The following is a 144,179-nucleotide window of genomic DNA, read 5'->3' as shown; positions in this document are numbered from 1 at the left end:
AATCTTCCCTATATGAGGTCATAAGGAGCAAGGTTACCTCCCCTTTCTCTGCCCGCCGAGAGAATTTAGCCCACCCATGAGAAAGAGAGACATCATGGCTTGAAAACAAGCGAAACACGGCCGTTGGTCAAGGCCACACCCCCACCCTCCACCTTGCCCTCCCTCTTTCCTCCTCAATAGCATTTAAAGCTACAGACACAGAAATGGCACATCCTAAGTAAAACTCATTGTGGGACTGGCTCTAGTGGCTGTAATTCTGCACCAAGGCTGAATTTCGGAAAAGAGACGTCAGATACAGTATTAGGGGACCACTAAGGTCTATATAAAAGCATCCAAAAAGCAGCATGTCATAGGACCTTTAAGGTTAAAACACGGCACATTATTTAGCCTAAATTGTTAAACGTTTAGAACAAAAACACAAACCAAAATATGCGTAAACTCTCACCAGGCAGCTTATAGTGTCTTAAATCCTTAATGCAGATATGGTGGTCAAATCGATACACCTGTAACATGGACTGCTGTAAGGAAAAGGTGCATTCACAGTTTAGATTTGCAGGTCTGCTGCTCGTTTGCTTGCATTACTTGCCACTGATGTTTTGCAGTTGGAGGAAGGTGGTCTGGAGTTGTGCCTGGATCCTGAGCTGGAGTCCTCCACCGACTCTGGGGTGGTGGGCCGGCTTTGATTTTTGGCATCTGATTTTGAGCGTGTTCGAGTGGAGGGAGTGCCACTGCTGGCTTTTGCACCCTCATAGGAGTCTGTGTCAGAGCTTTTACCCTCCGACACTGTAGAGCAATTGAAAGAGCCATGAGCCCTCCACGGCCTCCTTGATGCACTAACTGGCAGTGTGGAAGCGTCAGTTGCCTTCTGTGGGCATTTTGGAAAGTCTGGACTCCCTCTTTCACTGGCACCATCCTCTTTACTGTGTGGGTGAAGATGCAAGAAGTCCTCAGCCTCCTGTTTTGGATAAATCAGGGAGTTGCAGCACGGAGAGCAGGGCTCGTTGGTAGTCAAGGGGCAGTTGCAATGTGGGGGGCTTTGAGCTGAACATCTGGAATCATCCAAATTGTGCGGAGTGGCCAGCTCGCCCTGAAGAGGTAGAACAGTTGAAGGTTTGATTAGGTTTGGGTACATAATTGTGCCCTGCATCCTCTCCATCATGAAGTTGTAGTCACTGGGTGCAGAGGCAATTGTTGCTTTTCGGGGTACATTGGAGCACATTTGCACAACAGATTCTTTTTTACACTTGTTGGCATAGTAGTCATCAAGTTCATCTCTCTCGTCTCTCAAGTGAGGGTAGAAGTCCAAGATGCCCTTTTTAATCTTTTTGTAACTCAGATGTATGATCTCCAAGATGTTTAGGAATAGGGAAATTGCAGCAATGCATTGCATGAACACCATGAAGACACTTTTCTCTGTTGGTCTGGAAACATAACAGTCCACAGCATTGGGACAAGGATCCCGCTCACACTTGAAGAGTGGGTAGAGGTGAAAGCCATAAAGGAGGTACTGGCCTGTCATGAAGGCCACCTCCACAACAGAGCGAGTGACAACGTGGGCAACATAGGTACGCAGCAAAGAGCCCCTCAAAGGAGCTTTGTTAAGCTTCCCTTGATCCAGCTGTTTCATTTCCCGCTCAATCCTCCTCCTTGCTTCTGCCAACTCCACATCGACCAACTCCAGTTCTCTCCGCAGCAGCACTTTCTTCTTCTGCCGTGCCTTCTCCAGAGCCCGCAGCCTGTAAAGAGCGTGGCCCATGTAAACCAGCGAGGGAGAAGACACAAAAATGACCTGCAGCACCCAGTAGCGGATGAGGGAGATTGGGAAAGCATGGTCGTAGCACACATTCCTGCACCCAGGCTGCTCCGTGTTGCATATGAAGTCAGCCTGCTCGTCGTTCCACACATCCTCAGCTGCCACCCCGAGGACCAGCATACGGAAGATGAACAGGATGGTGAGCCAGATCTTGCCTACCATAGTGGAATGGATATGCACCTCCTCCAAAACCCCCCCGAGAAAGTTCCAGTCCCCCATCTTCACTCTGCCATTGTGACTGTTAGAAAGTCAGTGAAATAGAGAGATGAAATCATTAGGGAAGGAAATCTGATGAAACAGTACAGTACACCTTTGAGGAAATAAGTTGGATTTTAAGGCAGACAGCAAAGTTACATTGACAAAATAAGCAGCCTTTACAGATTAAAATAATACAATATAAATGAGCAACATTTGCAGTAAATGACCAAAAAAAAAAATACTTAGTGATAATAGTAATTTTGATTTCCCAGTTCCAATGGAAGTTTGAAGAAATTACAGTACCTTTCAATCGGAAAAATGAAACTAGTATTATTTAACTAGTAAAAATGTTGTGAAGTAAAAAATGCAGAGTGTCACATATTTGCAAAAAAAGATCTATTTAAAGTAGACAGAGAGGACTTGTACATCCAGTGATATGTTCCCTTGGCTGGTCAGCTATCCAGTTTTGCCTTAATGAAACCATTCCCCTCAGCACTGTCATTATATAAACCACGGCAGAGTTCTGTGCACTTGTCATTTCCATTTACCTTGCAGCCGCGTGGACAGACTGCCGGTGGTGACTTAAATCTCCTCGGGTCATGCAGCTCTGGCGCGGTCACCAAAAAGTTTTAAAAAATCGTTAGCACCCTCCACATGAGTCCCAGTACATCACCTAGACTTCTGTGACCCGTCTGTGCTTCAGTGTTGCCAGAAACAAAGTGGGAACAACTGAGCTGTTGAGGGAAAGTTGCCAACACAACTCTGACCCTAGAAAGTCAATACCAACAGCTTCAGCAATGCATTTGGATCACAGCCTCACAGTGATGGGGCTGTAACTGGTTGGAACACAGATATTGACCTCACTATTTGCAGACCAGACCTGTTTTTTTTAATTCAGACAGTTTTTTTTTTTTTTACCTTTTCAAACAGAGATGCTGCATTCAACAGCAGAGATGATAACTTAGTGAACATATTTTTTGGTGGTTCATTTGGGTGTGTACATTAGGTGTGGTGTAAATAACCAAGCTGTTTGCAAATATATAGGCTACCTTGCTAGTCCAGACTACATGCTTAGGATTTGTTAGCACTCAATTGGTTGGGCCTATTTGCTCCATATGTACAAACAAAGAGAAGGAAACAGTCACTGTGGTTAGAATCCCCATATTATCAATACCAGTTAGTTAACCACACAGCCCTTGTACGATCAATAGTTTTCTACTATAGCGAAGTAATCAATGAGTCACCATGTCCGATTTCATACCCTGCTGCTCCTCTCTGGGTGTAATTAAGTTCTTATGCATTTGACACCTTATTTTATCCCATTTACAAGAAATCTATCACAATGGATTGATGTGCTTGCCAACTGTTGTTTGCCAACTTCACACACTGTCCCAATTTTAAATACCTTTAAATGTGTCTGTGTGATAAACATGTTTGTTATCTGAGGTCAGTTATGATGGTATACAGCTTCATGTCCATGATACAAAATGTTCATTCATTGTTCTTTTGCTTTACAGAGCAAAACAAACTATCTACAAGAGTGGGAATATTTGGCCTAATTTGTGCGTTGACAAGATTCAACGCAAGCTGAACTTTTCCCTTCTGACCTAGAACCTCTCATTCTCCCCAGCAGAACAGGATTGATTCAAACCAGTCTGGTACAAACACATTATAGGTGCAGAGGGTCACACTGGGGTAACATAATGGGAAAATCCCAATGTTATTTCCCCCTATTACAATGCAAAAAATCAATGTTGGCATGTACTTGAACCCTAGGACACTCCCTGGCTGACTGTCTGTCAGCGCAATTAATTGGTTCAAAAAATATTTCTTTGGTGGAATTTCATATCTGCAGTCTGAAAGTCTTTTATTTTATCAAATATTTTGTTGAAGATGAATTACTAAAATATTTAGGTGATATATATATATATATATATATATATATATATATATATATATATATACATACATTACACTTCCTTGCACAGTATGTAAACTGGTTTGGTTTGTAAAAGGATTCTGGACAAATATCCTTTACTATGCAGATGTACGATGTATTGTTTGAAACTAAACATATTTGGTTATTCACAGATTCAACATTTGAAGGAAGGAGTGAGTGTTTTTAAGAATTTCTTTTTTTTTTTTTTTTTCCAGAAAGTTGTTTATTGAACTTTCTTCTGTAGAGAAACCATATCAGACAAAATATTAATTTGATGTAAAACATGAGTGGAGGGGATCTTTACATTTTGCTTCAGTTCTGACTTCCTTATTGGCGAAAGCACAGCATTTAAGGTCTAAAAGAATTAACGTATAATAAAGTATATTATAAGATTGTCACTTTACGTTAACTCTGGAATTATGGTTCATAATGATGGGAAAAAAATACAGGATGAACAAATGTGTTGAAATAGGTAGCATTTGACAGAAATTTTAAACCGGATGACAATGGATTCAAACAGTGGGTAACCAAGGGAATTGCAGCATGGCACACTTTGGAGAAGAATCGGGAGAGTTTCCAGAATATGTAAGATTTATATGATTTGTGTAAATATGAATTCTAAGTATCTACAACTAAGGGACTATTTATAAGAAAGAAATCCATATGGACCCCAACGTGGAAGTAAAAAGTTGTGATCCAAATTATAAACACTTCATATAAATGAATACAACATCCACCAATTCATGGATATAGAAGGAAATTTGATCTGTCTTTTTTTTTATCATGCCCAAAGTCAAGAGTAAATATTCAAACATAATTTGACCATGGTTTCAAGCCTTTATTACATTACATTATCTTTATTGTTTGACTATTGCTGATTAATTTACTGCTGAATATGATCTGTCATGTGACTACCTGTCCACAACAATCATGTGACTCTTCTCCTACTGACCATGTGACTACTGGCCAATAGTCTATAAGATACAGATTGCCTTGATGAACCTCACGGCTTTGCCTTGTTTTAAAGTGGTCATATTATGCTCATTTTCAGGTTCATAATTGTATTTAGAGGTTATATCAGAATAGGTTTACATAATATAATACATAGTTACATACATAGTTTAATTTCCAAAAAACACCATATTTTTGTTGTACTGCACATTGCTGCAGCTCCTCTTTTCGCCCTGTGGGTTGAGCTCTCTGTTTTAGCTACAGAGTGAGCAGTGTTGGGGAGTAATGGAAAACATCTACCGGCGTTACGTATTCAGAATACAAATTATGAGTAACTGTATTTCGTTACAGTTACAATTTAAATAGTTGGTATTTAGAATACAGTTACATTGTTGAAATCAATGGATTACATGACGATACTTGTCTGTTTCACGAGTTTATTCACTCTGTAAATAAATTAAGAAAATTCCATGCATTTCCCAGAAGCCCCAATATGAAAACGAAAAAATTAGCTATTGCCGTGATCACTGATAGAGGTAGAGATGGAGCCGGAACAACAGAGCCAGGGCAGGAATGTGTTAATTCAAACAGCATTTCACATTAAAGAAAGAACAGGGGGAACGAAATATAACTGAGCAGTGCAAGCTCTGCTTGCCAGCAACCAACCTCCTTTCAGCATCCAAATTACTCCACCTCCAACCTGGAGAAGCATCTTAAAGTAAGTTACTTTTTATAGCCAAGGGTAGTCGTCTTCTATAGCTAGTTTTACTGGTCAACTTGCTATTTTAACGTTGACGTGTGACTTTACATTCTCCTACATGCTGATTTACTAGCTCCAGAGCCGCTGAAAGACTGACTAGCCCCGTTTGACATGCTAGCTAACGTTAGCTAAAATTAGCTCGTGGTAGCTTAGACTGCGGTTAGATTTTTGTAGAATGCAGTTCGGGACTACAAATACAACAATCTATCTGCTTGTGCAGGTACACATTCAGCCAGCTGGAACAGAAGAACACACTAGAATAGGTACGTTTTTAGTAACTAGTAATTAGTAAGCTGTATGTGATGGCCGCATTTCCTACACTTATAAAATGCAATTCAATGTGGAAGTAATCCAAGTATTCAGAATACGTTACTCAGATTGACTAACGTAACAGAATACGTTACAAATTACATTTTTGGGCATGTATTCCGTAACGGAATAAGTTATGGAAGTATCCTTCCCAACACAGAGTGAGGCATCGCACTTCTATTCCATCTTTGTTGAGAGTCACACATGTGCAGTACCTAGATAAGGACTACTACCCAGTCAGAAGCAGAGCATGAGGGAGTGCCACGCTAGCAGCTAGGCGAGCATTATAACATGTGTTACAAAGTGACGCACGTTCGTCACGGAAGTAAAGTGAACACTGTTTTCTGTTGGAGATGGTAAGTCCCTTTGGGGTGGACTTTGGGCTTTTTCACTTTGTAAACCTATAACGTGCAAAAAAAAGATATATAACACAACAAAGGGATAAAGCCAAAAAGCATAATATGAGCATTTTAATGATTTAGCCAAGAAATATAACAAAAGCTTTTTAAACTTTACCCTCCTGAGTAAATGTAAATGGACTGTATTTATATACGGCTTTTCTAGTCTTAACGACTACTCAAAGCACTTTTACATAGTACAGGAACCATTCAAAATTCACACACTGTGGCCGAGGCTGCCACCTGCTCATCAGATAAACACTCACACACATTTACACTCCGGGGCAACTCAGGGTTCAGTGTCTTGCCCAAGGACACTTCGACATGGGACTGCAGGGCCAGGGATCAAACCACCAACCCTTCCGATTGGCAGGCTCTACCACTGAGCCACAGCCACCCGAGTGCCTCGGTGTCCTTGAACCTTTGTACACTTGGATCCTGAAGAGCACAGGAGGGACACACTATCTACACAACCGAGCATCACTCCACGCAGACTGCATTGTGACTAAATACATTTACCATGCTGGAGAGAATGTGGAGTGCCAGAAGCACATCACTCGCATATATTTTTAAAATGCCACAAAAAATGTTTTGGAAAAGGGTATGCCAAACTTTACAAAAGATACTAGGATAGGATAGCCCTATGAGCTCCATGGTACTATATTTGTATAATTTCAAGTTTACTAAAGAAAATGGGAAAATAAGGGATAGGTATCAAATAGGTCAAACTATTGTTGATAGCTAGTAAAAAAAGATATCACAGGGAAATGGGTTAAAGTGGATCTACCTACTCAAGAACAATGGACAGCGATAGTAGAGGAAAACTGACAGACCGTTTGAGATGGCAAGAAACGCAGATGGACAAAAAGTGGCAGAAAAGAACATTATTCAGGAGCCAAAACAGCGACGAAGACTATGGAAAGGACACGGAGGAAACGGAGAATGGATGCATCTAAAATGCAACTCCCAAGCAGTGATGTTTTCTTTCAGTTTAATGTACTTTTGTTTGTTTGTTTACATGCTCATTTGTGGGTAATATATGTTTATAATTCAGAAAACATCAATACAAACTAAAATGGGAAAGACATTTTTTTTGTCTCATGAAGTTGATGCTACTGTATCTTTTATCTTTAGGCCTTGGCCTGGGCCTAACCAAACCAAATTAAGTAACTCACAATGTTATTTTCTGTATTTTAAAGCAAGATCCCTAATGGACTATTTAATATGAAAATAAACAATGTCAACAATAAATGCAACAACACTACAGCAATGACTGCTAAGCAGTAAATATTAAATTTAAGACACAATGGCTGAAATCTTGCAGATTTCGTATTGGCCAATGAAATCAGATTTCCGATTTCAGCCATATAGAAGGCAAATACATCCCAGCACCATCACACAACAGACTGTAGTACACGGTTATCTGCTAATTAATGAAATGGACGTCTCCACTGTAAATTCTGTATAAATATTCATCAGACAAAATTAATGCCATTATCCTATTTCTATAAATTCAGATTCAATTTGACAAAAAATACATTGAAAACATCAAATTCTATTACAAATAATTTAAACATTGAGCTGTGGAACTCAAAACCAAGTGTAGGAAGTTTCTGTTTAGTCTTTGGTCATAGTTAAACCTGTAATCTTAAATAAATTAAGTACATATTCTACCATAAGATCTGTTCCTGTATTACAATCTGTAATCTCACACCAGTAACATGTCATTTCTAGACTTCTGAAAAAGAAACTATGCCGTCACTAAGCTATAACTTGCACCTAAGATTCAAAGATTTCCCTACAGTTTAGTATGGGTACTGTACGATATCAACCACTGTTTAATTTTACCAACAGTATCCAGTGTTTCCAAAAGCTGGATGTTTATGTCTAAGGACAAAGTTCTGTATATTGCCAAGGTTAAAAAAACATGTATGACAGAGAAGTATACAGTAAGAGAAAAATGAATCAACAGTTTTACAACTCAACATGTCATTAGCCACGCCCTGTCAACAGGAAGTGACTGAAACAATAACATGGCATTAAGCCAGGGCCTGATGGTAAACCAGCTCTTTTGCTTACAAAAGGAAGATCAACTCCCAACAGTGTAGGCATTCATCCCTTTTTTCTTTCCTGAGACTTGTTTGTAAACCATTTCTTCTAGTTAGGGTTGTCAAACAGCCAAGTCTTTATGAAATTCCACGTTTTAATGCGAGGATTTCAACATGTTTAAGGCATATTTTATGAATACTGAAAGTCAATAAGAGTCCATGATGATTCAACAGAAGATTAGCACAGAATAGCATACAATGATTTAAAAAAACAGTCTTGGTATCATTTCCTACTAAACAAAAATGACATGAAATTGGACCAGTGTGTTCAAGTACAAAGAGGTCTAACTTTTTATTTTAAAAATACAAAAACACTCGAACACAGAAATAAGAATAACAAAAACACATTAAAAACGCACATAAACAGCAGGAGGCACCTTTCCCCTTGAACTTCCAAATTCACCTTTTAAAAAGAAGAAAATCTGATAGAAAAATATGAAATGCCCTGTGCATTATTTTGCTCTGAAAACCATCAGTATAAAATACAGCTTCCTGAGTGTGACATTAAGGCGTTTAGTCTTAACTTTAAAAAATAAAAAAATGCAGCTTTATGTTCCTATGGTGCTGGGCTCAGGAAGATATTAAAAACCACAGCAAAGATCACACAGAGTATGTAGCCTACTATACACAGCCAGAAACGTGGGTCTTTGAGTAGCTTCTGGTTGTAAGCGCTGAAGAAGACGTAGCCGATGGTCATCCCGGCCACGATTCCTCCAAAATGAGCCACAAAGGACACCTGGAGGGGGGAGGGGGGGAGAAGATACAGTCAGGTTGCAGAGCTACCCAAATTAAATGGAACATAGGCCCTTTGACTACTGTCATCTGACATCACACCCAAAAACACTTGCAAAACCTGTTTGACAAACAACACAAAGAGTAGGTTTAAAAAAAAAAAAAAAAAAAAAAAAAAGGGAGACACTAAGGCAGGGGAGGGAATAAGGAATCTGGATTTTAAGAGTATGTAGTCTGGTAATCAGTTGGAAAAATTAAAAACTGAAAGAAAGTATGGAGTCAAAGGACAAAAGGTCACCATTTCTCAATGTGGATTACAGATTTAAAAAAGATATGCATTGTGGGGGAAATGTGTTGGTTTCCAGTCTTTCCCCATTAGCATGCGCCCATATAGAGAGGTGTTTTTCAGGAAGTACAATCAAGTCCCAGCAAGAGCTACTGATCTTGCCTGTAGCAACAAGCAATTTAAACCCATCACCAAACACTGTCAAGTTTGGGGGAGGCTAGCTGCATTAGCTGGATTGTGCTTGAGGTTCTTTCCTTATCTAAAAAGGTTTAGCAAGTGTTTTTTTATTTATATATGTAGGAACATCATACCTGCATTCCAGCCTCCTGGCTGACAAATCTTCTGTAGAAGGCAAATCCAAAATCTGAGCCAACTGTGAAGAAAGAACGTAATAAATGTAACATTTCTAAAGTCTGATGACAGCAGTTAGAAAACTAACAAAATGGGTTGAAAACACATCGGTGAACATACCAAATATCACAATGGCGAGGATACGAAATATTCCAAGTAGAGGAATCATCTCTCGGAAATTCTGTAAAATTAAAGCATATTTATCAGTCACTGTGCTAACATTTTATCTTACAAAGTGCATTAAAACACAAATAAGCTTGAAAACAGAGTGAATGCTTCACAAAGCAGAAATGCCACAATCATTGTATAGTAACACGCTTAAACCTTGAGTGTGTGCTCAGTAATTGAACATATATTCTCTTAAAATGACATTAAGAAACTATCAATATGACATTTATTTTGGAAAAATTTAAGTGAGGTGGTACTGTACACACACTATTCATTCAACTTTTTTTTATACTCGAGAGATCTCATTCACAATACTATTGAGTCAAATTACAAAGACAAAACAACACAGAATGAAGCAACACGATCATAAAAAACAAAGACAATAAAACTTTCAGACTACGGTATCTGCTGACCTTTAGATGCACTTTAGACAATGAATTGGACCACAAATGTTATGTTTATATTCGCATGAAATCGAAAGTCTTGTCCGTTCTTTACTTTCAAAATCTCTCAAATTCTCTTAATCTCTATTTTTATCCTATCTGAACATTAAGTTATGGTAGAAATTGAGGTGTGGAAGGACAAAGTAAAGACTGAAAGGCTGATCTTCATACCAACTTTGAATTTTATGTAAACTTACCACTACTGCATTCATAAAATAGCCTCCTAACAGGGCATAGACACCCCCAGAAGCTCCCACCAAAGCACTGAAAGGATCAAAGATGGAGCTGGCCAACGAGCCTGAGGGGAAACAGAAATTATCAGTTTTAAAATCAGTGGCATTTCTGACAGCAGGGTCTGCTCCAACACAAACAGGAAAACCCAACTTCAAGGCGAGTAATGGCATTTTTCCATTACATGGTACCTGCTCGACTCGCCTCGACGCTACTCGCCTCGACTCGCTGTGCGTCTGTTTTCCATTGCAGATTTTAGTATCGCCTCAGCGTGGCTGGTCGTCATAGCAACTGCCGTGGGCGTGGCTTAGTAGCTTGCTTTCCCATTGACATATCCCCGACGCATTTCCTGGTTCTCCGTAAACAACATGATATCAAAGAGATAGTTAACGTTTACTGCTCCAGATTTCCCACCGTGGTCACATATATATGACTCTAGAGTCGCTACTCGCTTTGTTTCTCTCACATATATATGACTCTAGAGTTGCTACTCGCTTTGTTTCTCTCACATATATATATGACTCTAGAGTCGCTACTCGCTGCGGAGATAATCGCCGTCATTCTCTCACTTCTCCCTCGCTCACTAGCTCCCCACACACACACATACGGCGACTCGACACACACACACATCACACATGCACACACCAGCGCACCAGTATAACCATCAGGCCACTTGTATGCTACGGAGAAAGCTCTGCGTGGAGCCTCCGGCAGCAAAAAAACAACGCTGGCTAAACTATTTAAAAATGCCGTCTCTCGCTAGCAATGCAGTGATCAGTGACAATTCTTTCCGACCAATCAGCAGCCTGCAGGGTTTCACGTCACCTTCTCGGCTCGCCTCAGCTCGCTTGGAACCTCGACTGAGCAGGTATTAAATAAAGTACCTGTTAGCAGGTAACAGGTACTTTTTTTTGTAATGGAAAACCAAAAAAGGCGAGTAGAGTCGAGGCGAGGCGAGTAGGTACCATGTAATGGAAAAGCGCCATAAGAGTTGGGTGCATTCACAAACACTGATCAAGTCCAGCTAGCTTAAGCTGCTTGTGTAGCAATTCAATTGTCAATTCAATTGTATTTATAATGTAAAATCACAACAGGAGTTATCTCAGGACACTTAACAGATAGAGTAGGTCTAGACCACACTCTATAATATACAAAGACCCAACAAGGCCCGCCCCACCCCCCTGACTCTTTGTGGGCAGCCATCTGCTGTCGGTTGGGACACAGAGAAAGTGATACAGATATGAAAAATATGATTCATAATAATTATAGCAGTTGGTATGATGAACAGTAGCAATTATGGTACCAATAAAGATAATCAAACCAGACTGGAAATAATAGTAGTAGCAGTGCAGGGCATTGAGCAGGACCACAGCAGCTGCAGATTCTGAGCTTCACCAAGCTGATCTTTGCTACAGGGCCATGACACTGTACTGTAAAGTGTCCGTGGGTATTTGTCCACTCTCAACACTGACTCAAGCTTTCATCATGTAATTAAAAAGGTATCTAAGGAACACCCTTGCTTACCCAGCGTGGACAAACATGTAGGAGAGAAAGTGCCATGCCTCACAAAAATAAAAAAGATCCAGGTGCAACACTTAATAACAATAATAAAAAATGTAATTTATATAGCGCTTTTCACGAACTCAAAGTCGCTTACATTGGACAACAATTGGGCTACTTTTACTCTATCAGGGAAAAAAAAAAAAAAAAAAAACAGGTGATGCTTACCTGCCAAGACGCCAGAGAGGTAAACCATTCCCACTTCAAATCCTTTGTGGACCAGTTCCAGCGGGATGCCCACCAGCAGCTGCATCACCAGGTTGCCCACAATATGCTGCACACTAGACAGGCAGGGGTGGAGAATAAGCAGGATATACTTCACAATGGAGGTAAAATGTCATACAGGGGGGTGGACGGAGTATCAGAAACACCCGTGGCTCTGCAGTAAATACCAGGTGGTGATAATAATACCAATGTAGGGATTTTAAGGGTGTTTTTTCTATAATTTTGTTATTTTAAACAAATCCCATGAAAAGACCACAAACACTTCCCTACCGCTTCTATGGCCACAGGCCTATTTGTCCCACTTAAAATGTAAATCTTTAAAAACAGCCGTCAAATGTACGATAAATGTATCTAACTGTAGGTTTTAACAAATGTTACTCAAACAGGAGTAAATAGTGTTTTTGTTGGGGACTATTTTCAGTTGTGGATTAACACACGTGGTGCACTAGTGAGGATTTCTGGAAGCATGACGTTGTGTGTGAGATTGACTCATGGGATCTGTTGGGAAAAATATAGAATATCACCAGCCCTATCCTCTAAGCAAATATCCTGTTAGGTGTGTTTAAGTTAGTGTTGGCGTGTGACTGGGACCACTGTTCCTCTTGCTAATCTAGTTTTCCGATGTGCTTCTGTGTAGTCATGATTTTTGGTTTTCCTGTGTTCCTGTGGCTTATGTACTCATGATTTTTAACGGACGGTTTGCTTGCCACATCACATGCAGTATTTTGACAGATGTGCCGGCAACTCAGACCTCTGTGTACCTCTATAAGCTCGCCTTTGTAAATGTGGATATGAAGTAATTCATAAGCTTCAAATTCCCAATTCAAAAGTCTCAAAATCCTGACGACATGTACCAAACACAGGAACGCTTAATAAATAAAGAGTCACAGTGGTTACAACCTGCAGTCTCAAAAATGACAAACGATTTGAATCAACACCTCTGACAGCATCAGAAAACCCACAAAGATTCTGAGCTTCACCAAGCTGATCTTTGCTGCAGGGCCATGATACTGTGCTGTAAAGTGTCTGCGGGTATTTGTCCACTCTCAACACTGACTCAAGCTTTCCTCATGTAATTAAAAGTATCTAAGGAACACCCTTGCTTACCCAGCGTGGACAAACATGTAGGAGAGAAAGCGCCATGCCTCCTTCCTGGACTCAGGCTTGTATGAGAGCGGGCTGTTCCAGATGCCTTCATCCAGGGTCACCCACTGCTTCTGAGGCTTCCACACAGCGTAGTAGATAAACACTGCCAGCTGATGAAGACCAGAATATACACACAAGTTAGTCTTTAAAAAGGTTTTTTGGATGCTTTTATATAGTACTTAGTGGACTCACACACACACACACACACACACACACACACACACACACACACACACACACACACACACACACACACACACACACACACACACACACACACACACACACACACACACACACACACACACACACACACACACACACACACACACACACACACACACACACACACACACACACACACACACACACACACACACACACACACACACACACACACACACACACACACACACACACACACACATTCCAGATCGGCCCATCTGAGCTTTCATTTTCTCAAAGGCAGAGCAGGATACCCAGGGCTCGGTTTACCCCTATTGCCATTTCTAGCCACTGGGGGACCATAGGCAGGCTGGGGGAATTAATGTTAAAAAAAACTCAAAGTGAATATTTTATGCCATGGGGAAAAAATAGTCAAACAATTGTACTTTTGTCCAAATAACACTGTCTGCCTTTAAGGTGCAGCAGCAGCAGCAGCAGATGATGTTGGGGTCGATGCTAAATCCCCAAACAGCTGTGAAAATAATAATGGGAAGGATGAATCAGAAATACAGATGTTAAAGTGTGTTTAACCGACCACAGAAAATCCCCCAGTGTGATCGTTCATTGCAGCTCATACGTCTAAATGCCTGCGTCTGTGGGAACATAAAGCGATGGCATGCTGGGAACAAACACTGCAGCTAAGTAGATCTTCTCTGGGTAAATAAAGTGCCTTCTCCCCCAAACAAGAAAATGTTCACAGACATTCAAATGCAGTGACACTGGACATCTGTGAGCTACAAAGAGTGAGCTGTTCATCAAGTATGAGTAGGCAAGTGTGCAAAACACTCAGTGATAAGAGTTAAACAACAGCCTCAATTATTTTACATGTTATAGGCGTATGGTTTCATCCACAGATAGTAATAATGTAAAAGGAATATCCAAATGGATTCAATTTAAAGTACTTAATTTCTCACATTTAAGGCATTACAACTGTGTTTTACAATATTGTCATTCATTGTGTGTTTATACACCAGCCTCCAAAGGTGTCCACAGGTGGAATTATTGTTGTTGACGAACACATTAATAGACACTTACATCTGCTTCCAACTACATAATAGTGTGTTATCATTTTTTCACATTTTCATTTCCTGCCATCTCTTCTGCTACGACAGCTCACAAGTCTTATGGCTTCTGGACTAAAACCAAACTTGCTACAGTTTGTTTTTCATACAGGCAATCCTGGTGGCTTTAGCTTAAAGTTGTTTATTAAAAAAAAAAAAAAAAAAAAAAATCACTGTATACCTCCATTTAAAGCCATAGGTTTCAAGGCAAAATGAGGCCACAGCATCCCCCCTCCTGCTATTGCAACAAATCACCCACTAATCCTCGACATTCCACAATTTATTTACCTGAATCTAAAAGTCAAAGAGACAGGCTAGCTTTCTGTTTACACAATCAAGAAAAAGCATCTCTGAATCCACCTGGTCTACCCTAAAGCTACGACTCATGAAAACTTCTGTTTTCTTTGACACCATGCCTACTGCCTGCTAGTAAGGACTGCACTTTATGAATCAGGACATTTAGAGGAGGCGGCAGAGACCAACACAGACAGAACAAACGAAATGAGCGCTCATTGCTGTACAAGAGTTTCTCAGTTCAGAGCTTAGTTGTTGTAAAAATAAAATAAAAAAAATCACAGCTTTCCATTAAAAGTGCAGAATTGTCACGATTTAAAAATATCACACCCAGGCTTCTTTAACTTTGACTCAACATCTGCTCTACTTAATACAACCACAGCAAATCTATACAGTAATTAACACATTGACTGCATGCTGGATGTATAATTAGATCACAGAATCCATATTGATCGTCCCAGTACTCAAACAATATGTGTGTCATGTACATTCAGGGCAAGAGCTACCTCTGCAATACTGATGAGGATGATGAAGATGGGCGGTGGGAAGCAGTTGGCCCGTTCCAGGTACTTTTCGCGAAGCTCTTCTGGAAGCATCCATCTGGACATAGAATGATGGAACTTCTCACAACATCCCATTTCTCTGTCATTATCAGGCTGGTCTTCTTCACCCCTAAACCGTCTCCCATCTCGGTCCACGGGGAACGGCTCCTCCTGCTCGACGTCGATGTCCTCCATCACTGCTCCAGTCCTACACAGCAGATTCAATAGTCGGAGTTAAAGATGAGTGAAATGACAGCTTCCAAATTAACCATTACGATGAAACATCTCTCTAAAACAGCTTCAATAAAAACATAACCTTCACAAAGGCAGAATTTATTGCAAGGCCTGCTGTATTAGACTGCATTAGTTTAAACTAGGTGTACCTAATAAACTGGCAACTATTGAGATATAAAATTACTTATACTGTGACATCTATATTGCCACTATTCTAACTCACAAATTACTTCTCTCATGATTTAAAGTGCCTAGAAGCTGATCACCACAGATGAATAAATATGCTATCACAGGCTAATCCCTCAAGTACTTCTGACCTAAAAATAGATAGAACTGGCAACTAGAGCTGCAAACCACAATTATTTATAGTATGGATTAATTGTTTTGTCTATTTAATTTGAGAAAATAGTGAAAAATGCCAGTTATAACTCCTACAGCCAAAGGTTTGGTCTTCAGAGGTCTTAATTAGGGCTGGGTACCGAAACTCAATACTTTTTAGGCACCGACCGAATTGCCTCTAAAGTATTGAGTATTGCAAAATGCCTTGTTATTCAATACAAAATTTCAATACCTATCTCATCAGTGTCAGTGAGCCAATACGTATGCAGCATGCTTCTACCAAGATCTAAAAATGCTGGTGATTGGCTGTCTAATGTTTAGGAACTGGTATCGAAGTCACAGTATTGGTATTGGTATTGGTACTGGTATTGGTATCGAAAATGTTTAAACGATACCCAGCCCTAGTCTAAAGCTAAAGATATTCAGTTTACTATCATGCATGATAAAGAAAAGCCTCAAATTCTAACATTTGAGAAAATATGAAAATAGTGCCAATTAAATTTTCTACTGATTGACTAATGAAATAATTGACTAATCTTAGCAGCTCTACTGACAACAAAATTAAATACATCTATTCTACACATAAAACATGCATCATTTTCTACAACTGTCAGACCCCAGAGACCAATACTATAGCCTACTACAATGTTGTGTTCAAGTGGAAGAGATGTAATCTAACTAATCCAACTGTAATCTTACTCTTGGAAAGAAGAACATTACACTGAATGCCAGATATCAATCAATCAATCAATAAATAAATAAATGTAATTGTCACGTTAAATCCTATAAACTACAATTCCAGTGTAATGTAATATATCATGTAAAAAAAGTTTACAGGAATTAACAATTATTGACTTAACGCTCACTACAAATAACTCCTGAAATGTCCAGTATTAGACTAGTGAATAAATGTATCTCAGAGTAATTAAATACACTCCTTTAGTGAGGCCTTGCTCAACAACTAACAGTAAATAAAATGTGCAAAGAACAGAAGTTTTACACAAAACCACACCAAACATGAAATAGCATTACTACACCTTTTGAGCTCTAGGCTTAGACAGAAGGTGATAGAGAATACAGTTATAGTTACAGTAGCCTTTCAAAGTAGCCGAAGTTACACTGACTTACAGCCGCCTGTTGATTTGCGTTTCCTGTTTACTGGGCGCTGCTGCTGATAATACTCTAAATGGGTCAATTTTGTGAGTTAGAAACTATTCCTGGCAACTTAAATAAAATGTAGTCTAGTTAAGGCTCCTCGCCATTGTAAAGTTTTCTATAGTTTGTTATGAATGAAGTCGACATAACTTTGGCCTTTACTCACCTAATCCTTCAACGGGAAGAGTGGAGATGGCTCCAAGCGGTCCCAAACGCATAAATATTGACTCAACTAAACGGATTCAAACAGCTCGATGTGTGTGCTGAAGAGTGCATGGGTTCATATACTGTACTGGAGTTCAAAAATACTGAACAAAAACGTTTTCAACACCATTCGTCCATGTTTTCGGACAACCCGCGGAGTCCCTTCTTCAACCCGAACGCCGTCCGTCACTCTGTGGGATCCCAAGGAGAAAAAAAAAAAGGAAAACAAAATGCACTTGGAGATAATTATAGACCTTTCATTGCTTGTTCCTGCTAAGAGGCTTCCTTCCTCAGCCTAAACAACCCACCGATGCTCCACTCTCCCACTAAACTACAGGAGAGTTTCACAGAAACACAGCGAATACTGAAGTCTGCAACCTACGCACAACTACAGGATACCTGTTTCTTCCCCCGTGCCACACCTGGGGTCAGTGACGTCACCGACACATTATTCAAATGAGCTCTGCAAACACACACACACACACACACACACACACACACACACACACACACACACACACACACACACACACACACACACACACACACACACACACACACACACACACACACACACACACACACACACACAGAGGAGAGAAAAAGGCAATAGTAACGACCATCTTTGATCCATAGTGCCATATTCAAGATTATACAGCGTCTAATTAATTTGAAGTGCACTGAGGTTAAAGTTCCACTTTAATATAAATGATGCATTACCTCACATGTACCACAAGGTGGAAGTAGTGTCCACAATTAGGAACAATGGGATGGTTGTATACGTTTACAATAGAGGTTGCTCGCAAAATAAAACATTTTAGATACATTTTTAATTAACAATGTCATCAGCAGGTGGTGTAATAGCATTTCCTAATCACCCTGATTGCCAGTGGATCATGTTATTCTTATTTCTTATATTAATTTGTGTTTTAATCAAAATTACATTGCACATTAATAATAAATTAGCAGATGTAAAAATTAACCTGAGCCCAAATCTCTCTGAGAAAACAAATTTATCTTCAAAACTATTTACGACTAGCCCAACAAGCCAGACAAGCCAGACCCACATCAAGATGTTGGGTCTGGGAACACCATTGGCAGGGCTCAATCCGAGGGGCGGGATATACAGTTGCACTCATAGCCAACCAGAGCAACGCTAGTTAGATTAAACTTTTGCCTATCCAGTCAGCAAAACTCCGAACTAGGGCTGGGTGATATGGAGAAAATAAAATATCACAATATTTTTGACCAAATACCTCGATATCGATATTGTAGTGTTGACTATTGGTGCTTTCACAAAATATTTACACAATGAGATTTTAGATAAATAATCATCAGTAAGGTGGATAATGACTAAGTGGGTAATATTACATATATCTGGGTATATTACAATATCCAAATTCTAAGACGATATCTCATATCATGATAGATATAATATTGATATATTGCCCAGCTCTAGTCCGAACACATCTTTCTTTTTCAAGAAAGACTTCAGAGCTTAACTCCAAGTCTTCCAGAGTTGCGGCTAAAGCCCGATTCGAAAAAGTGCTGTTCGCCAGCAGCAGCCATCTTCTTTGTTTTCAAGTAGCGGGGAATGCCGCAACTCTGCCGTCCTTATGTTAAGCCCCGCCCACCGACTCTATACACGATGTGATTGGCCTGACCAGAATTTGTTTTTTCCAGCTCGCAAGCCAACTGAGAGTTGCTAGACGACCCTGGCTGCAAATTACATTTGCTGCTGCTAGGGTGAGTCTAGATTTCTAGGCTAATTTACGACCATATCTTTCCCAACAAATTGACAGACCAAGGCCGATGCAATTTACAATTATTCTCACAGGCTATTACTTAAAATAATTTAGTCGATTCCTGGTTTTGTTTATAAAATGTCAGAAACCCAAAAAATATTCCATTAATAATTATTTAAAACAGGAAAAAAGAAACAAGGTTTAGCATTTTTGCTTAAAAAATATCTAAAAATGAATAGATCAACAAAATATTAATTTTCAGCCCATCACCTGCTTCATTTTTAGGAGAGATTGTATTCAACTTTTAAGCTAACATGGATACTTTAGGGGCTTGGGGGAAAATGGAAAAGCAAAATATCCACAATTCAATTTAGCTAACTTCATTTGCTGAGAAGATCATGCAATAGTAGGAAAAGCTCCAGAACTACCCAGATTACAAAAACAATACGTTTCAAGAAAACATCACAGGCAACAGATTTTAATCACAGAACTTTTATTTTTTTCAAAAGGGAGAAAAATCCACTTTCTCAGGTAAACAGTTGAAGGGGGGGGGGGCGCAAGAAAAGGGGGACAACGTGAGAAGCAAGAGCCATTAAATACAGCTGCTGAAGGTTATACAGAATGATCACATGAGCCAATAAGCTTTTTTCTACAGCGCCGGCAAGAGATTTGACACAGATTTGCTTTAGTCCGGATTTCCAGAAAGAGCATATGAAAAAAAAAAAAAAAAAAAAAAAAAAAAAAAAAGTTAAAAAAAGGAAAAAAAAGGGTGGGCTTCATACATAGTTTATCTTTCAGATTCTTCTAACTTTTGGCCAGCAGCAATAGTTTGAAAGTAAGAAATCAACATTTTGATTAAAAATAGGATAAACCATGGCACCCAAACAGTTTGAGATGGGGGAGGGAGGTGGGTGGGGGGAGGGGGATAGGGAAATAAAATGAAAATCAAGTGGAAGGGAGGGCAGTAGAAGAGCAGCTGTCTCGTGAGAGGAAGCTGGGATCTCATCATGGGGAGTTCAAGAGACATCTGAAACAAAATGATTTGATACTGTAGTCAGACAATGTAACAATCAAATCATCTCTTTTAACTCTGAACACAGCTCCAACAAGAAATGTATAATTTGACAGAATTCTTGCCTTTCTGAAGGAAATGATGGTTTAAAAATACTTACAACTAGCAGGTCGGGCCCCGTATCTTCGCATGATCTGGTCTTGTGTGAATTTCACAAAAGATTCATATTGTTCTGGAAACAGAAGAAGATGAAGGTGAGGATGTGTGGATTCAAACACCACCTTTCTAGGTCTTTTTTGTGCACCTGCTTTGTCCCCCTTTCAGGTGACAAACAACAAAAACGGTGCACACACAGCAAACATCTGGCCAAACTGCTGAGTCTCAGCTTGTTAAAACTACCGTTCAGTCTCGTGCTCACCGTGGTAACCTATATTATGTTTAATACAGCCAAACTCACAATATAAATTCTCATTGATGTAGTTCTCAGTTTCTCTGTTGTCAGAAACCAGAACAATCGCAGCCGATAAATAATACTTGACAAAATAAACATTAATATAGCCTAATGACAATGCCTCTACAGTGGGATCGCCTATTTTGACATTTACAAAAAGTGATCACAAAAGGAAACTGCTTAGTGGGGATGGAGGGAAAGTTTGCTTCAATTGCTAGACCAAAGTCTACCATCTTTATTGCACTTGTTTCCTGCCCATTTACAGTCTTGGCATCTAGAAGCATATATAAACTCTGGGGGGATGCCAGCGCTGCAGAAGTTATCAGTTATGATATGAATATAACTTCAAAAAAAGGAGGTGGCAGGATGTTTCTCACTTTTACTGTACCTCACTGCCAGAACATAAAAAGTGCTGTACAGGTCAATTGAGAGTGTGCTGGTCTTATTGTTTTTTTTAAGATTATTTTTTGGACTTTTCTGCCTTTATTGATAGGACAGCTAGGTGAGAAAAGGGAGAGAGAGAGGGGGAAGACATACAGGAAATCGTCACAGGTCGGATTCGAACCTTGGACCTCTGCGTCGAGGCATAAACCTCTGTATATTGTGCGCCTGCTGTACCCAGTGAGCCGATCCGGCCACTGGTCTTATAGTTTTTATATATTTTTGAAGAGCAACGTTTATTACCTGCGAGTTTTGTGTTAAGGATCTGTTCGTACTCCTCCCGGATCTTCTCCTCGTGGTCTTTAAGCAGCCGCTCACACAGGTAGCTCACCTGCTTCAGTGTAAACGAGGGCTGGTCCTTCCTTGAGGCACCTGAAAAACACAAAAATCGGATAGGCTATTAAAAGGGCTGAATCGCTCACATTTCCGGCGCAGCAATAAGTCACGGAGACAGGAGTGTCCTCTCTCCTGAAATAGGTGCTCGGCCAGGTGCAAATTTACTGCTTTGCCGTCGGTCGTTCCTCCATGCAGCACCAATGTGGGCCCTTTCTCTCCCCCCAATGTCTCTGTCACAGCACAACTGGAGCCAGCTTTAGCTAGGTGATCCTTACCCAGAGGCCTTTGAGGGCTGCCGTGAGCCGTTTAAAAGACTTAAAAGGTTTGTAAATCACAGGAGAGGATGACAGAGCGCGGATGAAGGTTTAACGGCCGTCTCCAAGACAGAAAGAGGCCGGGTTAGTAACAGTGCACTCGGTGTGATCTATGAGACCGGCATGCAAAGAGAGAAGGAAAAACACCAGAGGGGCTTGATCTCGCACCGAACCTGCCATATTGTGCCTTAAGCATCAAACTGCATCAGGAGGAGCAGAAGCTAACAGCAAATGTACAATGTTTGTCAATATGAACAGTTAATCCACTACAATCTGCACGCATTTTAGGTGCCAGTGTAGCAAGTAATATATTGCCCGTTGTAAGTTTTCAGTAAATAACTTAATTTGTAAAAAACAATAAAGTTGTGACTATATTTGACTGCAATTTTGGAGAAAAACTCAACCACTAACAATGAAATTACAATTTTTCTATTTTAGACGTTTACCCGTATGACATTTGGATTTATTAACTGGTTTACAAAGAAAAATGTTGAATCATCTCTTGACTTTTTGAGCTCTTTGCACACCGTACATGATCATTATTCCACGACACTTTTTTTGCACTTTATATCCATTTGATTAGTTATCCTTTTAGATATGATGAAGCACGAGAGAACGGTTTTTCGAGTTCCATCTGAAAACACATCCATTGCACATAACAGTAATCTGAGACAATGATGATAAAGCAGACTTTTGACTGAAGTCAGATGAGAGAGACCTCTCCATTTCAGAAGTGGGTTGGATTTGGCACAAACAACTATAAATCTTTTACAAACTCACATCTGGAATCACAATCACTCTGCCCTTGTGATTGTTTTGATGAGCAGCAGTAGCCTGGCTCTTGAGACACTTGTTGTTCATGCAGGTCCAGCAAAGGATCTTTTGGCAGGCCTTGCAGAATGAATGACCTTATCATTCAGAACGGTTACAAAGATTAGGCTTACAAAAGATGGCATTCGGGTTTTTTTTTGGATGGTTTTGGTGTCTGAGTTGGCTGTCACTTCAAGGACTTGCTAACCAGAACAAAACAAAGCAGACATGTTATTTAATCACCTGGGTAGCAGAGGTTTTTACCTGCAGTAAGTACAACACCCTCCTACAAACTGATCTAAACGGCAACTTCAATGTTACTGCACTCCGCACTCAACACCAAAAGAGGGACGTTTCTGTAAGTGGTAGGCTTTCCACGGTAGTCAGCGTTACCGCCGTTACCGTGTCCAATTACATTTCTTGCCCATCGCCCCAACCGTTGTTTTGCTCTTTTTTTATAGAAATAAAACCCATTTAGTTAGCCTGCTCCGCTCAGCAGCGTTGCAGAACAGAGTAGCAGGAGTTAGATTTCACTCATCAACTGAGGAGACCGACAAGACAACAGAGGATTTGGTGTCAAAGTGAAAAGCAAAAGTGCAGAATCCAATCATTTATATAGTTTATAATATTATATATTATTAGTGTGCGGGCTTCAGTTGGGAGTGAAAATAGACCAGATAGTGAGCCAACCAATGAGCTCAGCGTCGCTATGCTAAACAGCCCAAAATGGTTCACACACACACACACACACACACACACACACACACACACACACACACACACACACACACACACACACAGGCCCAAAGGGCAGCGCTTTGGGGAGCTTCCGCCTCCCGTCTTAACCTGCCGGTTGCAAAATGAGCCGCGCAGCGAAAGCTCGACCAGAGGTCCGAAGAGGCCAGACGCAGCCTTGGTGCATTTACCGTGTAATCAGTAACACCGGTGTTGTCATGACTTCATCAACCGATGGGAACATTTCCTCACCTTGTTTAGCATGTTTGTTCGGCTGGAGAAAAACATCCATAAACTCGCACCAATAGTGCCAGGCTGTATTATTAGAGCGGTCCATGACCAGAAGATGTGGCCTTTGGAGTAAAAAGCCATAACGTTTATAGTGTATATGTGCGTACAGTAGGGCTGGGCAATATGGACCAAAAGTCATATCCCGATATATTTTGGCTGAATATCGATATACGATATATGTCCCGATATTTTTTCCGCAAAGTGAGAGCAAATGTTCAGTCAAAGTCAAAGCCAAATATGACATGTCACAAGTAGATTCATAGAAACCGGTTGCAAAATCAAATGAATAAATAATAAACAGGTTTCTTCACCTGGTTCAATGCTCAGCTGTTCAAATAACAATAAATTGTAAACATAAATACTGTATAACAACAGGAGTACCTTTTTTGAAATCAAAGCTCCATAAGGTTTGTTTTAGTTTTTTCCAACGTTTTAAATTGTTAAATTTTTCTTCTACACATTTTCAGCGCTTATTTCTACGTCCCATATTTTCTGATATAGGGCTGGGCGATATATAGAGAAAATCAGATATCATGATATTCTTGACCAAATACCTCGATATCGATATTGTGGCGATATATTCTAGAGTCGACAGTTGGTGCTCTCGCAAAATATCTTCATTTAGATTTTAGATAAATAATCATTAATAATAGAACAGTCTGGTAAGTTCAGAAAAGTACATCACTTCACTGTAATGCAGCCTTTAAAAGCAGGAAAAGACACTTATGGTCATATCACGATATTACGATATCCAAAATCTAAGACTATATCTAGTCTCATATCACGATATTGATATAATATCGATATATCGCCCAGCCCTAGCGTACAGCCAACAGTAAATTCTCCTACCTGGTGGGGAGCTGGGAGCGTTGAGGGAGGAACTGGGGCTGGAGGCATCACTGGAGCTGCAGGCCTCAGTCTGGTTGAAGGCCCCTTCCAGCTGCCGCCGCCTCTGGATCCGGCTGTACTCCTGACGGAGGTTCTGGAAGATCTGCTCTGTAGGGAGCAAACAGAAACAAGGACACAAACTTGTTTAAACTGGGACACAGGACACCCAGAAATGGACACATTTTCCAACCCTGTGGCAGTTATCAGTGGTGCTCCCAATGCGCTGCAAAAGTAATGCGTTCCCGACTTTCTCACTTTGTTGCTTGGATGTCATTGCAAGTCACATTAAAAACCTTTGCTCTTTGTAATGAAACCCCCATAAAGTGCAAAATAACAGGCTTTCAGAAGTATGCCGTTTAATTTTATTTTGATTATCAAAAGGAATTCTAAATCTAGCCGTAGTAGTTGTATCAGTTGCTTTATATTCCACATCTGCAACAGAAATTCATTACAGGAATGAAACGATCAGTTTTTTCATTAGTTTAGACTTTACATTCATATGATGTTGAACGTATGTATTCCAGCATGAAATATAACTATTACTGGAAGGCATAATCATTCAGTTCTTAAGATGAACTACAGATATGCTCACATCCTCTGTGGCATCTCTAACCAAACATGGGTTCCAAAGAATCATAGACCGAAAGTAGAGACGTGAAAGACTGAAAAGAGATACTTTCTACAGCTGTGACAAACCCACACAAAGCGCACATAACAGACGTTCTGATACTGTGAATTTCACGTCTCTTCCGAATGTTTTTCATGACGTTGGCACCATGCAAAGCTACAGCTGGTGAAAAGGCTCACGTTAAAGCTACAACTAGGGTTGGGTACCGAAACGTGGTGACATATTGGCACTGCGTTTAGACTTAATGGAGCATTCAATTGCACCTTGTAAACTCAAGCGGTTGTTGTAAAGTACCTTTCTACCATCTAGTGGTTCTTCTTTTTGTTGAAGCAATTAACTGGTAAAATCCTTTAAAATCTAATAAACAAATTATTTAAATTTGACCATATGGCCTTAGCAATGAACAACCCGTTCCTTAATGTTGCCAACTTGTTTTGTGCTCTTTTATTCTGTATCGATTCAGGCACCACACCGTTCTAAAAATATTGTTTTAGCACCGGTAGTGGAAAAACCCAATGGAGTTTTGGTGGATGTACAAAATAAACTTGATTTTTGTGGAAAAATCTGTGTGATACAAGGCTGCAATGCAGAAGATGTAAAACAGGATATCACTCGTCTCACTGTATGATACAATTGATTACCTGTGATTCTAGCCTAATTGAAAAGGTTTTATGTACCACTACCGGCCAGCTACGTACTGTACAGCCCAGATAAATTATTATGGTAATTACCCATTGTGCTAGATGTTAGAAAAGCGCTTAAGAGGATTATCTGTAGTGACATCTAGGATGTACAGAAAACTTCCTGAGGGATTGTAACTGAAACTGTCATTTTACAATGAAAAAAAACACACAACAACAACGTTGATTAATCATTTATTTTTCAAGCAAAAATGGCAAACATTTGATTGGTCTAGTTTTCCCAATTGTTAGAATTTGCTTCTTGGTCTTACGTACATTTAATATTTTTGGGTTTTGGATTATTGGTTGGAAAAAAACAAACAAACTGTAGGACATAAACCAATTTATCGAGTAAATAAAATAGGTTCATCGTTAACAAAAGATAATAGTTGTAGCCTTACAATTTATACTTAACATGTAAAATCACAGCTATGTGCTTAAATCACATAAAAAGGGTAGTACTGTAGGTGCACGTGACAGGTCAAGAAAGTGACTAGGCCTTTACCACCTCAAATATGTCCTTAGGATCAAGCCTACGCTGCAGCTGCTGTCCAGTGTCGAAACAACTTAAACAGCTGGGTCACAGCCAGCACACACATTGTATTATATGGTTAAAGGGGCTGTACTCGACATTCAGAACATTAATATAGCAGGAAACAAATATTTGCTAAAGATATAGTTGAATAAAAGCGTCCTGAGCAGAGAATGAAGTCACACTCCGTCTGTGTGTGTTGTAATCCAAGCTTCTCTGTTCTTTGTTTTGATAGCCGGCCCGGCAACACGTGCATGTGGCCATGACAAAATGTAGGTATTTCACTTATTGGTGAGCCGTGTGGAGGCAATCCTTGCCCGCAGTGTTTATTTATTTTTTGGAGTACAGTCCCTTTAAATCTAGCGGAGGGACTTTATCTTACTCTAGTCATACAGGGGGTCTCTATACATGTTGCGCCTCTATCTGAGGAACCGTGCCTCATTTATCTTGGGAGGGGAGATTACTAGAAGCCATGTTGCCACTTCAGCCTGTTCATCAGCAATCTTGTTTAGATGGTGAGAAAAGCAGCATCTTCTCTACAGAGCCATTTTAGGAAAGCCATGTTCTATGTCGTCATGCCCTTTTTAATCTGGTGCCTTCGCGGAGACACCCTCCTCTTGCTGTGTGGCGTCTGAAACCTTTCAGCATTAACAATACAGGACCCTAATCTGACAGCCTGTTTATTTAGCTACCACAGGGCTTTTCACTTGTAATAAAGCCATGTCACTGCAGAGAGAACAACGTCCCAACCTACAAACGGGCTGTGACAAGGACTATGGCAATTAGCAGAAAATGTATCAACAATTTTGATAATCACTTAATTTAGGTCATTTCTTGAGGACAAAAAAAAAAAAAAAAAAAAAAGCTAAATATTCACAGATTCCAATAACTTAATTGTGAGGAGATGCTGTTTTATAGCATTGTACATGAAATGTCTGGGTCTTTGAACGAAGCAAACAATATGAAGACATGGCCTTCGGCTCTGGAAAATTGCAATTTTGACATTATAGAGACTAAACTAATTTGAATAATTATAATCAGCAGATTAACCAAAAATGACAAGAAACGACAGCTAAAGCCCAAACTACATATTAGGGCTGCAACTAACGATTATTTTCATCGTCAATAAATTAGAATTAGGTAGATAGATACTTTATTCATTCCGAGGGAAACTTTAGAAAGATTGAGTTTGTGACCAAATCAGGTAAAACACTTTATTATTAATTCCCATAATACTACTACATAATACATAGTCCTTTAGGTTGGCAGTCTCCCTCCACTGATTAAGCCCAATCAGAGTTTTGAATATTAGGAAAAACTGTGTGTGCACGTACACAGGCAGAGAGTCTTGCATTGTTAATTTTGTAGGAAGGCGTGGGGTTGCTGATCTTGCAACCTCTGCTTACCAATTTCCTGGGGGAAACCCAGTATGTATTAGAAATGGGAACTCAACAAGATTGTTGTTTGAACAAAGACTTCACGAGCAAGATTGAGCAACATGCTGGCCCCAGAGAGAACTAAAACCAAAATAACTTTATTTGGTACTTCTGTATAATTCTAATCATGTAGTATTTATTCGTATGGAACTTCAGAAGACTGACAGCAAGGGAACAACATGTGACAGCAGTCTAAAATGAATGGGTCCAATTGGATGTCACTACTCCTGGGTACATCTGATTGACAAGTGAAAACCCTCTCCTGCTGCCTGTCACTTCCAGCTCTGCCAACCACTAGTAGCTCAACTGTGGGCGTTGCTTGGCAACAATGACCCTGCCACAACCAGGCCAAGCAATCAATCACAGAGACTTCCGGGAGCCAGGGGAACACAGTGGAGAAAGCCTCGGCTAAAAGGCTTAGGCACAGCCCAAACAGTGAATACGACAGGAGATCGGCCAGATAGATTGGACGTGGTGGTGGAGAGAAAACAAAGCTGACTCATTTCATTTCAACCTCCACTGCTAAAGAATTGTGGGGGGAGGTGGGTTTCGAATGTCCCAACTGCCAGGAAGTAGCTTGATGTATGGGTCAGTTGAAGTTGCCCTTCTGCAGTTAAGAATTTAAGTGACCGCTCATAGTTTGAAAACAGCAGATATGGGAAATGGCAACTAAAGAAGTCTATCAACAAGCTCAATGATTTCCAGACATATTTGACTAATCCAATCTGATGGGACTCATGCAGTGTTAAGTGGTCTAGCAGCCAAAGGTCATTGTTCCTCCCTTGACTTAAAAAAAAAAAAAAAAAAAAAAAACACCAATATCCACTAATAATGTATACGGTTTTTATTAGCAAGCTTCCCATCTCGGTTTACTATACCTTTTGATAAGCTGCCCGTGAATGTTTTTTTTTTTTTTTTAAGGAATAAATATATTCTAAATGATAGCAAGCAATTCAGTCCACATGAAAATTTAACAATTTAAGTAAAAGTAGTCAAATACAAAATTCCTCAACGCATTTAGAACATGGAACAAAAACCGTAGTGGGACTACTAATTTGTAACCATTTTTAAAATGTAATCATTCAGGCCTAAACTATGACCTGCCCACTTTTCTACCCAAGCTGTAAATGTGACAGCCTATTATTGGCATTTTTCCATTACATGGTACCTGCTTGACTTGCCTCGACTCTACTCGCTTTTTTGATTGGTCGGGGAGAATCATCACCAATCACTGAGTCATCATTGCTGGAGACAGACGGGGGTGTCCTGAACAAACCCGCCATTTTTAAATAGTTTAGCCAGCTGTGTTTTCTTTTTGCTGCCTTCAGCTTCTTTTGAAACAAAATTTGTCTTCTGGCTGTGACAACAGCCACATGCTGAGAATCAAAAACAACACACCTTTGACTAGGGTTGGGCATCGAGAACAGATTCCTACTTTGAATCATTTCAAAAATTACAATTCCAGTGGAATCGTTTCTTTATTGGAATCGTTTGGAGGATTTGGTTTCAAATCTGATCATGGGTTCCAAATTTAACATGCGCAAGTTTTGGTTTCCGTAGCGGCCAGGCACTTGTTGTGTTGCAACCTTGGAGCACAGTAAGCGGTGCTCTAGTGTGGCTTTATTTTACGTTGAAAAAGCCCGGGAAAACTGCAACCCACCAGTGAATCAAAATAAAACTTTCCTCTTATTTGATAAATAAGCATGTGACCCGTTTCAACTCCACCCCTCAAAGAATCGGAATGGAGAATCGATAAGAACCGGAATCGAAAGGAAGAATCGGAATCAGAATCGTTAAAATCTTAACGATGCCCAACCCTAACTTCGACGTTCTGTGTGTGTGTCGTGTTAGGTCACGGCAGTTTCCCGCGGCATCGCTAGGACGACCAGCCACGCTCGCCTCATGCATGAGGCGGTACTAAATCTGCAATGGAAAAAGGAGGACGGGGCACCGCGGCCGAGTCAAGCCGAGCCGGTACTAGCAGTGGGTAAGCGCCATTAAATATAGAGATGGCCCGATACCATTTCTTGCTTCCCGATACCTGAACTTGAGTTTCAGCAGATACAGAGTACCGATCCGATACCAGTGCATCATATTTTATTATGTTTTAACAGCTGTATACTACTATCTAGGGCTGAAACGATTCCTCGAATAACTCGAATAATTTGATTACAAAAAATGCTTGAAGCAAAATTCTTTGCCTCGAAGCTTCGTTAAATCAATGTAATTAAGGTTGTACGGCTCACTGCGTTTCCGCATGGAGGATTATTACTAGCGCACAAGAGGTTTGCGCTTCTGCGGACACAACACAAGGTCAGACAGTATATAAACACAAGACCGACGGCCCAGATTACAAATGAAGGAAGACGAAAATAGCGAGAGTGTAAGAGGAGAGACAGGCGAGAGAAAACGACAGAAAGTTTGGGATCATTTTAAGCTGCAAACATGCCGCTACATCACCTCTGTAACAAACCTCCAGTGTACTCATCATTCCACGGAGCCAACCTGACACAAGGTAGCTAATGTCTTCTGCTGCTCTCGTCCACCGCGCTGTTTACACAACTAGCCTACAACATGCTACTCTGCTAATAGCGATATTTTACCAACAAGCTAAAACGAAAGCTGTCGGTTTTGTAGTCTAACTGTTTATTAGTTTGCTTCTAATCTTTGGAAACTTAGCTGCTGCCGGAGAAAAACCGGCTCCTCCCCCACAGCATGGCTACTTAATATGCACGTGAATGACATCATCATGCATCTTTTATTCTTTCTCCTCACCATAGATACATCTATGGTCCTCACTGTGTATTAGGCTTCTGAAAACATGTCCCCCAGAACTGTGTAGTTGAATAGCCCCGCTGTAAGCTTCGTACAGTCACATTTACCCTCTGGTCAGTGAACAGCTCTTTTGCATATCCAGTGCAAAGAGCCAGAGGCAAGAAGGGGAATGGGGTGAAAAATATTAACATTTGGGCCACCGAAAAAGGAACTATTGTAATGCTTTTTTTTTTTAAGGGTCTTGGAATTTGGCAATAAAAAATTTTGCTTTTTCTAAAAAAGGAAACCAGTCTTTTGTATATATACACAAGCTACAGGTTTCCTTTTTTTTTTTAGTAAACAGCAATAATAAATATATTACTATTGCTGCTTACTAAGTATTTCTGTTTCTTATCCTATTAATCGATGGAATAATCGGTAGAATATTCGATTACTAAAATAATCGATAGCTGCAGCCCTACTACTTTCCCTGTATGGATGTGATATTATTTCTCTCTTTGTTGTCGGTCTTGCTCAGGTTAAACTCTTTGTGAAACATGAACAGACGATGAATGCCACAGAACGTTATTTTACTCTTTATTACATGGTATCGGATCGGTGCATAAACTCCAGTACTTCCCGATACCAGCGTTTTAGGCAGTATCTGAGCAGATACCGATACTGGTATTGGAACATATCTAATAAATAACATGTTCCAGGAAAACACCAGCCTCCCCGGTCATCTAGGGGAATTTTTAACTCCAAAAGCACACGCCCAGACTGGCAGCACAAGAATAAGGCAGATGAGAACAGAATGAGCGATCCTATCTACATAATGAAATAATTATCTAAAGATACCTTGGCAGAGTCCGATCCCTTTGTCTCGCCTGCACACACACAGCCTTGCTCACCACTAGCAAACCCCTAGCTGGAAAGCATGTGTGGGTAGAGATGGGCGAGAGGGATGACAGCTGACCTTTCACTAAATACAAAACTGCTTTCACTTGGCAAACCACAGCAGAAAGGCAGGCTTGCAGTACCAGTCCTATAAGGGGCCTCTTTCTGGGTGAAGGTGAGTATAATACCTGGTATGTGGACCTCAGGTTTGCTAGGTAGACATTAGGTCTGAACGAAAAAAAGTTCAGGCTAAATACGCAACATCAGCACAGACAACTTGGGAAAACTGATCCTAGCGATACATTTTTTTGTACAGATGTCAGATTGCCTAAATGGTGTGTGCAATAACAGGGGCATGAAAATGTGTCTTCACCTCCAGGCATCTGCAATTGCAAGGAACTGCCACATACTTTCTCAGAAACAATACACTTCTCAATAACTTTAAGTTGCTAACCAGAATGAGAATGACACAGTTCACCAGACGCAGAAGCAATTCACAGGAAGCCAGTTGTGACACCACCTCCACCTGTGGGTGTGTGTTTGTTTTAATGCTCTCACCAAGGCTTCCCTGGCATTCTCTTTGAGCGATGTGCACCGCCCCCAAGCATCATTTTGTAATGATGTGCACCATGAAGCACATTATTTCTTACAGTGCAAGAACAAGAGACCATGATTTTGCCTTTGTCTTCATAAATGATACACCAGGCACACTGTGCAATATTTGGGCTGTATGATCTCGTTAGTTTATTTATTGTTTTTCAATAAAAATAATCCTCACTAATGGCTCACATTTCGCTTTCATTTTTCAAGTAACAACTTATTCAACTCTCCAAAAGAAAATCATCTATGACAAACATCAACCGAAACCTAAGTCAAGAAGCACAGAACTTAACTTACCATTTGTCCCAGCCTTAGTTCATTATTATGGAAAGAAGCTGGTAATCTATTCATTAAAAACCTTAAAATGGGAAGAATTATGGAGTTCTAAAGCCCATTAACTGGTTTCATAAAAGGTTAAGTGGCTCAACACACAGCCACCGAGTATATATGGAGGATGGATCTCTCAAATTGAAACACTGCTTCTCCACGCAGTTCCTTGCCAATGAAAACTGGTTGTGAGGAATGCATTTGTGCAAATATGATTTCTCTACGGTCAAGATGAAAGCCAGTATGCTTTATAGCAACAGGGGGGCTAACTAGAACCATAAGTAACCCTGCTCTTTATAATATACTGTGCTATTGGAAACGCATTTCTTATCACTGGGGAGCTCATAATGACAATCTAGGAGTTAACAGCATGGCTTAGCACAGGTAGTACATGCGTCTCCATCTTGTAATCCTCTGACATTTCATTAAGTGATCAAATAAATAAAAACGACGTCCAGAATTTTTTTAATTAAAACATTTAAAAAGCTTAAGGATTAGGCCTCACTGCTATCATGCTGCTCAATCTGAGTGACTGGCACATACAATAAGCCTCACTGGATCGCAGTGCAGACATCTAGGTAATGTGCCCCACACCCGTCCAACGCTTACAGCGGAGCTTTTCAAGTCAAAGGGAGAGGAGACGGGAGACATAAAGGAAATGAACAATGCCTTCAAGGCCTGAACAGGAGAAGAAATGGTTATGGTGCATAATGGTAACCTCCACCTCAATGCAAGACAATTGTAGCACTAAAGCCAAGGAGCGTTACTACCCAGGCAGCTCCTCATTAACAGCCTGCCATGATGTGCCTGCTGCTGTGATGCCATTTGTCTTCTCAGGAGAGCCAACAGGCTGGATTATCACCCATGTGTCAAAGTACAAGCAGAATCTTTTGTTTAAAGCCTATCCGTTTTTTTAAATAAATGTTAGCGATAAATGTAATAGTTTAAGAGATTGAATAGCCATGATAGTCCATACAGTAGCTGCAGATTGTACAGGCGAAGCTTAACAAGGCAGTCATATAGCTAGCTAGCTAGCTAAGGTAATATTCATTTTTCCCAATGCCAATGTTTTAGCTAGCTAACGTTAGCTATGCAAAGAACTTTGAAGCTAATATTTCCATGGGCAACTCATGATTAGCCTATGTCAGCTAATTCAGCAAACTATGCAACAATACAATGAGCTGGCAATATGCCACCAACGAATACCGAGACAGATACATCTACTTTTGCGCATCCACTGATTTATTATGATTTGTAAAACGATCTGTTTCGGTAACTTAGCGACGACGCTCTTCCGCTAACGTTTAGCTTCCAACCCCCATTCTGATTCTCTCAACTAGCTAGCTAGCTAACGTTAGCTATCCAATTCACTCCACCCAAACCCCCTCCCCCATGACACCCACCCTGAAACGCAGGAAAAAAAACGTTAAATCTAGTTTAACTGTATACCTGGAGTGAGCCTGTGTTCGCCTCCTATGGCCGGAGGAGACATCGAATGTGTTGGGCTGTCGACCGGCGGACGGAGGTTGCATCTTTGCGGGGACGGAGCACCAGGAGTCCCCGGTAGTGGATTGCACCTTCTCCGCTTGGGAGACTGGGGACTGAGGAGGGCCTCAAACTCCATCGACCGCTTTAACGTTGCTCCACAAGCCATGTTAGCTAAAGAAAACGGAAAAAATAAGTTGGAGAAAAACGACCCTCAAAAAGTGGGGTTTGTACGTTAAACGTTGCTCGAATTTCTTGAGCCTTTCTTGCTCTCCACAACAACGGGTCTTCTTCTCTGAGTAGTAAACCAACTGCCGACCCTGCCTTCTGAAATTTTAAAACGTCACAATGGCAGACGATACCATTGTTGGAAAGAGGGGGGTTCTCAAATATTTACAACACATTGTATAGTATATTTCACTGATTTAAATTGTAATTCTTATCCAAACTTACTTTTTTTTAACGGTGTACGTAATACATACTGGAATCCATTGCAATTTTGTTTTCTCTTTTACCGTCTTTACGCTACAATTTCTAGCTGCCCAACCCTATTGTTGTTGTTGATTGATTTCCGTTGAACTCAAATTTAAGGTTCACGAGACGTCTGGTGGTCGTGGTCAGGTAAATCGGGTAAATTAAAAATGAACTGTGTAACAAAGTGATGTTAGACCATAGATATGTATTAGACTTTATCTCCTTCAGTAGAAGATAGATTTTTATTTATTTGTTTAGAATTTACCTCAGCTTTATTTATATAGCACCTTTCATGCAAGCATGCAGCACAAAGTGCTTCACAGAACAAAATTACAACAACACAGATGAAAACAATAAAAAAAAATAACAATAAAAATAATATAAAATAAAACAATTTAAGCACGACAAAAAATCACAACAATTAAGACAATAAAATGTAAAAAAAATAAAAATAAATACATGAAAGCCAACAGAATAAAATAAACACCAGAGTTAAAAAAAAAAAATGATATGCCTTAACTAACAGGCTATTAAAATGTTTTCACTGCAAATTAAACACAACGTTTGTGGATATATCGTTGATGGATATTAGCCAGATAGGCTTACCCTTTTACAAAAGAGAGTGTTGCTGCATGGTGATAATGACCTGGAAAAAAAAAAGTCCCCCGGCAAAGTGTTCAATTACAATACTATACACTGTGACTGCAAATAAGAATTGAATTGTTTGGTATGCACAACACATTTGTATCGTAAGTAGAGATTACATCCTGATCTTATCTTGCTTTGTGTTATCAGCTACATGCTCCATACCACTCCTATTGTATTGCATGCATCAACAACCAGCCACAACCTCACTGCAGTCTATTGTTTTAAGTAACCTTTTGAAGGTGGTAATGTAATATATAACCTATCGATTTGTATGTGCTGCAGTCTCCACTACTGGTGTTCATCTGGCTGTGACCGTTTGTTACATGTGCAAGAAGTTTTCCTGAACATAGAACTCTGTTGATTGGAAGAAAAAAATTTGATAATCACTGTCTCAACGGGATTGAAAATCTTTTAACAGGAAGGTCCCGGCTTGTTAATGCATAACAAATTACTGTAGGTAAATACAAACAAAGTCTTATGCAGTTATACTGTTATCAAATAACCTTGAGGAAGTAAACATGCAGCCTACTGTTATGCAGTATGTAGCTTGCATCTAGAGTAGCTTATACTGAAGTGCTAAGTATTCAGCAATATCAATTAAAGTGCAATCAAGCATCTCCTCGTAAAAGCAGTAAAAGAAAATGAACAATATTCTTGATTTTCCATTGAGCTAGTCTCGCATTGCCAGACCTATCCACTGAGCTATCTACTGTATTCTTCTAAGAGGCAGTTGAATTGTATTGCATTATACTGAGAGGTAATTCATATAAATGGGGTATACTAAATAATGCAAATGCCTCCTCACAGTATCAACAGTTTCAACAAAGATCTGAACATTATAACCTTTATAAAGGTAGAATTTATTACAAGTCTGTTTTATTAAACCCAATAATAAGCTAGTAACTGAGTGTATATAATCATCCTCTACATTGTTCTGTACTCAGTTCCCCCTTCTTCCATCTCTTGTCCCCAAAGAAATATGTATTTTCTGGCTGACTTTTTGGTATGGCACTCCCAGTATCCAGCAAGTCACCTCTGGCAGCAAAGACTCACCCAGAAGATTGAGAACCTTACAAATTATTGCAGACTGCTGATTAGTTTGGTCACTTGACAATGATTAAGGATGACAGACAAAGAGTAAGATTTCCTTATGGAATTTGCTTAAAAAGAAACATATAATGAGTCAAAATAGAGTAGGGTTAAGTATTATTATTTAATCAGTTCATATAGCGGTTGAAACGTGTTCTGTCAAGCGTGTGAACCCGTGAGTTTAAGTGGATGTCAAAATGTGCTTTACTGCAGCCGCCAGTTGCCACTATTGCAAAGAGTGTTTTAGTGTCTGTGCTCGTTCTCTTCCTGGCATGTGCTCCATTTACCTCAGGACACTGCTTGGATTCATGCAGTGAACATTGTGTGAAATCCTCCCGTGCATAGGGCTTTTGTGGAGTCCTGGCATTCATGTGCAGATGGGATAGGCACACCACAGGGTCCTCCGTTCCTGCATGCTCAGGGACAAATACTCAAACATAAACATACAAACAACAAATCCACCTATCTGCCATGTGGTGAACCCAGAAGTTAAGTCAGCACTTAAGTTCGTGGGACACAGTGTAAGAGTGATAGTGTTAAAGCACTGGCATGGGAGGCAGAGAGGTCAAAGGTTACAGGTTAGATGGCCACATGACATTGTCTCACTTCCAGTCCAACATGCACTGAACTTTTTGTCTGACTTGAACAAATACCTAAAGATGAGAGGCTTTAATACCAATGGAATCTGTTCTATACTTATTGTTATGATTTAAGTTCCACAGCGCTGTGGAGATAGGTCTGGCAATGTGAGACTATGACTCAAGTAATGTGTTATGGTGACAAAATATTTTGGTGAATGTTTTCTCCTTACAAGCTGTCGTTCCAGTGTATCTTGTAACTGCAAGTAAAACACAATATGTAGACTTTCTGATCTTCCGAAGCACTTGTAATTACTCACAATATACAAGAGTTATTGTTTGATAGCCTTTAACATAATAGCCTTAAATTATTTGCAGGCACTAATAATGTGATGGAATTAACCCTGCTCATATGTATTGAAGATGTCATTCTTAATCTACAGTGAAGTTCTCTGTGGTCTGATTTTACACACCAAGCACACTGCCAGACGCTTATCTATCGCTACAGGTACTCCTTAATTCCAACTCACTCTCTAAAGTTCTTCTTCTCATCGTTCACCATTTCTGAGATTGATCGGAGGGTCCTGGGCATCTCATTATTCTCGGTGAAGGCAGTACAGTTGTTGTCTTCTTTGGAGGGTAATTGTGAGGTTAAATCGTCTGTAGTTTGTTTACACCTCCCAGTTTCACACAGCCTTTGTAGCAACTGCAGCAGAGCAACTCTCAGCTCTCGACAGCGCAGTGCATACAGTAGTGGGTTGACTGCAGAGTTGACCAGGCAGAGGGTGCTGCAAAAGGCGAAGGCCCTCTGTTGGGTGTGAGTCAAGACCACAGAGACATCCACTAACATGAAGGAGAGTGCAGGAAGCCAGCAGCCCACCAGTATGAGTAGGATCAGGCCAAACATACGTGCTAGACGGATATCCATCCTCATGCGGGCCTGGCCTGTCCCTGCTGCTCCCTGGAGGTTGGTCATGGAGGACACGTGGCGGTGGGCCTTCCACAGGATGAGAGCATAAGCCCACAAAATGAGAGCCAGAAGCACCAGTATGAAGCTGGTCCAACATGCCAGATAGCCCTGGTTGATGTAGGGAAACAGGCTTGAGCAGGGTGGAGAAAGCACTGTGGGACACCTCCAGCCCATCAAAGGCAAGAAGGAGATGAAGATGGTGGCGCTCCAGAGGATCAGCAGACTCAGCAGGGCTCGCCGACGGGTAAGCATCACCTTATAGCTGCAGGCCTGGTGGATACAGAGGTAGCGATCCAGAGCGGTCAGCAGTAAACTCCCCACTGAGCTGGTGAAGGCCATGGTGACTCCACCTAATTTGAAGAGGTAGGCAGTGGGGCCATCACTGCGGCGAAAGAGGTGAAAATCCAGGAAGCTGGTAGTGAAGAAGCAGCTGGCGAAGACATCAGCCAAAGCGAGGCTGGCAATGAACAGATATGAAGGCCGCTGCCGCAGGGTGGCTGTGGCGGCGATCACTCCCAACACAAGAGCATTTTCCAGCAGTGTGATAGGACCTCCCAGGAAACAGATGGAGCCGATGGCTGTCTTCTCTGCCTCGGTGAGAACCATGTAGCATTCCAGATTCTCACAAGACCTGTTAACTGTGAGAAAAACACAAGTTGATATCAGGACAGATTGAGTGAGCAAGTACTAAAACTACAACTTCCATTATAAATGCAAGTATTGCATTAACTTACACCCACATTATCTTGAGCCATATATATATATATATATATATATATATATATATATATATATATATATATATATATATATATTAGGGTGCATACCTATTGGTGATGAGGTGTTCTCTTTGGCTTCTGTGGGTCCTAAAGAAGTGGGAATCTCCCATTCCTCCATTTCAGTTACTGCTTGGGCCAACGCTATTGCAGGAAATACAGCAAGTTTATTTTAATTTATTTTTTATGGATTAACACAAAAACACTGAACATATCTGTAGCAAAACAATTTTAAAATAAAAAAAAATGTACTGCAGCTTTCACTTTTTCCACTCTTACCTTAACTTCCAAAGCATATAAAATACTTCTAAAGAATTGCTTTCATCATAAACTTATTTTTTGTAAGAGTTCCAGGTTGGAAAATTAGAATAGAATACAACAACTGAATTAAGATAACTGGAGTAAATGTGTTAGGCAAGACAGAAAGAATACAACAAAATCCAAACATACAGGAAAAACAATACAAGAAAAAAATGATATAATCAGATTTTATCCACATGGTTATTGTGTCATTATATTATTGACAACAAACCTTTTTTTAGATTAGGTGGATGAAACAGGCATCTTCCTGTGGAGAAACAAATAGAGTAGGCAACGTGATGTCTTTTCCTCTCTATGTCAATATTGAAATTGGTGCTTAAAAGGAACATTAACATTTATGAGTGAAGACAGAAAGTCGTTAAAAGATCAGGGCAAACAGAAAATAATCATTACAGAATCTGCTGGGGCTGTTATTGAAGGAATTAGTCGCAAGGAGCCATGGTTTAAAGCAAGCCATAAACCACTTCTCAAGAAACAATGACCGGATTTTGTTTTAAAAAATGTTTAAATGCACATATCTCATGAATGTTTGAGCATGGTAGCCTAAAGCCATGTATGATGCTGTTGTCTTTTTACCAAGTGTGTCCAATGAAACTTTTAAAAAATATCTGCAAGACATTCTCTGTAATTTAAATGATTTTATAAATGAACTGAGCTAGTCAGAGAATTCATATTTAATCCATATTTTCACAATCACTTTGGCAGGGATTTTTCTGTAAGTGCATTCAGTTATCTGCAAATGAACATTATAGCAAACTCATGTTGTTGGCCTATTATCATATTTAACATAATCTATATCTAAATAAAGAGCACTAATTTAACATGATGAAGACTGCCCCCTTTTGGAATTAAATGGGATTGTGTTGCAACAAAGCAGTGAATCGGTGGGTGAAGGTCACCACAGAGATGAACAATCTCCTGTAGAGTGCATCACCTGTATGCAATCAATAGATTAAACTAAGTGTGGACGTCGCTGTTAGAGGATTTCATTAAAGTAAATAATGCTGTGATAAACAGAGAGTGGCCGCCTTTAATTACGGAGCAGCTTATACAGAAAGAATATATTTTACAGGCAAAAACATGACCCAAACGCATAAAATAAATGTAAATCAGAGAATCATTGAATAAATCACATAAAAAGCAACATTAAAATGCATCAAGGAAAGTAGTAGGCTTTTAAATATGATGCAGTATAAGTGATTAAAGGGAACACTTTCACCTAATCAGGTCACTGTGCCTTTCAACCCATTGTTTTCCGTTTATTCTATTTCCAATGACCATAGTTTCGGTTTTTCATTGCAAATATGACTGCGTTATGAAAAGCAAAGCACATGCGAGCAGAAGTAATGCAAGTAAAATTACTTTCCAGAAAGGCCCTTATTGACTGAAGGGACAATAATCTGGATTGCCAAATTGCTGTTTTTTGACTCTTAAGAACCAGTTATTCTTTAAAAAAGAAAAGATTGCCTATTCAAGAAAGCAGCAGCAGCACATACATAAAACTTAATGTAACATTCAAAAAACACGCCGGTATCAGTTTTAGTCACTGGCGACATGCACACTGAAATAGTATGTGGCAATAACCCCTTGAGTCACTGTTTCACTGTGCCAAATTGTTTCAAAATATAACAGAGCCCTGCACAAGTAGAAAAAAAATTAATTCACTACTCGTTTTGAAGTAAAAGCAGAAAATGGAAGCAGTACAAAATAGGTCAAATGCAGCTGGTTTACTGCATAAATACACATATTGAATACAAGACAAAAACAATTCTAATTTCACAGAGATATCACCATCCGTTTAACTACAAATTTAAACAAATTAATTGCATTACTAGAATTATTACTACTGTCACTGGATTTTCCATCAGAAGCTTCAAATTTCAATTAAAACATTTAAAAGCCAATCAACTCTGCAACCACTAACATCCTGCTTTTTTTTTTTTACTTTTATTTCCTTTATTTTCTTGTTTTCAACATGGTGCTGAACAGGTGTGTGTGTGTGTCTGTCTGTCTGTGTGTGTGTGTGTGTGTGTGTGTCTGAGTGTGTGTGTGTGTGTGTGTGTGTGTGTGTGTGTGTGTGTGTGTGTCACAATGTGCATTATATTGATGTAGGATTTGTGATCTTTCTTGTTGTTTTGTCAGATGTTGTTGTGTTTTTACTGTTGGATTTAAATTGTGCCCTGCCTAGGGACTGCAGATATAAATTAGCCTAAGGCTAACTCTGGTACAATGCATCAAATAGCAACATTTATGTTAAAAATTGTACATGGTCCCTAACAAATAAAATTAATAAATAAAAATAATTTGAAACTTGTAATAAAATAACCCTTGAAGATCTTACCTTATGTTCTCTCTTGTGCGTTGTTTTCTTCTTCTTGTTTCCTAGTATAGGGGAACCAAAAGTCTCTCAGCAACTGAGCAACCACAGTATGACTGCACAGACCTACAGACCTCACTGGTGCATGAGTGAGGGGAAGAAAAGGAGGGTGGCTGTGATGACACAAGAGGGAGGGAGAGAGAGCGAACCAGATGGAGAGAGATTAAAGACCCCAAACGATGTATTAGAAGTACAGCTGGAGTCTGTGATGATATTCAGAATAATATCATAGCAGTAAAGTCGAATTTTGATGTGTTTGGTTATATGTAATAGATGTGAAAGGGACAAGATGAAACATTTATACAGTAATAGAGACCAACTGTAGTGATCACACAATTCTTAAATGATGTCTTTGCAGCAGACAGGGTCAGGATGAACTCAGGGGAGGAGAGCACTCAAGCAGGTGTGAAAAACATGTCAATAAAAAAGAAGGAGAAACACACCATACACACAAAAAATAAAACAAAAATCTTTATCTCTTAGCTGAGAGTGTTCAAATGCATAAGTGAACCTTGAGTTAAGACTTTTGTGCCAAAAATTTGACATGTTTTACACAGTCAAGGTGCCATTGAATTATTGCTATTTTGGCAGCAACAGTTTTTCCTTCCACCTCTATTCATATTTACATTGACTCTTTCAACATTTATAGTATGTCTTTTCATGCATATTGTGTTATTCCTGATCTACATTACCACCTAGACTACTATTTGCACTAACAGTATATTGACTTTTCACTACATTCAGCATTTTATACATTTTATACCTATTGTGTAATCACTGACCTACATCACTAACTAGACCACAGCAGTTTTCCTATCACCTTATCACTTTTGCATATCCTCCGACTTACTTACAACTCACTTTGCACCGGCTTTGTAACGCCTACAAAATCTGCACTTTATGTAGCCTATTGTATCAAATTCAAAGTCAAAGTATCTTTATTAGTCTCCCCATTGAGAAATTTGTTTTGGACACAGAGAAATTGCTGCAAGAGTTAAAACAGAGACACACAACAAGCACAGGGTTAAAACAGAAGACAAATGTACATTGAACATCTAGGCTACTCAAAGAGCTGTGCAAATTGCAAATTACCAATTTCTATAGAATACTTGTGCAAAAAACAAAGCCATCCTTCCTACATTCTTCTGTTCTACCATACATGCCTTACAAACGTTCTTACTTCCATAAGCATCCATGCATTCAGTCCTAAAAAACATTCATTTATCCATTCATAAATATCCTTACAATCCATTGTAAATATGCATTATTTCCTTCATTCATATCCATACATACATTCAGTCACAGATACACATTAATAAATTCATGGTCATACATTCATTGCATTGTTAACTGAGAGAGGGACAAATGAGTGCTTATACCTATTATATTTGCACAGAGGAACCCTGTACCTCTTTCCTGAGTTCAATAGCTCAAACTCTGAAAACAACACGTGAGAGTTATCAGATAGAATGATCTTAGCCTGCCTGATTGTTGCCTGATCAAAAAGCTCCTGCTGGTTGAAAGGTGCAGGTGTTCCCATAATTTTGCCTGCTGTCTTGACCAGATTCAAAATCTGAGTTTTGGTTTTGACTGTCAAATTTCCAAACCAGCTGGTAATACCTTACCGAAGAATTGACTATATTGTTGCTCTATAGAAAATTAAGATGATATTTTTACAGACCCCAAACTCTCTGTTCAAATATTTCTCTAAATTAATAAGATGTGTTTGTCATTCACCTTGTCGGTTTTTAATGATTTTATTTCTCCAAATCAAGCAAATTGACTCATCAGTCTACATTCTGCATGTAACTGTTACTTCTGTTTTCTTGTATTTTATTGTATGTGAAACTGTATGTTGTCTTGCATGCTTATGCTTTTCATGGCCAGGTCGTCGTTGCAAATGAGAACCTGTTCTCAACGGCCTACCTGGTTAAATAGAAAAAAATAAAAAATAAAATATATATGTATATATATATATATACATATATATATTCAATTCAACTCAATTCAATTCAATTCAATTCAATTTCAATTCAATTTTATAGTATCAAATCATAAGAGTTATCTTGAGACACTTTACAGATGGAGTAGATCTAGACAACACTCTATAGTTTACAAAGCCCCAACAATTCTACTAATATTCTAGTAATATATATATATATATATATATATATATATAGCTAGTTACTAGATAGCTAATTAGATAGCTAATTATAAAATAGATAGCTAATTTCTTTCCACTTATCTTCATTTGACAGACAACATCTATCATCCCACATGCATGCACGCACTTGCACAGAAGATACTGCTTGAAGGATGAAAAGAATACCTTAATTGCTCACCTTTTGTGGAAAGACTGGCAAAATGATGAAAAAATAAGAGACTTAAATATTCCTGCTTTGTTATTTTATAGTATACGTGTGCACATTTATTCTTGGTGTCACACTTGGTGTTTGATTCTTGTTTACATCCACTCTGGTATACACTGGTATGTAAACCAGCCTTCATTGAAAATTCACAAGGATTTAGATTTTTTTTTTATATATTACATTATTGAAGCCAGTGGGTGGGTCAGAGTGTAATACTGCTTGCAGTACAACAGGGGGCAATGCTAAGCAACCATAATGAGGGACTCAGTAACCTCCAGTGAAAGATTGTTCAGTCTTTTAATCCTAATCATTCTTCATAGATACAAAATTTGAACTCAACAAGCGGTCCCTTCAGCAATTAAGGCCGTTTAATTTGGCTTATGCCCCTCTGGTGAATATAAAGTACATTAGTAGTTCGATAACAATTAATCAGCTCATGAAATCACATACCTAAGGCATTCTGAAATGAATAGCATCCTATTTTAGAAAAGAAAAAAAACTATGCTATGAAACAGAAACTGGGACTAACAAATACATCAAATGACAAGACACGAAAATAGGACAGAAAGAGAGGTTTTGTCATGTTTATATTTAGACACCATTCAAGTAAATTGTGCTTTGAAACTAGACAACCAGTCTTGTAATAAGACAGTGATATCTGTTGCACTGTTTCCTTTCCTACTCTGACCTGATAGAGCCAGCAGCCCAGAAGGCAGGAAATGTGATTAGGAGCTGACAGCACAGCTCAAATAAGATTTCTTCTCAGTCACTGTCTGGCCAGAATGAAGCACAAGAGCACAGACCACAGGACAGAATAAAGCCTGAAATGTTCTATTATTAGTTGGATTACATCATCCACACAATCCCCTTTTTAGAAATCACCCCGGACACAAACATCAGGGCTCACTTTGCTGTTTCATTCGGGTTGTATTAATCAAATTTCCTCTCCTCATTTCCAGATGGTCAGATCTTCAGACAGTGAGATCAGATCACTGATGTAAAAAACACCAGAAAAAATGAACATATCAAGCAAAAATTGAATTACTTCACGGTAAATGCTTTAATAATACTTAATTTGATTTGGTTCTTAGAATAATATAATGCAATTGTAAAATGTTTCAATTTAGAAATTAAAATTGGACTTGCCAAAAGAACATTTCACAAAGGAAAAATTCTTTAAAATGTTGTGGTAAATGTTTAAAATGTACATTTACCATAGAATTTCAAAGAATTCTTGCGTTGTTGTTCCTTTTTGTTTATGCCTTTCCCATTTGCCAAATACAATTTTCATGTAGGCTAGTAAACTGTAAGACTTGTAGGCCTACTTGTATTTAGGGTTGTATGATTTTAAAACAAATTTCTGAGGTAATGTTCTCAATAATTGTTTGATCATTTGGATTTTTCATATTTTAATGATTGAGTAAGCTGTTCAATTATGTTTTCTGTGATATTTTCATTAAATTGAGCCGTTGTTTCAATTACATTCGTTTGTAAAGTCAAATCTCATTAAAATGACTGTCAGAGAGCATTGGGCCTGTAGGACACGATTACATACTTCTTTCCAGAAAAGTGAATTGCAGACCCATAATATTCACTCAAACTGTTATTTAAAGCTTTAGTGCGTACCTTTTTGATATTAATGAACGTCCGTTACATTCAAGCCATTGCCAAATGAGTTGATACAAAGCTAATTAAGAATTATTATATTAAGAATATTCAGCTCCACACAACTCTCTCTGGCTACAGGCAACTGCGTGGAGGACGGGTGGGGGCTTGTATTATGTGAACGCACAGACAGTTTTGTTGTCATTACTTAGAATTCCTCATGGGGGCGACAGAAACCACGCACCATAGCTTTAAACTCCAAAAGTTCACTAGGTTGCCCTCAATTCAAGTGACGTTGAGAAACAGACAAGTCAAAAGCAGTAACACAACAAGATAAAAACAAAGATCCAGCTACACACTGATATCGAATGGTTTGTGGTCATGGTTTTAAACTGTGCATAGGTTGGAAGAGTATCAATCTTTAAAGTGTGTTGAAGGTAGTTCCATAAATCAGGAGCATTAAAGGAAGAGGCAGATTTTCCCAGATTAGATATAATCAATGATCAATCATGCATTATAGAGTGTTACCTTCTTTTTACTCAACACAAAGGTCTAAATGCTTTTAATAAAGCAAGATTTAATGTAGTCGTATTCTAAAAATACTGGAATCAAGTTATAAAATACCCATCATGTAAGATTTTAACTGCACAATATGAACTCCTCCAGTTAATAAAACAGTAGCCTGGATGGCAGCCGAATTTAGCCCCGCCCACAACATTCGAGGTCGGGAAGTTCGACTAGAATCTGAGTATGACCATGTCAGGCTAAGAAAATAGTGCTAAAACTCTCAGAGCGTTTTCACACACGAAAGTCCGAACCAAGGTCCGGACCAAGGTTCATGTTTTTGTTACATTGTATACATTTGATCCGGTAAATTTTGGTTTCACACTGCAGTTATGCAAGCGCACTAAAGATCGATAGGCGACGTGACAAAACTACGTCCTGCCGTCATCACATACGTGAGCTGCGTCTCCAGATACTTATAATTTATTGGTTTGTTGACGGGCTTCCCCTGTCCTCTCGTATCCTCTCTCTGTCGGAGTTTTTTCAACTGACCGCTGCTCTCCCCTAGCCTACTGTCGCGGCTCTTTTTGTTTTGTTGTGATGTTGAGAAGCAAGACAGGGGAACTTTCTTTCTGCAGCATTTATTCAGTGACAAACTGAAACTTACACTGTAGCCTACATTTACTACCACTTAACAAATAAACTGCTGATGTAGCCTATTCTCTGCTCTGATAGCCGACAGATGTCTTCTCTGAGCGCATTCACCGTCACTCTCTCTCACTATAGCACCGAGCTATTCCGTAAAGGAGCTTCCCCAGGAGAGCCTGCCAGAGCTTCTTTAAGGCTATTTGGTCCGAAAGTCCAAACCATCCAAAAATTGCTTTCATACTATAAACCGGACCGAAACCACCTCTTTCTATTGGAAATCTTGGAAAAATCTTGATTCTCCATACGGATGGCCTGCTTGACTGAGGGTGGAACTGAAATATTGTGTTAAATGAGACATTTGTTTGAAACACATGATGATGAATTTCATTTAAATATTGTTTCTTTTCAGAAGACAGAGGTAGCTTGGGGAATGTTTATTTGTGTGCCAATCTGCCACAGTTCAAGGTTTCTTTGATTTCTTGATGGTAAAGATGGAGATGTGTGTCCTAGACTGTATGCAGGTATTCAATAATGGCAATGTGTTATGTCACTGTGTCCCCACCAAGCTAGACGGGAGAAAGAAATAATGCAAAACTTGGCAACAAATGGGAGAGATTTCATTTGCATGTGTTTGACGGTACAAAAGATCTTTGATATGGGCCAAACTTCCTGATTGGTGTGGAACTGTTTATGTCCCACTTCCCTTTGTGTGGGTGTGTTTCACAACACATTTCAGACTATTCAAATTCATGTGAAACCATTTAAACACAATAAATACAGCAAATGGCCTATCAGACAGAGATTTAGAGACAGTCTTTCTGTATGCAGCCTACTATATCTATGCTGTGTAAAAGAAAAAAAAACAGTTGTATTGTTATGAGTATATTTTCCATTCCACTTTCCAGGATGGCTGTAGCTACATTTATGTATATAACATGTTTATACTGCAACCCTTTGCCACCAGTAGTTTTGTACAGAAGCCTATGTGACCACTCAGATACGGAGATTTGTCCACCTACTATGTTCTGTATGACCTACAGAAGCCTCAGTGACCTACTTTCCATACATAGTTGTCTCTTGATGGGAGCAGCCCCCTTTCAGTGGTTGCTTTGCTTTGGGGAGTGTCCTTCCATGGCCTGCAGCTGTGAGCACTAGCTGAGAATGTGTTGTGCAACTCCTGACGCTTTAAACAACGTAGAAGGGGAAATAACTTTGAATCATATATGAGTTAATCTATCATCCTAGTTTTGTATTCTTTAGACTTGGACCCGCAGACTCCCATAAAACCAACTGTAAGGGCATAGTATCATCCACATGACCTTGTCCTTATAAAGACTGGGGGGAGGGGCAGGGGGGGGAATTCAAAAGCAAACATGAATTAAGTGCTGTAAGAAAGTAGAAAATACTTCAAATAAAAAATACAAAATAAATAAATAAAATAAATATATATATATATGAAGGCTAAAAGCTGAATGACAACAGAAGAGAAAAATATTCAAATAAATTAACAAGGCATCAAAATGGCTCAAATGACACAGAGGCAAAACTCTAAGCTTTAAACAATGATTTAAAACCAACTAACACAGATAATATCCAGAAGTTCAGTTACCACATCAGAAAATGCAAAAAAATGGTCTTAACTTTTAAATTGTCTTGTGGGGTAAACAAGCCTTGCCTTGTATGCCCTGTAATGCTACAAGTCTGATATTTTTTTTAGTAACCCCCCACACACATCTGCTCTCTACTGGAGTCCATTGTAAACCATTTGAGGTGTTGTGGCTCTGGGTTAATTCAACAAAACATCAAGGCAAGAAATGTTCCCACCTAATAACCCCCAGTAACATGTCCACATGATTTATAACATCAGGAAGTTTATATGTATAAAGAGGTTTACATGATAGGCTACTATTAGTATATGGTAGTATTTTAATTCTGAATTGGGCCTTTGTATCAAAGCTCACATTGGATTATGGCACAAAGAGTGGTAACAACATACTGCACCATGTTTATTCGATAAAAAGCATATACCAATATTTAGGCTATACATATTGATTAAAAGACCTTTCCTACTTTCATTTCACTAATCTTGCACAAGTGATAAGAGGGCTAAATGACCTGTTTCAATAAAACCGTCAAGGTTTATCCTAGTTTTAGCAAGAGGGAAGAGGAGATATGGGGGATGGGCAGCTCATAGACAAGAGCTGTTGTGTATCATTACAGCCTGTTGCAGCTGTTTCTAAGCAGCACAAAAGGTTTGACCCATAGCTATGGGTATAGAGAATCTTTGGTTTAACCTACGCACACAGGAACTGTAGAACAAAAAATCCGTTTTAATAGAGCAGAAAAAGTACTAAGTAGCCTCGTCAATAAATCTAAACTCTAGACGTGTTTACCTTGTTTTGAACGAAGGACTGACATTACATAACACTAAACTAAATATATTGTTACCCCAAACCTTCATACGATGTAAGCGTTAATGTATTTCTTATGTAACATAACGTGAAAGCAGAACTGTTTTGGTTGTTGTTTTCTGTTAATTTCTCACTTCGCTCAGGAAATACCCCGAGCTCCAACAAAGGAAACGAGAGGAGGTTCAGCGATTGACGTCACCAGTCTGGCAACAGGCGTGAATGCGTCTGGCTGTCTCTTCGGTGATTGGCCTTACGGTTCGTACTCGGTACGTGATTGGTCAGAGCTGGGTTAGAACGAACTACATATATCTGCTGTAGATTCCATTTTGTTGCAATTCAGACGGAGTCGGGAGATAGAGAAGTGGCGTCATAGGGCTACTTTTAACACCACACAACAGCTAACGAATCTTCAAGGGTGGCAGATGTGTAGGAAATATAGCTTGCTGTGCTTCCTTACATAGTCCGCCGAGGGGTCGCAAAGGCTAATCGCATATTTTCCCGGACGAAGGGCTTTTTAACACCCAAGCCTGAGGAAGTCGGTAAGAAAACCTTGTTTGTGCCTCGTCGCCATATTGAGCTCGTCGTTTCTTTGTTTTGTTGTGGTGCCAAAGCAGTGTAACCGAGACTGTAATAGCGTTAGGGGGGTTTCTAAACACAATTCACATCGATCACATTTTTTCCCCAACTGCTTTTTAAACCTAAAACTCAACTACACAAAGCCACTTGGCAGGACAAAGCGACTAGCTACACTTCACGTTAAGCCAAGCTAGAGGTGCACAAACAAAAGTCTGTTTGTTTATGTAACGTTTTTGTTGTATTAAGCATTTTAGATTTTTTTTTTTTGACATAACGACAATGTTATAACGAAAGGATATTTGAAAGTTTATTTTATTTGCACTGCTCGATGCAATGACGCACTAAAATACACGTCCTCTCCTACAACATTAGTGCTATGGTGGCCAACTAAATTCAGCATCTCTAACTGACCCTTTTCTTGCCCCAAAGGTTTTCGGCTTCTTGGATCATCGTGTGCCGAGGTGAATTGATGTTCAGCTCGGCTCAACGGGAAAACTACGCTCATTGGCACATGAAAGCTTCAGACCTTGCTGGACACAGAAGTACAGCGAGAAGTAGACAGAAAACTACTTCGAGGAACTGGGACCCGATTGGAGGTGAAATATTGAGGAGAGACTTCATCAACTTTCTGACAACAAAGAGGTGAGCTGGGGCTGTTTTGCTCCTGGTTGTGTGTGTGTGGGGGGGAGGGGCGACGCAGGCGGGGCTGTCTGGTGTTTCTGCACGTAGCCTCTGTGCTTGTTTTCATTGAGACGTGGTGCAAGTCTGTGCGTGCTGTATGGCGGGATTAGGTTATCTAATCAAGTTTTACCCTGCTAATAAATGGAATATTGAGCGGATCGCAGTACATTACCAGAAATTCCGTGCACTTTTAGTAATCTTGTATTCTCATCGCGCAGGTGACACGTAGTGCAGACGCATTATGGGAGGTGGAGAGAGATACAACATTCCAGTTTCCCACCATGAGCGCCCGCTTCCCAAGAAGAACCATCAACTTGGCCGGGCTAAGCAGAGAAGCCGTGACCAGAACGGAGCAGCAAACTCTGCAGGCGGGGCAGGTGGCCTTCATCATCATGGCCACCGCCGGAGCGACAAAGGCGCAACATACCACAGGTCTCCAGAGGCGCGGCAGGCCGCGTCTGCAGAGAAGAATGCTTCTGATCGCTTTGCCACCAACTATGATCACAACTGGGAGGGTGCAGTGTCCCACCTGAACACGCTCCTGGCCACACAGGGAAGTCCGAGCTATGCAGGGCCTAAGTTCAGCGAGCCACCCTTGCCTAGTGTGTTGCCCAAACCCCCCAGCCACTGGGTGTCCTTCCCAATGGGCTCCTGTGACAACAGGGAGATGATGGCCTTCCAGCTCAAGAGTCTCCTCAAAGTGCAGGCCTGAGAGGCATACCCACACTACCCACAAGAAAATCCAATGTAAAAACTGCGACTCTTTGAGGGCACCCACCCACCAGGAACACCTCAGTGCTGTAATCCTTTTTAAGCTGTTTTTAGATTGAACTGTGTTAGGAGGCATTTGCAGTAATGTTTGCTGCAAAATGTTTATTAAACACTATTTTTTAGACCAATTTTTTCGAGATTACAGCCTTGGAGCCTTGCTGGTCGGTAATGCCTTTTTAGTGGAGTCAGTTTCTGTGACTAATGACAAACTGGATATCCTTTCTACTTCTGTTTTGTTCTTTTTAATGTTGGCTGTCAAAGCAGATTGAGTGTGCCTTTTTCCCTCCCAAACAAGGGTTATAGTATAGGTCAGGTAAATTCCCATCACTTTTACAGTCCATTTCTGTGGACAGACATGCTTTATTTTTAGTTTCATGATAAGCCTTTATGGTCGCCTCCTTAAAGCTTAAGGTGCTAAAGCAAACTCGCATTTGTAGCAATTGTTTTTTGACTAGGACCCACTTTTTTTTTTTTTTTTTTGTATGGATCACAATCCTTGTTTGGGATGGAAAAGACACTCAACTGCAATTCTGCAGGGAAAAAAGCTATCTGACTGGAGGTAATACGGTGTACAGTACAGGTCAAAGTATAACCTCAAACTGAAGGGTAAAAAGAGACCATGGCACACAGGCCTTGGACGGTTGACTCCTGTACTTCTTTCTTTTTTTATTGCGCTGTGCGCACATGCACTATAGGAGTTTAACTTGTCTGAGGCCCATAACGCTCTATCATAGCATTATTTTGTACAAGTCCTTTATTGTTGTGGTTGAAAGATGTATGAAGTGCTGTGTGTAACCAAAGCAATGTTATTGCTGTATTTCTTTTTCTTTATTTTTTTTCCTTCTCTGTTTTGGACATCGTGTGTGTGGTCGGCATTATTGCCATTGCCACTTTACCTTGCCAGCCCGAGTGGTGAATGGGTCAGGGTCCCCAAAGTCACTTCTAACTGTTCATCGTTCAATCAGTGCTGTTATTGCTCCCCAGTCTCAGCCTTTTCAGGACAACGCTGCAGCTTTAACACGTGGAAGAGGGCCAGGCTTAGCTGTGTGACTGTTAAGTTTCACTTTCTCTCTGTCATGGTCCTGTTGTTGGCTGCATGCATTTGTAAGCAAGGTAAGGCAGAGCTGAGGGAGGTTTCTGAAGCGAAGTGACCCCAGGGACTCAACATGAGGCATGAGGCTGGTGTTATGTTTACAAAATAGGTCTCAGTGGTTGACCATCCCATAACTCTATGCCTCTTGCCTCTGCCTCTTGTTTACCCTCTTGCACTGCAATCAGACTAGTGTTAATAAGTTACAGGCCAGGATGCTATTGAAATGATGGAAGCGTAATTGACTATCTCCCTATGGATTCTCTATTTTTGTGATTCAATCCTCTGAGGCTCTTTTTGCTTTCCCCTTGCAGAATTGGTGTGGTTTTTGGCCAGCTTAAAGATGACAAAACAAAGTATGAGAGCTTGTTAGTGTTCAAGAGCCATGTAAATAATGAAATGTAAAAAAAGTACTTGTAGCATATGTACATTTGCAGGCTGAGTTTGAGGCCTGTCTGACAAAAGTATTTTTAGTAAATAGCACTGAATGTATAAGACATGCTAAGGACATGTCTTGACTTCAATGTCTTGACTTCAATACTGAAGAATATTTTTGTTAAAAAAATGCCTATTGCATTTCTCAGAACCCCTGCACTGTAATCTTTCCAGAGATCTTGCACATGTTTTTTATTGTTTTGTATTATGCAGTGTAGGGTGAAATATGCTACGGGCAAATTAAGTAAGACTGCAAAATATCAATTGGATCCTGGAGGAGACTTGCCTATGTATGAATTCGAGTTGTGAATGTGCTTAAGTTATGTAAGCGTGATGCTTTTAATTTTGAGTTGACCTGTTTGTGCCTAAGTTGAAATCCATGCTGAAACTGACTATTTTCATTAGGTGGCAATGCTACAAATTTACCAAATGTTATCATCACACCATCTTCAATTCTCAGCTGTTCTTCCGCCAGCTGACAACTGAACTTGGCCCCATGCTGTTTAGGTTTTAGTTACTATTGGTTGTTCATGTGAAGTTTCTTTCTTGCTCTGATTGAGTCATTCATGGCAGTCTCCTTTTATTCTAAATTTTAAATGTGTAATGAATTGGCTTTTAATTTGTCCCCCTGATAAATGTCACTAAAGATGAAAAGAAAATGCCCTGTTTAAGATTAGTAACAATTGGTGTGTAAAAGAATGCAATCTGTGAATCGATGACAAAATTTGACCAAAAATAATAAATCCCTTTCCCTCCCCCCTATTTTTGTCTGTGCTTGAGTATTTTACTGCAAACAGTCATTTTATTCTTGGGCTATGCTATACTACTCGTGATCATTGATATTGTATCAAATTATGGGTCTGATTCCTTGCAATCCTAGTTGCAGTAAGTGTTAAAAAGAACAAAAGCAATGTATTTATTTATTTATTGACAAAGCATACAAGTAAAACTAGGAAAACATTACTAAGGAACACTTAAAATATTCAACTGACTTTGATTCACTCACTGAACAAAGTACATGAGAAATTAATGCAGTTAAATCTTGTCACAAAATGCTGGACAAAGAATTAAGTAGCAACTAACTACATTCCATACATCGTTGCGCCCCTAATTACAGCCACTACAGTATTACAGTTTGCTGTATAATAGCGGGGACAGCATAGTTAGTAAATACTGGTAAGTCGGGACCTGAAGTTAAATGAAATTTTTATTTCATGTTTACATAATACACAAACAATAGAGCCAAATGGAGATAGGCATATTAAGAAATGTTTGAACTTAAACATTGCTAACTCAAAGTACAAAAATATTATTGGCAACGCCAAATTAACACTTTACACCTTCAGCAACCCACATTACACAAGTTTAAAAAAAAAAATAGTTTCCAGGATTAACTGCTTTCATGAATTACTTTAGAACAAAAACCTTTTTTGCTAAAAGAAATCTCTCCCCCTTTGGCAACATACTCCATAATGTAATGATAAACAAATGCAAACAGAGCATAACACTCTAGTTATCGTAGCTGAACAGAGACAGATTAACAGGACTTTGGGGGAACAGACAGTCAGTGGCCTCCAGACTTACGTCCAGCCCAGGACCGAGAGCGAGAGCGGGAACGGGACATGGATCTGGAGTAGGAGCGGGATGGAGACCGTCCCACAGGCTGTTTCTGGGAGCTGGAGGTTGGATGGAAATCTTCAGCCGGGCTGTGGGACCTGGACTGGCTCTTTTTACCTTTGGGCATGGGCCTGGAGGTTGAAGGGGAGCGGGATGCCGAGTGGCTACGTGAGCCTGGTTCATGACGTGTCCTGTGGTTGTCACGAGGAGGACCTCTGTACCTGGTGGATGGACATAACTTATTGATACAGAAAATTGTGCATTATAAAGTTTAGAATAGTACCATTCTCCTTGCTTATTTTACATACTACAAAATGATGAATTAGCCTACTTGTCATTTTCATGGCTTCTGCTCCGTCTGTGTCGACTGTAGGACCGAGATCTGTAGAGAGAACAGAGACTGAAGTTTTTCAGGGTGTAACTTAGATACTATTAAGGACTTCTATTTAAGATAAGAGAACAATGAGTTATTGTACTATGGCAGTGTATGACCTCCTGCTCTTTTACAGACCCAACTGGTTTATACCAGCTCCAGAGGCTAAAATAGTCTGAACTAGAAGGGCACTCAGAGCACAGACCACCACCATGACATGCCCTTTCTCACAATGCTGATGCAGTGTGAACTTTCCCAGGCGGGAACACATTTTTCTGATTATTCTGACACCACATGAATGCAGCACAAATTCCCTATCTTGCAACGTTAAGGAAAGTGAAACATAAGTTGTGCATTTGTGTAAGTCACAGTTGGATTTACTTTAAAACACTACTAGGGTTGGGTATTTAAAATATTTGATACCGGAGCCAATATGATAACGTCATTTCAGTACTCGTACAAAAAAACATTATTTTCCCACTACCAAAGTTTGTTCAGTGCGTAGGACTGAGTGGCAGTTACAGACTGCAACCAATTGAAGCGGTCGAAGAGCCAGTGTTTGGTTTGTCCATTCTGGGCTACTGTAGAAAGAGGCCCCGGTCCGTATGTAGATAAAACGCAAATAACAACAATGCATCAACAAAAACTTGGCCCACATTAAATATAGTATGCGGTTTGAAAAGTTTCCAGATTTAGATCTGACTGGTTTACTTTTTCTTTGTTCAGATCTTTCATGAAATCTGATGCCAACTTTTTGATGCTAGAGACACATTTGCTCACATCTGTATTTAAAAAGTATTGATCTTTGATACCAAGCCCTAATTACCCCACACAGGTGGGTGGTGATTACTAAACACAGGTGGGTAGTAATTAGGACAGGGCTGTCACTCTGTGACCAACGCTGCCTTCATAGACATCGGAAAAACATTTTTCCGAGTGAAAACGTCATCATTCATGTCACTTCCTGTGGGAATCAAAGGTGGGAAACTTGGGCTAGATTTTGCTAACCGAGTTTCCCAGTTGGCGACGCGTTGTTGACAACTGACGTTTGATGTAGGCGACTTTGGTTCACTTAACATATTTCAATGACAATAAACTGTTTATTGTGGACAAATGCCTCTGCCAAGAAATTATTCATAAATAGGCCTATGTATAAAAAAAAAAAACAACACCTTATCTGTCTTTTCCCGTTGGTTGTCCTGCAGATAACACAAACAAACACCTGTCTATGTGCTGTTTGGATGCTTGCATAAGAAAACAGCAGCAAATCTTTTGTTATTGTGGCCTCCATGTTTTCACACACCTGATGCTCTCGGCTACGGGCAACCGTTGGTAGCAGTCATGCAACAAGTTGTTATGCCAAACGGCAATATAACAGAAGAAGAACACGCATCCCGACCATGTGAACGCCGGCAGTCGGAAAAACAACGTAATCACGGGGGCGGTCCCTGTTATTCCCAAGTGGCATGAACGCAGCATAATTCATTGATTGTTGATTAAGTGATAAAACTCAGCTTTGCAACAACAGAAATCATAGGTCCTACTACAAAGTGAAACAGAATTGAACTAAGTTTTTTTTGTTTTTAAGTTTTCGTTAAGTGATTTAAGTTATTGGAAGTGCAATAAAAACAAAGTTGCCAACCACTCACTCTCTGGGGCTCTCAGACCTCCGAGGACGACGCTCGTAGGAGGGGCTCCGGGACCTGCGTCGATCATAGCTGCGGCTCCGGGATCGCCTTCGGCGGCTATCCCGCTCATCGTCGTAGCGGGAGGAGCTGCGAGGGGAATGCCGCTCCTTGGTCTTCATCTGATTAGGGGCTTGATGGAAAAACTTACATTAGAACGTTGGGTGATTATAAACTCCATATTTACAAAACAATGCTGAATGAGGCTTTACAGAAGTTAAATGCATTTCTGCTTAGATAGGAATACAAATTGTTCATACTTTTTCTGTCCCCCTGGGCGAACTGGATCTCGATTTGACGCCCACAAACCCATTTATGGTCCAGGTTGTGAAGAGCGTCCTCTGCATCCCGGACATCTTCAAACGTGCTGTATTGTTAAGGCCTTTTATTTTGTAATTTGGAAAGTTGGGACAGAGAAGGTTGCACACATGCACAGCAATCTAAAAAAAACAACAACAAAAAGGCTGCAACACAGGTTGACAGCTAAAGTCTATGAAACACAACTATTTGATCAGTTATTTCAGAAACATAAGTGAGAAAATGAATTGTCTTTAGTCTGCAAATAAACAACAAAACTGAATCAATGGGCCCATTTGTGATCTCAAATTTAAGACAAGACAAATATTGATGGTGATCAGATTTGGTAGGATACAAAATGTTTGACTTGTTACCTTTAACATGCTTGACCTTTGACCTTCAGCTTGATCTTTATTGTCTTGGCAGAAGAACTTGAGGTTTCCTGCTTGTCTTTGCCCAATAAACACTTTGCTTTTCCTCCCTTTGGTAGACAAATGGAAGCCTGGGTGCTCTCTTTTCTCCTCTTTGTATCTTCATGCTTTTGCTCTCTCTTTATTTTCCCAATTCCACTATTGCTTGTCGCCTGGGTGTCTTTGGCTTGAATCTACTCTACAACCGCCTTTCAACTTTCTTTGGTGTGGGATCTCCAGAACTGTATCTTTACCATTCTAAGGCAACAACAGAAGAAATATTGGTTAGGAATAAGTTTTAATCTGAATACAACAAGTATTAGAAACAAATAATTCTTAGAAAATAGAATTACATTAGAAAAAACACATTGCCATTGTCAGGCGAGGTGTCACTGAACCAACCGCAACCAAAAAAAATAAGAGATTTAATGCTTTACAATCCCTCTGTGAAAACACCATTTCCAAATGAAAATGAAAAAGAATAAAGGATATTGAATGTAAGCAAATCCTCTTGCCCGCCGTGTATAGAAGTCAAGTGGAATGTAGACATCTACAATAGGCCCATAACGACCAAACTCACGTCGTAAATCCTCTGGCCTAAAGTGTCATGAAATAAGCACATTTATTCTGCTGGCTGTCATATGAATTTAGCTGGAGCCAATTGTGCAAGGTATGCACAAGAGACGGTGCCAGCACAGCATGTGACAATACTTAATTGCAGACAAATCAAATTACTCTGCCACTTCAGAAGGAAGTTTCTTCAAAAAGGTGCAATAGTACAAATAAAAACCCAGCCAGCCTACTTCACAGACCTACAGCAGCCATACAAGCTAGAAATGGCATGTATTAAGAGAGGTGGCAAAGTCAGAGGTTAGAAAATGGCCGCCGCTTGGCTGAATTTATTACAGTTACATTTCAAAAGCACTGGTAATGTAACAGAAATACTTATCAAAGTGTGATACTGTTTGGTGGGGAAAACAAAGGTGAACTTTCAATCACAAGGGGAATTATGCACATAAATTATTGGGAACCATTTCTTCTGTACAAAACTGACTGAAAACTCTTCTGTGTTACTTTGCTTTTTTCACATGTATTTTTTCATTGAGCACAAAATTACATTCACATATTGGGGTGGTAATATGAGTTTCAGAGATGGATAGCTCAAAACTCATTGGAAATGAAATACCAAACTATCTGCATGGTCATATACCTCTTGAGTGAGTGAGTCTTTTGTGATTTGGGTGAACACTTTAACATTGTATAATTTCTGTTTCATTAATAACAGCAAACAAAACAGTTCATTTTTAAGAAATCTTTGCAATTCCAAATAAATATGAAAGTCATTAATAAGTAAAATGTGAAGATTTGTCAAATGTGTCAAGATTTCGATTGTGATGTCACAAATTGCAGTCAAGGTAATTGAACGATTTGGACACTGTTACCAGGCAACAAGCCCACACTAAGTTAAGATAAGATAGATTGACCTTATTGATCCCCATCATGGAAATTCAGTTGTTGCAGCAGAACAACAGAAACACCACAAAGTATAGAAAGTAACAGAAATAAATAAGAGCTACATAAACTAAAATAGAATAAAAAATATAAACTATACAGAGCTTTTGGACACTGCACGGGACAAAGTGCTGATAAAGTGTCGCTGGTGTGATTAACAGCAGCAGAGTCTTTATATAATAGAATATATTGCAAGGGTCAATGAAACATTAACATAGTATAGTATAATATGGTACGTTATGAAAAAGTGAGAGAGAGTATAAGGTGCAGTAACGTTATGGTAAAAAATAACATAATATAATACATCTATATAACAGTACAGGAGAGTATAGTGCAGCAATATAACGTAGATCAAAGTTCTAAATCCAAGGTTTTTGAGTAAGTAGCACGTTCTTACTGTAAAGTGAGAAAATAAATATACTTATAAAGATATCAACATACAATACAGGGTTGTGTTAATGGACATTATTTTTTAACAAAAGTATTTCCCGTTTAATAAAGCACTTTGTATTCTCTTTATTACGTTTTCCACATTAAAATGGACAGTAATCTCAGTTTGACATTTTACTGGTGTCTGTCGGCGCATGTCTGTTGTCTGCTACCATTAGGTAACGTTAACGTTACATTCATTTCTAACTTGCTACTGACTAAACAGGGCGCGTAGTTAAGTTTGAAGATAGGTTGACGCTGGTGGCTAAAATAAAAATAGACTGGTGAAAATTAGACATGCTGTTCAAGATGCACGTAACGTACTTCTCACACACACACACACACAAGAATTGTAGTCGCGCTAGATTACTGATTTACGTCCATAAACTAAAAAACAACTTGTTTGTTTGGGGGAGTGACGTTGACGTCACCTGCAACAACACTCTCTCAGCTTCTTGTTAGCCTTGGTGTTAGCCTAGCCTTTAGCCTAATGCGGGCAGGGGGAATGTGTTTAATTATATCTTGTAAGCAGTTATCTGGAGAGCATTATTCGGTTAAAAATGACTACCACGCCTTTTTTGTCCAACCCTGATTGGGATCACTCGTAAAGTTGACATCAGTTAGCCACTGTGGTCATGTTTGCTAACTAACTAGCTAGCATTATGTTAGCCTAACCATGCTTATATACGCGCCTGCAGGGTTAAAATAACAACATACCTGGAGTCGTCGGCGATGTTTCGAACGAAGAGAGATGTATTCGGTGGCCTCAAGTACCTCGCCATTTTTTTAAAAGCCCGTTGCTACTAATTGGCGGCCGTTAATTTGTTTACTACAACTGTTTTATTCACAAATCCTGATGCTTTACTGCAGCCGACTATCTACGTGGTCAAAGCGTTACCTTCACACGGCGCATGCGCACAGACGTACAGCCACGAAGGGACATGCGCACACACGCATGACCTAACATGGTATTCATTTATTCTATTGTTTCATTTTAGATTATTCCATTGTTTTTGTGCATAGTGTGTGTTGACTGCTCGTCTGTCAGACATAGTTAGGATGTTGGGACTATAAAGATAGCCATTTGCTCAAAAAAAGAAGGTGCAAACCACACTTATTAAGCAACACTTTTATTTAAATAGACATTGGTTTCTTCACTGCCAAATTTACATCTTTTTGCTTTTCCTGATGAGAGTTGTTGAACCCATGGTCAAAGTCTGAAAGGGGATAAGCGGAAATTAAACGCATTTCATTTATGGGCAGCATAGGCTACATTACATTATGTAAGCTTATGATACATTAATGTGAAACAGAAAGAGTGAGTTCTGGTAAGATATATGCTACCGCACCTCTACCATCTCTGCTCCCTTAAGCTCTTGGATGTGGCAGAACTTTCCGGTATTGCAAACCAGTTTGCCACCCTCCAGATTGACAATGCACTGCGGATCAGAGGAGGAGACAATACATATCACAAATACCCCCAAAACAGGCAGGAGTTCATGAGACATTGTACACTTGTAGGCTCATAACTGACACATTATAGCCTACTTCACCAGTTTTGGAAAATAATTACACACAGATTTCTGCTTTAAACATATTTATACTGTACTAAATTAAGAAAAACAAATCATATAATAAAACACTAATGTGACATAAAAATTAAATAAAGAAGAATTACAAACCTTGAGCTTCTTGCCGTCCATGGTGGTGATCTCAGCCTCCTTGCCGACGGTAAAGGAGTTGGTCACAGACTTTCCAGGGGTCTTGGAGGTGACAACAAAGTCATTGCCTTTCTGCTTGATCTCAGTAATTGGCTTAATGTCCTTGGCCATCTTAATTATATCTTCTGGGAGTTCTGGTAAGCAAAGCAAATATGTTTTGTTAATTCCTGCACAGTACAACTTACAAGTAAGGACTGATGTGTCTCTGGACTGCAAAGCTTTGTCGTCTAATAAACACCACATCAAAAATAGCCACTTTGTCTTCAGCTACCAAAGATAGTAGATGTATTTATATTCTTTATATGCCAACCAGAGTCCCTGGTTTGTATTTCTCACCCATGGCCCTGAGGAACTCCTCGTAGTTCTCCTGGGAGTAGACCTGCCATGTTCCATTGAAGTCCATGTTTTCTAGAAGATCTGGGTTCTCCTTCACCAATGTGGGCTGGAGGCTGAGACAGCTGTGTGAAGATCAACACAATGTGGAGAATGTGACTGTAGTGCTGCATCTTCTTATACAGGAAAGCAAGGGGGGTACCAGCACCGTGTCTAATCAGTAACAAACCCCTCTGAAGTAATCACTGCTGTTTGAACAACCTCGAGTTCACTTACTCCGGTTTGGACAAACCTCACCTTCCACCAAAGATGAATTTAGATGGTCAATTTTGTCACGTACGTTGAAGAGCTTCAATGATGATGAGAAATATGGACAGATTTTTACACGTGCACCATGCCGTGCAGAAGTATTTTGTCTTGCATAAATAAAATGACAATTATTTACATGATCTTCATTTACTGTAAAGTTCACAGAGCCCCAAATGGAGTTTTAGGATAGTAAACTGCAGGACTAAAATGACTCAACTATTAAGCCGTATTTACATGTAGCTGATTTTATTTCAGAACTTATTCATTAGACATTAATTGAACTCAGTGTGTCAAACCTCCTAACGTGACTCTACCTGACCAACGGCCCCAGTAGTAGGGTTGATGACACTACGGACTGTTTGCTTCTAAAGTGCAAGATAATAGATAGATAGATACTTTATTTGTCATTCTCACAACACGGATGAGGAGAACAAAATAAGAACTCAAGTCTCGGTGCTGACCAACTACTATAGTGATTAATAAATAATAAGAATCTCTGTTTACACAAACAAGTACATAAACAGAGCTTCAGACCACATTTTCTTTAACACTTGATTATAAATTGGAATACAAGTTTACTGGATACAGATATAAAGATGAAATATAGTATTTGTAAGGGCTCATAAAAATAATCCACAGGTGAAAATAGCTTAAAATTGCTTTATTCACAACACAAACAAATGACACATCTGATTCACCAAAAGCTTTAGTAGCTGAGGGTTTTGCAGAACTTAAAAACAAAAGACAATAATAAGGGTAAATAATAAATGTAATGTAACAGTAGCACAAGTAGAGAAGAGTCAAAGTCAGCAAATTGGCATGTCTGTTACATAAGGGTTAATGCCCGACAAGGTGTCCATTATCAGGAATTATACCATGGGTCTGGGTGAATACCCAATTCTGATTGGCTGCAGGGTGTCCATTAAACCGTTCTAAATGAATGTGCTACAGTAAATGAAAAATAAAATCTGAATATTTTCAACACTTAGTGTAGTCCATCAGTGCCTCGTCCTCTGAACGCCACAGGATGGCGCAAACACACAAGCTGCAAAAAGTACACTAACTGTTTCACAGCGATCATCTCACATTATTGTGTTCGCTGTTCAACTTGCTACTGATTTCAGGCTGCAGCCGATAGTACACATGGCGTATAATTTGTTTGTGAAGGTCTTTATTAATTTGGTGAAAATGACATGGCTGGCTGGGTAGTTAAGCTTGTCTTGTTGGTAAACATACTGTCAAATTATATTTACTTTAATTTATTTTTATATGAAATTTTTAACTGTACACAATGTTTGTGACTTTGAATGTCGCTGGCATAACGTTAGCTTTCTGGCTTGTAGCTAAGCCAAAGGGTTCTATGAGCTGAGCGGACTAGAAATATCTCCCGTTGCCAAGCGTGGAAAGTTGTATCTAAGGTCCGTCCTATTTATCGAAGCAGTGAACAAGGTACCAGTCAATGATCTGTACTTTGCTCTGTATGTGGACTTGAACCAGTGACCCTCTCAACTCAACTCCCTACGGACTGAACTACTGCCACCCCAAGTCCAGCAGCAAATCCTCTGAGTGTTATGAATCGATTAATGGTGCGTTTTCCTGCTTATGAATTCAGTCATATGTTAGAGGAAAATGGTGCAATTTCTTATTTTAGAAGTTACATAGTCTTACTTTATTAAAGAAACAATCCTAGGACCTAGGAATTCTGCAACTCCATCACAGGAGAAGCCTGAGCATGACATATTTACGGCATACACTGTCTAATAGGGTATTTAAATGATATAGACAGTTTGCAGACTATAGAGGATTACATTTTTGATTAAACCTCATTGGGCATTTTTCAAAAGCTAAAGTTCCTTCATGCTCAGTAAAGTTTCCTACTACATGAACAATCAAGCATCATTCCTAACGTTATCTATCTCTCCATCCACCTTCATTTTCATCTTTCTCTCTATGCATACAAATCTCAAGCTGAAGCATAAAACAATCCCTAATTTCTGACTCAGTTTGCAGTCTTAACCCATCAAAACAGCATGGGCTGGAGGCTTCTCCCCATGCATGTAAACGCTCACTGTCACATCAACCGTTTCAGAGCCATACTGGTTGCACACAAAGATGCTGTATTTTCCAGAATCTTCCAGGTTGACGTTGTTGATGTTGATAGTGCTGCACTTGGGCTCCTTAGTGAGGGTAAAATGGGTCTCGTTAACAATCTCCTTGTCGTTTCGAAGCCAGACAATCTCTGGGGTTGGTTCACCATCAATGAAGCACGTCAGACACAAAGACTGAAGAGAGGATGAGGAGCAGTCAAGAACATATGAAATAATAGGCCACAGAAAGGATCAAATCAGTAAAAAAGTATTAGTATTGTTATGTTTAAAATTGTCTCTAAGTAGTAATGTTTTCCTGATAATGTCATACCTTGCCCACCATGATGGCTACCACATCAGGAAGACCCTTTGTCACTTTGGCTCGATCTGAAACAAAAAAAAGCAACAATAACTCTCTGTGAACCTTCACTGTATAGTCTTTTGAACTTTGTTGTGGACAGAAAAAACTCAGGATTTACATATAACCTGTGACTCACTTTTCTCAGCAATAGCCGCTTTTCTGAGGGATGAAAACAAAAAGTCAAATCAATATGACATTGCCCAGTGTTAGGCAACAATAATCTGTGCGAAATGTTTTCACTGTTTTAAACTAATGGTCTGTTACCTCTGACTGCTCAGTGCTTTCTGTTAGTGTCACAGCAAGCCATGTTAGACGCATCATCTACTGCAAGCAGTGTGGCACTTACTTTAACCTCTGGTACTCCAGCAAGGCATCAGCGAAGACTGTTGGAAATAATAATAATTGAGATCTCATAATTTCTGCTCTGAAATCTTCTCTTAATCTGACATTGTTGTGTTTTAGGTCCTTCAGTTCAAACTTGCTCACCCACCTTGTTCAGACAGGTCAAGATACCGTTTGTGTGTCTCTTTGCCGTCAAACATCTCCAAGGTGTATTTGCCTTTATCATTCTCTGTTGGGTTAAAGATTTCAATCCAGACATTCTGCATATTGCTGCCAGGCTTTGTCCTGGCTTCCTGGTCAATCCTCTTCTCCCTACACGGAAGGAAGCAAATACACGTTTTGCTACTACTACGTATGCTTTAGACAGAGACTTTTTAAAACCAGCAGATCCTTACCAAATACATGGTATGGACATACTCCTGCTTTTCCCCTAGCCCAAAGCACTGGTATCAGAAAATAAAAGGGCATCTGTTTCTTCCTTATCACTGCAACCTCAGTCATAGGAGCATAACAGGTTTATAAACTCAGAAAGATTTGAACAAAAAATTCAGTTGTGGGGACATATTACAGTTCAGACTGGAAAAAGAACATTTGTCAGTCTGCATCACACTAGTCAGATTTTCTTCAGTTGTTCCTTACTCTTTTGTAAAGGCTATTCTTAAATCCCCCAGAAGGTGGTGCTAGTAGCCTTACTAAAGAAACCAGTATCAGCCTTAACCATGTAATAATTGTCTTTTAGTATACAGTCCCTTTAAATAATTGCAAAATAATTAAATATGTCACAGGGTCTTTCACTTTAATGAAATGCACGTGCAATCAGTCAATTTGAACAGTTTTCTTAGTCTTTCTCTGTTATTTTACATATGTTGTTCACCATTTTATACACATTTATCCAGAATTCAGACTGACATACAGTATTTGGTGTCTTTGAAAACTTTAGGCCTCCTCCAGAAGTTCTGTGGGTTTCAACAGTGTTTGGCTGCACAGGATTATGTGTAGTATTGATTTTAACAGATAAGAAGGCTGAACCAGGTGATTCAGTGTCCAGATGTGGCCCCAGCTGCCACGTTTGCATGCAGACATCAAGATCCAGCTCTACACATTTAGATCCTGAACATTTTAAGATGTCAGCAGTTGAACTTTGATAAGCACTTTAGTGAACTTTAGTAAAGGAGGCCCAGACATTGCCACCATAAAGAGAAATGTTGCAGTAAATGAATCTATCTCTTACCTCTATTGGTTTGTGTGTGTTTGTGTGTGTGCAGCAGTCAAGCCAGTATGTGTGACTTCTTTTTATGGTCTCTGATCTGCAAATGTGGTTGTGTCGTTCACCTACAGTACCTTACCAGCAAAAGAGACTGCTGCCATGCTGGTCAGTCACAGAGCACCACCATAGTATTGTGTTCAGCTTGCTGTCTTTAGCTCAGCATTTACAGCGTTGCACTCCTGTGGCTTGCAGTAAACAATGTGACCACACTACCAGATGGCACTGAAGCCAAAATAAACTTTAAGCTACTTTTCATTTGCTTTCCTGTGCAAAATTTGTATTCAGGTCTGTCTGTTACAGAATTCAAGTTAAGTTTGAAATACTTCCTCCTTGGTAGCAGTTGCACATAGAGTGTTAGGTCAGAGAGGTGACCTGCATGCGGACTCACTTGAAGTGCCAGCTGGTTTTCATGTAGCATATATAGTATTTGAGTGAGCAGTAGAGCTTGAAACCTTCAGCGGTGCTCTGAATCTTCAGTGGGCTGGCAGACAACGCTGCAGAGACAGAGAGAGAGAGAGAAGGCAGAGCTTCTGGTTATTCAATGCCACAGTTTGCATACATTTCAGTTTCGCTGGCAATTTTAATTTAAACACATTAGAATTCTGAAACAACACACACCCCAATTAATTAACATGGCTTTCAGTTGTATTATCCTTATCCCAACACAACACACCAGCTGCTAAAAAAAAAAAAAAAGGACATCAATTGGCACATTTCACAAAGGTAAAGCTTCCGACTGTGAATAACTCACCACACTGTTTACTCAGCTGCTGGAGAAGCTTGTCATACTCTGTAAATGAAATCAACAATTAAGTGTTCAGAGAGTGTTTTATATTACTTTTGGAAACTCAATAAATACTAAACGCAAGATTAGAGGTAGGTAGTTGAATACGGAGGACACATAATGAGATAAGGAGGCAAAACATAAAAGACAATTGCCTCACTTCCATTATGGATGGGAAATATGTGCCAACTGAAATGCACACATAAACAAATGGGGGACTATTGTTTTTATGGATACTTGTTTGCTGGTGACAAGGTTGCGTCTTACCGTCATCCAGTAACTCTAAGATGCTGACATCCTCTCCTCTCCCATCTGACACCACAGCTCTGTATGAACCTGCCTCTTTCTTGGTAACCTGAGGGAAAACCATCCACTGTATTAAAGTTAAACTTATTCATAGCTTCTCAAATGGAATATTGATAACTAGAGGAACAACCAACAGGGTTCAGCGTTAAGGTTTTTTTTCACTTGCCCAAACGGACGTGTTTAATGAATCTGCCTTGGACTCAAACTTTGTAGTTGTTTCATTGACATCCTCTAATACCACCCAAGAAAACTTCTTTGAGGACGCTTGAAACACTCTCTTTTTAGCTTGTATGCACCCATCATCTTCTTTTTCTAACAAGACAGCTGCCAGTCATGTGTCACTATAGCGCCAACTCCGTTCTTGATCGGCCAATGGCATATTCAAATCAAATCATTCAACAAGCGTTCTCTGATGTGGCCAAGGGCCCTGGGCAAGAGAACGTCAAGGTGATATGATACGATGATAATCGGGAAAAAAAATGTTTAAACACTTGCCCGGGTTATTATATTTACTTGCCCGACGTGGTGTTTTACTTGCCCCAGGCCATCGGGCAACCCTTTTGTTGAACCCTGACCAAATACTTAAATTTATCTTCTATTAAACCTTATAATAAACTCCAAGGTGAACCAATATCTCATAATAACACAGAATAAGACTCTCTGCTTATCTTGTTTTCTCTCACTACAATAGCTACCATTTATACGTGCTGATTCACATTTGCCTGAGCTCCTAACTCCCCTCTCCACTTCTAGTAGTCTGAAAATAGAGCAGAATCATTTTGGATACCTGTGGGATGGTGAGTGTGCTGACCCCTGATGACTGCTCATACACAAGTTGGGTCACCGCCACGCCTTCTTTAAACCACTTGAGTGACGTGTCTTTGTTTGTGTTTGTCACCTGTGTATGGAGAGATATACCATACCTGAAATACAAGTCCTCTAAAATTGATTGGTTTAAAATAAAATAGTCAAATCTATGTAAAAAAATGCCAGTCATTAAAAGAGTTTCTGTAATTACTGGTAACTGATAATAGTAAGTTACAGAAATCATTTAAAGTAAGAGTTCTAACTTATTTGCTTTCTTGTGAAAAGTTAGATGAGAAGATTGATTCCACTCTCAATAGTCTGTCCACTCAATATGAGGCTGGAGCCAGAAGCCAGTTAGCTTAGCCTAGCTTAGCATAGCTTAGCTAGCCTGGCTCTGTCCAAAGGTAACTAAATCTGCCATCCAGCATCTCTACAGTTCACTAATTAACACACTATACCTTGTTTCTTTTATTTGTCCAAAAAACAGAAAAGTGCAAAAAACGACATAAGGAATTCAGAAAGTCAACCAAAATGTCAAACTCTTTCTTTAAGAAGTACCGGTAATAACAAAAGTACAACATTGTCTTGCCCCGAGTGAACTTTGCAACACAATTTACACTAAGGAATTATTGCAGAATTAATAATGAAAGATGAAACATTTCTGGGCTCTTAATGTTATGTTAGTTCTCTTATTACAATTAGCAAATGTATTCTGTAAAATGTACAAAAAGTACCTTGCACTTTATAATCAGTTCACAATCCTCATTTACACTCCACGACAAGTATTCCTGGAAATACGGCCCTGGGGAAAACAGAACACATGAATATCCATCTAGAAACAGTGACCTTCAGCCAATAATTTATTCACAGCAACCAATGAAACACAAATGCATCATAATATGGCAATTTATGGCAATTATAACTGTGTGATATAAACCATAGTGCTGAAAGTGACAGCTGCCAGAAATAAAGTGTCGGACAATGCATAACATGCAAGTAACAAACGTGTGTCTTACTTTAATATCTGTTTTGCATCATGTTATTCTGCAGGTAATAGACAATATGTGTTATGTGGGCTTTGAGTCTCACATGGACTTTGAATCGTAGATCGTTAAAATAGGGCCCATAGTGTGAGATGGTCTGTTTGCACAAGCAGGAACTGGGAAATTGGCCTCTACACACAAAATAATTATATAGCTTCTCCTTATTATATCACATCTGAGAGCTCAGGTGATGAAAACATGGAGTTCAGTAGCACAGGAAGCGTCCTTTCTTTGTGCGACTATTTAGTTTCAAGAGGTTTCAAAACGAAGCAACTGAGTCACTATAAAGACCATCAAAAAGCTATTGCAACTAGTAGATGTAATTGTATTAACTATACAGTATCTGTTACTGATGTTTGGAGACTCTCACCAGACTTTCTCTGTTGGTCACGTCGGTTTTTATCAGCCAGGGCCAGCGTCTGACGAAACTCTGAAAGAGACAAAAACAGAGTGCAAAAACAGTAGAATCACACAGGTCATATGGGGAGTAGTGATGATAACTTGTTGCTCCAAAAGGTTATTGTTTCCAAAATAATATCAACTTCATTTTGAATTGCTCTGCCAATCGTAGGAGGGGTGCATGTGTGGGTGAGAAAAATAAACTTTTGAGTGAAAGTTGCAGGGAAACAAAAAATGTAAACAGAGAGAAAATAATGTTATGAATTGAGAACATGTCGTTGATGTGCCGTACAACAACATTTATAAAGCAAGACAAGAAAAGAGATAGTAAGTATAGGATCATTTATTCATCAAAAAAGAAATAAAGAAAAATATTTCCTGGAGTCATCATGCCACAAACCAGGCCCTCCAACTGTTGTTGAAAGAAATTAAGAAGATCAGATATATTGATACTATCTTTAATGTGACCTTATGTAGCACATTAAATGTAAACAATAATTGCAATCAAAAACACCATCCCACATTTTTTAACTACCTCTCTAATCATCTAACTCATCACTCATATCCCTTTGATTTATACTTAAATTGTAAAATGATTAAAGGTGCCCTGCCACACGTATTTCAATACTTTGTGGTAATGTCTGAAGTTCTACCATGGACTCTGCAACATTTTTTGTGGAAAAAATGCCTTGGTTAACTTGTTTCAAGCCATTCTAGCGTGTTATAGAAAGCCTACAGGAAGACTCAGCTCGATTTCTGCCAGTTCTCATTATTCAACAATCTAAGCTGTTTGAATCTGATTGGCTAACAGCTAGCCAATGAGAGCCTGGCTGTCAGAATCCTTTACCCAGCCCAACTGGGCGAGCTAATGAATAGTAATGAGCTCAGGCAATATGATGTCAGACTTTTGTAATTGGCCTGATTTCTCTGCTTATTTCTTTTCAGTGGCTAGAGCTGACAAAGGAGGTAGCAGTTCATTTTCACATTCACAACATAACACAAACACATATGGACCTAACATATTTTAAAAAATGCACGTAAAAACGGTTTTGTATTAGCCTGGCTGCCAGCCGAACTTAGCCCCGCCCACAACATTTGAGGTCGGGAAGTTCGGTCTGGACTTGATCCGTTGAGAAGCAATTATGCTCGAACAAGATCTGTTCGGACCAATCAAATTGTCGGACAGATGATCAACCGCGTCTGTTACAGAAGATATCGACAACGCATTAATTTTAAAATCCTCAACCGGCCTGTCTCAAACCAGCTGATGGTGTGGCTGTGACTTAGCTGTTCAAGTGGGAGAGGCTGGTTTTAGAACGTAACACCGCATTCACACTGGCAGTTGAAATCAGCACCGTAATACGCAATACGCCCCCAGCGGACGTCGTACTACACCGTTGAAAAGCTTCGGAAGCGATTTACAAAAATGGCAGAACAACTAGAAGGACTGATAAGTGTCTGAATGTCCGATTCTCTCTGACCTCTCTTATATAGATATAAATAGAAAGGCTGCTGTGTGGAGTAAAGCTGCCCAGGACGTTGACATGTCAGGTCGGTTAAATGTGATATAGCGGTATAATGTCAATAGTTAGACGTCTGTTGCTAGCTAACCAATTAGCATTAGCAGGTTTGTTTATCAGTACCATAGCAACGCTACCTTCCGTCGGATAGGAACTGTCCGTAGCTTTTCGCAAGAGTTAAATTTTTTGAACGCATCCGGATGACCAACTGACACGATTTCTTTCGCACTGCACTCGTTCGACCCCGTTCGGACCCATTTGCATGCGGTCGGCGAATCTCCATAGGAAATTAATGACTTCCGGTCATTTCAAAGCCGTATCGGAGATAATTTCAACTGCCAGTGTGAAGGCGGCATAAGAGGCTTCACCTGTTTCTGGAGAAGTCAGCTGGTAAAGTCAGATATAAACTGTATGGATAAAATGATCATTAATTCATTTTATTTCTGCGTTACAAACAGCTTTATGAAATGGCAGAGTTTTAGCGCCCAGCGGTGCTAGAACAAAGCCGTGAATCAGAGAAATAAAACGTGTTTTCGCCGATTCATCTCTAGAAATGCAACTGTAGCAAGCATGTCACTATCACTAACGTTATCCACATTTATATTTACACGCAATTAAATGATATATCCAGCTTCAAAAAAAGTCTAAAAGTCGGGAGTTAGAACGAATGCATTGTGCAAAGAGTGGTTGCTATGGAGACGATACACGGTGTTGAGTTCTGGCTCTGTTGACAGTTGAGTTGAGTTCTGTTGCTCTGATTGGTTGTAGGTCTATCCCTGGGTCTATCCAATGAATGCAGAGGCATTTTCTTTCCTGGTTTGGTTGGAACACGCCCCATAATCACAGCCCAATGGAGCGGTTTCAGACTCACATTCTGACTAGAATCTGAGTAGGACCACGTCAGGCTAGTTTTGTATGGCAGGGCTCCTTTAATTAATCCTAGTGGCTTAGTGATTAAGATGCATTACATGTACATCACAAGTCCAGAGTTAGGCTAATCATTTTCTGATTTTACTGATCTTCCACTAAAAGAAATATACCCAGAGCAGAGGCAAATCAGTTTAAGAACGGACACACACAAAAGTTATTGCAATTGTCTTCTGCAAGAAGACACCGACCACCACAGTTTACAGTAATTAAGGTCCTCTTAAAACAGCAGAGAAAATTTTGGGAGAAAATGCCAATGAGCTGAACCCCATGGATATACAACAGAGTGTTTGCATTGCAAATAGGCTAGTTTCTTTTAATCTATTTCCACTAAGATATAGGGGTGGGGGAAAGAATCGATACAGCATAGTATCGTGATATTTTTCGTGGCAATACTGTATCGATACACAGATGCCAAGTATCGATCTTTTATGATATATGTGTTGGTCACTCTGTCTGCTTGACAATCCCATTTTGCAGCAATAAAATTTGAAGTGAGATGAACAGACAGAGAAATTTATCTTTTTAGATAAAACAGATGTTGACAAAATTTTCCTTTGGGGACATCATTTGAAATTTTGAAAAATTTGAAGTTGGAAAAAAGGTAATACATTGCAATATATCGCAGAATATTGCAATATGTTTAAAATCGTAATAATATCGTATTGTGACATAGGTATTGTGATGATATCACATCGTGAGGCCTCTGGTGATTCCCACCCCTACTAAGATATTCTATCTATCTATCTATCTATCTATCTATCTATCTATCTATCTATCTATCTATCCATCCATCCATCCATCATGTCTCTTCCAGGGCTGTAACTAGGATTTAAAAAATACACACTAAAAAAAAGAATTTATTATTGTGTTTTTTCAATTTATTCAATTCTATTACTACATTAAAAATGCAGTTGGGGAATTCGGAATGATTTATTTGTGTCCTAAAGCTATCATAATTTAATAGATTTACTCTAAATTCTAGAGTTACTGTAGTTAATGAATTGCAGGATGGTTGCTAAAGTTGCTGAACACCCCAAATTCCCAGAAGATACACAAGAGGACATGACCTCAATGGTAGCTTCAGCCTTAATCTCAAACAAATATCCTGTTTCAAAGAAGAAAATGTCACAACAAGGAAGTCAAGACAACATTTCATCACTGCGTCGGTGTGAAATTGAGCTGATGTGATGTCACATTTACACGGATGCCTGTTCTGTTCTATTGTTCCTCTACATTTGTGCTCGTCTCTCATTACGGTATGAAACAAAAAAACACAATTTGACAACTTAGTGGCAACTGAGTGAACAACTTACTTTGATCCACAAAGACCAAAGTGAACTGGTTCTTGGCGCGGCCGTCCTTCAGCTGAGCCGTGTACTGGCCCTCGTCCTCCTGAGAGAGCTGCTCCAACAGAATCTCCACCAGACCTTTGGCCTTATCGAAGGTGATCTTACGGTGCTGCAGAAGAGCAAACAAGCATTGCCACACATACAGCACGCTACACAGCAGACAGATGATCCCAGATGGCAGGTAGACATGCCACTTGCAATAGTACACAGACAATATAGTGTGTATCAGTGTATGATAAAATTGCACACTGTAGATAAAACATTCCTTTTCTCACACACACACACACACACACACACACACACACACACACACACACACACACACACACAAGCGTTTGAGCTCATTTTCATGACTTATGTTGATCAAGATAAGTGCATGCCTTGCATGTTGATAGGCCTCGGTGGTGGATGTGATTTGTGATGTATGGCAAGCCTGAGGGCCCTAATCAGCTAAATGGCTTTTGAATTCGCAAACCTCAGCTGTGATCATTTAGAAATAACGTGTAATCAGTACTGTTCAAGTGAAGCTCTGATATGGAGAAATAATGGAATAAATGAAAATGAAATTGAAGCAATGAGTGTAAGCTGCTGAATATAAAGCAGTCGCCCGCCTCGCACAAACACGAGCAAACACGGACACACAAAATGTATCTGACGGAGTTGTGAAAGCACAATAAATATACTGTGTTGTGTTTGCTTTTCCCTCTGTGGACACATCAGTGCACGGTTCAATAACCTTGGCGGCAATGCTGATTATTTTTAACTTGGTGTCATAACACATATGAGTGCTGAGGAGGTTTGTTCACATTCAGTTAGTGTTCCTTGATGATTATACTGTTTTAGGTCATCTTGCAATGGAAGGTGAAATCACTGTGTGCCTATTTTCCATATTTCCAAATTGCTTTTTGTTCTTGTAGCAAATAGCTACGGCTTTCACTGAGCTGTTTTGTGAAAGTAAATGAATTCTGAAGGCATTTTTGAGAAATATGAAACACATTAAGGGCAAGTATACAAATATCAGCATGACTTGTGCAAAAGATACCATACACTGAAAAGGAGGGGACATGTCTTTATTATTAATATGTAATAATATTTATTTACATATCATGCCTTACATGCCTTCCATTTCAAAAGGGCAGTTTCACCCACTCCTAGAGACCCAATATTAAGTGATGACATACTGTTGATTTACTACCCTGACAAAGAAAGCTGTCCAAACTCTCTACTCATTCCACCTTTGCCTTTAGGTAGAAATTCTAATAAATCTCAGAGCAAATTCTTTCAGGAAGACGTCAAATAATCCAGTCACTACTCTTTCTTCTTAAATCAAATCAGCTGTTTAGAGGCGTCACTTTTTAGTTAAACCAATCAGACTTAGCCATGAAATTCAAGGACCAATCACAGTATTACAACTCTGCTTTAAATCTGTTCTCTCCCTGTGCTGTCAGCTGTCGTTTTAGGCAAAGCGCTCCACCCTCCACCTCGGGTCATCGTTTTTCTTCCGGCTGACCGCTCTGTTGCCTCCTTCGGTCTGGTCTCCAGCCGCCACCAGTGTCTAGACTCCATCGGGGGTTATATCCTGTTTCTCTACCCCTTTTAAAAAATGTTATTACAACGATGGAGTCTAATCTCCAAAGACTCTGTACATTTTATTATGTTTTTGTACAATAAATCTTTTGCATATCTGAAAACGAAGTCCCTCCTGATTGAAATACCTTGTAGGGAATCTAACCAAAACTGACACATGTACCAGATGTTGGCTCCTTCTCCACCTTAAGCCCAGTTGATCCCCCTGTCTTTCGGACTTCGTGAAATTAGCTCAGTTCTCAGACCTTTCTGTTGCCTTGCACACCTGCTCTGCATCGTTGTTGGCAGCCTCAATTTGCTGCCTTCCAGTATGGTTATCAAAACACTAATTGCTGTTTTGGATTCATAGTGACTTGTCATGAACGCAGCTGCATGCATCTACACACTCATTTTATACTGTATAAGCCTTGTAGAGTTGTATGCCATCTGTGATTTTCCTACTTTTTCAACACTAAATAGAGGGACTTTAGAGATACAGTTAATGTCCTTTACTCAAAATATTTGATTAGATATTGTGAATCACAAAAAGGGAAGGTTTTAGCCTGATAATCAGACTGAATTGTCTTTTCATTTCCACCTGGAAGAAGCACTCAGATCCAAGTAGCACTTTTTTTTTTTACTGTTGTAGCTGAAACGGTATTTTATACAAGGTTAGGTAGTATTGGTCAGGGCCCCTCCAGAAGGCCAAAAGATTAACCTGAGGGGTTGTGAGGTGGTTAATCAGGTAGAAAAGAGGAAGTTCTGGGACACAGATTTGTATATATTTTTTGGACTATTCTCCAGTCTTTGTTTTTCTTTTTACATACAGTATGTATGTTTGGGTCTCAAACAGTTATTTAAATGAAAACATCCGAGAAGTTAAGAGGGAACTGTGTCTTTGGTGGAATTGCTAACTCATAGCAATTTGTGACCAGGGTCAAATGTTTCTTTTGAGCGTACAATATTATTCACCTAACTCCCTTTAACCTAAGTGAACCAAACACTAAAATCATGACCACAAATAATGTAGTGTGATTAGTGACTGTTGGAAATGTAGTATTTCGCACACACTTCACCCTCATGCAGTGGTGAATTGATTTGGATAAGTTATGGTTTGGCGAGTAAGGATGGGCCCCACATATTTCCCCTATTCTTTTTAAATGTCATATCTTAATCTAGCAGCCATGAATTTAGCAACTTGATGAACGGCAGGCTGATAAGATTAAAGGACTCTGCCATGTGCTCAACGAATTAGAGTAAAAATTAGTATCCTTTCTAGACTATAAAAGCATAACACATGCCTAAATCATTTAATCCAAAATACCATACAGTACTAAAAGTTTTTAAGAACTGTGGATATTTAAATCCTCTAACCCTAATTTGGTTAGTGTACTTTCTGAGGTGCCATATTGCAGGATGGCCGGAGTGCAGTGTTCTCACCGGAGTGCTGGTGATTTCTCGGTCATTGAAGATGAGACGGAGCTCAGCAGCGTTACTCAGACTCTCAGTCTGAAGCCAAAGACGTACGTCACCTTTCTCAGAAACGTCCACCTGCCAGCCCGACTTCAGAGCTATCACTGCAAACATAAACAAACATCATTTCAGGATGTGCTGCATTAGATTAGATGATCATTTAATCACTGTAGAATTGTTGTGCAATGTCTCCGTTGGTACTTACATGGATTTCTGACTTGCCAGCTGAGTTCTTTGAGTCGCTTAAGGTCTGCAAAGAAGTAAAACCGTAGCTGAAGGTTAATTCAACTTTGTCCCATTCATTAATACCTACATATTGTCAAAGAACAATGGCTAGAACGGCTCTATTTTTGTAATGATTTTTTTGTTGGCATTTTAGGCCTTTATTGGCCAGGAAAGCTTAGACATGATAGGGGAGCGAGAGGGGGAGTGACATGCAGAAAAGTGCAGCAGGTCATACCCGAACACGCGGCAGCTGCATCGAGGACTGAGCTTCTGTATATAGGCGCTCGCTCTACCAGGTGAGCTACCCAGGCGCCCGCGGCTCTATTTTTAAGTTGATTGAGAACATATGCTTAGTTAGACGGGTGACCTTGTGGAAGTGGTTGTGAGGTGCATAATTATTTGCTTGAGAGAAAAGCTTGATAACCCTTAAAATTAAAGGTCCTGCTCTTCATGCTGCCGTCAGCTTTTTCAATAACACAAGAGACAACTGAACTGTGTTCTTGTCTCTGTGCCTGACGGGAAGTTGTGAATTGGACAAGACAGTTTCCTAACCTTCCGCTCTCTTTCAGTTTACCTTCAGCGGTGAAGTCGTAGCTGGACGACAGGTTTGGGTTGTCGCTCATCTCCACTGTGTAGAGACCCAGATCCTCCTCAGAGGGGTCTGTGAAGGTGAGGACCGACCTGATGGACAAATTGAAAAAACAGACAGACGCATCTACAGAGCATCTTGGGCTTGTTGTTTATCTGTCCACCCTGAAGCACCAGGTGATGTAGGTGCTGTTTTGTGCTGTCAGCCATTACACTTCACAGTGCTTTCTGTCATAATAGTGTTGCCTTTCAGTCAGCTGAGCTTAAAATTAAATTACTGTTTAACATGCTGTTATGAGTGGAACCGTGTAAATGTGAGAGCTGGCAGGCAGGCTTCCCTAAAGCTAAGGGAAGGGTTGAGTTGAGAATTAAAAGAGACTGGGCTTTAATGGGTATCCCAGAGACAAATACATTTTTTTTTAAAAATGGCACTTTACAGAGCAAATTCAATTGATCCGGAGCACATCTAATGTTAATCTTTGTATTTCAGTCCTATTATTGAAAACTATAACAACATCTGTAAAATGAAATGTATCCAAAGTTGCAGGGTGAACAGCATTTCAATATCTAAATATCACCTCTTGATCCTGCAGACTGACACAGATTTCTTGGAATTCAAATACGTAAAGACGTGTAGTTCATGTTGCACATGAACAACCCATACCCATTCTTCTTGGTTTCTTCCCGAGTTCTCCCGGCGTCGATGTTCTCGGTGTAGTTTTTGCTCCACAGAAACATGTTCTCGTCATCCCTCTCATCATTCTCATAGCCCAGAAATATGAAACCATCGTTGTCAACTCCAATCTCAATGTCTTTGGCACCTGAGGGTGAGAGAGTCAGTTAGTGCGGCTGCAATGGGCTGCAGACACCATCAGCAATGTTATGTTGCATTATAGATGAGAAAACCCACAGTGTTAAAAATGCTACTGGAATTAATTATATTTATCCCCTACACATAATGCACAGACTGCATATTGTATTGTACTTTATACGTTCACTTATTTGTATCCTGAACATTTTCTCATTTTTTTTCTAACTGATTTAGCATTTTGTACCACTAAATTGCACCTGCATATAATGAAAAGTTACATAGTCACACATTTTTTAAATATAGTTAAATAAAGAATGTTCCATTGCATTGGTTTGGGTGCATTTTAGTTAAAAATGTGCTGTATAATGTAAATGTCTTTCTGCGATGTCACCACTGGATTAAAACACTGTTCTCAGGGTTAAGGTTGGTGTAAAAAGGTGCATTTAAAGGAATAGAAGCTCTTGAACAGAGCCAGGTTTGCTATTTCCCTATGTTTCCAGTCTTGATGCTAAGCTAAGCTAACCATCTCCTGGCTCAAGCTTCACATTTGCAAAGGAAACTCCCGCACACTGCAACATTTGCCTGAAAATGGTCTACTACACAAATGTTGCCTACTAATAAACTTTATAAAATTTTGCAAGTTAGTGTGCGGGAGTTTTCTTTACAACTTTTGACCTGCTTGTCCCCTCCAACGCACCTGTTGTATTTTTCTCTACTGTTCAAGCTTCATATTTAACATATGGATATGACAATGGTATTGAGCTTCTTATCTAACTCCAGGCACAATAACTATTTCTTCAAAAGCACTTGTCATGTTTTGTTTGTATATCCAGGATACTTAAAGGAACACGCCGACTTACTGGGACTTTAGCTTATTCACCGTAACCCCCAGAGTAAGACAAGTCGATACGTACCCTTCTCATCTCCGTGCGTGCTCTAAGGCTGCCTGACGGTTCCAGCATTAGCTTAGCCTAGCACAGATCCTGCAGGTAACTGGTTCCAACTAGCCTACTGCTCCGAATTGTGACAAAAGTGACAAAATAACGCCAACATGTTCCTATTTACATGTTGTGATTTGTAGAGTCACAGCGTGTACAAAAAACAACGTAACATGAGACAAAGCCATCTTCTAACTGTAAACAAACCTGGAATTATATTCTCAGACAGGCTTGCTGCGAGCATATCACTCTGCCCGAGTACTATATTCTTCCATCTGAGAATATACTGTAGTTCCCGGTTTGTTTACGGTTAGAAGACGGCTGTGTCTCATGTTGCGTTGTTTTTTGTACACGCTGTCACTCCACAAATCACAACATGTAAATAGGAACATGTTGGTGTTATTTTGTCACTTATTGGGAGCAGTAGGATTACTGGAACCATTCACCTGCATGTTCTGTGCTGGCCTGATGCCGCTGGTGCCGTCAGACAGCCTTACAGCACAGAGATGAGAAGGGTATGTATGGACTTGTCTAACTCTGGGGGTTACGGTGAATAAGCTAAATTCCCAATAAGTCGGCGTGTTCCTTTAAAGAAGGTCTCTGATCGTAAATTGTCTCTATGAATAACTATTACATGAACTGGAGTATGTGGATGCTTTTTCTATTACTATATAGTCTTAGGTCCAGCATCTCGAACGAGCCTTGGATGGGATTTGTTTTATTGCAATATTTGGAGAATCTGGAGCCATGAAGGCTGACCTGGTCTGGTCTGAGCTGTGACTGGCTCAGTGGGCAGGGAAGCTCGGCCAACTCCAGCCTCGTTGACAGCCGACACACGGAGACGGTAGGTCTGACCTGCCTGAAGACCTGACACCTGGATGTCATAAGAAACACATCAAATATTTACAGATTGTGGTCATAATTTATCATGATTATTTAAACGTATGGACCCACAGAAACACAGAGGAATGAAATACTGGAGCACTTCAAGTTTCTGCTAGGTGGAAGTAATAATACATTTATAAAAATTAGAGTAATAATAATTTACTGGCACTTAGTTATTACATAAGCTCATACTTTACCAGGTATTAAACAAATCTTCATTATAAATCATGACAAAACTTCAAATGTACAAGTGTATTTACCTTGTTTACTTTCTGTATGTTGAATTTTTTTTTACAGCTTTACTCACGTTGTAATGGGTGTCAGAGATTGGCCTTTCATTCAAAGCAGTCCAGTTGTCTGATTCATCACCCTGGCTGATTTCCAGCAAATAGCCAGTGACGGGGCTCCGTCCTTCGTACAACGGAGCCGCCCACAGCAGCACCAGGGAGTTGTTTCTCACCTCCCTGAACTCTAGGTCACAGGGGCAACCTAAGAGAGAGAGAGAGGAGGGCCAGACATGCTGTTTATCAGGGTGAATGCTTTTGTGCGGAGGATATATAAGTGCAGAGGAACAGAGAGTGTGTGTTTGCATGGCCAAAAAACTAACAAAATTTCACACTGAAATAAACTACAAGAAAAATAAAAAACAAGGAACTATTGATCTGGATATATTCCTTTTGTGACCGTATATAAAGTAGGCTACTCCTTTGTCTCAACGGAAAGTCTATCAATAAAGTCAAAATGAGTACAGTGACTTTCCTTAATCTACCCCCACTGACTTCATGCTGGCACTTGGTAGTTAATTTGCCTAATGATTTTCGGTCACTTTTAAATTATTAACGGCACAGAGGAAAGCCCATTTGCCGAGATTAATGAGCTGCGTTTTAAAAGTGGCATGTGTGAGAGAGCTGCTCTCTATTTTCAATATTAATGTCACAAGAAGCTGATAGGAGCGATGCACAACAGCTGGGCTGTCTGCTGAACCAACACACTGGAATGACTTTGTTGCATGAGTCAGCGAGTGTGTGTGTGTGTGTGTGTGTGTGTGTGTGTGTGTGTGTGCGTGTGTGCGTGTCAACAATTAGATTATGTGTGTTTGTAATAAAAATGCATGGGCGTAATTTCCATTGGGGATAAAACTTTTGTCTCAGGTTGATTTTGTTACTAAAATCTCTCTAAACATTGTTTTCTTACTGTCAAGCCACCACAGTCCAAATGAGAGAAGAGAAGAGTTCATAAAAATGTTGACATTTCCATCCGAGTCTCCTTCAGGTATAACTGACTTTTTCAGGCTACACACAGGCTGCACTTACTTGTTGGTGGATGTTGTTAGGGCTGTATGCAGCCTGAAAGGAATACTTTAGTGCAGACACTTCTGAAAAAGTACCTCCGCCACCTTCAAAATAAATCTAACAAAGCATCTAACAAAGATAAGGCAGTAAAGGACAGAGTTCCTTGCTTTAAAGATGCACACTAAACATGGTTTTAAGTATTGTTAATGCATCAACAATACAGCAAAGGTTTAACATAGGAATATTTATATTATAATTTGTTTTTTGCTATACTACCACTAATATGAGGGAAAAAAAGTATTTCATGATTATTTCTTAAGTGCTAGATTAACTGTTACTAAAAATACAGGTTGAATTGTAAAATATTTCATGTGACTCTTTCCTGAGTCCTGAAGGGGGAATCTGTTTTTGTGCCCTTTCAGAGCAGCTTGTTTCAAGACACAGCGCAGCCAGGGAAATAAAGAACAAGTCATTTTGTGTAAAAACCTTAAAAGACACAAATTATTATTCCACACAGAGCATTTGTATGTGTCTTAAACCATTAAAACATGTCTGGAAGGGATATTTCAATAATTATACCAGCAGTGAGAATTTGTTATTTTTATTATCAGTTGTCGCACATTTAGGTGTGTTCCACTTTCTGCATTGTTATGGAAAAACTCAGGAGCAGGTCGACTTTGTGTACGTAAAGAAGGTTCAGGAGACTTACACAGAAGCAGTTAATGAAATCTTGTTCGAGGAGACTTAAGATTAAACAGCACAGTTTAACCACAATGTGGTGTTGTGTAGTGCCATCCCAACTCTGAAGTTCCGGTCTTCCTGAAGGTGTATTTAAACTCATGCTGGACATACAAGATTATAGAATACCAAATACAGTCCTTCTTCACTCATCTATGCATGTGTGAAGATGCTAATGGATCATTTACAACAGCTATTCTTACCTACGTAACAAGTCACGTTGTAGGTACCCCACTTTCATCTGTGACAGTCTGGTTCAAAAACATCTTATCCAGTGTCTCTACTGCAGTTTCTGTGTATGTATGAATGTGAGTATTATGTGTATGTATGTACATGTGAATGTATGTGAATGTAACTTCCTCCCCTGACCTTTGCGGGATGTGAGCGCTGTCTGTGAGACAGCACTGTCTTATAATACAGCTGTGACGCCTCCCGTCATCTATGGAGACATAGAGTTGAACTACTACTCTGCCTGAGACAGGTTAGGACCTACTGCTGTTATGTTGGACACTGACCTGAATGAAACTTGGGGTACAACTGTCTTAACTTACACAGCATGAGTTCGTTAGCTGGAAATTCTACCAAGTGTACGAAATGATCTGAAAGTGAAGTGACATTTTCTCTCCTTACCTGGCTCTGGCATCGTCCACTTCTCACACAGGAAAGCTTCACTGGCTTCTGAGGGCTTCCCGACGCCAGCCATGTTGGCAGCAAACACACGGAATTGGTAGAAGTGTCCACTAGTCAGGTTGCAAACCTGTGGATTTACATCAGGCACAGAAAATCTGATTAACTCTGGTAAAATGATGTGTAATAGTGAAATAGTGTCCATAAGTCAAGCTAAAGACAAACAAGTGCAGACTACAGTATATACTAATTCTTTTTTTTTTTTTTTATAAGAAGACAAGTGGTTTGAAAATATGTTGTCTAAATCATGTTTTACATCTTACTTCAACAAAGGTCTTTAGTTGCACATTTAGGAAGTGGTTTTCTTTCTCTGGTCACTGATGTTGGCAGGTTCAAGAGCATTTAGTGGGAAAACAGATTGTGTGATTGAAGAATGACAATTTTCCATTAAATGGTTTGACAAAACGCTAAAATATTCTGGTGTAGAGATAATCCAACATGGGATGGTTACTTCATTTTGATGTGTTTACGTTTGTTAACTCAAAAGCCGGGAAGAGAAGGCCAGATGGACTTTATAATCTGTACATATTCTGAATTCTCCAGTATAATACAGTACATGTTTTCGGCTCAGTTGGCACATCATATAGGAGCAAAAGTTCCCTGGTTGTACAGTTACAACTCTCTAGACTCAAGCAGGGATTTAACAAGGCATTAGCTTTACTGCTGCTGCTGTCACTGCATTTTTTTGCTGAGCCCCCTAGACACTTTTGCTTTGGGAAGAGAAGCCTTATTGATCTGTTCATTGATCTTCCTATTCACAGACACTTAGACTTTAAGGCCCTTATCGCCTCCGTGAACAGTTGTGAACTTGTGCTGCTCCTCTTGGCTCTCACCCGGCAACTAATTGACACAACCAGAGGGAGCTTATTTCACAGTAATAGCAATCCCTATCTGAAAAACTATTTCCCCCACCTACCACCCCCTTCATTATCTATAGATCCTTCTCTAACCACATTTAGGTAGAATGACTACCTTCTTATCAGATCGATATACAGTCCACACTGAGAAATGCAAAGGTTGTCTGACAAAATAAGTGAAGGAAAGTACAGCTTTCATCCAGTAGATGGCGAACAGGCTGCATTTGATTCATTTGACACATATTTTTCAACTTCCAATGAGAAATCTAACTTTGTTTGGGATGCTTCATCATGACAAAATTAATCACAATAAAGCAATCAACTTTACTTGAGTAGGCTATGTCCATTTAAGGCTTCTTTTACTTTTACTCTACTACATTTCACAGGGAAATATTGTACTCTTTACTCCACTACAGCTGTAGTCGCAAGTTCCACTGCAGGTTAAGATTCTACATAAAGCTTATAAAATACAATGCATTGTCAAGACTAAAACCGTTGTTGCCAACATTTTTGGTTTGTAGTTCAGCCCCTTGTCATGATTCAGATGTGTAAGTTGTTAGCAGTTCCAAAGAAATATTTCTTTTCTAAACTTCTTTGATTTAAATAAACTGTTTGAGGAGAAAAGTGCACGTAAACTTATGAAGCACAACTTTTTTTCTCTTGTTCCCCATGAATGATCTCACAAAACCTCAGATTTATTTTGTGTCCTTATAGAGGACCGACCCTTAGGTTGACAACCACTGGACAAAACTACCTAACAACATGTAAAGTAGTTAAAACTAGCTCCACCTTGACCAACTGCAATAGGGAAATGCTGCTTATGCATTCATGCATTAGTATTAACAATCTAATAATGTGATATATTATAATATATCACGGATTTCTTTGTAGAATGAGTACTTTTACTTTTGATAAAAAAAGGACATTTTGCTGATAATACTTCTGTACTTTAAGTAGGATTTTAAATATACTTTTACTTGTAAAGGAGTATTGTTTACAGTGTTATATTGGTACTTTTACTTAAGCAAATGCTCTGTGTACTTCTAGACAGTTTATGGTAGAATTTCAATTCAAGGAGAGAAAAACACAAGAGGTTCACTTTGTTTTTTGATCTAATAAAGCACGATCGGTGACATGATCCTGACAGCTAAAATTGTGGAAGCTTTCATGGCAATGTCATTTACATTTACTGCACAACTTCTACCAAGAAAAGAAAAGTGGCACAAAATCAATATTCCAATTACTCTACTTTACATCCAGAAAGTCAGCAACCTGATTTAAATACCAGCATAAAACAGCTGTTGTGGGAAGTGGAAATTGCTCTTTCAGAGGATGTAAGGCTGTTGAAATTGTTCATTTAACCCAAAAGGGGGCGCTACATGTTCTCATCAGAGGGTTCCTTCTAGGAAAGGGGTCTCGGATCCCCAAGACTCTGCACTTAACAACGTGTAGGGCTAATCTTTGTATACAGTCATTTTCTTTCTAATTGGATTTGTCTGTGTAAAAACAACCACTCACTTATAACACATTTGCACAATGTCTAATTACTGAGTACCTGTAATCTCCCTGAGACAGGGTAAAGATTTAACTTTCCTCCAGGGCTCCATGGACACAGCTTGTTGCCTAGTGACACAGCCAATGTAGATAAGGGAGCTTGAGCCAATGTTTCCATTATTTTAAGGCCACTGCAGTACTAAATGAAGTGGTAAGTTAACATAATTAGGGTTTTGTTTCCATACTGTCAGTTAACAGAAAACACATTGTTGTACATTATGTGAAATGATATGAAAAAGGAAAAAAGTCTACACGTCGAAACAAGAGTCTCCAGCAGCTCTGCGAGGCTTTACTTAGGCACAGTGGTGCTTTACGCTAAATGCTAAAGTCGGCATGCTAACATGTTCATGATGACAACACCAACATGGTGATGTTTAGTAGATATAACTGTTATTATGTTCACAGTCTTAGTTTAGAGTATTATCATGCTAATATTTGCTAATTTGCACAAAACACAAAGAACAACTGAGACTGATGGGGAAATCATTAGCTTTGCAGGTATTTGGGTCATAAACTTTAAAGGTCCTATGACATGCTGCTTTTTGGATGCTTTTATATAGGCTTCTGTGGTCCCCTAATACAGTATCTGAAGTTTCTTTCCAGAAATTCAGCCTTGGTGCAGAATTACAGCCACTAGAGCCAGTCCCACAATGAGCTTTACTTAGGATGTGCCATTTCTGTGTAGCTTTAAATGCTATTGAAATGGAAATGTCATCTCGTCCAATTACTCATGACGCAGTCTCCCAGACAAATGTCAAGTGCCATCTCTTTCCTACTGACTTTACTCCCATCCACTGTCACCTGGAATACCTGGAGTGACTGATTTAACTAAGCTCGTTCAATGTCGGTTTCTGGTTACAACAAAATGAGGAGAAGAGAGGGGGGGCAAGGTGAGTAGGGGTGTGGCTTGACCAACTGCCACTTTGCAAGCCATGATGTCTGTCTCTTTCTCATTGGTGGTGTTGGTACACGATCTGTGCTGCCTGCACGATCCGTTCTGCACATGCGCAAGATGTTCGCACATGCGCAGATGATGATACTGTTTTGACACTGCACGATCTGTTCCACGCTAGCCTCCACCAGGAAGCTAACGTTAGTTTAGCTAACAGCTAATTCAGCTAACCGCTAGATTCAGTCTAAAATAACGTTAAGTCAAACTTAATGGGAAAAGCAGGCTAAAGCTAAATTGAGACTTTACAGTAATAACGATAAGTATTGAGTGATTGTATTTTAAATGAGCACAAGTAGTAAAGTAAACTGACGTAACAGCTGTTATATATGTTAACGTTTATTTTCAAGTTTTATTTTGAAGGTCTTTTAAAGTTTACCTGCTGTCTCACCTAGCGGTTACAATCAACTAGCGGTTAGCCGAATTAGCCGTTAGCTAAACTAACGTTAGCTTGCCTATGGAGGCTAACGGCAGACCGCTACAATCAGCTAGCGGTCAGCCGAATTAGCTGTTAGCTAAACTAACGTTAGCTTGCCTGTGGAGGCTGTCGACCGGAAGTGTGGAACAGATCGTGCAGTGTCGTAAATCCTTGTACAACAGCGCATGCGCGAACATTTTTCGCATGTGCAGAACGGATCATGCAGGCAGCACGGATCGTGTACCGACAGCTGGGCCAAATTCTCTGGGCGGGCAAAGCAGAGAAAGGGGAGGTAGCCTTTTCCCTTATGACGTCATATAGGGAAGATTCCAGATTGGCCCATCTGAGCTTTCATTTTCTCAAAGGCAGAGCAGGATACCCAGGGCTCGGTTTACACCTATCGCCATTTCTAGCCACTGGGGGACCATAGGCAGGATGGGGGAACTAATATTAATGTTAAAAAACCTCAAAGTGAAATTTTCATGCCATGGGACCTTTAATAAATTACTGGACAAATCAAACTTTTAACCTGATCCGTGCGGATCACCAAATTCATCAGGATACATCGTCTGGGAACGATGATTGTCCGTACAAAATTTGTCCAATAGCAAAAATCTCAACCTGTTGTTAACCCTAGAGGAAAAGTTAGAGGATCACCAACGTTATTAGGATTCATTCTCTGGGCACCATGAATGTCTATAACACAAAGTAGTGGACTTTTTTTTTTTTTTACCAAAGTAGTGGACTGACTGACTGACCGACATGCCGCGAGCATCACACTACACCATACTTGCATCGTGCTGGGGATTTACTGACTTTAAACTGCCTTTCTTTGGTGGGCTCAACGTTGACCTCTCTCCACGTATCCATGCCCTTTTCTCTCTGGTCCAGGTAGTATCCACGCACAGGGTCTCCCCCGTTACATGCGGGGCCCCTCCAACCCAACACCATCTCTGATTCAGTGCACAGCAGCAGGGCGATGGCAGAGGGAGCCGAGGGAACAGCTGGAGCAAGCAGAAGGAATTTAAACAGAATTATTTATTTTTTCATAGGTGATAGAAGAAGAGAAAATCTCAGCCAGCACCTATTCTTGCTAAATAGGCCAAGAAAAGCCAATAACTTCCAGGCAGACTACAACTGCAAATTCATAACTCTAGGCCCATATTGAGCATTCCTGAATGAGAATAAAATAAGAAAGAAATATTCAACTCATTCTATTTGATAAAACATGTATTCCTCACAAAGAATTGGACTGCAGCCATTTATCCTCAGGTAATGGCTGAGTGGCAGAGTAGATGTGAGAATACTCTGGTGAGTGAGAGGCAAGCAAAATGAGTCATCATTGTACTTTACTGCAGGCTGCAGAGAGCACATTATCTGAGCCTGCAACACTGCAAGTAACAAGGTTCAACAAGTGTGTCTCCACACAGCTACAGTATAAACCGACCATAATAAGAGAGAGGATTCATCTGATGCACAGTCATCTGATGAAGGCTACATAACCAAACATATGGAGACTGACATGTGGAAGGAGCACAATCTCAGTTGAATATGATGCCAGTAGCATTAGACAGGAGTTACGACATTATGAGCTGTTCTTGCCCACACTTGGTCTAAAATCTAATCTACTGCTACACAAAAATGTCTCTGATGTAAAGTACAGCATTTATCTATCCCTTTTCTTTATTGTGTTGGTGTTGGGTGGATCTAAGAATGCCAATGTCAAATCTTTATGAAACCTTTGACAAAAATGCACTGATTGATAGATTCAACATTGAAATATTAACTTTTATATAACCTGCTTCAAAGTAAACCACTGCAGGAGTTGCTTGATTAGTAAAATCATCAGAAAAGACTTAAAAAGTCCTTGAGTTTTGTCCTGAAAGAAATTTCGTGTTCACTATTTTGGGACCTGGCTCGCGGGTGCACTTACAAATGGCCGATTTGACGAGAATGGGACGAGACTCATCTGAATAGTTGCTGTTTCCTGCTCGGCTCACAGACTTCACCCTGAACACATATTCCCTTCGGTTCTTGAGGCCATGGACTGTAAATCTGAGGAGGAGAGATGAAGTTCAGACAGGTTGAATGGTCGGTCAAATCCTGGTCAACCATTACATCTTTAGCTCAATGCAATTACCTGGCTGTATTAATAGAAATATTTAGTGGAATTATTTTTTTAGCTGGATTCTTTATTTTGTTATTCAGACTAACGTTACACCAACTATTCTCCCTGCAGCCAACCAGAAACATGACAACAAAACCTTCTAAGACATTGTTTTAATATATATGTCTCCATTACCTGGTTTTGCTAACAGGCTTGTTGTTGACAGTCTTCCAGTCTTGTTTGCCACTTTCACTGTAGTACAGGTAGTAGCCCTGAATGTCGTCTTTTTCTTTGGGTTCTTTCCACTGGAGCAGCACCGAGGTGTCTGTGTCTCTGATGGCCATGACAGAGTGAGGTGGAGCTGGCACCGCTGATGGGAATCAGATGAAAAGCCATCAGGTTAAACTTTAGCTTCAATCATTGAATGGTAATTAAATAAAAGATAGAATCAAATCAACTCTTCCATGGATTTTGGAAAATTCACACAGAACTTGATAAGTGACTAAGTGATTTACTCAAGCACTGTACTTCAGTACAACTTTGAGTTGCTTGTATTTGAGTATTTCCACTGTACGCTGCTATTCTACTACATTTCAGTGATTTCCATCTCTTTACCACGCTACATTTATCTGACAACTATACTGTAGTTGCCAGCTACTTTAACATACAAAACATGTAATCCACGAACAAAATATGATGCATTGTTATAGATAAAACTTCCCATCAACATATAAAGTAGTTAAAATTAAAAATTAGAATGCTGCGTACATGTTAACAAATCAAATCATTATAATCATATATATAATAATGTTAATACTCTATAAGGGGCCATACTGTATCATGAGTCATTTTACTTTTGAAACTTTAAGCACATAATAGTATAAAATATTACAATACTTTTTCACTTGTACTTGGGTAAAATTTTGAGTACAGGGATTTTACTTGTAAATGAGTCTTTTTACACTTTAATATTGCTTATTTCACCAAAGTACAAAACGGTACATAGCACATTTCTCACCTTGTGGCTTTCCCAAGGAGATGGGTGCACTCGGCTCAGAAGGGTCGCTGACACCGTACTTGTTGATGGAGCGCACTCTGAAGCAGTACTGCTTGCCTTTGACCAGGTCAAACACCGGGAACCTGGGAGAGTTTACCATCATGTCCAGACTGGCCAGCTCCCAGCTGCTCTTCCCTACCAGGGACTGATCCATGTACAGCAAAAAAAGAAGAAAATAAAAAACAAAGACAATTTCAAAAGCACAATCTACATCCATTCCAAGGACATTATTCAGTCTCCTTCAATTATGCTGGAGGATTCAATCTGCCAAGACTGCCAAAAAGTCCCATAATTCATTCGGATTTTGTACAATCACTTATTCTGTAGTTAACTGCCGATTGCATAGTTTCGGAGTAAACCACTTTACGTGCAGACAAGGGGAAAGAGGAATAAAGATTGGCACATTGGTGTGATGTAGTCTCACATTGCCAGACCTTCTTCCACAGCACTGTGAAGGAGGGTCTGGCTAGTACACACAGCATTCCGAGATGGGAGAAAAACGTGCTCTGGTTTATTGCCATTTCTTTAAAACAAATCACAATCGTCATGGGCGGAGCAAAGCGCCGAGCCGAGCCACGGTGCCACTGCAAAATAGCCCCCTGGAAGTAACTTGTTTTGGTGGAACATGTGTCGTGTACATTCAAAGGTTGTTTTAGTCGTGCAACAGAAAACTCAGATTGGACAGATTGTCTAGCTTGCTGTCTGGATTTACCCTGCAGAGATCTGAAGAACAGTTAACCGTAGTCCTCATAAATTCACTGCAGTTTAAAATTAACACAACACAAAGAAAAGCATAAGGTAATGGACATCCGGTTGAAAAAGAGTGAAATCCGGGGCATTTTCCGGCGGCAACAGAGCAATCCCGGAAGTGGACCGTTGTGGCTATAGACTAGGTGTGATGTGATAGGCAAAAACTTCCAGGCAGAAATATTTGTACATTTTCACATATAGAAAGGCAGAAAAATGTGCAGATAGAGAGCCAAGCTATATATACAAAAAAAACAGGTAAATTGTGGATAACCACTGACTCATCTTGACATATTCTTCATCTAACCGTCTCTATTTTACTTTTCTGCTTTTCTCTGAGGATTTATCATTATTTTCTTCTCTAACTCCCTCCCTTCTCTAAGAAGGAAAAACCTAACAAAAGAAAACTAGTACGTAAAAGAGCTCAGTGATTATAAATTGCTTGCTCAAGGGTGAAAGGGATATTTGAATGTTCCCATCATTATATAAGCAGAAGTGAAGCAGCAGACTTTAGTAATTTCAGACGCTTTTGACAGATTTGACAGTTTTATTACCCTGGCAACTTATAAAAGTCCAATAAAAATCTATTTCCTGTGGCAGTTTTCGTGATTATTGGAGCTAGAAGCTGTGGGGTGTCTGGGTTGATATTGGAGAGCCAAAGCCGTTTATTGTTGTTAGGAACAGGTCAGTCCCCACACTTTGATATGTTGGAGGACAATGTTGTTATTTTTGGCATTCTTTGTGTTGGGGAGAAAAACTCAAAATTTTAAATGGTTTTTTTTTTATAGACATTACCTTGAATGCACCAAGTTAAAACTAGAATAAACTTTTGACTGATCTTGAAGCAAACAACACGTTCAGATCTCAGATCCAGGTAGTTTTAAATCAACAGTCAAAATAAAAGAAACTCTTTTAAGTGTGCAAGCAAGAAAATCAAACCGCAATGCCGAAGCGCAGGGCACGAAAGAGCAACATCAAGGTCTGCTGGCTTTTAATGAGTCCACAAATTCCCATTTAGACTGACACCACAGTGGTAGATAGAAGTGTGTGTGTGTGTGTGTGTGTGTGTGTGTGTGTGTGTGTGTGTGTGTGTGTGTGTGTGTGTGTGTGTGTGTGTGCGTTTGTATGTGTGCAGCAGTCAAGCCAGTATGTATGGCTCCTTTTTGGTCTATAATCTGCAACTGTGGTTGTGTTGTTTACCTACTACAGTACCGTACCAGTCAAAGAGACAGCTGTGTGTGTGTGTGTGTGTGTGTGTGTGTGTGTGTGTGTGTGTGTGTGTGTGCGTGTCTACTCTCATATTTCAGATGTCAATGCTTCCTTGAATGCATTCCTTGAATAATCAACTTCCACCAAAATAAATTGGAGTACTTATTTTAATCCAGTTTCAAATTTCTCTGCAAGTTGTCCTTTAGGATGAAATATGTTATGTTTAGGAAAGTGACAAAGGGTTAACTGTCATCAACCAAGATACCCAGAGTTATTGTAATAATGAACATTTGTGTGTCTATGTTGGTGTGGGAGTAAAGGCTGACCCGCTCCACGTAGAAGGTGAGCGGCTCCCTGCCTCTGGGTTCAGGCTCGGCCCAGCTCAGCACCACGTAGGTGTCGCTCACCTCGCAGGCGTGGACATTTGTAGGAGGGAAAGGAGCTTTGACCTGACCTACAGGGCAAAGAGAGGAGGAGGAGGAAGAGGAGGAGGAGGAAGAAAAATAGTCAGAATAAGGTCAGTGAGAATGAGATAATGGAGTCCAAAAATTACTGGTCTGCTGAGTCTTTTTTATGCTCTTTTTGTGTGAATTCACCAGACAACGCATTACATTTCCTAATGCAAATATTTTTTGCATCAGGAAATGTAATGCGTTGTCTGGTGAATTCACACAATGGGTGAGATTTACCTTGCTGCCCCAAATGTCACCTCCATTCCTAATACATTAGTATACCGGATAACATACAGTCAAATGGCTTAAGTCAGCACACTTTCAATGACTCTCCAAGTGACTTAAGGTCGATGGAAGTGTTCAGATTTAGTTAAAAGTCCTCATTTTTTGTGCCCGTATGTCTCTGTGTAAGTCTGGTCTCTTTGCCGTGAGTGCCGTAAAAGGGCCGATGCTGATCTGGTAGAAGCAGCAAGCCTGTGTGTGCGTGACTGTGTGTCTGTTTGTATTTTTTTATTAGTATGCTCTGCACTCAAGCACATTGGATTTGAAATCAATGTTGCATTGATGTTTCATTTTAAGGGTGAGGTGGTTGTTCACATCCACACTGGGCAAACGTATACAACTCATATCCCTTTTTATTTTAGGACAATGCAGCACGAGAATAATCCTAAACATGCAGCTAAAGAAACCAAGGAGATATTTAGGGCCAAAAAGTGAAAGCGTTTCTTTTTGACATAAAAAGTAATGCTGTGTATTTTTTTATATTATATTTAAAGGAATAGTTTGACATTTTGGTAAATACCCTTATTCGCTTTTTTTTCCCTGAGAGTTGGATGAGAAAACCAATACCACTCTCACGTCTGTATGTGACATATGAAGGTGGAGCCCGTTGGCGACTAGCTAAGGTTTGCGTTTATAAATAGTAAATATAAATAGTAGATAAATTGCAGCAAGTAACTTCTGGTTAAACCACAAAATGTCACTTTTACATTCCTGTTTATGTACTGGTTAACAAGATGAACATGTGTTAAAAAAGTTCAGGTAGGCGTTATTTTTAACTTCAGACAGAGCCAGGCTAGCTGCTTCCATCTGCATTCCAGTCTTCATGCTAAGCTAAGCTAATTGCCTCCTGGCTCTAGCTCCATACCTAATGCACTGACATAAGAGTGTAATTAGTAAAGTGTAAAGCAATAAGCATTTCAAAAGTGTGTAGGAAGTTATGTGTATTGCAAAATCAGTCCAAGTTTAATGGAAGAATAATCTCACAAGTTTGCTTAAATGTAACTTGAAAAAAGCTGCAGACAAACACACATCCGATGCTTTCTCTTTTTCTTTCACACCTGCATAAACACGTTCTGCTACATTAAGGAACCGGACAAAGGAAGTATGAATGCACAGCATTTGCTACATTTATTTTCTGGCTTCCTCCTCAAACACATCTTCATCCTCATCTCCCTTTATTTCTGTCTATGAGTTACATTGCCAAGGTTATCAACTCTCTTCACAGGCACTCGCACTACCTCGGGCCATTATGTGCATTAACCAGGACACCACCGGGGACTGCTCATTCTTTTCAAACCTGCAAATGGGGGAAATATTCATTGCCTCAGCCATACAATTACTGCAGCTCGTTGTTAAATATAATATGAAGATGCATTAAGCCACGAGCCCGAGGCAGCCTAAAGACGAGGAGACGGCACCCTGTGTGCCAGTAAAACATAGATGCTGTTTGAAATCAGGGCTGAAAATGTTAAAATGGCATCTTTTTATGACAAAATTATACATGGTGAAATAAAAATGTGGCATTCTCACCTTCGAGTTCATCTTTTGTAATGGTGATCGTCCTCCCTCTGTCTACTTTGACCACTGAGAAACGGGGGGGGGGGGGGAGAGAGAGAGAAAGAGGGAGAGAGAGATAGGTTGGGGGGCAGAGGGAATAAAGAAGGAAGTCATATCAGGGTAATGAAGTTATAGGAGAGCACATGATAACACTATTAGTGTTAATAGTAGAGGAGCAGCCACTGGTAAGAGAGCCAGAGACACAAAGAGGTGAGAGAGAGAGAGAGAGAGAGAGAGAGAGAGAGAGAGAGAGAGAGAGAGAGAGAGAGCAACATGCAAGGATGGAGAGCAGGCTGGAGGCAAGTCAACCTTCTGCCTGTCCTTCATCTGTGTTTAATGATCTGCAACATTTGACCAGAGCCCATCTGTCCCCCCTCTAACACACACACTAACAGACTCAATGATCTACGTTACATCTCCTCCGGTTGTTCTCATCCCTCCTTTGTATATAAAGTAGTTAACAAAACCTAAATGCCTTAAAAGTCATGTTTTAAGAAACAAAGTTCCATTCCAGGATGATATTAAGAAGCTGTCGCATTAACGTCTGCAAGAACCTTCCGGCTTTATAAAATGATATCCACATCTACAGTACACGCATCGGTTTTCTCTCTGATGGCCTTTGCAGGTGTAAACACAGCAACTGAGGCAGATGAGGTGAATAAACAGCAGGACTGATTCTCTGACACTGCGCTGATGCTCTTTGTAGAAGCAGATGCAAATAAGTCACATATTAAAGGAAACACCTGAATAAATGAGTGGAGAAACATAATGAAACCCATACAGAGCACAAGAGGTCACTGAATGGTTAGATTAGTGTGGAAATGATGTGAATCGTGTGCTATGGCCTTTACAGTCACCAGATCTCAAGGCAACTGAACACCTATGGAAGATTTTGGAGCGATATATATATATATCTTTTGTAAGAATGTCCCTCCAGTAGAGTAAAAGATACTTGGAGAATGAGAAGGGATTAACAGCAGGCCACGCTGCACTTTTACTACACCACATGTATTTATCTTCTCAGATGAGCTCACAAATGAATAGTTGATTATGAGCATTAATAATATAGACTGCAACTCAACCTCATTATGAACAGGTGTCTTGTAATGTAACATTACTGCAGGGGATAGTTGTGTGATTGCTACTTATTTTACTCACTTTGTATTAGGGAACTGGTAAAGTACAAGATGTTTTTAATAGCTTTTCTGATTGAAAAGCTTACGTGGTTACTTGATGATATTGCATACATTTCTCAAGAGTTCATGATCAGCATATGGATTTATTAGTTGTTATGATTACACATCTACAACCCAACAGTCAGGTTATGTTGTTTTTGCTTTAATTGTGTCACCAATTTGTGTTTTTCTAGCTGTTGTGTAGTGACATGTCACAGTCTTTTTATATGGCAATTTGACTGTCAGAGTGTGTAATGTTTACCCATGGTCCTGGTGTGTTCCAGGGGATCTGCAGTGAGGACGGGCTCTGTAGCCATGGAGGGACGCCCTGCTCCAGCCTGGTTAACAGCACGAACTCTGAACTGGTACAGAGTTCCTTCCTTTAGCCCACACACTGGGTAGTAGCACATTTTCTGAATATGCACATTGCAGCGCACCCACTTACCATGACCGAGGTCATATCTGAGAGAGAGAGAGAGAGAGAGAGAGAGAGAGAGAGAGAGAGAGAGAGAAATAAGAGGGAAACAAAGAACAAAATACATAAGGTTTGAACAACTTAATGTGCAGTCTGCAGGGTGTAACATTATAAAAAAAACAATTTCAAAGGATTTTAGGCTGCACAACTAAACATGTAAGCCAGTAAATATCCCCCCAAGACCCATAATTGTGACCAGAGACCATCATGCAAAATATAATGGGCTACCAAATGCCGTAAAACCTGATTTTAAAATAGAATGCGAGCTCAGATTATACAACATCGATAACAAATTGTTGCCATTTGCAATAAACAAAGACAGAAAGGAGTGCAGTTTTCTGACCATGAGGAGGTTGCTAGGGAACTGGGAGATATCTTACATTTTCCATCCTTACCCAAAAGCCAAAACCTTCAGGAGCATTTCACAAAAACACACACTAATGAACAATCTTTTGCTCTACACACACACACCACACCACACACCACACACACACACACACACACACACACACACACACACACACACACACACACACACACACACACACACACACACACACACACGATTGATTGGTGTTGGTAATAAGTGCAGCACCTGTTCTCCTGCCGGAGTCTTTGACTCTGCTGTCAACATAGTGTCGAGGGCTGATAATTACCATGTATACCATCTATCTCATGTGAACTCTGCCAAATGGATACAACACCACTGCTGGCCACCACCACTGCCATCTTTATCTAGCCCAATCCAATTTCCTCACCAGCAGCACGCAGAGAAAGATGAGGTTCAGCAGGATAGTCTTACTGTAGGTCTATTGTTGACTTGTAATACAGGAAATGGCTTTAAATACAAACAAAAATAAGACTTTCTATGGAGATTCAATCAATGTGAGTTTACTGTAAGAGATCTTCTGAATATTTCTGGCAAGGGAAAATCCACTTAAGTCAAAAAACTTTATATCAATACACCCAACTGAATTTTAATTGGCCATATGTAATGAAAACCAGCAGAAAACAACTGTTTTAGCTATTTCTCTGTTTTAGCTAAAAATGCCATAAAATCTATAGTTCCAGCTACTCACTTTAAAAGGATAGCCTATGCTGCTTTTCTTTGTCTAATTTGACAGCAAAGTATATCTTTGGGTTTTTGGACAACTGATTGGACAAAATTTGAATGTTTTTTATGTACTGTAAGCTTGGGAATTTTTCACTATTTTTTGACATTTTACACAGAAAATGTTTTGTTGGTTAATTGAGAAAATAAGATGAATTGACCATAAAACTAATCATACGTTGTTTATATTACTATTGATTATTAGATTTGAGATTTGCCCTTTTTAAATAACATTTTTATTTCACTTCTCTGCTGATTCTAACCCTCGTCAATCATTTTCCAGATGTTACAGAAGCTGTCACTGGTCTGTATTCACACGTGTAGATATAATGGCATGTTTGATACATATTCTGAGCCGCAATAAGCTCGATAATCAGACTTAATTGCCATAGAAGTGAAGAAGAGAAGTCCTTAAAATTCTCAGCAAAATGGAAATTTGAACATTTGAATCAGTCATTGATAACTGGGGGAACTCTTGTCTGCTGACGAAGGTCGTGCAATCAAATACTCCATAACAGCTACTAAGTGGACCTTGTGGTGGGATTGTTAACTATTGTTTCCAAGTTCAAGCATGAAATTACAATCTCACCGTCATTTTGTTTCACTTCAATCACTTGAATAAAAAAAAAAATAAAAAATGTAATGATGTAAGCTGTGATTTAAGCCAATCCTTACCTTTCCACATAATAACCTTCTACAGCTGAGGCTCCATCAGCACTAGGTGGCTGCCAGGTAAGGAAGACGTAGTCCTTGTTGATGTCTGATACCTGGACGCCCAGAGGAGAGGCGGGGCCTCCCACCACTGCAGCTGATGCATCTGCAGCATGAAGAGGAGAGAGTTGGTTAGAGGAGGAAAAAAAACTGAGGAAGATGGAGAGACTGGATCAATGGAAGAAAATAAGCAAAAATGAGGAATTAGACAGATAGAAGATGGATATTAGTCTAAAGTTGATTGGGGGCAAAAAAGGATTGAAAGAAAAAGATTAGATAGAAAAATGAGTAGATGATATAAGAAAGGATTATTTGAGTATGAGTATTCTAGCTCATCCACATTATGTGGGCCAGAGAGTGAAACGTTGAGGCTAAGGCTGGAGGAAGTAACATATTAACAGAATCAACATATTCTATAGAATCACTACCAGCATGTGATAAGACAGAGGGGAAGGGAGAAAAAGAAATGAGAAAATTATGCTAAGCGGATTGAAGTGATCAGATGTGTTCCCAGACCTTCTCTTCTGGCTGGGAATAGATGCTTCTTAAAAAAAAAGATTCAACATCAGGCACATCTCTTTCCTGTTTTTAAATTTGAATGCTGGTCCTCCATTCCCTCCCGTTTCCTCCTCTCTCATTTGTCTTTGCTCTCCTGTAATGCCTATTTGTAATGCAAATATGATGGATGAATAAAGGAGAAAACCCACAAGCAAGGAAGTTTGCTGATTCACTAATAAGTACCTCCAGCTCTGGTAGAAAACCTTTTTTAGATTATTTTTTTTAATTGACAGGATAGCTTGAAGACAAGAAAGGGGGGGAAAGACGGGGGACGACATGTGGCAATGGGGGCGCGGGTCGGATTTGTACCCAGGCCGCTGCCAAGGACTCAGCCTACACGGGGCATACACTCTACTGGGTTAGCTAGAGGTCGATCCGAAAAGCTTCTTAAAGGGATAATTCAGAGATTTAGCATTAAGCTTTGTATCAGCAGAAACACGGTTTATTTTCGAATGACCGTGCTTCCCTCCCTCATGTCCCCCTGAGACGAGAGATCTCTGTATTGTGGGTCTGGAAAAAATCTTCCGATAACGTAAAACAACGATCTTTGCGTCATCAGAAGATTTTTTGCCCAGATGAAATGGACTACAGCCAGTAGTAGGAGCTACTTCCGCATGTTTTCAACCCGCCCATAGGGGGTTGGACTGTCGTCTTTACACGAAGCTTTCCGAAGCAAAACGAGCGTCAGCCATCTTGAACTGGCTTTTCAGCAGAAAACTTTTACAACAATTATGTGCATTCAAACTACCGCACATGCGTACCACCGAGATACATTGGTACAGAATGGAGAATATGAAGGAAACTATTACAGATGGAATACTCGACACACTGTGCGAGCTTCGCCTGCCATGGAGACCAGCACCTCAGCCTGCGGTGTCGCTCTATACCGCTAGCCAGTAAGGTGACCTCCTCAGCGGTGAAACGCCAAACGAGGGCTGGATGGGGCTGGACTATGAGCTAGCTAGGTGGAAAGCTAATGCTAAGCCGGCCACCTGTTCCATCAATCCTGCTTGCAAGTGTCCACTCAATAGACAACAAACTGGACTACATCCAACTTCAATGAAACTCCCAACGCGAGTTCAGAGACTGCTGTGTTTTTGTTGTTGTGGAAACATGGCTGAACAACAGTGTACCGGACTATCCAGCTACCAGGCCTGCTGCTCTGTTGCCGGGTAAGACTAGTGGAGGTGGGCTGTGTTAACACGGACTGGTGCTTATATCCAACTAACTGCTGGTGAAGTTTGTGACTGTTAAATGCCGACCATTATACATTCCACGCAAATTTATGGCTGTTTTTATACTCAGTGTTTACAGCCCACCAAGCGCTAATGCTAGTAAACGTTAGCTGAACTTTACGGAGCCTATACATGTGTGTGTACTAAATGTAGCCTGTTTTGTATGTCGTTTTTATATAATGTTGTTTTTATATATATTTTAAATGTGTAACACCACTTGAGCCACGGTGAAACGTTGTTTCGTTTATGGTTGAAATGACAATAAAACACACTTGAGTTGAGTTGACTGTCTCACTGTCTGTCTGTCTGTAAACAGTAGGCGTGGCTTGGGAGTAGACTCGAAAGCAGCGAAGCAAGTGCATTCTGGGATTTGGTGTCTTTCATCCACATCAGCCAAAAACACATTTTCTGGCTTTCTCGGCCTAGAAGCCACCAATTTCTAAAATTTGTTGTCATTTCTTCTACATAAGTGATCCAATTTAAAGATATATTCATCTTTCCAATGGTGAAATATCCCTTTAATAAGAAAGAGAGACCTGAGCTAAGATTTTAAAAGAACTTTTCAAAAAGAGTCATCTGTGTGTGTTTGGACTGGTACGTGTTAATCTTTGATGTATAGTTGCTCACCAAGTTCACGAATGATTCAGTGTACATCATACTGAGACTGTGGCAGTTAAGGTGCAATGCATCCAGAGCACTGGAATTACATTGAAAGACGCCAAAGCTCCTTGCAGAGCTGCCCAGATACATTTGAAATGTTTGATGAGTCAAGTGGGAGTTGTTCACTGGTTTATTTGCATGCGGCAAACAATGTACAAGAGAAAATAGCAGTCTGTGAAGAATATATAGTTTCATTGAACAGAGTTAACAAGCCCTCTAAAGCAGAACAGCTTGATTGATGGAACAATTTCCCTGTATGAATCAGGCTAGCTTGCTGACAAGAAATGAAAGTAGCACCAAAATCTGGTGAATACAAATAGTGTTTTGAGTAAAGGTTTCAGTCACAACACCATTTATCCAGCTTGGAACATGAAATGATGATTCCATCCTCCAAAAATAGGGGTATTTTTTATGCAAAGGTCTTGAGGTCTCTCCAATGCATTTCTCAGGTTTTCAAACACAAACGGGATCACTTCAGAATGAAGCATATAATTTGAAACACAGGTTGGCAGGCTGTTTAGAGACACCATTCAGTATTTGAGTGGTTTCTGATGTGATCTGGTGTGACAGCTATTTACATGCCTGCCCAAGAGCAGATGTATACATTATAAAGGACATCATAAAAGTAGTAGTTTCACATTTGGGGGTGTCTGTGATGACAAGTCAAAGATCACGGCCAAGAAATATTCTGTCACATAACCCCCCTGTACAACCACAACTTTTACACAAACAAGATATAACATTGTTTATAATAATGTTAATTAGTGAGCTTTAGAGGGCCTCGTAGGGGAATTTTGTTGGACAGAGCCAAGCTAGCTGTTCCCACTGTTTTCAGTCTTTGTGCTAAGCTAAGCTAAACTTACTGACAGATTGATATTGATCTTCTTATCTAACTCTTGGCAAGAAAGGGGATATGCATATTTTCCTAAATGGTGAACTTCTCCTGAAATGTTGACAAAACAATCTCAACACAAGGTCCCTTTATTAGCCTTCTCCAGGGCTTTCAACCATCTCACCAAGTTGAACTATTATTTGAAAGGCTTAAGATTGAACCTTTATGCTTAACACCCTAAACATTTTATGGTGAAATGCAATGCATACCAATACATTTTGTTATATATATTTTTTTATAATTGTATTATAATGATAAAAACACTTGATTGACCTGATGTCTGAGAAATTTTTTTATAATTAGACCTTTTAAAACTACATGATAAAGGACCAACGATACATGCAGTACTTACAAAAAAAAAAAAAAAACACTTTCATGTTGGTCCTCACCTTTGACGTAGACGAAAGCACTGTGTTCCTCGATATTATCCCAGGTCCTCAGTCGGGCAGTGTAAACACCTTCATGATCCTTCTGTGCAACCTTTAAAGTGATGGAGGCCTTGTTGTCGACTGTCTTAATCTCCAAAGTGCTAGACTGATGCAGCTGGATGCCTAGAGAATTAAATAAAATAACTGACAAACCTAAAGCACACATTTAAATTGTAAAACATTTGGCTCATTTTCAACAATACTTACCATCTCTGAACCAGCTGACATCCTGCTGGAAGGGCAGCAGAGCTGAGGTGAAGGTACATTTTAGGGTGAGGCTGTCACCCTCCTTCACCCATGTTGGGGGAAAGGTGTTGCCAAACTGGGCTTCTTGCTCAAGCTTCAAGGCTAGGGGAGAGGGGAAGAGCAAAGATGGAGGAGGAGGTGAAGTGATGAGGAGGAAAGGAGAGATAAAGGGTAAGGAAGGGAGACGATGTAGAAGTAGAAGAAAGACAGCATGAGTAAATAGGAGGAGAACTGGCTGACAAATTGGTAAGGTAAAAGAAAAGTAAAAAGAAGGGTTTTGAAAGAGAAATTAAAAAGGAGAAAAGCACTTTTCATCAATGCACACACAGTCGCTTTCTTTACTGGTGCTGGGCAAAAATAAAATTAATTTAAAAAAATAGGTCCAATCCACTACAAAGGAAAGAAGCATGACCAATAAAGAGGAGAGGAATCAGGAAGTAGAGGATGTGCATGAGATAAGTGGCAGGCAGGAAGAAGTATGCTGATTCTTGATAAGAGATAAGAGCTGCTTCCATCATCTCTCCAGCTGTGTCACCAAACCTGGCTCTCATGTCTCTATACCATCGTTTGTGTGCTATGACATCAGTTTTTCACTTTTCTCTGCAAGCTAGCTTCCTCAGTTTCTCTCACTAGTGACAGGGAGTGAAACTGAACAAAGCAATTTAGAGGGTCTTAATTAACTCAAAAGACCATCTTATGCTGACTTGCATAGCCATAATAGACAAAAACCCTCTGCTTCATCCAAGGGTGCAAAGAGACAGAAAGAGTGAGGAAAAGCATCCCCTCCCCTGTAACTGAATAAGTGACAATTATTTTTTAAAGTGAATAATTCCTGACAGGTCCCTCCTTCAGCTGCCATTCTCTTACTTGTGAAAGCACTGAAGCAATACAATCTGGAAGTGAGAGATATGTGTGCCACGAGGTCTTGTCCAATCCCATTCTCAGGGATGCATCTGAGAGACTGGGACATGTTTCTTGTAATGATCTTGCTCTGCTCAGCAGCCCAGGAATGTGCGTATAGCATCATCAAAAACACACCGCTTTGGACCAAGCGTGTTTTTATTTTTATTTTTTTATAAATAATATAACATTTTCTTAATGCCTGTAGTGTGCCATCTGTACTGTACGGTGTTGAGATAAACAACGGCAGTATGTTTTTCATGTAAGCATACTCCTATGGATGTATGTACCTTTGATTCACATCATTCAAACCTTTCCATAGTGTAATGATGATTATGATAAATTCACCACAGTTGCGCTTCTGTTTATTGAGTGATTCATGTTGGAAAATATGATGTGCTTCACATAATCAAGTATCAGTTACATAAAAATGGCAGCATGCAATTCTTCAGCACATGCACGCAGCAAGGAGGCCCCACTGCCATTACATGGCGATGAAGGTTCATTCAAAATGATTGCCTCTTAATTTTTGACTGTGGGGAGACTGTATTGCATTGTATTGTACCTACACATTACTTTGCAAAATAGTTAACAGTAGAGTAAAAAAAGACATCCTTGCATAAGGAATGATGACTTGTATCTGTAATTGTCCATATGAGATGTGTGTACTGTTGGTTGACTTTACTTTGGCAGTTTTTTCGGCTCTTTAAAATCATTTCGTAGTAAAATAAAAATGGCAGGGATAGGTCTTTCTCTTACTCTTAAGCCAGTCCATAATTTGCATTTTTAAAGTTTGTCTACAATCTACTTATGACTTAAGTCCAAATATAAGAATAATAGAATTAACTTTATTTTAAGGGAACATTTTTAAATATCTTTGTCTGTTGGTACTTTCTTGTATCGTGCTTCACAAACAAATGTCACTGCTGATATGTGGGAACCTTGATGTGACAGAGGACGACAGCTTTGCAAAGGAGTCCAACAGGACAAGCAACACAAGTGGTCAAAGAATCATCCACCTTTGTCCGCTTATCCGGGGTCGGGTCGCGGGGGGCAGCAGCTCTAGCAGGGGACCCCAAATTTCCCTTTCCTGAGCCACATTAACCAGCTCCCTCTGGGAGATCCCAAGGCGTTCCCAGGCCAGGTTGGAGATATAATCCCTCCAGCTAGTCCTGGGTCTTCCCCGAGGCCTCCTCCCAGTTGGACGTGCCTGGAACACCTCCCTAGGGAGGCGCCCAGGGGGCATCCTTACCAGATGCCCGAATGCCGAGATTTAGTGACACTAAAACACTGTCATGCTACTTCTGCCTTTGCTTCTGATAAACAAATAGTTGATGATAAACAACATAATTCGCATTGCAACAAGAGGCCCTTTTTAGGTAAACAGGTTACTTTAGGTATGTGAACAAACAGTCAATGCTGTTGTTTTTCTGGTGATAGTCTCTTCATTCTAGGCAAAATACCATCATAGCACTCATTTGCTTGCCTGATCAGATACTGAGCATATACAGTATGCACGGAACAGGCTGAAGATGTCATGATCCCCACACATAGTGGAGCCTAATCTAGGCCAAAGAGTGCCACAGCCAATATGAGATGCTCCACAGCTTGGAGCAAAACGAAGTAAATCCCCTGCTGTCCCTGAAATGAAATATACATGACTGTCGTTTTTGCTCAACTGGAAGCAAGTCTTTTTTTATCCCTGCAGCAACTATCCCACAAATAGTCTTAGTTACATCCAAGGACACGCACACCCACTCAGAAACAGAAACTCCCATGACAAACAAACATTGTCAATGCGTTGCTCCATTTCAGTGTATCAATATCTTTTTTTATGAGGTGCAGCATGGACAGCAGAGCAGAATGCTGTAACACATTCTTCAAAGCTAACCCAGCCCTCCCTCGTTTACTGGTGGAGGGAAGAACTTCAAAGGGTGGCAGAGAAAATGAAAGGGGACACTTTTCATTAGGCCCTGGTGTGAAACTTACCGGGGGTCTGCGAGTGCTCTGAACCAGCCACGGCTCCTTGATATGCTGAATCGCAGGGCGGCAGAGCAGGACAGATTGGAGAAAGGCAGGAAGGGTCAGAGACGGAGACAGAAAAAGAAAGACAGATGTGAGATAGAGAAACACAGCGGACAAATCAAACTTGGCAAATTGTCACATCTAATATTCCCTTTAACCTATTTTTAACAACCGAAGAAAGCGTGTGAATTGTAGATGACAAGCAGAAGTCTGGATTCTTCAAAAATGTAATTTCGTAAAATATTCTAGCTTCTTCTCGTTACACAAAGTATATCATTACTATAGCAGTAGGAAGGCCGGACGTTGAAGCACCTGTGGGAACAATTCGGCCCGATTGGAGGACAAAATGGAAGGAATCAGTGGAGTTTCTGCCCACTAAATTAGCAGCTAGCTAATTAGCTAATGTGACAGGTGTTGCTGGTCCCCAGCACTCCCGTTTCCACCGGTCGCTTGTACCGCCCGTGTATGCTAGCTACACCTTAAATAATATACAGCGTTTCCCAGACTGCTTAAAAGCGCTCATATGTGATGTTATCAGGACAAAGACAGGTTGGAAGATACTGTCAAGACATTATGCTGCATATTGTTTCTACGGTTTTGACTCAACATCCAGGAGCCACGTACGCTTCACAAACAGATGGCCTAACGTTATCTGCTGAGAGAGACCCCAGCAGAAATCACTGACGGATATCCTGAGACGCTTCAAATCCAACACTGGCTAACTTCAACGAATAGTGAGTAACAAAACGTTACGCTTTATTTATTGGCTGTTTAACGAATCTGTTTGTAACCTCGCAATCAGCTGCATCTCCGTTTTTGGATTCATGTCAACATTTGTTGCTGTCAATATCGTTGAGTTGTGCATGACACATAAGCCTAACGTGTGTGTTTTGCTCTGTGCTGTGTTGCTTGTTTCTGGGCTTGTTGTGTATTCGTTTTGCTGTTTGGTTATTCCTTCATGTCCAACTGTCTACCTGTCTGTAAACCTTGTTTTATTTTTTATTTTTAAATGTATCATATAAAATGCAATGTTATATGTAGCATGTATAACATAATTTAGATTATACATAACTGACATTACATATATAACCTGGTTTTAAATTTGTTTTGTTATCTACAAGTATCAGGAATAACAATTTTCCATTCACACACAAGTTACAGTATTCAGTGATTCAGGTGCTTTTGACCATGAAAGATTACCATTACTGAGCCTTAAAGCTGTGTTTTATTTATTTAAAATTCAATTTTACTTATAGTATCAAATAATAACAAGAGTTGTCTCAAGACACTTAGATAGTGTAGGTCTAGACCACACTCTGTAATTTACAAATACCCAACAATTCCAGTAATTCCCCCAAGAAGGTACTGCAGAGCGTTGCACGGTGTAGCAGGGCATAGCAGGGCGCGGAGCAGGACCACGGCGACAGCTGCAACCATGATTTAGGTGCCACGCTAATCCAAGGAAAACCATCACTTTACAGTTATCTCCTAACAGTTGCTGTTTAAATTCAGCTTTGCTCCTCTCAGTTGTTCTGGCAGCCTTTTTTCCATCCAAAGTAAGGTGTGTGTGTGTGTGTGTGTGTGTGTGTGTGTGTGTGTGTGTGTGTGTGTGTGTGTGTGTGTGTGTGTGTGTGTGTGTGTGTGTGTGTGTGTGAAATACAGTTGATGATGATGCTGACCAGTGTATCTTTTCGAAGAGCGGAAAGGTGTGTGGAGCAAGTTTGAATGGTGTAAATCCTGAAGCGTAGATTCTCTTATACAGCCTTTAATCTTACACCTGCTGCTTCTCAGATGATTTAACGGATATCCTACCTCAGTGACCCATAACCAGTTTAAAGCCTGCAACAGAACTCTTGTTTTTCAGTCCTTGTATTGTAACCCATCTTTGTATTATCCGTAATGGTTTTCCAAGGTGGAGCTAATATGAAACAGGAAACTACTCACAGTTCACCAGAAGTGTTCCAAATGTCATAGCTTCCCCCAGGAGACTCTTGGCTACCACTTTATACTCGCCAGCATCATCAGGAGAGCACCTAAGGATATAGAAATGTATTTATCTGGGGCTGAAATAAAAATGTATCTGTAGTGTTAAAAATATGTGCTTTAATGGCACATTTTTTAGCAGTAGCATACTTTACTACATTGTATATACATTGAATACTAAATTGTGATGGCTGATAAATGAATCCCAAATACAGCATATAGAAAGAGAGATGTGGTGCCTTACCATCAGACCACTCATCTTAATTAACTCTTAATTCTTAGGTAATCGAGCAGATTTACAAATCAGCACCAGCATTAATTTCTCAGTTTGACAGCTATGTTTTATCTCATAACATGAATCTATGGCCAGGTTTGCTATCCACACATGCCCCATCTTACTCACCCATGCCTCAAACTCATACTACAGTTTTCTGCATGGAGATTTTCAGCCTTAATTGGGGATTTAAGCTGGTGACCTACCTTCTGATCTCCAGTGAGTTTAGACCAAATGTTTGTTGAAGACTGTAATTCCATGGTTGGTCAGACATTTTCAGTGGCACACCATCCTTATACCTGAGGAAAGGAAGGTAGAAATAGATCTAAGTGTGTGTTTTGAATATCAAAGGAAAAAGTGAACAATGGGCTAGATGGTTTATGTTTCTGCCAGCTGATTACTTAATGCACGTCTTTCACTTAGGGATGGGAGATATTGACAAAAATGAATATCTCAGTATTTTTTTTCGATATCGATATTCAGACGATATTTTTGAAATCCTTCTAGAAGATTAAAGAAGCCCTGTTCGGTGGTTCTCTTGGGAAAATGTACAAGCAAGATGAAATCATAACAATAAACAAAGGGCTCTGTTCTGTAACATATTACACACAACCATGTCCTTATTGGAAGCAGTCCTGGAGCTGGGACAGGGCCGGGTCAGACTAGGTTCTGATAGTCTTCTACTTGGCTCTAGTCCTTCTGACCGGGATTTATGCTGGGATCAGGACTTGGATGTGGTCTGACTGGCCCAGGTGAGGGAGAGGTGCAGTTCTGTATGCTTTCTTGATGTTAGAGTATACATGGTCTAGTGTGTTCTTCCCTCTAGTAACACAATCTACATGCTGGGAGAAAGCTGGAAGGGAACAGACTTTAAGGACGCCTTGTAAAAGTCCCCTGTATCCCGTATCCAGGTGATCGCGCTGCAGTTTTGCACTATGGTTAGCAGTGAACCAAACTTTTGCTAACGTTAGCATCGGGGGCTATGTAGACGGCAGTGTGCTGTTTTTATAGTAAATAAAATGGTCAGTATATTACCAATAGGGCTCCAGGTGAGCAGTGCTGGGCAACGATCCTGCAGTTGGTACTCCATTCATTGTGCACAAAAATGCAGTCCTCCGCCCTCTGGTTATTTTCTCATTCTGCCGGTAGATAGCTAGCTCGGCATGCTAGCGCCGACCTGGAGGGCTCGGTCAGGCTATGTCCTCCGGGATGTTATGAGCCGCCTGGAAGGCTCTCGTAACGTCTGTGTTGTATCGTGGTCCTGTATTGATTAGTTCAGTGTAGCTGTACGTACTTGTATAAATATACACCGACAGGAGAGCCGCTGCACAATCGTGCGCCGCCATCTTTGTTGACATGAGTGAACGTCATAACGCACAGGTAAGAACTAGTAGCAGCTTACTCTCTTGCGGGATGATCGTGATTTTGTACAAAAAATACAGTCAAACTCCTACAGTATTAAAATCGCTAAATATAATTGTTTAGAAGGTTATAGTGTGCGTTATTTGTTTTCTCTTTAACTTCATTCAGCTCTTTTCATGTTTGGGGGTTCGGATTGTACAAATTATTAAATATTCGATATCCCAATTTTGCATATCGTCCAGACAACAATTTGGATATTATATTATAAACGATATATCGCCCACCTCTACTTTCACTAATCAAATGTTAGTTTGGCTGAATCTATAACAGCCAGAGGGGCTCCTCTGATCTCTCATTCTGTCTTATGCTGGGCACTGTTGAGGGCAGCTCATTGGGCTCGATGGGTCCCATATGGGAAGGTGAAACCCACGAGCTTCAAGTTATCTGGATCTCAGCGTATGTTCATGAATACTGAGCACACTCGGTCTATTCATCAGCTAGTCTCACAGCAGCTCAAGTATCAAGGTTGACAGGTTGGCACGTTGTCTGAATTAACACAGGTAATTTCATATTAATACAGAGGGCGATATTCAAGTCAGGGTTCAGAACTGTAGTGTCATGACTTTAAGTCTATCTTTGTATTCAGTCATTTGCATATGGGTGTATAACCTAACCTACCTCCTTACCTCTCACACTATATAGCCTAAGCCTAATGATTGCATGACAACAGTGTTTCACTGTGTTATGGATGAGTCATGAATTAATGATGCAATGCAGGACTGCAACTAAGGACTGTTTTTATCTTTTTTTTTTTTAATAAAGCAATTTATCTTGTCTATAAAAGGTCAGAAAATTGAGAAATAATATCATACAATGCACTATAACCAAAAGTGTTATTTTCAATTGTTTTTATTTGTCTAACAATCCAAAACCCAAATATTTAATTTGCAGTGATAGTGAAAGAAAAGCAGCAAAAGATCACAGGCAACAAGTGATGAATGACTTAATTCGTGATTTATCAAAATTGTTGTCAATTACATTTTTGTAGTTTTGACTGGTTGAACAATGTGTTAAAGTAAGACTTGTCAGGAGTGCACTTTATTATAGACCTTAAGGCGGATTTAGTAGATTCAATGCAGAACCATAAATCAAGGTTTATGCAGTGGTTCCCGGTAAGCAATAACTTTGGGCCAAGAGACTTTCTCTGCCCTAATCCACTCCAACCAAGCGAGAAACTAAATGAAAATGACACCAGTGAGCAGTGCGACCCGAGCAATAGACTTTAATAGAAACCGCTTGAAAATGAACCACCATAGGCCAATGGAGGCCAAACAAATGAAGTGCAGCAGAGTAGGAAGTTCTTACCATGTGACTTTTGGGGGTGGACAGCCCTGGACGGTACAGGAGAGTGTGACCGTCATGCCCTCCCAGACAGTGTGAGCCCTCAGGGGGATTGGGAAGTCTGGGGCCTTCTGACTCAGATGCTCCAGGTACTTCAAGTGGGCAGATGCCTTCTTTTCTGCCTGGAGAACAGACCGATCCAAGAAAATGATAGATAAATAGATTTTGCAGGTGAGAGGAAAAGTAATTTGCTCATATTGTATGTATCTCTTAAAGCTTTAGTGCATAACTTTTTGATATTAATGAACATCTGTTACATTCAAGCCATTGCCAAATGAGTTAATGCAAAGCTAATTAAGACTATCAGCTCCACAAAACTCACTCTGTATTTCTCAGTATGGCTCTGTTCAGAAGATGGTGTCGTCCGGCGACTTTCGCGCGCAGAAACTCAAGTGAAGATAATTGCCTCTTCTGAAAAGTTCATGTTTTTTTTTGTTTTTGTTTTTATCCTCAGTGTCCTCCTTGGCTACTAGCAACTGCGTGGAGGAGGGGTGGGGGCTGTGCGCGATCACGGAAGGCTTGTAACAGATAGACGCGCCAACATTTTTTTTGTCATTACTTAGATTTCCTCAAGGGGGCGACGGAAACTACGCATTATAGCGTTAAGTAAACTTTATTTTCTACAGCAAATATTCGAGTGCTTCACAAGTCATTCAAACAGAATGAGAGAAAAAAATAAACTAAGGAAACTTAGTATGAAAATAGACAAATAGTCTGGATAATGCAATGCTGGAGGAAAAACCTCTTAGTAAACAAAGTGAAAATACATATATTGAGCTACCAACAAAACACTGATATTTTTATCTCTTATATCACAATTGATTAAACTAGGTCGCTGACGTGACCTTGTTTTCCATGGTGCTGTTTTTTTTTTTTTTTAAAGCAACACTATGTAACTTTTAGCGCAAGCTGTAGTTCCAATGAGACAACCTGTAGGGGGACCTAAGCGGGAAAAGTTACATAGTGTTGCTTTAACATCCATTCTGCAGCCCATCTCAAAGTAATTGCAGACACTTGCTTTGTATGTATTTCAATTAGTGAAGGCAAATGTCAAAATACTAGGGCTGGGCAACAATTAAAAGTTGTAATCGCATGATTTCCCTGATTAATTGCGATTAATCGCATTGTTATACGCAGAATCCAATAATGAATTCAAAAGTAGTGTATAGAAAGTGCCATAACATTTGTTCTGCAAACACTTATCAGCATTTTCTTTATACAGTAGCAGTTAAATAAAATATTTAGTGTAAATCTCAACTTAAACAATGTAATCAAAGCAAATACAAAATGAATCCTGAGCCACAATGATAACATTAAAACAGGCAAATTCTGAGATAACAGCAGAAACATTTTTTTTCTTTTATCAGGGAGTAGCATACTCAGTCTATGTTCAGTACCAAATGTCCCTGTCAGAGATAGGATGCACCGATCCGACTTTTTCAGTCCTGATAGCGATGCCAGGGCTTTGTGTATCTATCAATACCCGATACCGATCCAATACCGTTGTTAAATTAATATTAAACTGTATACCTTCCACCTTATACCTTCTTTCCACCATGTGGAAGCGACTAAAGGCACCAGACCTTCCTAACTAAACATTACTTTCCTAACTAAGACAAAATAACATAGATGTAATGTATTGAATTCTTATTTATTTATTTTAAAAAAACAATTGTGCATTCAAATTGAAAATATAATGTAATCAAACTTCTTAAATAACAATAATGGGCCTTCAATAATGGGTTACCTTTTTTATATAGGTTTATAATGGCTTATTCTACTCTCAGGAGTACATAGAATATCACAAAAACATGTTAATGTCATCATGTTTACTAAAAGCCTTTTATTTTTGAATTGGATTTGAATTTAAGTGTTCACATGTATGCAAATAACTAGATATGTTAAATATGTTTAATTGCTAAACAGCATGGACTTTGTCCATAAAGTACCAATATTTCACACATGATTAACCAGACACAATAATGAGAACAGAAGCCAATAAACTCAACTATTTATCACTGAGACCTTACAGGGTTTTTCCTGCATAGAGGAATTTTGGTGCCCCCTAAAGAGGTTTTAGCTATGCAGAGCCAATGAAAAATAACCAGTGCTACAATAAGAATTGAGAATAAAAATGGCAATTAAAATCCTATCTGAATGTATTTATTTTACCAAACAACTGTTGAACAAGCAGAACATAAACTTGGAACATGAATCTCAGTTTTACCATCCATTCCAGTAAATCATCACGTGTCATCTAGGGCTGCGACTAAGTATTATTTTCATAGTTGATTAATCTGTCGATTATTTTGTTTGATCTATAAAAATGTCAAAACATGGTGAAAAATGTGGATCACGGTTTCCCAAAACCTGAGATAACATCCTCAAATGTCACAGTTTACTTTCACAGAGGAGAGAAGAAACTAGAAAATGTTCACATTTAAGAAGCTGGCATCAGAGAAATCGTACTTATTTATTATTTTAAATAAAAATAATGACTCAAATCGAGTAATTGATTATCAAAATTAACTAATTGATTAATTGATTCATTGTTGCACCTCTAGTGGTATCATTATGTTGACAAAGCACAAAGCTGAGACCAAAACTTTACTTTCACCTGCTTGCGAATGGCCATTTTATCAACGCGTCTGCGTAACAAATGCTGGTTCCTGATCACGTCCAGCTCCACCTTTTCAGCCTCGTTCCCAAACATGGTCCACTGGTCTCTGTGATACTCTTCCTCAGCATCCAGAGTTTCATTCAGGATTTCCCTGGTTGAACATAGCACAACATTTTTAACATATTTAAGACTATTGTTTTTTTTTTTTTTTTTTTTCTGTTTTGTGTAATTGTAATTAGCTAAGTGAATGTAGATGCAGGACACACAGATTGTGCAGACTCGTTGCAAACTTTACAGCAATGCAGCGGCATTCAAATGGCCGATTTATACAAAGTACTGTTGAACAATTGTAAGTATGACAATATGCATTTAAAGTGTTTGTTTTCAGCTGCACAAAATATTTTCAACCAAGTCTTGGCACAAAGTAATATGCTTCATTTGAAAATGTTGAGTAGGCTGTCAAGACAATTCAGACCACCATCAGAGGAGGTGACGAGTAGAGACAGCAATTCAGACAAAGGTTTGAACACAGCGGTCGACCTCTGAGAGAAACAAAACAACAATTTTACATTGATTTCTTCTGGCACATAAATGTTTCTTTCTATCCCAGTCCATTTGCAGACAAGTGCTAGTTTTATGATATTTGGCAGTTTGTCGTTTAAAAGGCTCAGTGATCAGGTCGGTTGTTTTCTGCTCCATTTTAAACCTACTTGTCATTTAACATGAGCACCATATTCTCCCATGTTCAAAGGTTTTGAAGAGTTGGTCTTTTATGAGTGGAATACCAAGCCCCGCTGCCACTGCTGATTCACATCCCTCTGATGAGATGCGGTGCTGGTACTCTAAAAATCCCTCACATCATGATGTGTCTCTCTGCAGGTGTGGACAGATCAAATTGTTGCCATGGCACTGCCTGTGTGACATCCTTGACTTCCCTTTCATCAAGTTGTTTTTAATGGAGATGGCAGGTGGTTGTGATAGTCTATTCACTCAGAAGAAACAAACGTTTTCTTTCTTTGTATGGACAGGAAGTAGGCATAGTAAGTAGGGTGACTTTCGGAACTGCTCTATGGCTGTTGAACCTGAGCTCATTGTAAAGATGGTCAAACAAAACCAGAAGGCTCTCTGGTGGTCTATAATATATACACATGTGTACAGTATGTTGTAGCTGTGAATATATGTACATGGCATCGCACATCTCTTTTGTACATGCAGTTCATATGTATGGAAGTATACGCACTCCAACACGCACATTCATGAATTTTGGCTGCCTTTTAAATGTAGCAGTTTAACACTCTCTCTCTAATCGCCAGAGGGGTGTGTATCCTGAACCATCTTTTGATTGACAGTCCCCAGGGCTTAATTATTTGAACACGTACTTCACACACACACGTTGCCACAACAAACTGAGAGAGAGTCTCAAATATTCACACTTTTCTGAGCTTTGATGGCCACTAGAGCATGAATGGCCCTATAAATGCTGGCGATAATTAAGTGAAATGCACAAACGGCATGAATAAATACACAAATAAATATGTGCATGCATAGATGCATACGCAGACTAGTGTGTATGCACAATCACACTCCCAGGCGCTCAGAAACATGGTTTTGACTTTTTCTGCCACGGGCTCGTTTAGTAAAGTGTGTGCCTGTCAATATTTTTAATCTCTGTAGGCTCGGAGATTTTAAGCCTTAAGAGAATAAACCACTGGAAAACATCAAGTCAGTGGGTATGAGAGGTTTTATGGCTTAATTATTGCTCCAAATGGAAATTTTAATATTACTTATTGGTGCGAACAACGGCAAACACCTCCTGCCAAGACAAACCAGGCATGCATGAGTCAGCTGCACAATTTACAGGTTACCCACAAGGAGACAATAGTAGAGGAACCATTATGTGAGTCACATAGTAATGTGCAATTGGAGCCACACTTACAAAGATGCGAGGAGTCACTCATCTCCAGCATTACTAGATTTTAAACCTCCACTAGGGCTGGGCGATATATCGATATAAAAAAATATATCGATATATTTTTAAATGAGATATGGAATTAGACCATATCGCATATATCGATATAGTTCAAATGTGATCCTTGCTCCCATAGATATATACACAGATGTCGTCTTGAGGTTCTAAACATACGTCAAAACCGCCGCCATCTTGGAACAGGGGTCCGAAGCATTCAGATCAACGCTAAAGATGCCGGACTTTTGTACTGCTTAATTATGTTCGATAGAGGAAATGAAAAGAACAAACCGCAATGAATAACATTTAACAGGTGACAATGTGTTTTATGATTATGTATGCTGCCTTCGACCAGCAATCTGAGCTCCGGCGGCAGCGGGAGGCGGAGAGCTCCGTGGCCGGCCGCAGCGTCTCTTCCCCCGGGAAAAACACAGCTTTGCCTTGCTGCTGCGCTGGGTCCCCGCTGATCCAGATCGGACCAGCCAAAGACAGAGTGGTGATCGGTAGGATCTTACGTAGTCCAGGACGACCTGTATGTCGATATCGGGCGAAAGTTCCACTAAGTTTGCCGGGCGGCAGGCGGACGGAGAGAAGCTACAGCGGGGCAGCAGAGAGCGTCTGCGGCTGCAGGATCTGGAGCTCAGTGCCCGTTAAAATTACATGTAACGCATAAATACATACAGAAATAAATAGTGGAGGAATGAGCCTGGACATTTCAGTCTGTTTTAAACTTCACCTTGAAGCAGAAACTCTTAGTTCAGAAGGGTGAAGTTTCCGTTTGAACTCAGATCTGTGAACCGATCATAATAAATATTCTTTGTATTAACACATTAATTAGTTTCTTTGTTTTGTAGTCGATAGTTCATCTTTTAGTTTACTTAAGTGGAAGCAGTATCAAGTGGAAGAATGGGACTATAAACCTAGGCTTACAGGCATGAGGCATTACATTTTGAACAAAGTAGATTATATTAATATCAAAAGCTTAATTGACCTTTGGAACGAATCACAAATATGGAGCTTTGATTTCAAAAAAGGTACTCCTGTTATACAGTATTTAGGTTTACATTTTATTGTTATTTGAACAGCTGAGCATTTAATCATGAACCAGGTGAAGAAACCGGTTTATTATTTATTTGATTTTGCAACTGTTTCTATGAAACTACATGTGACATGTCATATTTGATTTTGGCTTTGACTGAACATTTGCTCTCACTTTGCGGAAAAAATATCGGGATATATATTGTATATCGATATTCAGCCAAAATATATCGGGATATGACTTTTGGTCCATATCGCCCAGCCCTAACCTCCACCCTAAAATTCTTCCATCCACACCATGTTCGTCACGGCGCTTCAAAGGGGGATAAGATTTGTGAAGAACTAAGGTTTGATGGAGAAATTGCGCTTCAGAGTGAAGCAACCGTGCTATTTGAAGGGCTGTAAAGTGGAAAAATCTGAAGGTGAAACAAGACCCGATGAATTAGAGCTTAGCACATTAGCGGATAGGATAGACACTCAATGATGAAATGGAGGGATGTGGTGGTGGCATAGGAGAGGGAATCTAATGAGATGGCAAGTTGGCAGGGCCACATCGCTGCAGCTGATGCTTATTGCTGTCAGATGTCTTTTGTCTTTCAAGAGAGTGTAATTGCACCCTCTATGACCCCCACCCCCCCCTTTCACTCTCTCTCCTTGGCAACTGTCTTCTAGTATTACCCATCTAACTAACCTCTGTCCGTCCATCTATTTACTGTTGCCAACCAAAGCTTCCTTTCATTGCTTAAAGAAGAACATATCTATTATCTTTAGCATTGATGAAGAAGTCGACATACATTAGAGATGTCAAATCCTTTTCACACAACAATAGTCTAATCAATTTCTGGACGGATTAGACAGGCTGCCACTAAGCCTCCAAATGTGAAAGTGCTGTTGAGTCACAGAGACTATGTGACCCAGACAGGACAAGGTGCCCCCTACAGTAGGAAAAGGGATTTTGGTAAAGCAAATCCTGTCACAAGAGGCAAGAATCCCCTCATTTCCTGTTCTTAGTGACCTAAGCCTGCCTTTTCTGGGATTTATTTTTAGATATATGACATCCTCTCCATGACAGCTGAGCAGTAATCCCATCCTCACAACATGATCATAAGACACTTAAAAAGTAAAAGATGGCTCATACATGTCAACAAAAGTTGACTGATGTGCACAACAATCAGACCAAAACCAGGCTGCAATGTACTGTAACCCTAAGGCAAATGTCAATTTCATCCACTAAAAGTGCAATTTTTGCCACTGACTGTATGACAATATTATGGAAAGGATCCCTACATTGATTAAAAAAAATTATGATAGCTCAGCTCTACCATCTGAGCTATCTGGGCACCCATACAACTTTTTTTTTTAAGGAGTAAAGTCTTCTGTTTAACCAGAAACAGCTCAGAGATCGCTAATGCTAAACCCACCAGACTCCATTTAAATAAACATTGATTTTAGCGTGTATAGAGCCAACATATTTACACATCTAAATCAGTAAACTGTTTATTTCAACCAAAACTAGAGTTGTGAAAGTGAAAAGATGAACCAAAGCGGCTTTTTAGTTTTATTTTGTGTCTGTTGACTTTGAATTAAGTGTATTTTACGATGATAAAATTACTGTTTACATGGAGTCTCGTAGCTTTAGCGATAGCAATTTCGCTGATGTTTTTATGTTCATAAAAAGGATCTTACTCTTTAACAAACGGGCCAATCTCCTTTTAAAATCCTTTCCATAATGTTGTCAGACACCTAATCTGAGCCTGTCAATAGCAAAACAAGCATTTTTGTGGACCTCAGTTGAAGGTGCACATTTGCCCATTAACTTACATCGTAGCGTGTTTCGCCGCTGTCGTCTTGCTACTGGACCAATGTCAAAGATTGTTTTTCCCATCAGTCCCTTAGACACAAAAACAGGTAAATAGGGTCCAGGTTGAAAAAACCCGAAGTTAACCCTTCAAAGTTAACCAGTGGTCATGGTGTCTGGAGTATTCAAGCTGCAGGCTGCCAGTAAGCTAGCATTACCATGTGTCTTTAGCTGAATGCTCCCAACCAGTAAGCTAGGTGGGTGTGGAGAGACAAAAAAAATACTGGGGGAATCACCGATCCTTCAAAGACTTTCTGTACTGGCAGGAAATGAAGTCCAGCTTCCAGCCACATGCAGACTTCTTTCTAGTGTCTGGTTAATCTTTCAGTCAACCTGTTACTTCTGTGGGTAATAACAAATTCTTAGGGGTGATACAATTCCCCAAATCACAATTCGATAGAATTTTCAATTTAAACCATTTTTTTCCAACAGGGTTGGCAATGCCACAATAAAAGCCATTAGATCATAGATGGGTTTTTTTTGTGGGGCAGTTAAGGCAACATGGGCAAGGCACTAAGGAGTCCATTGGAGCCCCCATGCTTTACCTTTTGTTGTTTGTTTACTAGGGTTGGGCATCGTTTGGATTTTAACGATTCTGATTCCAATTCCGATTCTTCCTTTCGATTCCGGTTCTTATATATTCTCGATTCCGATTCTTTGAGTAGTGGAGTTGAAATGGGTCACATGCCAGTTTCACAAATTCAATGGTGGTTTGCAGTTTTACAGCTTTTTCCACGTAAAATAAAGCCAGACTAGAGCACTGCTTACTGTGCTCCATGGCTCAAACACAACAAGCACCTGGCTGCTACAGAAACCAAAACTTACGTATGTTAAATTGGGAAGTGATGATCAGATTTGAAACCAAATCTTCCAAACGATTCCAATAAAGAAACGATTCCGATGGAATTGTAATTTTTTAAACGATTCCGATTAGGAATCTGTTTTCGATGCCCAAGCCTTTTGTTTACATAACTCACTCACGGGGAAGGCAAAATGTTGCCACACCGGTGACTTTAGGGAAGCAGGAGAATTTTCTGTTGTTTGTCCATCATCTCTGCCTCTGGCAGTGGTCATGGTGTCTGGAATATTCAAGCTGCAGGCTACCAGTAAGCTAGCATTACCATGTGTCTTTAGCTGAATGCTCCCAACCAGTAAGCTAGGTGGGTGTGGAGAGACAAAAAAAATACTGGGGGAATCACCGATCCTGCTTCGGATTTCATTTTGATAAATTTTCTACATTTGAGAAACTAGAACTAGAAAATGTCTGGCTTTTTTGCCAGACATGCCAGACAGATTGATTTTCTGTCTATCCATTAATCAATTAAAAAATGTCTTTCAATAGGATGTGAGGCTCCTTCCTCTTCTCCATCAATACAAAAATACAAATACAAAGATTCTGCTGAATGCTCTGGTTATGGCTTATTGGCTTCAACAGCCAGCTGGCCTTTTACAGACAGATGAGAGTGAAGAAATAGCCCTGATTCTAATTTATCGAGACTTTCTGTTGGCATAAGAGCCTAACGAACCAGTGAATCTTGACCCACTCCACTTTCTCAAAAAAAGTGAAAAGAGAGGATGTGGTGGAGGCAGAATTCAATGACAAGCACACATCCAGGAAGGAAGGAAGTCCTCTGGAGAAGAGTGGAGGTTTACAGTCCTTTGGTTCAGCATGAGAAGAAACTCGTCCGCAGTTGTTGCCCACAAATGACCCCAATCCAAAATGCGAAATAAAAATAATGTGCCTAAGCTGACAGCTGCAGATGGAGGCTTTTAGAAATACGGCTGCAACTAATGATTATTTGCATTATCAATTAATCTGCAGCTGCAGAGATAGAAGACCTGAATTTGCTCCATGCATTGATTTGTTATTGTATACATTGGCTAGTAGAAGTTTTGAAACAAATTTTGCTGCTAAATTTACAGTAGGGATGTACAGCTCATCTGTTGTATTTATTAGATACAAATGGCTCTTAAGTATATCAATTTGTAACCTATGAATAACTGTGTGACCCATATTTTGGAGTTATGTGCTACAAAATGTCTTGAACAGATTCCTCTTACCAGCATATTAGTCTTGTTAAGGGTGGCCGATACCGTGCGACAACGGTGTTGTCAACCCTCAGCAGTCTTAATTTCATTGACGAAAACCATTACTAAACATGTTCGTTAATGACCTTTTTTCCGTGACTGACAATGACGAGACGGCACCAACGTTATCAACATAATACACAACGTAATAACGTGGACGAAAAAATAAGAGACTAAATTGTAGTTTAAAGGTCCAATGACATGGTGCTCTTTGGATGCTTTTATATAGGCCTTATTGGTCCCCTAATAATGTATCTCCCGAAATTCAGCCTTGGTGCAGAATTACAGCCACTAGAGCCAGTCCCACAATGAGCTTTCCTTAGGATGTGCCTTAGGATTTCTGTGTCTGTAGCTATTGAGGAGGAGAGGGGGGGTGGAAGGGTTGCAAGGTGGCTAGTGGGGGTGTGGCCTTGACCAACTGCCACTTTGCTCGTTTGAAAGCCATTATGTCTCTCTCTCATGGGTGGGCCAAATTCTCTGGGCGGGCAAAGCAGAGAAAGGGGAGGTAACCTTGCTCCTTATGACCTCATAAGGAGGAGATTCCAGATCGGCCCATCTGAGCTTTCATTTTCTCAAAGGCAGAGCAGGATACCCAGGGCTCGGTTTACACCTATCGCCATTTCTAGCCACTGGGGGACCATAGGCAGGCTGGGGGAACTCATATTAATGTTAAAAAACCTCAAAGTGAAATTTTCATTTTTCAATTTTCATTTCTTTTTTAAAAAATAAAAACCTCACCAAAATCTCTTATTTTCATCATCTTCCATCTCTTCTCCTCTCTCTGTCACTCTCTCTCACGCAAACACACACACTTGAGTCCTGACAATTGTGCTACTATAATGCATAAAGTTTGCCATTTGAATGGTGGGTTCGGGTGGTTGATTAGCGCAGATTTTTGAATTTTGGGCGGTACGGCTTGGCTTCCATAACGGACTGATTGGGTGTGACTGACTAATGAGCACAGTCATAACAAAGCTGCATTTTTATTCATTTAACCTCTGTTTTACATCCGGTAATAATAACAAAAACATTACCTTCTTAGCAGAGGTAAAATTGCTGACAAAATTAACCGGTTATAAGAGAGAAAACATTTTGACTTTTTGTCGACTAAAACTAGGGGTGGGAGATATTGACAAAAATGAATATCTCTATTTTTTTCAATATCTCGATATCGATAGTTTTGAAATCCTTCTAGAAGTTAAAAGAAGCCCTGTTCAGAGGCTATTTCAGTGGTTCTCTTGGGAAAATGTGCAAGCAAGATAAAATCATAACAATAAACAAAGGGCTCTGTTCTGTAACATATTGCACACAACCATGTCCTTATTGGAAGCAGTCCTGGAGCTGGGACAGGGCCGGGTCAGACTAGGTTCTGATAGTCCTTCTACTTGGCTGTATAGTCATTCTGACCGGGATTTATGCTGGGATCAGGAGTTGGATGTGATCTGACTGGCCCAGGTGAGGGAGAGGTGCAGTTCTGTGTGCTTTTTTGATGTTAGAGTATACATGGTCTAGTGTGTTCTTCCCTCTAGTAACACAATCTACATGCTGGGAGAAAGCCGGAGGGGAACACAATCTACATGCTGGGAGAAAGCCGGAGGGGAACAGACTTTAAGGACGCCTTGTAAAAGTCCCCTGTATCCCGTATCCAGGTGATCGTGCTGCAGTTTGTTTACTATGGTTAGCATTGAACCAAACTTTTGCTAACGTTAGCATCGGGGGCTATGTAGACAGCAGTGTGCTGTTTTCATAGTAAATAAAATGGTCAGTATATTACAGACAGGGCTCCAGGTCAGGTCAGCCGTGCTGGGCAACGATCCTGCAGTTGGTACTCCATTCATTTTGCACAAAAATGCAGTCCTCCGCCTCTGGTTGTGCCGGAATTATTTTCTCATTCTGCCGGTAGATAGCTAGCTCGGCGTGCGCCGTGTTGCTAGCGCCGACAACAACCTGGAGGGCTCGGTCAGGCTATGTCCTCCGGGATGTTATGAGCCGCCTGGAAGGCTCTCGTAACGGCTGTATTGTATCGTGGTCCTGTATTGATTAGTTCAGTGTGGCTGTACGTACTTGTATAAATATACTCCGACAGGAGAGCCGCTGTACAATCGTGCGCCGCCATCCTTGTTGACATGAGTGAACGTCATAACGCGCAATGTAAGAACTAGTAGCAGCTTACTCTTGTGCGGGACGATCGTGATTTTGTACAAAAAATACAGTCAAACAAACCCTTACTGTATTAAAATCGCTACATATAATTGTTTAGAAGGTTATAGTGTGCGTTATTTGTTTTCTCTTTAACTTCCTTCAGCTCTTTTCATGTTTGGGGCGTCGGATTGTACAAATTTTGAAATATTTGATATCCCAATTTTGCAGACAACAATTTGGATATTATCGTCTAAACGATATATCTCAGATCACGGACATCTGATTGAGTATACTGTAGACTTGACGGCACCGTAGTTAAGTGCCAGTGGATCAAGTTGTTATTTACTGCCCCTACCAGCAGACGGCAGCATAGCCATTTAATACGGTCTATTTACAGAGGACATTTAAATGTATGTCTGATCGTTTCTATGTTAACTGTTAGCCCATAATTGTAGAAAAAAATATTTATGTAAAGAGATATAGTAAAATAAAAAGTGCTTATTCCCCCCCCCCCGATTACGATATCATTGTCCATTGCGATGTTTTACTGTTAACATTGTCAACTGCCAATTTAGGGGACATCGCCCAGCCCTAATACACCCCAGTAGAGGCTTTTATCCATATCATCGACTCCTAAAATCTTTTTTAATGATGATGATCAACAAAACAGCCATATTATTTAGCTGGATCTTATATCTCACCATGTCCTGTGGCGGGGGAAGTTGTCCATGTTCAGGATCTCCTTGACGGACATCAGGTCAGCAGGGATGATGGGATAGAAATCGCAGTAGGAGGCTTCCTCATCACTATTACATTCAGAGAACATTGGGGGGGGGAACAAAACCTGATTAACACAAGATATTCTGCATATCATCAAATGACACCGGTGAAAGATCAAAAAAATAGATACTTATCCTTGTCATCCTTCACAGTTATTTATCCTGTGGTTAGAAGGATTGAGTGTTCATATTAGCATGCCTATTCATTTTATCACGGTGTACAGCACATTATCCAATCATCAAGTTAATCAGACCATTATTCTGCTCTGCCATTAGAAAGCAGCAGTGGTTCTCCTATTCTCCGTCTGAACAGCAGAGGTGGCCCTATATCAGAGAGAGCTCCGGTTGATGTAGGCAAACATTATATACACCAGCTTTCATTTATTCAAGCACTCCAGGGATTCAGTTTAAAACTGGCAACTGTTATCTTATCTCCAGGCTAAAAAATGGCTTTAATGGATATTTTTTGTCTACTCTCTGTAGAAGTTGTGAAGAACAAGCAAGGTAAACATTGACAAACCAAAATCAAGCAGAATGTGAACTGCAAACAAGTGAGAATCTGTGAAAGACAGACCCCACTTTAAAATACGATGTCAATATAGTATTAGTATAGTCCCACTAATACCCTCTTCAATCTGTGCAGCTCAGGGGTAAGCCACCAAATGTGGTTTGTTGTGTGGCACAGCAGATTTGTCACTGCTCAGAATGAAAACGCACTACAGTTTTTTCTAAAATATTACAATGGAATTTGCACATTCAGATGTGAATGTATTGCAATTTCAACCATCTTTTCTTGACAAACAAGAGATGAGAGAGATGTTCGTTACAATGGCAGCGGTTTTGTGTTACACAGCTGTTACTTCAGTGTTTTATCTGATTGAACCATTGCCTCCCATGTGTGGGGTGCAAAGCCTAACCCAGTGTATAAACCTGTTTTCTCTCAAGTGCGTGAGAAATGTTATGACCATCATCAGCTGCTTCTGCTCGGTCCAGGTTCCCCTTTCACTCACTGGTGTACAAAACACACATGCTATTGTCTACATGGAGCTTATATAATCAGGAGGAACAGGGACTGCTGATTGTGCACACATAGGCATTTGATGACAATGTGGTGTTTATGAGCCAAAGGCTTTTGGATCTGAACCAATAGGTTGTTCATGGTACAATTGTAATTGTTTGGGCATCATAGCATGCAATTATCTGCAATGTTCAGTTTTTAATCCACAATGTGTCTGTGGCAACTGGTGGTAGAGCTGAACATGATGAACCAAACACACAGAGCAGTCACTGGACAGTAAAGCGATCTAAATCAGAAGCGCTGACAGCTGCTGTGTCTTTCTGTAGGACCTTTTAAATTAGTGTCTTTATCATAGTCATGCAGACACAAACATAGAGACAATAGGCACCCATGTGTAAGCCTACACTAAAGCATGAGCACCAACAATAAACTGAGCTGACCTTTTCTATGTGCACCCCCATAAACAGGAGAGGGGCATTTGTTGTTGGCAACAAGGTCACTTGAGGCAATGAAAGGCATTTTTTTTTGTAACAAGAGAGGCATTCATTTTTGCTCTCCCTTAATCCACAGATGACTGTTGCTCTTTTAAGAAGAGTAATTACAACTACAGTGCAAGGATATTTTAACTTTGAATGTGTTCCTTGTTTTTCATGTGTTATAGTATCTGTATTTACACCATGCTTTGGCCTAATGTTGAAGTAAAGTACATTGCAGTACAACACAGCTCCATTGAAAAGAATAAATAAAAAAATAAAAGTTTGTGTGCCAGAAATGTGTTTGCCCAGGTGTGTATTACACAACCCCCAACTACCATTGCTTCTAACATCTAGCCTCAGGACTTACTTTCAACAAGCCATCTTACAAATGGCAATGCAAATTGACATGACTTCTCGTTTTCTTTTGTATTCAAGCTGGTATATTTCCCCATTTCACGGCATTCAGAGGACAACTTCTGCTTTTTCCGTCTTATTTTTCTCATCCCTTTGTTTAGGTTCCCTTTGAGTGTTTCTGAGAGGCTCGGACTGTTGAATAATGTAATGCAGAGCCTACGGCTGGGCAGTATCGCTTAAGTACAGTGCACAGATACACACTGGGACACAAACACTCACGGCATGCATATAAACAGGAACATGCACACACATGTGCACACACGCAAGCAAACAAACACTTGCCTTGCTGATACTGCTGTTGTGTGCAGAAACATGGAAGTTGTGCATGTATGTGTTTTATAGGCTTCCTCAAAATATTAACTAAAATAAAAAAAGAGGAAAACCTGAGAGGCACTGGATGATCTGCCCTCATTGTTGAATGCATGTCAACAACCTGTACTAAGACTAGTCCTATACCTATTGTATAAACAAGAAAAACTCAACTCTGTGGGCAAAACTGTTCTCTTCAAGTTTTCTAAACATTGTTCAATCTAACATGAAGATACATTTAAGTGTCCTCCCACTGTACTGAAGATGTTCTAAGTAAATAATTTCACCAAGCACCATATCTCTCTCTCTCTCTCTCTCTCTCTCTCTCTCTCTCTCTCTCTCTCTCTCTCTCTCTCTTTTTTTTTTAAAAAGCGAGAGATGAACTCAAAGTTCGGCAGAACTAAGCGGGATGGAATAATTGCTTATTTTCATCATCATCCTTAAGGAAAACATTTACTATTGTGTCCTATTTATGTCTTCTGCTACAGTACAACTACTGTATATGAGGGAGGTGAAGTGAGTAAGTGCAGTTGTACAAAGATACACAGATATCCTCTTAGTATAAATAGAAATAGGCTATTACATTGCTTATACTTTAGTTGAGTAATAATACAAAACCATCTTAAAGCTAGTAAAGGCAGTGGCTTGAACAGCAGCAAATGGGTTGACTTTTAGACATATTTTAACGTCACAAGGAATAGAATACTTCTTGGGTGAAACTCATCTCAAGGTTCATTTAGTATATATCTTGGAAGTTTTAACCATATCATATAATCCTTATCAACATCATCTGCAATTGTCATGGAATTGTAGTTCAAATCTCCATTTTTTTCTGAACACCTCAAGGATTTCTTGTCTCTGTTCTTTTAAAAGTTGGTGAGGTTCAAAGTTCATTCTTTACCTTGACATTTTTTTGCCAACTGCTGTTTTCAAGGTCAAGAGTGAACTTTGACAGTCATATCTCAGATGTCACTCAAGGACATAGTAGAGCCAGTTCATGTATCACACTGGCATTAAAAGTAATCTAACGCTGCTGCCTGTTTACTGTAATCTGACAGGTCATATAATAGGTTTTATTGGTGTGTGTGTGTGTGTGTGTGTGTGTGTGTGTGTGTGTGTGTGTGTGTGTGTGTGTGTGTGTGTGTGTGTGTGTGTGTGTGTGTGTGTGTGTGTGTGTGTGTGTGTGTGTGTGTGTGTGTGTGTGTGTGTGTGAGATTTAATACCATTTTAGGTTAAACTTTCAACGTGATATCATGAATTCACGTAAACAAACACGCCCACTTTTGTATGTATGTATGTATGTATGTATGTATGTATGTATAATCATCTCGACAAGTTACCAAGTCTCAAATTCAGCCCTTAACCCTGATTGTAATTAAATCAAGAGGAAAAGACTGCCAATGAGTTGAGATAAGTCAGTGTTTTTCCAGTGCGGCATCTCTTGTTTCAGGCATTTTTCAGAAAGGAGTTTGTTGAAATGAGACCGAAGGAGAAATCACTGAATGAATATCAGAAAAATGGCACTTAAGGCAACAAAATTCATGAAAAAAAAATATGATGGAAGAATTAAATCAGTTGTTAAGATAGATTGTTTTGCAATAAACCTACATTTTACAGATAGCAGAGAACATTTACATGCATCAGACAAATGACCCTTCTTAAGCTTAAGATTTTATATATATATATAGCAAATGTTACTTAAACTGGATTAAAGTGTATGTGTTGGACTATTTTTAGCTGAGGATTTAGTGCACTAGTGAGTATTTGCAAGTGTCCATATTTATCACAATGAAGAAACATGTCACCCATTCCAATGATGAAACTTGTATTGAAACAATAGAGGTCTATTGCACAGAAGAATAACATATGTCAGGACTTAGGTTACACAGACAATACTCGTAGGATCAATTCATGGTTGGTTTTGGTCTTTCCATGGCATTGGTTGACAGATGGAAAATATAGAAAATCATCAGGCTTTTTAAAAGTACCGCCCCTGGGACAAAAGCTTATCAAATGGGGGTTCATGGTCTAATTTGTGTCAGTTTAGGGGTCCTTGATGTGAAAAAGTTTGGGAACCACTGGACCAATCAAACTCTATACAAAGTAGTTAAACTATCTCCACCTCAAACGGCTGCAACAGAAAATGCTGCTTATACATTGATGCATCAGTGTTAATAATCTGATAATGTCATAACAATATATCAGTCACAGGAAGTGCTTTTACTTTGATTATTCAAATATATTTTTGCTGATAATACTTGCTGTACTTTTACATAAGTAAGGTTTTTAATGTAGGACTTTTATCTGTGATGTATTATTGTTGTATTGGTACTTTCACTTTAAGTGCTCATTTTATGCTTTATGGCTTTGTCCCTTTTTGTGCTTGTAATCTGTTTACAAAGTGAAAAAGCCCAAAGTCCACCCCAAAGGGACTTACCATCTCCAACAGGAAACACTGTTTACCAACTGCTCCAAACAGCTCTATTGTAGTCCAGCCTTTACTTCAGAGACGAACGTGCGTCACTTTGTTACACACGTTATAATGCTCGCCTAGCTGCTAGCATGGCACTCCCTCATACTCTGCTTCTGACTGGCTAGTAGTCCTTACCTAGCTTCTGCGTATGTGCAACTCCCAGCAAAGATGGTACAGAAGTGAGATGCCTCACTCTGTAGCTAAAACAGAGAGCTCAACACACAGGGTGAAAAGAGGAGCTGCAGCAATGTGCAGTACAACAAAAAGATGGTGTTTTTTGAAAAGTAAACCATGTAAACCTATTCTGATATAACCTCCAAATACAATTATGAACCTGAAAATGAGCATAATATGAGCACTTTAAGTAAATGGTGTGAGAACCTCTTGCATTACTGAAGTCAGGAGAGCATGTTTGCACCTTGAAGTGAAGGTCTTCTTCTTGATCTGAGAGGACAGTTGCATGCTGTGAGACATCTGGGACGACTGCTCCTCCTGCTCCCGCTGCATCACCGTCCTGGTTTCCATGGTAACCCCCCAACTGACACCTGTGGAGGGAGGGGAGGCTAGAAGTGAGGATGCAGAGGTGTGTAGGAGTCAGACACAAAAGGCGCAGTAGCCAGCTCAAAGCTCTGTTTCATATTGAGTGCAGATGACTTGCCAAATTAATGGCCACTTAACACTGTAGACACTTCAGTCTTGACTAGAGACACACCTATTTATGTTGTGCTTTGTGTTCAGATGGGACCTTACAGTATTATTTCTAGTACTTTAGAGTAATGACTATTTCACATCGTGGTGGTGCAGGATTGTGAACCAGTCCCCAGCCTCAGCCCGAGAGAATTAGAATGGAGCCCAAATTTATCTCCATTTATCTCTCTGATATATTAGCACTATTAAAAGGGTCTTCTAAAATCTTGAAGTGTCTTGGGACTAGCAACCCAAAGAGCAGACAGAGCAGGGTGCTACTAATAATAACATGATGGTTTTGAATCAATAGATGCTGCAATTACATCCTGGATCAAAAATCCTTCTGACTTCCATTTTCAAAGGAGCACCGCACCAAACACACCCACCATAAGTGGGGTTCGATTCTAAATTCTTCACTCTGACATCTCTTGGGGATGGCAGTAGCTCAGTCTGTAGGGAGTTTGGTTGGAAACCGGAGAGTCGCTGGTTCAAGTCCCTATACAGAGTGTGGATTGGTTGCTGGAGAGATGCTAGTTCACCTGCTGGGCACTGTCAAGGTGCGCTTGAGCAAGGCACCGTACCCCCAGCTGGTCCATGACATGTCTTGTTTTGTCTGAGCCCAAGGTAAAAACTCACACATTCACTTTAGGTAGGTGTGGAGCAAAGGTGTGTATTAGTCCCACGTTACATGAATCACCCCTTCGTGAGCTGCTGAATCACTAATAATTCATCAGTTAAGGTCCGTCATGCTGCTGCCCTTACCTTGCCAGTCATTAATCATGTGGCTGCTCTGGGGAAGTGAATGCAGAACGCGGCCAGCAAACAGAATCAGGTCGCGCCTGAGTGATGGCTTCATTCAACCACTCCCAATAGCAACCACCTGTGTTAGCGCCATAAACAAGCGTAATGTGTTATTTCTTCTCATCTCCCTCAATTACACCGTGGAAAACAGCAGCGAGCTAGCTAACAGGCTAGTGGGCCAGCTGATTCCCCTCTTGCTTTTTTTGTGGCTCACTGTAGTGCAAAAAGAGGTGTTTGTTTGAATAATGTTAATGGAAGGTCGAACTCTGGCACATTAAAATTGATCAGTCTCCATGGGTAGACCTCGATCCTGGGCCCCTGGAGGGAGTGAAAAATAGCAAAAGCAATGCTCTTTTCTACACACAGTGCAGTTTTTGGTCTTTGGAGTGAATTGAGAGCTTTTTTTTTTTTTTTTCTATCATAATAAAAAAATACTGTATCAACACAGGAACAAGGGGATAATGATTTACTATTCTACTAATTGGGGATAATAGGGTTTTCTGAACACTCAGGAGTTTGCTTTATGCCTGACCCCAGAGAGTAATGAAAAACTAGATTCACCGAGGCCATCAAAAGACGAGACCATTAAGAAGTTCAACTAGCTGGAGAAACGAGCAAAGACTCGAGAAAAGAAACCTTTCTGACAATACAAAGAGAGAAGAATAATTACCAGCATTATGCAGATGTACTGTAGATGCAGTGCACGTGCATTTTACTAGTCTTAGTGTTGTGGTTTTATATTTCATCGAGGGTTATCACATATGAGTCAGTAACTCGTCTTAACTGATGAAAGGCAAAAAAAGCTGTATGCCATTTGTGCTGGATCTAGATGAAGGCTGGGTAAAGAAAATCCCACTCACGTTTTCTTTAAAGAAACAGGTGAAGTCCTCTGGGTGTCAAAGATCTGTAGGACGGATATATCCCACTTCCTTTTCTGTCTACCTGTCTTTCTCTCTCCTTGAAGATCTTGTTCAATCTTGCTGTCTCACCTCTCAGTATTTCCTCTCACTGTCTGTCTGTCTGTTTGCATATACCTCACTCTTTCCTGCCTCTATTCCTCCCTTGATAAAGTGGTGAGGGTGACCCTGAACACAAAGTGTCCTTCAGTGCCAAGAATGTGGACAGCACAATGCTCTTTCATTCTTAAGTAAATATAGACCAATGCCTGCTCCCCTGTACATGTGCACACACACACACACACACACACACTTTTACACCACACTCGGTCCTAAATGGACACACAAAACCACCACAGGCACACACATAGACACAGATCATTGCCATCCGCCAGATCGATTTACAGACAGCTCCGATGACAAGCGGCTAAGAGATGACACAATAGCTCCCTGTACAGTAAGAGAGGCTGGACCAAATGACCAGAGCAGCTGAAAGAAACAGCTGGAATGGCCTCAGGAGAACAACTGGCTGCATTGGAACAACGAATGTCTGCTCAATAAATGTCACTAAAAGAAATATAAATTGATTTCAGTCCGCTCAGTACTATCCCACCTGGGTACAAAGAATACAGAGTTAAAGGCTGGGAAATGACAAGCGGGAAGAGCGAGAGACAGAGGACTGTGGGGAGCGAGGGAAGACGTCGGAAAGAGGAAAAAGGAGAGATATAAAGAGGGCATCATAATGAACAAAGGAAAAGGAACAAGTCAGCTGTAAGTAGGAGAAGGTCTGAGAGTGAGACTTGGACCATTCGGTTCCTCATTAAAAATCTGGCCTTGGACTCTACGTTCGTTCTACTTCTGTTTCTCTTCTTTTAACTGGTCATCCACTTCTTGTATATTTCCTGTGTTGCTCCTACATAAAATATAATCTGTTCCTAATGCCATTTTTGCTTTTTGTAAATAAAGTATGATGCAGTTCTTACCAGAGGTGTATAAAGTACTAGAGACCCATACTTGAGTACAAGTGCTCTATCAAAAAAGTAACTTGAGTAGAAGTAGAAGTGCTCTTTAAGCACCACACTTAAGTGGAAGTACTATAGTATTCAACATTTTTTGTACTTAAGTATTGCAAGTAGTTTATTTTAAAAAGTACTAAAAGTAAAAGTACAAGTATTGTGTTATGTAGTTATTAAAGAAAGCTGTCAAATTTTGAATATCATATTGTTGGAGTTAAACTTTTTACTTGGTATTAAGGCAGTCACAAGCTGTATATTGCTGGATATGAAGGAAGTTTCTGAAATAAACCCCAAAAGGTACATTAATGTCACAGCTGTTATAACTACTAGTATCTGATATAACAGTGGGTTATTAATCACTAATTAACAAATACTGAAATAAAATGTGTGATGTAGTGGAAAGTTAGCAAGCTAGCAAAATACAGAAACTAGCAGCTTCACATCACAGGGTCAAACGGTTAACATTCAGTACTCACTGCAGAATGAAACAACTCAGGAATAGATTACTGTTAAGAAATAACTAAAAGACGTGTTCGCTCTGATTTCTGGAGGAAGGAGGAGAGGCTGGGGTCGAATTGAAAGTTAAGCAAAAGGTTTAATGAAACTGCATGAAAACGACAAGACAAAACACAATCAAACATAAAACATAAAACACTGCAGCTGACAGCGGACTGATCTCATGCTTCTCCTTGCGGAGTTACAAAAGAACAGTCATGCGACATGACAAACAATACGCTGTAAACGGCAGACTTCAACGTGGTTCCCCTGTCGGGGTCACAGATTGAAGCGCCGACATCACCTCAGTTTCCGAATTCTATTCCTGTGGAATTGTGGGTCTCTGATTAAAGACACACCTCTGATTTTAGGTTTACCCCAGGTCACAGACAAAGGTCGTTTCACATGGTAGTGCCGATTCTGTCTAATCACGTCTGGCCCTGCAGGGAGTGGCTCCCCAAAACCAGAAACAATAGTTACCTTTCCTGTGGGGACAATGAGTCTTCTTCATATGCTGAATGTCAGACATGACCTGATTAATTCTTTAGAAGCTACTGTAGGTTTTAGGTGAGACACTCAAATGCTGTATTAGTGTACTTGATTAAATTTAGCTGCAGGCCCCATTAAACATTGTTTTCAAAAAATAAGCTGGGTTTTAACTTTTTAACTTCAACATTACTCTGCTGCAACAATGGCTAAATAGAAAGAGTTCAAACTTACATTGTCTCTGACTTCTGAACAGGCAACCGTAGTGAAAAGAAACGCACAACACAACGCAATGTATTGTACGTAACTAACGTAGCTGTAACTAACGTAGCTGTAACTAACGTAGCTGTAACTAACGTAGCCGTAACTAAACACACTGTAACCTAAAGTCTCCGTAGCGTGAGGCATTCACAACAGTAACGATGCAGCACATAAAAAATCTATCTGAGTAAAAGTATTAAACTCATCGAAAATATGTACTCAAGTGGAAGTAGGAGAAAAAAAGAATACTCCAGTAGAGTACAGATACAGCCTTTTAGTACTTAAGTACAGTAGTGAAGTAGTTCTACTTCGTTACTATACAGCTCTGGTTCTTACCCAGGGAAACAGTATAACGGTATATTAACTGTACCATACATTATTGCTTAATTACTGTACATTGGCTCAAGGTGTTTCTCAGTGATAGGGGTGGACAAAAAATATATCTATAAAATATATATATAAAATATATATATAAATATATATATATATATATATATATATATATATAAATATCTTTTTTTTTTTTTTTTTTTTTGGTGATTTTGACAATAACTATAATTAGACGATATCCTTTTAAAAAAAGTGTTTTTAAAAGTCTGAGTTACTGATGATAATGGGCACAATGTTGAATGAAAACAGTTCTTATTTATTTTCTTTGAAATGTAAGTATTCAAGTAAAAACAATTCAAAGACATAACCTACTAATTTAACTACTGTAGGAACATTGGGCCTCATTCACCAATATCTTCCTAAGTTTTCTCTTAAATATGTATCTTAAGAAGGTTTCTAAGAAAAGTTTACGCCGGATTCATGATGTGTTCTTAAACAGCATATTTGTTCGCACCTGTGTTCTTAGGATTGATGAATCCCACGTCTTCGTAACTGAAAGTGCGTGCCAGTTGTTTCTAATTAGCATAAGAAAACGCCACGCAAATTCCCATATAAGGACATGACACTTCCTGTGCACCTCCTGGGAGGCAGGTTGTCGGAGCTTGTCGGAGCCGCGGTGGAGGAAGTACTGAATCTCAGTACTTAAATAAAAGTACAAATAACCAGAGACATATTTACTTTAGTAAAAGTAGAAGGTGTCCACAACCACAAACAAGGCCTGGCTTTTAAGAAAAGTTCCTATCCTAACCATGAAACGGAAATATGTTGTTAGAATCGGAATGCGGTTGGTTTTATTCATGGATGTATTTTATTTTCTTTAACCATGCAAGTAAGCAAATAAAGAATATTCGTAAAAAAGTGCAGAAGGGTTTAAGAACACATTTCTTCGTAAGAACGGTTGTTGAATGAGGCCCATTGAACTCTTGAGTAAACATTCAGTTGTTCACTCTGCTGTAATGTAAATTGTGCAGCATACAAGCAAGATAAAATCATAATAATAAACAAAGGGCTCTGTTCTGTAACATATTGCACACAACCATGTCCTTATTGGAAGCAGTCTTGGAGCTGGGATAGGACAGTGTCAGGCCAGGTTCTGATAGTACTTCTACTTGGCTGTATAGTCCTTCTGACCGGGATTTATGCTGGAATCAGGAGTAGTTGGATGTGACCTGACTGGCCCATGTGAGGGAGAGGAGCAGTTCTGTATGCTTTCTTGATGTTAGAGTATACATGGTCTAGTGTGTTCTTCCCTCTAGTAGCACAAGCTACATGCTGGAAAAACGCCTTGCTAAAGTCCTCCGCTATAATATGTATCCCCTCCAGGTGATCGCGCTGCAGTTTGTTCACTATGGTTAGCAGTGAGCCAAACTTGTGCTAACGTTAGCATCGGGGGCTATGTAGACGGCAGTGTGCTGTTTTCGTGTTAAATAAAATGGCCTGTATATTACCGACAGGGCTTCCAGTTCAGGTGAGCAGTGCTGGGAAACGATCCTGCAGCTGGTACTCCATTCATTATGTACAAAAATGCAGTCCTCCGCCTCTGGTCTTGCCGGAGTTCTTGTCTCGATCCTGCCGGTAGCTAGCTCGGCCTGCTAGCTGCCGACAACAATCCACGGAGCGCCTGGTCTGGCTGTGTCCTCCGGGATGTTACGAGCCGCCTGGAAGGCTCTCGTAACGGCTGTGTTGTATTGTAGTCCTATATTGATTAGTTCAGTGTGGCTGTACTTGTTTAAATATACACCGACAGGAGAGCTAGTAGCCGCTGCACAATCGCACGCCGCCATCTTTGTTCCAATGCGTATTTTGAAGTGTTTTTTCTCTCTAAGTAATTTAATTCTTATTCTTTATTTATAAAGGACAACACACATTAATCAACATTTCTGTAAATGTGCCAGTGTTAGCCAGCCGACTAATTTTCAACTGTAGTCCTTTTAAAATAGTCAATTTGAACATCGTTAACACAACAATGACGATATTATCGTAAACGATATATATTGCCCACCCCTACTCAGTGACCAGTATTGGTATCATTAGTTGACTTGAAATGATTCTTGCACTATTTCCTTTTCTACATCGTCTTTTTCGGGCAGGAACCTTGTATCTCTATATTTCATCATTTTCATATCTTTTCATAAATTAATCCTTTTGGTCACCCTTTAAATCTGTCTGCGTGTTTCACAAATATTTAAATGGTGACAAGGCGATTTCATCTGACTTTGTCTAAGCTAAATGGCTAAGTCAGATGTTTTCAAATTATTAGCCTTTTTTCATTTCCTGAAAAGCAACAGTTTTGGACCTACAAGGTTTGTGCCCGACAGCAACGATATTTTTGTTTCTCATCATCTTTTACAGTGATCTTTGATTAGTTTGTGGAACTTGTTCGCTGTTCCGTCTCTATAAACGCGGTACTCTCTGTCTGGCAGAGTTCATTACAGTTCATTAGAATTGCGTTTTGGGTAATATCCAGTTTTCTTCTATTTGCTCTGCTAACAAAAACTTAAAGGAAGGTGTGTGTGTGTGTGTGTGTGTGTGTGTGTGTGTGTGTGTGTGTGTGTGTGTGTGTGTGTGTGTGTGTGTGTGTGTGTGTGTGTGTGTGTGTGTGTGTGTGTGTGTGTGTGTGTGTGTGTGTGTGTGTGTGTGTGTGTGTGTGTGTGTGTGTGTAGCCCACATTTTATTATAATTATCTGTGTTGTCAAGGCTTTATGGATTTGTGTATATATTTGTTGTCCAGCGGCACTGACTGAAGGGAACTAAAAGCACACAGGGGCTGTGAGGAAAGAAGGCATCACTCAAGGCTACAGCATTGTGTGATGATGGGGGGGTTATTTATAAGCTTTTAGTGGCTACACCTGCCTCTGGAATATCAGCACACAATACAAGCTATTGTTGCCAAGCCTTCTCTTCTCATCATACATCAGCAGTGACTGTCTGACTAAGAATAACTACAGGGACAAAACAGCTAAGGGGCCACCTTTTTATTAGTTACTTTTCTACTGTAAGACTCCTCAGCTTCCAAGTCCACCAGGAAGATCTCATGGCAGCGATGTTGTCCTTTTCTTACAGCTTATAGTATAAAAGTGGGGGCGCTGCTGTGTTTTATTGAAAGATCTAAGACAATAAAAAATGTTTTATTTTTTACACTTTTACTAAGAATTTTCTAAAAGCACTACCATGCTTAAAAACTCAACCAGTGCTCAACCTGATTCATTTAGACCACTTATGCAAATCCATTGGATTGCACTTTCCCAGAGCACCTAGAAGACAAACTGTGTAATTAATTTGAACATGTACCAGGTAAAACATGTATGGCAAGCCAAGAAGGAATAAATATTTGCTGAAAACTCGGAAAGACCTCTCGCGTTTTATCAATCATTAATGCTTATTCAAAATTCATGTGCGCTCTGTGCTTTTACTTGCATACATTATGAATAAAAGCCAGAGTCAGAGTGACTGTGTGGCAAACATGTATTCCCTGTTGGATGTTCTTGCATTTAATCTGCACCTCACAGATGCCACGGATATCATACCCTTAATGTATGGGTCGCTGTGGAGAGAACAGGCTGTGATATGCCAGCTGTATTTGATGCCAAATTTAGGTCACTTTGCAGGAAACCAGTAAAAGAAGTGCAGGATGGTGGGGGGGGAGAGTTGACATGAAGCTTGTTGGAGAGCCCACATCTGAAATATTGTATTTATGGATTTAAAAAAAATCAAACACAAAAGAACTGTAGCACATTTGAATAGAGTTGATTCTATTACTTTTTAATCTTATTTAGATTTTTAATACCAATATCTGCTGACCTCTGTTTAATGCAGTCAGTGTTAAAAATTGTCTGTTTTGTAAGTGTAAGTTGTGACATAAAATCTGAGCTAAGGCTGCACTATTATGAAAAAAAAAATCATCACGATTATTTAACACGATTACTCATTGTTTTTTGGAAAGATGTTGCATTTATTGAACTTAATAAACTGTGAAACAGTCAAATGAACAGTGAAAACACCTTGAACTGTGAAATTTCCCTTCATACTTTCCCTGTCAAAATAATTTTTTTCATTCAGAACAAAAGAAATTAACAATTTACTTGCAAAATCAAAATAGTTTTTCTCAATTACTGTTTTTGTGATCATTAGGAGCCAAAATCATAATCACGATTAAAATTCAGATTAATTGCACAGTACACATCACTTGCGGTTTGGGAGTTCCAGGTGAAGTCGTGAAAGCCGCCGCTGTAGATCTACTGTAAAGCCAGAAGCTGAATGCGGTCAAGCCGTACAGGGAGATGAGGGGCTGTTCCGTGCTGGTCGGTGGTGTTCTTCAGCATTTAGCAGAAGTCTAGAACATATTTAACGTTAGGCGTATATACTGCCCCCACCAGGTCTAGAAGGATTGCATCCCCCGGTACCTGGAAAAATGAGTACCGGCACGTTTTCTGAATTTTGGTACTGAAGTATCGGTTCTCGTGACATCCCTAGATCAAACGTAGAGTGCGATGGACTGAAGTGCGGGTTGAATGCGGCAGGTCATCGGCGTTACATACGTCTTGTTTATGAAATTGCATTTTTATGAACAATGATAATCTGGTCATGGGTCAAATCTCTTGCCTGCATCCAGGCGGCATCTCATTTGCTCTCACTCCTTGAACTGAATTTAACATTGCATCCAGTAACTACCGTTTTTCTTTTTGTTATATTTTTTTTTTTTGCCATGGCGGCTGCCACAACAGAACATTACCAGCAGAAGCACTGGTCCAATTTTGGTTTTGCTCTTCTGTCTAACAAAATATACAGCTGTGAAAATAACAATGGAAAATGTAGGCAAATGTTAGCAGGGCGGACTGGCACTGTTGCAGGAGAGTTGCCCGGACAGTATGCAAGAGAAAAGGTGCAAACGCAGGCACGGCTCTACGGAAGAAATGGGTTACTAATGCAACATTAAACTATAGACCTATTGATATACAGTAAATGGTATTGTCTTATCCCACATCTTGTTTGAAAATCTATCGATACACCGCCCAGCCTTAGTCCAGACAAAAAATATATACATTTGGTGTTGTAAAATAAAAGTGAGTTACCATGGCTCCAGACTAACTTTTTGTCTTGGTTGCACTGATGCACCTAACTTTTTTTATTTAGGTGCACCAGCACAAAATTTATGTGCACCCAAATTTTTCCTTGCGTCGCCGTTAACCCTGAATAGCGATACACGATATATAGCTCTGTAGTTTTTTACAAAGTGGGCTAAATGTTCAGTTTTAAGTCAAAGCCACTTTTCACAAGCTCTTTTATTAAAACAGATTGTGATTAAAATAAAATGCAAAGACAGGGTTTCCTTTACCGGTTTGAAAATATACAGCTGCAACACATGTAAATGAAAGTTATCTACATATGGAGCAGACAAATGTATTAATTTTACAGCTGTTATTGTCTATTTTACTTAATGCTGTATATTTACCTATTTTATTTATTCTATTTTTATTTTTGTAGTCACTACCACTTCTTATTTTCCATACCAGTCCAGAACCAGTATAGAGGTACTGTGATGTGAGAGTGTGGGTGCTTTTGTAATGATGTGAATTTTTCTTTCTTGATCAATGGCATGTATACAGACTTAAGAGCAACATGTATAACTTAATTCTCTTTAAATAAAAGGTTTAATAACAAAAAATAAATAGCCTAGGATATATTAAAAATATATCCATCTCTGAGAAAGCTCCTTCACTTGTTTTCAACAACAATAACCGACTGATTAAAAGAGAGAGAGGACGCCTGGATAGCTCAGTTGGTAAAGATAGAGGTTCGATTCCGACCTGCGGCCCTTTAATGCATGTCATTCCCCCCTCTCTTTCCCCTTTCATGTGTTCGGCTTTCCTATCAAAATAAAGGCCGAAATCTTAAAAAAGAAAAAGAAAAAAAATAACCAGACTGAAAGACATGGGGAGACAGAGGAAGAGAGGGAGAGTGTGATGGACTGAAGCGATTGCCACTCAGAGTGACGGCTGACTCATTATGAATGGGTCCAGCACGGGTCGAATGCGCTTTGGCGGGTCAGCGGCGTTACACCCGTCTTGTGTAGGCTATGAAATGTCTGTATCGTCACTGCGCTGCATTTTTATGAACTATGATATTCTGGCCATGGGTCACATCTCTTCGCCCAGGTCTCACATGCTATTACTCAACGAACTGAAGTTAGTTGCATTTAATAACTTCTAATGTGTTTTTGGCCGTGGGGGCTGCAATAACCGAGAGTTACCAGCAGAAACACTGGTACCAATACAGGTTTCCGTCTCATATTTAACAATATACAGCTGTTAATAACCATTAAAACTGTAGACAAATGTCAGCAGTTTGGAACTGTCTCTCCATGTTGCAGTGGAGCCGTGAGTGAATGGGGGCGGGGCTGCGCAGAGGAGAGATCCAAACACAGGCACGGCTTTACAGAAGGAATGGGTCATGTAACGCAACATTAAACATATCGATATAAACGACTCGGATGCGAGGACGTTAGGTGCACCGGTGCGATCTAGGAAAAATCTTAGTCGCACCCTTACAAATTTTGGTCGTATTTGCGACCAAATTGGTCAAAGACTGGACACTCCTCAGTGTTCAACAGCCATCTGTCAGTTTCAAGATTGTTCCACAGGGAATTGTCTTGGTGGAAACTAAATATTACAAAAACTTTCTTTTCATCTTCTCACTTACCTGTGATTGGGCCCAAAATACAACTTAATGGACAGCAAAGTCTCCTGGATGATCCATCATTTCCTGGCAAGCCTTGACAGCTGTTTTCGTGCCTTTTTCTAATCAAGGACCCATTAAGTGCTCATTAAAATGCAAGAGAAGAGAGGGAGGGGGCGATGTGATTGCATCCAATTTCATGCAGACTTCATCAAGTGATTTGGTCTGGGAGAGAGAGGTGTTGGTGCCTTTTTAATAGGGATGGCAGGAAAAGGGCTGCCTAATGTGATTCACTTATGCCACGTCAAAGTGGAAAAGTACAATGACGTTTTTCTGTTAGATGCTGCTAAACTTTACACTGCCAGTCATCAGTGTTTTAAAAAAACAATTTCTATGCATTATATGTTCAGTGAATATGACAGAAACCAATAAATGATGCTAAATGAAGCTTTTACTAGACCGTAGCCTAGTTCCTAGGGTTGTATACCGAATTCAATACTTTTTAGGCACAGACTGAATTGCCTCTAAAGTATCGAGTATCGAAAAAATGCCCCGTCATTCAATACCCAAGGAGTAAATCTCATCAGCAACAGTGAGCTAATATTTATGCAGCAGGCTTCTACCAAGATCTAATAATGTTTGTGATTGGCTGTTTAACGTTAGACGTCATAGAGGCAGGCGGGAAAAACGCTACGTTACGCACAGAGACTGATGTAGTGGGAGCTAAAAAATGAATAAAAAGATGTATGCTGTTATTTCTTTTTGTTTTATTAAATTGGTATCAAAAAACAATACTGGTATCAAAATGTTTTAATGATACACAGCCCTACTGGTTCCATCCTCTAAATAAGCGCCCACATCTCAGATTTGTTTCAGGATTCAAATAGTAGGGGTGCACCGATCCGATATTAAGATCGGATATCGGTCCCGATATTGACAAAATAGCTGGATCGGGGATCGGAAAAATGAACAGATCCACGGACCGATCCAGTTTTGCTAGTTTTTTTTTCCCTCGTGTGTCGCATGCTGGAAGAGTTGTCTTCAAATTTTCTAAAGGGGTGTCATTTTTTTCAAAGGATACTCTCTCCATGCTGGAGCTTTGTCTTAAATGTGGATAGTGAACATAGTAAATTAGGCAATCATAACTGTGTATACCCCTAAACATTCTATTGAACTCACATAAACGTTTAAAGGGTCCTTTGAGGTATAAAATGACCCTTTAAACGTTAATGTGAGTCTCTACCAATACACTGTATCAAGAAAATCCAAGGGCATAAATCAAGTTTCAAGGACACATTGCAGTATGTGCTTTTTTATTCCGAAGGAAGAAGGAATCAAGTATGCACACGTGGATTTTTACCCAGCCTTCAACCTTTTAACAAGAGTGAAACCTGGTGGCCTTCTGTCCTGTGCCATGTCCTTTCCAAACATGGCCAAAACCCTCCTTTTCGCTTTAGTGTGTTGTCAGGATGATTGGCTACGAGTTAGAATCCTCTTTTGTATGCCTGGTTCACTCCTCTTTGTCATTGTATGTCCTGTTTGATTCTTGTGGATTTAGTTGTCCCAAATGTTTCTTGACTGGATCTAATCCAATTTCTTTATCTATCTACCTCCCACTTACTCCCACTCACACAAGCCATTTCACATTCATTTCATCGGCATGCTTTTTTTCTTGTTAGTTGTAACATTGGACTTTGTGGTGCATTCCCAGTTCCAGCGCTCTGCTCATGTTAAATCTTCCTTAACAATGCCATATTTTTTGTCTGCTCCTCTATCAGCCTTATTCTCACTACAAACGCAGAGCCCACTCAAATGTCAAGGGCGGCATAGCTGACTTGATCTCAAATAGCAGAACAGAAGCATCGTGTTCATTGACATGTTTGAGCTTTGATGAAGAGCGGTTCACAGGATGCCGGAGGGCTATGAAACGCAACGTGCACCATACTGGTTTATACTTTTTGTTCTGTTTGCATAGAAAAATGTATTCGCAGCACCCAACAACATCCACTTTTGCTGTAGCTATTTTCCTACAGTACAATTGAGCAAAACCTTTTCTGCCGTGTCCCTGGTCCTGTAAAACCTTGTAAACCTGACTGCGTGGTTTAAAAGTGTAATTTGTTTTTATCAAAGCATTAACCTATGAAGGTTGAATCATCAGACAATATTACTTCTTTGCATGCAGTGGCTTATGTGCTGCTGTGTTATGCATTTGCAAAGGTCTTTGATACAACTGATTTATATTAAGGCAAACTGTTAAGTCTGAGCTTTTGACATGTTCATAATGTAAAGTTTATTGTTGATACTGTGTCGTATGTATTGATTCAATTTTGCCATCCTTTTTCATCGTGTGTTAGCATTTATATTATATCCTACAAAGTGTACATGTACTCAGTCAGTGCAGTTTGTTGTCCATGATATAGGAAACTTTTTTGTCACATTTAATTTTCTGTTTTTGTGACAGATGTACCTGAGTTTTGGTCTACTTTTTGCCTTGAAAACATATTTAATATAAAAAATAAATGTCTTCTTTAAGTTCCTGTCCTTTCCTTAAGACTTCCTTTCCAAGTCCTTAAATATTGGGTATCTACCAATACCGAGTAAGATCTTTAGGATTATCTCGGGACACCTCTAGAAAACAACAAATATGATTGTCAGACCTCTTTTTAAAGGTAAAAAATAGGGATGCACCGAAATGAAAATTCTTGGCCGAAACCGAAAACCAAAAAAGAGGAAACCAAGACCAAAAACTGAAACACCGAAAGAAATTATGCCAATTATTAGTACCATTGCATTTATGGCTATGACTGTGTACTAACTTTACTAAAATCAAGGCATTGCAATTGTATAAATTAATATTAAAGTTTAATTAAAAAAATATCTAGCAGAAATATGGCTACAATCTGATATATAGTATATAGTAGCCTAAGAACAGAATAGCTTACTTATTATTATTATTATTATTATTATTATTATTATTATTATTATTATTATTATTATTTGAGGCACTTTCTTGCAGGATTTCACTGAACATATCAGACAACGAGGGTGCATGCCCCTCATCTAGTGCAGAGAGACAAGTCTTTTTTTCTGCGCTCTGATCTCCTCCTGCGCTGGGCGCTGCTCCGTGCGCGCTCCGTCTCCGTCTCCACGCGGGTTCTCCGCATCCTTCGCGGCCTGGATCATTTCTCGTGCAGGTCGCGGTTTCTGTTTGCGTCATCACAACATTCATCGTCATCGAAAATTTTCGGTGGCCGAATATTCGGTGCATCCCTAGTAAAAAATAATGCTAAATATGTAGCTTCTACTGTAATAGTGACTTGTTTCTTAGATCCTTTAAATGAGACACTATTACTTCTACCCTGTTACCTGTGGGTGTGTGTATATAGGTCAGGCTTTTACTGTAAAATATTCCATTAGGGTATCTGTTAACAGTTGCATAACCAAGCACACAATAGGTTTTAAATCAGAGATCCACCCAAGGCTCATATTATCCCTTGGGAAAATGTCCAATGCATGGAGATAGATGCACTGTTCCCCGCCTCTGTGTTAGACAGTTAAATGGGAGAATCACTTCCTTTTCTTGCTGCTCGAAAAAGGGAATCAAAATCTCAAATTGTAGGGAAATCCCCTTCCAGATTACAAAAGCTGCTCTGTATTTTTGAGATAATTTCAAACCAGATTCTAAATGGGCTCATCTTTACTTGAAATTCTGCAAACATAATCTTCCTTGATTAACAATGAACACTACTTGGCAACAAACAAGGCTGTTGAGTTGATCTTTGGATCCTTTGCACAATCCACCTCACCTCCTTATTGTCTAAGACAGTGAATATGTACGGTATGCAACAGATTTTTGCCTTTTTAAATACAGCACCTTTTTATATTTAATATACTACAGAAGTTTATTCTGGCATGTGTTATTCTCCTCACCTAGCGACTAAGGAACAGAAGTTAATATAACTCAAACTTTCCAACGTACATTTTAGTAAAAATTCATAATCTGTAAATGCAGAATAAAACAAAGGTGTAACTTTATATAACATTTATTTGCATTCCTTCGGCACACTTATACAGAATACACAATACAGATGTACAACACAATCTGTATTGTACATCTACAATGTGTCAATATGTGACTCACATCGCACTGTTTCAATACACCTGACGTTATTACTTTGCAACCGTGTATAAAAGATTGTGCTCAGGCTATTACAAATCTAGCTGTTATCAGCGTGGCTTAGGTTGCACCATGACCCCACCTTCTCTATATGTCTTTACACACTCTATTTTCTTTCCTTGAAAGAAAAGCAAACAACAAGAATATCAAAATGAGTTCATGAACTGTGTGAGTTAGAAAAATATAAAACAATTCTTTTTATTATGTACAGATGCAAATGCTGATAATACTGAAATATGTTGGTGAGTGTAAAAATAGGAATATATTAATTTCTAGTATAAATTTAGTCATTTCAGTCCCATTTCAAAGGTGGTGACCATAGGCATCATCGAATGCTTTGTTCAGCCACAAAGCAATCGGGTTTGTTTTCATATCGAATCTTTAAGGCTGACTGTCCACATTGTAATTTTAAAATGACCAGATTGGATTTGTGTATTTTAAAATGGTGTAATAAGTCGCCATAGTGATGGCACACAAATGCCTGACTGTGTGATTGCAGCTCTTCTGAAAAAGAAAATGCTTAAAAACTGATTTGATTGGTCAGACTGAGTTGAATTGTAAAAAGTAATTGAAAGTTAAAAATGTATTGAATGCATTTCAAACCACTTACCACATGACAGGTGGATTATGTTTATTTTTTTCATTATGCAAACCAAACAGATTCTAGCTGTCTGAACATGACTTTAGACTATCTTAGCTATGTCAATATTTATGTTTAATATACTGAGATATACTGAAATATTAGGATTAAGGGACACTTTGAACTTCATATAGTAGTTGCTATATTCCCTTATCTCCTCTACACTAAAACATGTGACAAGAGAAGTCCAGAGTAGAATATATCAGTTATGAAAGATGTAAACTTTGGGTTCAGCTTTCAACAATTTAACATCTTTTAAAATAAATTTTCTGTTTGTAAAAATGTGGTTAATTTTGTTGAAAGCAAAGATTTGACAAAGTAAACAAGGACTTGTATATGTATACTTATGTATATAAAATTATTTCTTAATATTTAAACTCATAAGTAAGGACTATCCATACTAATTTTATTTTTATTTTTTTACATTTTACAATTGTGGATTAATAAATAAAACCAGATTTGCAGCAAAGCAATGTATCACATATTTGATATAACATTTATGTAAAGTTCCAAATGTTAAATATGACTTGGTTCAGGATAAATTTGGACTATGTTGAATAGTAGTTTGATAGTTTAAACATCTGTCTCTGCATCATCACACACACAGCAGACCGCAAAGCCATTCAGTTCTGTATTGGCACTAAAGCAGCTGTCAGTGCTCCCATCAACTTCCTTCTCTTTTGTTAAAAGAGGCTACTGCGATGAAACGTCTTTAACGTTATTTGATGATCCAAATGAGAAGCAAGTCTTAGACATTATAGAGAGGAGAATTATTCTTGAATTTGTACCATCCAACCTCCTAAAAGAATTTGCCTTGGTCTCTCCTCTCCTCCTCTGTCTTCATTTTCCTCACCTTACTCCTCCTTTTTGGGACCCGTCCAGGTCCACGGATAGTTTGTCTTTCTGTATTCACAACTGTCTTTGGACGCATCCAGGCATCCAGTTTTGTTTGTAACCTGATTCAAATATGGCATTATCAGGTGGTGTGTTCTGACATTCCTGGTGGAAATAAGGAGCAACTGGTTGAGTTTGGAAATAATGGTTGTTGCTGTAGGGCTGTGTTGGTGATTGCACAGCGCTATCTTCACACCCTGAGTCTGACCACTCTGAGCTGTCGAAGCTCTGCAAGGATGCCAACGATGGCCCGTCCTTGTTGGAGTCTATGAGGTCAGATAAAAGGAGTTTTCTCTCTGGGTTAAGGAGTGATACAGTGTCATCTGTGCTGCTCTGTAACTGAAAAGGGAGTAAAGGCAACACAAGTTGGCCTTTGGTATCCCGCACTGTTTGCAACAGCAGTGGCCTGGCTGGATTGCTCTCACAAAGGTCCAGATCAGGTAACGGTTGTACTCCATTTGAGGTCAGGTTTGGACTGGCTCCACCTTTATCCCAGCTTTCTCCACTGGAAGATGATGGGAGGTTACTGGTTTCTCTGTTGTCATTGGTTGCCTGCTGAAAGTCTTCATTCTGTTCAGCAGGGACATGGACAGCCACAACACTGTAGATTTCCGAGGACTGGGCGCTCGTGTCCTCTGGATTTGACGTCCGACTGTGTGCACCTGTGTCCACAGAGGAGCCAGTGCTGCCTTGCCAGGGAATGTCCTGGGGGGAATAACCTCCAGACCCAATTGAAGGCATATTTGGCTTTACTCGGATTGTTGTGTAAACTGTTTTGTCACTTGGAACGCAGACCTCCGGTTTGGAAATGATGAGATTCCTATCTAGAGTCTGCAGTACTCTTGGCTGGGTGCTGGGTGTGGTTATCTGTTTTGAAGATAAGAAAGACGGACCCATCAAAGTCGAATACGTGCTTGATTTTTGTAGATCAATAAACATCTGTTAATGAGATTAGAAAATGCATACAGAATATTAAAATGTGGGAACTATACCATGTGATAAAACTTTAAAAGGTGAATATGTTGGCTTTTTATAAGATGTATTACAGGGTTTCCTCTGATTTGACCGTGGCAACATTTCTGCCCCCCACGGTATCAGAAATAGGGCTGCATTGTTAGAGTGCATGTCTGAGAATAGCGCGGACATGCACTTCACACCGTGAGCGCGTCACTTGGCAGAAAAAGGGAGAAAGGAAAAAGAGAAGCTGTCCAGATGATAAGCCAGTTGAGATCGTGTACGTCCTTGAGAACTGTAAGTCGTATAACTTATGTTGTCAGTTCATTTAAGCCTGGTCTTGCTAATTTAAATTAACTGGTGCTGTTCGTTGTTTGTATTCTTCACCTGCTAGCTAAATTGGACGTGGCTGTTGATTCGATATAATAGCGATTGCTCACGTTTGTATTTGAGGTGCATTATTTACATGCTGAAGTAGTTACACTGCATTAAGATAATGTAATTAATAGTGGGTTTATTGTTATTTGCTACAAAATGCTTAGCCTATATGTCAAGATCAA

The 144,179-nt window shown here is 39.7% G+C and overlaps 8 protein-coding genes and 1 long non-coding RNA gene across 13 annotated transcripts; 2 read left to right on the top strand and 7 right to left on the bottom strand.

Annotated features, from left to right (window-relative positions):
• Nucleotides 1-544: 544 nt before the first annotated feature.
• On the bottom strand, nt 545-2,032 carry gja9a (gap junction protein alpha 9a). Its single transcript, XM_028581186.1, has one exon. The coding sequence runs from the start codon at nt 2,030-2,032 to the stop codon at nt 545-547; it is 1,488 nt and encodes a 495-aa protein (XP_028436987.1).
• A 5,162-nt stretch (nt 2,033-7,194) lies between these two features.
• On the bottom strand, nt 7,195-18,109 carry rhbdl2 (rhomboid, veinlet-like 2 (Drosophila)). The gene is made up of 8 exons (XM_028580501.1): nt 17,635-18,109; nt 15,705-15,948; nt 13,580-13,728; nt 12,416-12,528; nt 10,654-10,754; nt 9,966-10,026; nt 9,806-9,867; nt 7,195-9,212 (listed from the first exon to the last, which is right to left on the bottom strand). The coding sequence occupies exons 2-8, from the start codon at nt 15,933-15,935 to the stop codon at nt 9,033-9,035; spliced, it is 897 nt and encodes a 298-aa protein (XP_028436302.1). The 5' UTR covers nt 15,936-15,948; nt 17,635-18,109; the 3' UTR covers nt 7,195-9,032.
• LOC114557157 (uncharacterized) lies at nt 13,588-15,984 on the top strand. The gene is made up of 3 exons (XR_003692770.1): nt 13,588-13,755; nt 15,693-15,764; nt 15,854-15,984. It is a non-coding gene; the product is annotated as an uncharacterized LOC114557157 (long non-coding RNA).
• Nucleotides 18,110-19,899: 1,790 nt separating the features above from the next.
• Nucleotides 19,900-34,373, bottom strand: akirin1 (akirin 1). 2 transcript variants are annotated; one of them, XM_028581384.1, is made up of 5 exons: nt 33,999-34,370; nt 24,657-24,803; nt 21,565-21,693; nt 20,590-20,661; nt 19,900-20,444 (listed from the first exon to the last, which is right to left on the bottom strand). In XM_028581384.1, exons 1-5 carry the CDS (start codon nt 34,201-34,203, stop codon nt 20,434-20,436), a joined length of 564 nt encoding a protein of 187 aa, XP_028437185.1. In that variant the 5' UTR covers nt 34,204-34,370; the 3' UTR covers nt 19,900-20,433. The 2 variants fall into 2 exon arrangements, with proteins under 2 accessions (XP_028437185.1, XP_028437186.1); XM_028581385.1 differs by lacking the exons at nt 19,900-20,444; nt 20,590-20,661 and adding an exon at nt 22,752-22,879 and having other exon boundaries at nt 21,572-21,693; nt 33,999-34,373.
• A 2,976-nt stretch (nt 34,374-37,349) lies between these two features.
• On the bottom strand, nt 37,350-38,690 carry cnr2 (cannabinoid receptor 2). The gene is made up of 2 exons (XM_028579907.1): nt 38,621-38,690; nt 37,350-38,431 (listed from the first exon to the last, which is right to left on the bottom strand). The coding sequence occupies exons 1-2, from the start codon at nt 38,688-38,690 to the stop codon at nt 37,350-37,352; spliced, it is 1,152 nt and encodes a 383-aa protein (XP_028435708.1).
• Nucleotides 38,691-49,127: 10,437 nt separating this feature from the next.
• On the top strand, nt 49,128-53,119 carry pnrc2 (proline-rich nuclear receptor coactivator 2). Its single transcript, XM_028581471.1, has 3 exons — nt 49,128-49,343; nt 49,810-50,022; nt 50,280-53,119. The coding sequence occupies exon 3, from the start codon at nt 50,303-50,305 to the stop codon at nt 50,771-50,773; it is 471 nt and encodes a 156-aa protein (XP_028437272.1). The 5' UTR covers nt 49,128-49,343; nt 49,810-50,022; nt 50,280-50,302; the 3' UTR covers nt 50,774-53,119.
• Nucleotides 53,120-53,546: 427 nt separating this feature from the next.
• Nucleotides 53,547-59,615, bottom strand: srsf10a (serine and arginine rich splicing factor 10a). Of its 2 annotated transcripts, none has more exons than XM_028581358.1 (6): nt 59,398-59,615; nt 57,232-57,336; nt 56,293-56,396; nt 55,997-56,165; nt 54,306-54,356; nt 53,547-54,195 (listed from the first exon to the last, which is right to left on the bottom strand). In XM_028581358.1, the coding sequence occupies exons 1-6, from the start codon at nt 59,460-59,462 to the stop codon at nt 53,922-53,924; spliced, it is 768 nt and encodes a 255-aa protein (XP_028437159.1). In that variant the 5' UTR covers nt 59,463-59,615; the 3' UTR covers nt 53,547-53,921. The 2 variants fall into 2 exon arrangements, with proteins under 2 accessions (XP_028437159.1, XP_028437160.1); XM_028581359.1 differs by lacking the exon at nt 57,232-57,336 and adding an exon at nt 56,685-56,997 and having other exon boundaries at nt 56,293-56,388.
• Nucleotides 59,616-59,796: 181 nt separating this feature from the next.
• On the bottom strand, nt 59,797-60,863 carry fabp10a (fatty acid binding protein 10a, liver basic). The gene is made up of 4 exons (XM_028581337.1): nt 60,738-60,863; nt 60,363-60,535; nt 60,030-60,119; nt 59,797-59,897 (listed from the first exon to the last, which is right to left on the bottom strand). Exons 1-4 carry the CDS (start codon nt 60,802-60,804, stop codon nt 59,847-59,849), a joined length of 381 nt encoding a protein of 126 aa, XP_028437138.1. The 5' UTR covers nt 60,805-60,863; the 3' UTR covers nt 59,797-59,846.
• An 857-nt stretch (nt 60,864-61,720) lies between these two features.
• myom3 (myomesin 3) lies at nt 61,721-129,935 on the bottom strand. 3 transcript variants are annotated; one of them, XM_028580238.1, is made up of 37 exons: nt 129,863-129,935; nt 125,666-125,792; nt 120,480-120,584; nt 110,684-110,837; nt 108,031-108,188; nt 105,510-105,602; nt 104,991-105,079; nt 103,011-103,055; nt 100,083-100,223; nt 99,837-99,998; nt 96,067-96,208; nt 94,068-94,267; nt 92,604-92,657; nt 90,666-90,793; nt 88,345-88,528; nt 87,522-87,696; nt 87,153-87,274; nt 86,036-86,223; nt 81,385-81,511; nt 79,032-79,213; nt 78,599-78,713; nt 76,755-76,911; nt 76,077-76,183; nt 75,483-75,527; nt 75,245-75,381; nt 72,203-72,347; nt 68,411-68,470; nt 67,732-67,799; nt 66,978-67,088; nt 66,152-66,239; nt 65,852-65,890; nt 65,489-65,594; nt 63,982-64,145; nt 63,838-63,874; nt 63,628-63,650; nt 63,462-63,517; nt 61,721-63,325 (listed from the first exon to the last, which is right to left on the bottom strand). In XM_028580238.1, the coding sequence occupies exons 2-37, from the start codon at nt 125,770-125,772 to the stop codon at nt 63,056-63,058; spliced, it is 4,284 nt and encodes a 1,427-aa protein (XP_028436039.1). In that variant the 5' UTR covers nt 125,773-125,792; nt 129,863-129,935; the 3' UTR covers nt 61,721-63,055. The 3 variants fall into 3 exon arrangements, 2 of the variants coding, with proteins under 2 accessions (XP_028436039.1, XP_028436038.1); XM_028580237.1 differs by lacking the exon at nt 129,863-129,935 and adding an exon at nt 127,596-127,825; XR_003692759.1 differs by lacking the exons at nt 61,721-63,325; nt 129,863-129,935 and adding an exon at nt 127,596-127,825 and having other exon boundaries at nt 63,756-63,874.
• Between the last annotated feature and the right edge of the window lie 14,244 nt (nt 129,936-144,179).

The sequence above is a fragment of the Perca flavescens genome, chromosome 6 (genome assembly GCF_004354835.1).
Source record: "Perca flavescens isolate YP-PL-M2 chromosome 6, PFLA_1.0, whole genome shotgun sequence".
In the NCBI taxonomy this organism is placed as follows: Eukaryota; Metazoa; Chordata; class Actinopteri; order Perciformes; family Percidae; genus Perca; species Perca flavescens.
The sequence above is the reverse complement of the archived record's forward strand: the minus strand, read 5'-3'. Positions and strand labels throughout refer to the sequence as shown.

Bases quoted from the DNA above. Each gene is read 5' to 3' on its own strand.
- gja9a (XM_028581186.1), bottom strand. From the start codon at position 2,032: ATGGGGGACTGGAACTTTCTCGGGGGGGTTTTGGAGGAGGTGCATATC.
- rhbdl2 (XM_028580501.1), bottom strand. From the start codon at position 15,935: ATGGAGGACATCGACGTCGAGCAGGAGGAGCCGTTCCCCGTGGACCGA. The intron at 13,729-15,704 runs GTAGCTCTTGCC...GGTCTTCATCAG, and splicing joins TCCTCATCAGTATTGCAGAG to CTGGCAGTGTTTATCTACTA. The intron at 9,868-9,965 runs GTATGTTCACCG...CTTTCTTCACAG, and splicing joins CCTCGCCATTGTGATATTTG to TTGGCTCAGATTTTGGATTT.
- akirin1 (XM_028581384.1), bottom strand. From the start codon at position 34,203: ATGGCTTGTGGAGCAACGTTAAAGCGGTCGATGGAGTTTGAGGCCCTC. The intron at 21,694-24,656 runs GTAGGAGAATTT...TGTGTTTTTCAG, and splicing joins CGCTCCCAGCTCCCCACCAG to GTGCCTCAAGGAAGGACCAG. The intron at 20,662-21,564 runs GTAATAAACGTT...TTCTGTTTCCAG, and splicing joins CCTTAACACAAAACTCGCAG to AACAATATGAATCTTTTGTG.
- cnr2 (XM_028579907.1), bottom strand. From the start codon at position 38,690: ATGGAGGAATGGGAGATTCCCACTTCTTTAGGACCCACAGAAGCCAAA. The intron at 38,432-38,620 runs GTATGCACCCTA...TTTTTCTCACAG, and splicing joins GAACACCTCATCACCAATAG to TTAACAGGTCTTGTGAGAAT.
- pnrc2 (XM_028581471.1), top strand. From the start codon at position 50,303: ATGGGAGGTGGAGAGAGATACAACATTCCAGTTTCCCACCATGAGCGC.
- srsf10a (XM_028581358.1), bottom strand. From the start codon at position 59,462: ATGGCGAGGTACTTGAGGCCACCGAATACATCTCTCTTCGTTCGAAAC. The intron at 57,337-59,397 runs GTATGTTGTTAT...ATGACACTTTAG, and splicing joins AACATCGCCGACGACTCCAG to GCCAGAGGATTTACGACGTG. The intron at 54,196-54,305 runs GTAGGCTAATTC...TCCATCCACCAG, and splicing joins AGAAGCCATGAAAATGACAA to GTACAGAGGTCCTCCTCGTG.
- fabp10a (XM_028581337.1), bottom strand. From the start codon at position 60,804: ATGGACTTCAATGGAACATGGCAGGTCTACTCCCAGGAGAACTACGAG. The intron at 60,536-60,737 runs GTGAGAAATACA...TTTGCTTACCAG, and splicing joins GGAGTTCCTCAGGGCCATGG to AACTCCCAGAAGATATAATT. The intron at 60,120-60,362 runs GTTTGTAATTCT...TCTGATCCGCAG, and splicing joins TGGACGGCAAGAAGCTCAAG to TGCATTGTCAATCTGGAGGG.
- myom3 (XM_028580238.1), bottom strand. From the start codon at position 125,772: ATGGAAACCAGGACGGTGATGCAGCGGGAGCAGGAGGAGCAGTCGTCC. The intron at 103,056-104,990 runs GTGAGTAGTTTC...CCTGCGATTCAG, and splicing joins TGGAACACTTCTGGTGAACT to CATATCAAGGAGCCGTGGCT. The intron at 65,891-66,151 runs GTAAGACGCAAC...TTTCATTTACAG, and splicing joins CTTAGAGTTACTGGATGACG to AGTATGACAAGCTTCTCCAG.